At 35.5% G+C, this 144179-nt stretch overlaps 6 protein-coding genes, 1 long non-coding RNA gene and 1 pseudogene across 12 annotated transcripts; 5 read left to right on the forward strand and 3 right to left on the reverse strand.

The window, feature by feature from the left end:
* Nucleotides 1-10425: 10425 nt before the first annotated feature.
* On the forward strand, nucleotides 10426-24337 carry LOC141390282 (uncharacterized). The gene is made up of 3 exons (XM_073963198.1): nucleotides 10426-10566; nucleotides 21670-23112; nucleotides 24206-24337. Exons 1-3 carry the CDS (start codon nucleotides 10426-10428, stop codon nucleotides 24335-24337), a joined length of 1716 nt encoding a protein of 571 aa, XP_073819299.1.
* Nucleotides 24338-32626: 8289 nt separating this feature from the next.
* Nucleotides 32627-33939, forward strand: LOC141387305 (uncharacterized). The gene is made up of 2 exons (XM_073956835.1): nucleotides 32627-32653; nucleotides 32716-33939. Exons 1-2 carry the CDS (start codon nucleotides 32651-32653, stop codon nucleotides 33880-33882), a joined length of 1170 nt encoding a protein of 389 aa, XP_073812936.1. The 5' UTR covers nucleotides 32627-32650; the 3' UTR covers nucleotides 33883-33939.
* Nucleotides 33940-52590: 18651 nt separating this feature from the next.
* On the forward strand, nucleotides 52591-69904 carry LOC141387008 (glycogen [starch] synthase). Of its 4 annotated transcripts, none has more exons than XM_073956063.1 (9): nucleotides 52807-52987; nucleotides 66811-66997; nucleotides 67056-67482; nucleotides 67562-67635; nucleotides 67698-68170; nucleotides 68226-68628; nucleotides 68693-69157; nucleotides 69227-69362; nucleotides 69430-69904. In XM_073956063.1, the coding sequence occupies exons 2-9, from the start codon at nucleotides 66953-66955 to the stop codon at nucleotides 69519-69521; spliced, it is 2115 nt and encodes a 704-aa protein (XP_073812164.1). In that variant the 5' UTR covers nucleotides 52807-52987; nucleotides 66811-66952; the 3' UTR covers nucleotides 69522-69904. The 4 variants fall into 4 exon arrangements, with proteins under 4 accessions (XP_073812327.1, XP_073812414.1, XP_073812164.1 ...); XM_073956153.1 differs by having other exon boundaries at nucleotides 52843-52923; XM_073956226.1 differs by lacking the exon at nucleotides 66811-66997 and having other exon boundaries at nucleotides 52591-52811.
* On the reverse strand, nucleotides 63291-75171 carry LOC141387348 (uncharacterized). The gene is made up of 3 exons (XR_012408553.1): nucleotides 71749-75171; nucleotides 65843-65974; nucleotides 63291-65781 (listed from the first exon to the last, which is right to left on the reverse strand). It is a non-coding gene; the product is annotated as an uncharacterized lncRNA (long non-coding RNA).
* A 2550-nt stretch (nucleotides 75172-77721) lies between these two features.
* Nucleotides 77722-84021, reverse strand: LOC141390295 (uncharacterized). The gene is made up of 4 exons (XM_073963209.1): nucleotides 82932-84021; nucleotides 79014-79459; nucleotides 78380-78942; nucleotides 77722-78314 (listed from the first exon to the last, which is right to left on the reverse strand). Exons 1-3 carry the CDS (start codon nucleotides 83054-83056, stop codon nucleotides 78938-78940), a joined length of 576 nt encoding a protein of 191 aa, XP_073819310.1. The 5' UTR covers nucleotides 83057-84021; the 3' UTR covers nucleotides 77722-78314; nucleotides 78380-78937.
* A 14967-nt stretch (nucleotides 84022-98988) lies between these two features.
* LOC141390297 (uncharacterized) lies at nucleotides 98989-101643 on the reverse strand. Its single transcript, XM_073963212.1, has 4 exons — nucleotides 101517-101643; nucleotides 101361-101439; nucleotides 99545-100609; nucleotides 98989-99477 (listed from the first exon to the last, which is right to left on the reverse strand). The coding sequence occupies exons 1-4, from the start codon at nucleotides 101583-101585 to the stop codon at nucleotides 99296-99298; spliced, it is 1395 nt and encodes a 464-aa protein (XP_073819313.1). The 5' UTR covers nucleotides 101586-101643; the 3' UTR covers nucleotides 98989-99295.
* Nucleotides 101469-107474, forward strand: LOC141390296 (uncharacterized). Of its 3 annotated transcripts, none has more exons than XM_073963211.1 (3): nucleotides 101469-101593; nucleotides 106230-107118; nucleotides 107180-107474. In XM_073963211.1, the coding sequence occupies exons 1-3, from the start codon at nucleotides 101561-101563 to the stop codon at nucleotides 107368-107370; spliced, it is 1113 nt and encodes a 370-aa protein (XP_073819312.1). In that variant the 5' UTR covers nucleotides 101469-101560; the 3' UTR covers nucleotides 107371-107474. The 3 variants fall into 3 exon arrangements, 2 of the variants coding, with proteins under 2 accessions (XP_073819312.1, XP_073819311.1); XR_012409318.1 differs by lacking the exon at nucleotides 101469-101593 and adding an exon at nucleotides 102297-105552; XM_073963210.1 differs by lacking the exon at nucleotides 101469-101593 and adding an exon at nucleotides 105790-106077.
* Nucleotides 107475-114809: 7335 nt separating this feature from the next.
* LOC141387161 (glycogen [starch] synthase-like) lies at nucleotides 114810-118227 on the forward strand (annotated as a pseudogene).
* Nucleotides 118228-144179: the final 25952 nt, after the last annotated feature.

A 144179-nucleotide genomic window follows, 5' to 3' on the forward strand; every position in this document is an offset into this window, starting at 1 on the left:
TTCCATTATCTTACAATAAATATTGAGTCAAATATTCATTCTTGGCATACTTGCCTGTGGCCAATTCGTCATTGTTTATTGTTAATATGGTCCCATGCGTTTTTTACCTGTCTGAAGACCTTCCATGACCGCATTTTTTATCACTGAACTTTATTACATTCAATACTGTTAGTCTATTATTAGCCGCAAAAGTCATAAAAATGCATAAAGACCGCAAAAATTTGCAAAATTTTATAGTTTTATAGTACTGATTTTCCCGTTGCAATACTTTTATTGTCACCCCCAAGTAGTAGTTAATTCTTATTTTTGACCATATTTGTTATAAATCGCAAATAACCTTTGCATAGTTTGACGGAATATTGTTGTAAGGACCTATAGCAAGAGATTTGCACAAAAAACCGTATAGTTTTTACATAATTTGTTGCCATAAACGAACAATTAATATGAAATTTTCTACAATTTTGGTTTTTGCAATACATTTCTTGCCTAACTGTATAATCGAGCTTTGAGCTTGATGAACCGTTCCTAGCAAGTTCATATGTTCTAAAATGTAGTTTACTGAGATCATAGCTACATTTTTGTAGTTGATTGTATTCTTAAATTTTGGACGGTTTGATATCTATGGGCCAGAATCGGAGGAAAAAGTATAAAAATCGAATATTTTCTAAAGTGTTTTGCAACTTTGCCCTTTAAGAACCTTTCACAGACAGTTCGTGTGTTCCAGAAAGTTTTTTTATTGATATCTTTGCTGAAAAAACAGCCTTTTGACATGGGAACCTCAAACCTTTGTCTTCCCTTTTTTGGTCTTCTATCATCTATCTATGGTTAAACTAAACTTAAAACTAGAAAATAGTTGGTCGCTTAGCCTCAATAAGTATATTCTTCCTAACGATGGAATCTCTCAAATAAAACGCTTGCATTTAATTTAAAAATGGTGGCAAAATTAAACGGCAAGCATTTGATTTGAGAGATTCCATCATGAGGAAGAATATACTTATTGAGGCTAAGCGACAAACTATTTTCTAGTTTTAAGTTTAGTTTAAATAAAATACTGAAACATAATTTTTTTAATTATTTTTCATTTACTTTTATGTATTTTATGTACCTTTATGTATGTATTTTTTTTTCAACCCATGAAATTGTCATTTCAAGAAATTCAGAATTATATGTTTATTATCAGTAGTTTTCACTTAGCTGCATTGGTTATAGCAGCTCAGTTTAAATTGTCTTGCGTAGAAGAAATTTGAAATTTTATATACATTTTATTTAAAATAACTGCACTTTTGGCTTAAATTAAAAAAAATAAAAAATTTCTGCAATTTTTCAATGAGCAGGTAAGCGAAAACTACTGTATTTATTTAGTCTCAGCATAGTCAGCACTGGATTAAACCACTCTAATATTTTGTAGAGTTATATAGTTCATGAACGAACTAGTTCAATTGAACGATTCATCGAAAAGAGCGTATGAACTAGATCAGTCAATATAGTTCATTATAGTTCAATATTTCACTGAGCGCCAACCGAAAGATCCACGAAGAACGATCAACGAACGAACGATTCACAATTTAGTTCAACATGTCGTTCACAAATGGATAAAGTGACGCCTTCGTCTGTGTTATGTGATGCCCTCGTAATGTGATGTGTTTGTTTATGTTTTGGATCAAGGTAGTGGATCCGAATGATTGAACTGGATATTGAACTATGAACTAGATTACTGAACTAGTTCAGTTAAAAGATCTGAACTATTGGACTAGATCTTTTAAATCAACTAGATTGTACAACTCTAATATTTTGCACTACATTGGATAATTACAATCACTTGATGTTGTGTACATTTCAACACTTTGCATCATACTCTCACACTCAATCCGAATCAGTGAATAAATTTTGTGGAATTTATTTATGTATGTACGTACATACATACACGCCAGTAGAATGCCGCACATTGACAACCCCATGCAGGGACACAAATAATAAAAACAATTAACTGTTTACGGAATTCGATGTAAATATGTTGAACGCCATTGGCATGAAATCTGGGTTAAGCACAGAAAATAAGTACGAGTATAGAGAATATGTGTAAAGACTAATGTGACCGATGACACAGTAATCAATTGTCCTCTGTCGAAATACATACATATATACACAACGGCATACACACGCATCTCATACATATTCCATACATCGCATACAACATACATATCGCAGAGGGGACAAGGGAGACTTGAATGGGACCCACTTTTTATAGCCGCTTCCGAATGTCGTGCCTTATGACACCACTTATGTAAAGCTTCTTTACATAGCTGACATACATATTCAGAAAATGTTGCCAACATCAACTCTGAGTTGTATTTTTGCCACCGTTGAAAATTTCATGTCGTCTGGCCTAGGAATCGAACCCAGGCATGCATTGTGCAAGACGGGTGCACGTACCATTGCACCACGGTACCACCCATACAACATATCTAGGTATATAGGCAGCCATTAAAGAAGTAAGATCCTAATCGGAACTCCCAGTCAATTTCTAATATTTTTCGTACTTTCGCCTCAAATTTCGAAAACGCCGAAGGTTTGTTATTTTTTTTTTTTTTTTTGTTTTCCAAGCGTTCGAAAACGAATAAAATTATCGAATACTTTCCAAAATATTTATAAATTTTTTTGTAAAAAAATTATGTTGGTTGTATAAAATTTCCATATGCCTTTTTCAAATAATATTTACAGAAACAACAATGAATCAAAACAGCCAAAGATACATAAAAGAAACATCAAGAAAAGTCAAAAATAAAGTTAAACCTGTCATGAAAACTATGCTCAGCAAAAATGTTTTTTCGTCACAATTAGAAGAACTGTTGTCAATCCATTTGCTGATCTGTAGTGCGATTCTCTAACTCATTTTTTGAGTTGCCGACAAAAATCGGTAATCTATAGAGTTTTAATTTTACCGTGGACAAAACAAGATATAGGCGATGGAATGTTCTCGCCGAGTATGTTCGAATTGAGTGTGGTGACCAAGAAACTCAATATAAAATCCCCAAAAAAATACAAGGGCTACATGGGGTTACTCTTTGATTTAAACTATATTCTCAGATAAAAATATCCACGAAAATATAGTCATTTCTCCAAAAATCTTTTTTTGAGTTTTCTGGTTTAGGTGATTTGACCTCGTAAAAATTGAGTAATCCTTCATCTATATCTTCATTAGTCTACGATTTTACTGATTTTTGCCGACAACCATAGACTATAGAAGATATAGATTAAGTAATCGGACGATTTTTGGAGAAAATAACAATATTTTCTGGATATTTTTATCTGATAATATAGTTCCCATCAACGAAATATTTACTAACTGGTATTTTTTGGGATTTTATATTGAGTTTCTTGGTCACCACACTCAATTCGAACATACTCGGTGAGAGCATTCCGTCGTCTATACTTTGTTTTGTCTATGCTATGGCGGTAACTAAAAATGAGTTAGAGAGTGGATAGCTTTACCTTATTCGATTGTTGAACTTGTACAAAGTTAAAAAAGCATGGTTTGTAAATTAAACAAGTAAGAAAAGCGTTAAGTTCGGTCGGGCCGAACTTTTTATACCCTCCACCACAAATTTCAGCCATTTCGGTGGTTAATGTGGCCACAACCTTCAAAATACCGAAATTCGGAAGGTACCGTTCTATGGGGCCTATATGATGGCGTGGACCTATACCTACAAATTTCTGGGGGAAAGTTTTATACGCCTAAAGAAGACTAAATACCAAATTTCAGCCATATCGGTGTGATAATGAGGCTAAAACGTTCAAAATATCGAAAATCGGGAGATATTGTATTATGGGGGCTATATCAACACGTGGACCTATGTAAACATTTTATGGTAGAAATGTTTCTTAGCCTCTGGAAACACAAAATACAAAGTTACAACCGATTCTTTGGTCAAATGGGTCTAATACATTCAAAATATATTAAAATGACGCGTACTTTATAAGGGGTCTTATGTGGGGACTATACCAAAACGTGGACCTATATAACCCAACTTTGGTAGGAATGTTTTCTGGCCTCTGAAGACACAAAATACCAAATTACAACCAATTCTGTGGTCAAATGGGTCTAATACATTCAAAATATATTAAAATGACGCGTACTTTATATGGGGCCTTATATGGGGGCTATACCAAAACGTGGACCTATATAACCCAACTTTGGTAGGAATATTTTTTGGCCTCTGGAGACACAAAGTACCAAATTACAACCAATTCGGTGGTAAAATGGGCCAAATATCTTAAAAATTCCTTAAAATGACGACGCGTCACGCGTCATTTTGTATGGGGGCTATACGAAAGCGTGGACCTACATAGCCCGCTTTCAATACCAAAAGTCCTACGTAAATATAACATATTTTCCCAAAATTTCATCAACCTACGTCAATCCGTTCGGACGCTAGAGTGATTTCCACAGACGGACAGACGGACAGACGGACAGACGGACGGACATGGCTATATCGATGTAGAATTGCACGCTGATCAAGAATATATATACTTTGTGGGGTCTACAATGATTATTTCGAGTAGTTACAAACGTAGTGACAAACTTAATATACCCCCATCCTATGGTGGAGGGTATAAAAATACACATTTTTTAACAAAAATATAGCATAATTTCAGGAGAAGTTAACAAATTACTGAAAACTCTACGTATGAACTTTGCACAATGGGATATGCACATACATACCCAGTTAAAAATTTTTTCTTAGAGCTCTGATTTTTTCGGGATTTTCTGAATATTTTTTAGACATACATATAGATAGAAGATATTCCGTTGCAACCAAATGTTGGCTTATAGTTTTCCTATTAGCGAACATTTTTAGATCATTATATTAAATCAGAAGGATTTCCAATTGGGATATAAAGTTAAAATAAAGTTAAAGTAAATATTACAACTCTTGAAGCGCATAGAAACCCCGTAATACTGGAAATTACTGATGCGCATCCGATTTTCCAAAACAGCGAATCAATCCCTTTTATTTGATATACACTTTGTGAAATTCCATTTGGCGACCACGATGTAGCATCAGTTGCATGTTAGGTTGCCAAAAAAAACAGTAAAATGCCCATAATTTCTACGAAGTACATTTGCATTTTATGCGCATCCGATTGCAATGATCACCATTAAAAAATACATCATTCTATGTCATTTCATTGCAATCCATCAAAAACCGTGGATGTAGCATCGCACTCAATTTTTAGAAAAAATCTATTATATACATATCTGGATTCGCGAACGTTTTTAAATATCTGTTTTGGCACATTTTAAACAGTCGTTTCGCTCTATTTATCTGAGTAGGATTGACACATCCAAAACGCGTCTAAATACGCGATATATTCAAAAACTTTTTTTGCAGAGTTTCCAAATTTGAGGGGTATCATATCCGCCGATCTAGTGGATGGATTTAGACGCGCAATGGCTTTTTAGATTCAGAACGTAAAAAACGAAATTTAGGTGGGTTTCCACTGAAATCGAATGGCATTTATAAATTTTGAATCCAAAAAAGAGTTTTTTTTAGAAAAATTTCGACTTTCAGCGCAGATTGCCGTGATCCTTTGAAGGTTACACACCCAAGTTGTAAAAAATGCGAAATTGCGAGTACTACAGTCACATAATAAGCTTCGAGATAAATCCGGCTGCGCATCCCTATTAGAGCAAAAATTCAAAAAACCCAATTTTTCAGTCTTCAAAATGTCAGCATCCGTTTGAGGTATATATAGTAGACATATTAAAAAATCATACATTAGAAACCTCATCTTTGAAGTGTATTCTTTAACTTCTTCGTTGAGCATTAAGTTCTACATTGTGTTGTAAAGCTACTAATTGGAAATTAACACAAAGTTTCCTTCAACGCTTTTTTCCTATTTTTTTACATTAATACGACCACACCTTCCGCTCAAAATATTATTTAAGAAATCCATTGGTGATTCGGGATAAAACAGTTTATTTTATCGAAATGCGTTCAAAAGTTATGGTATAGTACAACTGTTCGCGAGTTACAGTACCCCATACCTCAGTTTCAACATAAATTAATTTTCTACAAAAGGGTCGATATGTAGATTTCACTCAGAAATTGGACAGTTTTTTGGTTATAAAATTGGCATATACCTACAATTTTTAAATATCAATGCAACATATAATAATTCAAGATTATTTCTACAACGTTAGCATTTTTATACCCTCAGCCTTTAGGCTAAGGAGGGTTTATATACACTTTGATACGATGAAAATGTGCCTCATCGAAATAATCGTTTAAGACCCCAAGTATGTTTGGACGAAATGTGTTTCAGACAATTTGGAGTCGATCTAGCCATGTCCGTCCGTCTGTCCTGCTGGCTGGAGCGCACGATAACTCTCGAACGTATGAACCGATTCGGTTCAAATTTTGGCTTTCGTAATATTTTGCCCAAACTTAGTTTAAGTTCGAAGATGAGCTACATCGGTCCACTCCTTCCGGTACCTCCCCCACAAAAGTTCGAAAATGTTCGGAAAGTTTGTGCGCACGATAACTCTTGAAGGGAGTGACCGATTTGGTCCATACTTTGTATAGCGTAAACTTTCTGACAGGGCGATATGAGGTTCCAATATGGTCTCAATAGTTCCACTCCTTCGGGTACCTCCCACACAAAATTTCGGAAAAGTTCAGTTTAGGGCCATCTCTCGAATCGCTTTGATTTTTGTTTTAGCAACTTGTATTCACTGGCCTCCATACAAGCTTCATCAGGGGCAAGTCCATACTTCCTGAGAAAATAGCATGAAAGTTGCAAAAAAAACCCTATGACACTGTGTGAGGTGGTTGGAGCGCAAGATAACTCTCGAACGGATCTGCCGACTCGGTCCAAAATATGGCCTTAGTAATATTTTGTCCAAACATAGTTTATGTTTGAAGATAAGCCATATCGGTCCACTCTTTCAGGTACCTCCCCCACAAAAGTTCAAAAATGTTCGGAATAATTGTTCGTACAGTAACTCTTGAAGGGAGGAGTGTGAATTGGTCTATACTTTACACATCCTAATATATCTACCAGATATAGATCAGGTTCAAATATGGACTATATTTGTCCACTCCATCCGGTACCTCCCACACAAAATTTCGGATAAGTTCACTTTAAGACCTAGTATCGAATCACTTTGATTTTTGTTGAAGCAACTTGCATTCGCTGCCTCAATTACGATGGTAGTTTTTTTAGGGGCAAGACCATACTTCTTGAGCAAACAGCCCGAAGAATGCAAAACCCCCCTATGGCTCCATATGTTGTGGCTGGAGATCCACTTCCATAACGGTCAATGTCGATCCATTCCTTTTAGTATGTCCTCCGCAAAACTTTTGATCTTTAATCCTAATCAACATTTTTGTCGGTTCAAACGCCCAAAATTTTTAAAACCCCCTAAATACATACGTATTTTGGGAAAAAATTGTTTCAATATACACAGGCTGAGGGTATATCTCTGTCGGCAAAGCTGACTGATACTTTTTTACTTGTTCTACTTTTAATCACAAACTGATGTCAACAGGGAAAATCAAAAAACGTTTCAAAATAAAAGCTTCCATAAAAAGCGCTTTAAAAGAAAATTGTCTCTAAATAGGGTTTGTTTTGTGTCGTGTCAATATCTTTAAAATTTTCCACAAAATCTTAATTTTCTCCGAATTTTCCAGAATTTTTTTCCGAATTCTGATCGATTTCTTTCAGAAAATCTAAATTTTTCTCCGATTTTTCAAAAAATGGTTTCCGAATTCGGACCGGAATCGTGGGGAAACTCCAATACTAGGTCAGAGATTCTGACCTAATTCCGAAAAAATATTAGATGGTACATATGTGCATGCATATGTGAAAAATAATAAAGGGTGTTTTTTTAAGCTAGATAGAACTTTAAATTGTAAAAAGTAACATAAAAAATTAAATTTTGATGAAACTTTTTTTTATTTGTTTCAGTATACTCTGACAAATCATCATGAATAGACTCACGCTTGAAGCAATTGAAGCCACGAGACCATTACATGCGTCGTTCTTTCGCCGATTGGGCTCTAGAGCAGTTGGCAAATGACCCGTTGTTTTATCGCAAAATTGTGTTCAGCGATGAGGCGCATTTTTGGCTTAACGGGTTTGTTAATAAGCAAAATTGCCGCATATGGAGTGAGACCAATCCACAAGAGACCCTACAGACTCCATTACATCCAGAAAAATGCACCGTATGGTGCGGTTTTCACGCTGGTGGCATCATCGGACCTTATTTCTTCAAAAATGAGGCCGGAGCTCGCGTTACGGTCAATGGAGATCGTTACCGCACCATGATCAATGATTTTTTGTTTGAAAATATCGATGACATTGATCCGGAGGAGATGTGGTTTCAACAGGATGGCGCTACGTGCCATACGGCGAACGCAACCATCGACTTATTGAAATCAAAATTTGGCGATAAGTTGATTTCGAGAAGTGGACCTGTCAATTGGCCTCCAAGGTCGTGCGATTTGACACCTCTCGATTATTTCCTGTGGGGCTACGTGAAGTCACTGGTTTATGCTGATAAACCAGCAACAATTGATGCCTTGGAGGCCAGCATTGTTCGTGTTATTCGTGACATACGGCCAGCAGTGCTCGAAAAAGTGGTCAAAAATTGGACGTCCAGAATGCACTTCGTCAAGAACAGCCGCGGTGCCCATATGCCCGAAATCATTTTCAAATGTTAATGTCACGTATTGATCTTTGAATAAAAACAAAAATTTGATTACAATTTAATTTTTTGTGTTATTTTTTACAATTTCAAGTTCTATCGGGCTTAAAAAAACACCCTGTATGTATGGATTATTCAGACACTGAGTTCCGAAGTAATTGTGGGAAACTACTGCTGTTCTAGGCTCAGAAAACGTTATAGCTCAGTATAAAGCGATTATAATGGCTTTAAATCAGCAACGAGAAAATACTATTCACCTACGAAATTTAACAAACTGTATTTTATTTAAAAAACTATGTCGTAAAATAAAACAAAATAAAGTGGAAGTGCTTCCATGTGAAGCCATGGTTCTTTTGCATGAGCTCAAATGGAATCGTGAAAGATCCGTTCTTGTTCATCGAATTTTCATGAGTCCAATTGAATAAACTAATAAGTACAAAAAATTACCAAATAATCATGTAATAGGGTTTTTACATTAGCACAAAAACAGGGTTTAGGGCTGATGTGTCATTTATTTGCTAAAACAGGCAACATTTTTCGTCATTTACCATACAAAAATAAATGATGGAGAACAAAAATACTCAAACAATAACAAAAGTGAAAATAAATGATTAAAAAACTTTGCAAACATTATGTTTTTTGTTTTTGAATTAAGTCAAATTAGTTGATACACATTTGTGTTTTGAAATTCTTATTTTTCTGAATTGAAATTATTGTGTACGTGTGCATGTGTGATTGTGTATGAGTGATTGTGTGCGTATGTATATGTAAAACACTTCATTTACTTCTAGGATTTCGTAAAACAAAATCATATAATGTGCTAATGTAAAAATGTTTTAACCGAATAATTTTTTACTTGCAAAATTAATTGTTAAAATGAAAATAAAAGTCAGAAAATGTAATCGATTCATTGTCATAGCACCTTGATTCAGTTATTTGTCATGACATTTCTCACCAATGCTTTGTATCCGAATTTTCACCAATCAGAAATAAAATTTGCAGTCCAATTATGTAATTTGTTGAATATACAATGTACAGATGTTGAGAATACAATGTACAGTGGATTTCTATCACCTGATGTTATTTTTCTTTATTTTGTATGTAATTTTCCAGATTATATATTATATTGATCTGTCAAAATCATAGTTATCTCTTCCGATGGCTGCAATATATTTCTTTCAAATCGGGGTTCGGTTTTTTCCAATATACGATAAATAATGCGTCAGTCTCTGTACCAGGCTCATCATTTGGGAAATCTAGTATAAATTTGAATTCTGTTACAATATTTTTAAACAACTTATTCTGTAATAGTTACCATGTTTTGGGGGGTCTCATTCATACTTAATTATATGGTTTTTATTCTTAACAGAACATATTGTTCCATAAGCCGAACTAAAAATATACTTCAAAACGCACGATTTTCTACTTTACTTATATTCAACTTATATTCATTCAAAACAAACGTTGGTGTACGTCAAGGTTGTCCATTATCACCACTACTTTTTGCAATAGTGTTGGATGACATAATGTTAAAGTTGTGCCGGAAGAGGCGAGGCATAACATGGGGTCTGAATAGGCAGCTCGAGGACCTAGCATATGCAGATGATATCTGTCTACTGTCACACAAGGCCTGCGACATGCAGGACAAAATAAATGATCTAGTTCGACTAGCAAGAGAAGTTGGACTAGAAATCAACATTAAAAAAACGTATGCAATGCGACTTAACAACCGCAACGACGATGCGATCAAAATTGACAATCAACCGATTCCTTACGTTGAATCATTCTGCTATTTAGGAAGCATTGTGAACATAGCTGGCAGTATCGATGAAGATGTCTCAAACAGACTTAATAAGGCAAGAAGCGCATTTGGTCGGCTGAGAAAAACGTGGAAAAACACACAGATAACAAGAGCTACGAAGTTGAGAATTTTCAAAGCTTGCGTAAAATCTACATTGTTATATGGCAGCGAAACTTGGTTCTATAACGAGCAAATTATACAGAGACTTCAGACTTTCATCAACAAATGTCTCCGAATCATATGTGGTATATTTTGGCCAAATACTATTTCTAATGAATGCTTATGGAGATTAGCCGATGAAACACCTATTGCAATGCAGATAAAAAGAAAGAAATGGAACTGGATTGGCCACACTTTGAGGAAGACGCATAATACAATCTCGAGAATGGCCCTAGATTGGAATCCGCAGGGCAGTAGAAGACCGGGTCGCCCAAAAATGTCCTGGAGAAGAACAGTACTCAAGGAATTGGCAAATATCGATAAATCATGGGATTATATAAAAACAATTGTGCATAATAGATCATTGTATGAATGTATTGTTGATGCCCTATGTTCCCACGAGGAATAAATAAAGGAAAAAAAAAAAAACTTATATTCAACATGGTGTTTCCATTGGAGTTTTGTCCTTCCCTCGGGTCGTATAATGTCAAATGGCTCGTATTCGTATGCCTTTCGGGCGAGAGCATCTTTATCCATCCTGTTGACATGGCCCAGTCAACGCAATCAGCTCGATACGTTTTACTATATCGGTGTCGGTTGGCTGGTGTCTTTCATACTTCTTTTTAATATCCACAAAACGAAACAGGTTTCCAAACACAAAAAAAAATATTTTCTTTTATTTTATAACAATTTACATAGAATTTTTAATAAAAATAGGTCAATTTTGCCAGTGCCGATGATCGATCACTTTCATCTGATTTTTATTTTCATTTTAATAATTACTTTTGCAAGTAAACAATTATTCGGGTACATGATTATTTGATAATTTACTGTACGGGTACTTATCAATTTATCTGAACTTATGGCAATATTATGACAAAGTTCGGAGCTTTCACCACTTCAATTGCACTCATAAAAATTCGATGAAAATTATCGGATCTTTCACAATAATTCGAGGATAAATATCAATCGTTCACGACTTCATTTGAACTTTACGCGAGAAAAACAGTGAAATCATGATTTCACATGGAAGCACATCAATTTAATGTTGCTGGGTTGCTTTATTTATGATGGTGCTGAAATCTAGAATTTCCACATTTGGTTCGATAACTTGCGATAGTTTTCTTTTTACAGTGTTTTATTTAACTTGCCTTGGTGTGTGTTTAGTTCAAATCTGGTAACTCATTTTTAACACGGTTGCAGTTGACCAATCGAACTAAAACTTTGCACACTTCTCAGATTTGGATGACAATACACGAATATGAAATCAAAACCAATATTGGTCCATTTTTACACTGTTTTACAGTTTTTTTATCTAATTTGCTTTTCAAATCTGGTAACTAATTTTTCACATAGTTGCAGTTTACCAATCGAACTTAAAATTTGCACACTTTTTAGATTTGGATGACAATACATGAATATGAAATCAAAACTAATATTGGTCCATTCTTACAGTGTTTTTACGGTGTCTAACTTGACCCCCTTTTCAAATCTGGTAACTGATTTTAACCACGGTTGCAGTTTACCAATCGAACTTAAAATTTGCACACTTTTTAGATTTGGATGACAATTAATGAATATGAAACCAATACAAATATGGGTCCATTGTTTCCTATAGCCCCCATATAACGGTACCACCTGATTTCCGGTATTTTGCTTTTCAAATCTGGTAACTCGTTTTGCACACTTTTCAGATTTGGATGACAATACATGAATATGAAATCAAAACTAATATTGGTCCATTCTTACAGTGTTTTTACGGTGTCTAACTTGACCCCCTTTTAAAATCTGGTAAGTGATTTTTAGCACGGTTGCAGTTGGCCAATCGAACTAACACTTTGCACATTTTTCAGATTTAGATGACAATACATGAATATGAAACCAAAACCAATATGGGTCCATTTTTTCCTATAGCCTCCATATAACGGTACCACCCGACTTCTGGTATTTTGAGGATTTTGTCTTCATTTTCAGCCCGAATTTGCTGTAACTTGGCATTTGGAGTTCTGAATAGTCCAGGAACTTCCCCACTAAAAATTGTGGACGTAGGTCAAGGTTTAATATAGCATCCATATAACTGTACCACCCAATTTCAAGCATCTTAATCTACATTTTCTGCTCAAATGGACTGTAATTCGGCATTTGGGGATCTCAGTGGTCAAAAAATGTAATTACTAAAAAGATAAAAATAAAAAATAATTTAAAAAAATTAAGTTTCAGTGTTTTATTTAGAAGTGCACTTAAAACTAAAAAATAATTTGTCGCATAGCCTCAATATATATATTCTTTCTCATGATAGAATCTCTCAAATAAAACGCTTGCCGTTTAATTTTGCCACCATTCATAATTTGAATGCAAGCGTTTTATTTGAGAGATTCTATCATGAGAAAGAATATATATATTGAGGCTATGCGACAAATTATTTTTTAGTTTTAAGTGCACTTCTAAATAAAACACTGAAACTTAATTTTTTTAAATTATTTTTTATTTTTTTAAAATTTCTCTTTCATCGTTTTTTTGTTTCTTTCAAATACATAGTTCCGAGACCATAATAGCTCAACGAATATTTCTGTTCCATCGTTTTTTTTTTTTTTTTTTTTTTTTGTTTTCATCGTTTGTTGCATTAATTGACATAAAAATAAATAAATTGCAGCGATTGTGATTTATGGGTACTTTACACGATATGTTTTTTACATATGAGTTGTCACTTTGCATATACATTTTGTATGGGAGAAGTGACAACTCATATGCAAAAAAACATATCGTGTAAAGTACCCATTACGCTTATTTAACAATGTGGCAGCATCTGAATAATAAACGAAACGAGCGAGAAAGATCAAAGTGAATGTGGAATTAAAGGAATGAGAATGAAAGGAACTATATGAATGTAGTTCGGAACTAGTTCGTTCCGGAACTACACAACTCTACTGTTTACGTCGTCTAAGGTTCGACCTATGATGTCAATGTCGTCGGCATAAACGAGAAACATGTACCTTCTGTATATATGTACTGCGCTATCTTTATTTACCTCTGCATCACGAATAACCTTTTCCAGCATAAAGTTAACCGAAAGGTTGTCTCCATGTCCGATACCTCGTTTGGAACTGATCTGTTCGTACAGGATATTTTCTATTCTAACTGAGAATCGCGTATCAGTCTCTACATAAATCTTTCTTATTTGACGAAAATAACTATCGGTCTACAAGTACTCGTATCTTCACTCGTTTTACTTATTACAAAAAAATGTACTACTTATGGGTGTTTTACACGATATTTTATTTTACATATGTGTTGTCACTTTGCGTATACATTTTGTATATAAAAAGTGACAACTCATATGTAAAAAAACATATCGTGTAAAGTACCCATTAAATGTAAACGAAAGTGTATAGAATTTTCCCAGAACATTAAAATGTTGGATCACATACTTAGGTATAATTGCATCTAATCCCTGAGTATATCTACAATGAATATCAAACGTATTCGATAATAATATTACGCATATATTCAAATACCAATATTCATCCAAATTGTTTGTTAATAAACAAAGACCACATTCCACATTCTTAACATAGACAATGACAAACCAAAAATAACCATGGGTGGCTTTGCTATTCAAATCTGTCAAATTGTCTTCTTCACTTAATAGTTGATGAATAGCTATTGTGTTCAGACAACGTATCCATTAATATCTTTTGAATTGGCATGGATGTAAATGTTTGTGTGTATGGCGTGTGTGCCCGCGTCTCTCCATTTGCCAATTCAGACCGAACAGCATCATCATTTGGCGATACAAATCTCTAATCACTTCCGACATAATTCAATGAATTCGAATATTATTATCCACTTTGTCAGAATAATCAACTTGATTTTGATAGAATTCAAATAGAATTGTTTTAACACCCGTTATTGTTTAAAATTTAGAAATGCCCCCTTCGTCTCCAAGTGTATGGCTCATTGAGTACTTTGAATTGTTCATAGCTACGTTTGTATATTTATTTAATGATCTATATAACCGAAAACATAACCTAAATGTTTTTATGATGATCAATAATTCGTCATTTATGTTCACAATTCGTCTTTTATGTTCATATTTTATTCTATGTATTTACATACATATTTACACATGTGTATGTATGTGAATGAATATGTTGATATAGTTTTTATTTTAAGTTTAGGTGCTTGTGCATCTGAGTTCTTCTTGTAACCAGATTTGTTGACAATTTCGGCAAGCAGACAAACAAAATTCGGACGTTAAGTCCGATGTCGGATCCGAAGTCGTAACGATATCTTAACGAAAGTTGTATGAAGTGATTGACATAATTTCGGAACGAAATTTCACAGTGATATCTTATCGATTTCGGACATCCGACATTTGGTTTGCTGGAAAAGTACAAGCCCATGTATGTATGTATGTAGTTATTTCTGGATACTATTCAGACAACGTTTTAAATTATGACCTCAGGGCTTTTACTATTAACGGCTTATACTATTCAATGGCCTATACTATTAGTGGGATCAATAAGAACGATTTTATTATGTATTTGTCAGAATTCTATCTGATCACCACAGCAACCACAACCCATTTATATACAATGTACATACATACATATTTATATCACTTCTGACCGTTTCTTTTGTTGATTTTTAATTATAATTATAAAAGGTTACCGCCACGACTTTCTTTCTCCTTTCGAAATAAATCATTCATTAGCATAAACATTTCAGACAGTGTGTCGACTAATAGCCACGCGACTATCGGCTGTCAGATGATAAATGTTTTTCTTTTCATTTGGCGTTTTTTGAAATGTCAAACATTCACACAGAACAAAATTTTGGACGGAAAAATTGACAAAAATGGAAAAGTTTTTAATAAATATTTTAATTTCGATGAAAAAAACACCATGCGAAAGTACATTACTAGGGTCACCATTACGCTTAAGACAAAGTTTTTTCCATCTTGAGAAAAACAAATATACATATGTATGTATGTACGTTACTTAATAAATACGGTCCGATATATGGAGTCTAGTTTCTAAGGTGGATATGTAATAAGTATCCCGTCCATCTGGAAGACATTAACTCGAAAACCAAACCCACAAAGATACAAACTTAAAAATGAATGAAACATGGAGCATTATATCACAAAAGGTTATATTGACAAGTTTCTAAAAACAGACTGTCAAATTAAAGCGATACTGGAGACCAAACAAGGTAGTGTTTTTCAACTGGAAAGTCAAACGTATTTCCACTTTCTTTGGGAATTAAAAAAAAACCGGGAAATCTCAAACCCTATAGGTGAGTTAAAATATTGAAAACACCCAAATAAAAATGGAGAAGAATATTTTTATTAACATAATACATATAAGTATATTGTCTTTACGCCCTCATAGCCGTTAGTAACTTTACACAGTGTATTATAGCCGCAGATATTATTAAGCTTTGATGAAACACTAAACAAGCTTCGATCAGATACACCACCACCTGTGTCAGAAGTCAATGAACTTGATGTCTTCCCAAATACACGGATTAAAGTTTTAATTTTGCTATTTTAGTTTATACCAGAAATATATCGATGTCCATTATGTTTTTCTTTTTCATCTTCTCCTTCTTATTCTTCTCTTAAATGACAAGCAGGTAGCTATTATCTTTAATTAGAAAATGTTAAACAATGGTTATTACGGCTTATCAAAAAAAAAAAAACACTCTCGATCTTCTTGTTGATAGTTGCTGGGTAACTTTCAATAAACAGATCATCTCCCACCCATATGTCGAGACAATAACACAATCAATCTTCTATTTGTAGAATAGAGCGTTGTATGACGTTTAAGAGAGGGATGGGAGAATTTTAGCACCAATACTTCGTAAGTGGTGTTGTGTAAAAAGAACTTATTTGCACATAAGAGAATAACATTTATCTTGGATTTTCCTGCATCTTCGTAAAACATTATCCCAATCCTATAATTTAAAATATTCCAGAATATTTGAATCAATTTGCACCAGATCCAATCACAACACGAACTCATTCCACGAACACTTCTAATTGGTATTATAGGTCTTCAACGATAACAATTCATTAATTACCTCAAAATTTTAGTTACCAACTTCCACAGTTTGATCGAGCTGTCTGGAACGCATTTCTCATTGCTGTAAATGTAGCTGCTACTCCTTGAATGTCGTTATTCACATTTTCATCTCTTAAGTCCCTCTACCATCTCCAGTAGGTTATTGAAAAGATTACACGAGATACTATCCACTTGTCTGAAACCTCGCTGGGTAATAACCGTTCAACATAGATGTTCTTTTTATATTTTAACTGTGGACCTCGAGTCAGTAATCTCGTCTTGCAATGCCGTATAATCTATGCGTAGATACCAGAATTTGCCGTAAGGTGAAAATCGTTCACACATTACGCTGGATAAGATTTTGTATATACCGTGACTGTCACTGAAAATGATGCAACCTGAAATAAAAAATTTAAACGTTGATAACTTGGAAACGAGCGATTTTTTAACAATTCAAAAACTAATTTTGTAGTCTGAAAAGTTGTCTTTATGATGGCATACAAAAAATCTTCTGTTTACAGTACCGTTATACTAAAATTTTACCGGAAAACAAAAATGGGAATTTTTTAAATTGAGCATTGAAAATGGTGCGCCACAATAATCGATTAATAATTTCTAAATATTTCGCTTTTTATGTCATTTTAGTAATCAGAATGGTGGAATAATTGGTTCCCTATCGTTTTCAGTAGTTTTTTTGATATAGATTCCGATAGAAAAAATGATGTTTCTGACGTAATTTTGGCATGATTGTAATTAATGTCCCTTTGTAGGCAATTTGGCTAGAAATGTACTATGATATTTCATAGTCATTTTTTGGAAAATAACTTCAATAACTAAAAATTTCTGGCCAAATTGGCCTACAAAGGGACATTAATTACAATCATGCCAAAATTACGTCAGAAACATCATTATTTCTATCGAAATTATTCCACCATTCTGGAATATTTCTGTACGCCATCTTACTGCTAAACCTAAATAACGACGGGACGTACGCAAATATTTCACCAACCTACCAAAACAACGCTCTCTGAGCGTCCGTATTACGTTGAGTCCCAAATCATATTTAAAACACAAAATCCGCGACCGAAACTTACTTAAATGTTTTCATTCGTAAAACAATTAATTTTCTTTCGCAATGAATTGTATTTCATGTTTTGTTGGACTTTTGTTTTTAAAATACAAAACACACACACATTCAAACAATAACGTTCTGTCAAAGTTAAACTTGTTCAACTTACAAAAAGTATACGCTCGACGTATTTCGGTAGTTCTCATAAGAATATGAGTTCTACTTTTTTCACCACACACGCCCGAGTATACGTCCGTATATAAGTATGGGCCTTAAAGACAACATTTCAGCCTACAAAATTGTTTTTGAATTGTAACAAAGTGCTGTTTTACATTTAAGCGATTTCTCTTACGATTTTTTGTCTCCTCTTTGTGGTGGTTATTCTTGTTAGGCAGAGTTGCAAAACATAGTAAGAGAAATTGAAACAAAATTTAGTTTTGCAATGAATTTTGTGCATAAAAAATCATTTAAAGCATAAAATGATTATTTGTTATAAGCATTTTAAAATTTGTATAACATATTTTTATAAAATACCTTCTTTTTACATTAAGTATTTCTAACAAAATGTACACTTGGTACCATGTTACAAAAAAATGCAACCCTGTGTGTGAAATTTACGAAGATGAGCAAAGAGGAGACAAAAAATCGTAAGACAAATCGCTTAAATCTAAAACAGCACAAAGACATAAATACAACAAGATAAGACATTTTGTTTGCTATCATTCTTCAGTGAATGGCTTTTGAATTTAACATAATGTTATATCACGATATGGTGATATAACATTTTTTTCTTTTATACATTTTTACGTATTTAACCGAATTTACCGATCCAATTGACATAGAATTATTCTTGAATAGATCCCTGAATTCATAAATTTCGTTTCTGATACCATTACATGAAATGTTCCTCCTTGGTTGCGATTTTGAATTAACTGCAACCTGTTAAGGGTAATGTTTCTATACAAAGTTTCGTAAAAATTTTTTTGTTGCATGCATTTTGTCTAGTCTTAGTTGTATTTATGTCTTTGATTGTAAAAAAATATCAACTCGTTTCCATGTTATCAACGTTTACATTTTTTATTTCAGATTGCGACATTTTCAGTGACAGTCACTGTATGTAATATAATAATTTATTTTTTTCCTTACGGAAGTACCTATTTCCATAAATGGTGGTAGGGAAGTTTTCTGGCCACTGAGAACCCTGAATGCCAAATTACAGACAATTTAGAACGAAAATAAAAAAACTCCAATACACCTGAAATCGGGCGGTAGAGTTATATTGAGGGCTATTCCAAAACGTGGACTTATGTCCACAATTTTTGGTGGATAAGTTTTTTGACCACAAAAAGGAAATTATAGCTAAAAAGAAAATGTAACTAAAAACTACAAAATACGTGAAACCTCCCCGATAGCCCATCTTCAAGTTTTATCTTTATTTTTGTAAAATTCTAGGGTATATATATTTTATAGGATCGCATATGATTATTTCACTGCGTTACAAACGGAAAAATAAACTATGATGGGTAAAAAAAACTGAAATCGAAAAAATTAAAAAAAAAATAAAAAATTCGGCTGATCCGAACTTAACGCAGTTTTAAATAGTTTAAATTTAATAAAAAGTAGAACACTTTGTCGAATGAGCTTAATGGGTGGGACACTTTCGCCATTTTAACTCATTTTGTAATTCTCCAAAATAATATTTTGAAAACAAAGATTGTGCTCCAGAACCAGAAAAAAGTACTATCTAGTACTATTTTTCCAATTTTGTGCACGGTGCTCTTGAAGAAAATTTAAATGGAAGGTGCTTACAACTGGGAAGTTTTTGCGAATTCTGAAACTACAATGTTCATAGATGAGAAAAATCAAAAAAAAAAATCGCCGCAGCGCTTTTTAAATAAATCGCGATTTAAGTTGACATTTTTAGAGGTTTTTTAGGGTTTTACGATTTTGTTTGGAAACCGCAAGTCCTATCGAAATGGGACTAAAGAAAATGTTGTAGCGGTGAAAATTATGTCCAAGATTGGCCAGCATAATATTTTCGTAGGTTTTACCGTTTTTGAGATATAGAAGTTCAGATCAATCATTCCGATTTTTTCTCAGGCCTTCAGAATTTTGCTTGAAACCCGCAAGTCATATCGGAATGAGACTAAAGAAAATGTTGTAGCTGTGAAAATTCTCTACAAGATTGGCTTTCGTATCTTTTCATTAGGTTGTACCATTTTTGAGATATATAAGTTTAAGTTGAGATATTGCAGTCATGACACTGTTTTATAAGAAGACGATACAGTCAGTTCATTGTCCCAATTTGAACTTCTATATCTCAAAAACGTTAAAACTTACGAAAATACCATAAAGGCCAATCTTGTAGAAAATTTTCATAGCGACAACATTTTCTTTTGTCCCATTTCGATACGACTTAAAAATGTCGATTTATTTAAAAAGCGCTCCGGCGATCTTTTTTTTTTGTTTTTGATTTTTCTCATCTATGAACATTGTAGTTTCAGAATCCACAAAAGCTTCCCAGGTGTAAGCAACCTTCTATTTAAAGTCGCTTCAAGAACACCGTGCGTAGTTTTTGAACACGCTCTTTTGATAGCTTTACCATTCAAAATGTACAGAGAAAATTGAAATCATCTATATATTAAAAATTAAAGTAAACATATGCTTATGTTTAAACAATAAAAAATAATAAAAAAAATTTAAAGGTTGTCAAGAAGAGAGTATTTCGAGTGTTCCGATTTTCCACAGTAGAGCACATGACTTTTAACATTCTCGACTTTTACCTAAGATTAGTTAAAATCTTAATTAAAGGGTGAATCGATCAAAAAACACTCCGCATTTTGAATTTGATTTTTTTATTTATCAGCACTTTGACTAGGTCACGCGACATAACAAAAATTACATAACCTTTTTTCACTAATTTTGTCATCATCTTATGACATACATATGTATACATGATTTTATATTATATATTACTCTATTTCATATATCATTCCAATTAAAAGTGGTTTGTTATTGTTATATTAATTTAAGCTTTAATAATTAAGGATCGTACTATAAGTGATAGAGTGCATTGCAAGATCTATTTACCAGGTCACGTAAGTAGCACAACAACAACACAATTTTGGCCGAAAATTCTTCAATATGTCAAATCGTTTGTTTACGTACAATTTATTCACAATAGAAAAAATTTTGACAGATTGATACAAAATCGGTGGCGTTTTACGCCACCTTATAATTTCGTCATGGTGCATTGCTATTAATGAAGAATAAATCATGACAGACGTCAGTGTGCACATTTATTTTATTAGTGGGGTACACTTGGAACATTTATATTCATTCAATTTAATGCCCATCTTAATCTTTGTTTTAATTTTTCTGCAACATTTTAAATACAGAAAAAAACTCAACAAATAAAACTAAAACAATAAAACAGTTTATTGACCCATTGATAGCTGCGAAACAATAATTGATTATTCGTTGCTTGTTATTTTAATGCTTTCAGCTAGCTATTACTTCCGACTCTTTCATGGAGTTGCGATAGACCACACACAACCGAACACATTCTACGGAGATGAACGCCAAGATCATTTAACGAAACAATGATGGTTTTCATGAGATGAAACTCAGAATAAGAAAAAAACACAATTTTACGGCACTATTTTAATCATTAACAGTTAAGATTTTTGAAAAGTGGAAGAATTTTTGTATAAATCTGACAGATGATGGAGTGATTCTTCAGACAGCAATCGGAGTCCTACGAAGAATAACAAGTACTCTAATCGTATAATATGGTAAGAAGATTAAGAACAACATTCACAATTGGCATTCAGCTAAGAAAAATACAATTTGATCTTTACTTTAGAAACTGCTAGTGTTCGGATTTGCTCTGGTGGCGTTGTCGTGTGCCCAATATGCCCCAACCTCGGAATATTTGCCTCCGGCGTTAGAAGAAGCTAGTCAGTCTTTAGAAATTATTGCTCCCTCCAATGAATATTTGGCTCCAGCTGCTGTCGCTGAGGAGCAAACCGTTCTTGCCGATGATGGATACCGTTACAAGACAGTTCGTCGTCTTCGTCACCGTCAAAGACGTGATGTCAGCGAATTGACCCAATATTTGCCTCCTGTCCAAGAAGCTACCATTGAAGTTGCTGCTCCCTCCAATGAATACTTGGCTCCCGCTGCAGTCGCTGAAGAGCAAACCGTTCTTGCCGATGATGGCTACCGTTACAAGGCTGTTCGTCGTCTTCGTCACCGTCAAAGACGTGATGTCAGCGAATTGACCCAATATTTGCCTCCTGCCCAAGAAGCTACCATTGAAGTTGCTGCTCCCTCCAATGAATATTTGGCTCCCGCTGCAGTCGCTGAAGAGCAAACCGTTCTTGCCGATGATGGCTACCGTTACAAGGCTGTTCGTCGTCTTCGTCACCGTCAAAGACGTGATGTCAGCGAATTGACCCAATATTTGCCTCCTGCCCAAGAAGCTACCATTGAAGTTGCTGCTCCCTCCAATGAATACTTGGCTCCCGCTGCAGTCGCTGAGGAGCAAACCGTTCTTGCCGATGATGGCTACCGTTACAAGGCTGTTCGTCGTCTTCGTCACCGTCAAAGACGTGATGTCAGCGAATTGACCCAATATTTGCCTCCTGTCCAAGAAGCTACCATTGAAGTTGCTGCTCCTTCCAATGAATACCTGGCTCCAGCTGCTGTCGCTGAGGAGCAACCCGTTCTTGCCAATGATGGATACCGTTACAAGACAGTTCGTCGTCTCCGTCACCGTCAAAGACGTGATGTCAGCGAATTGACCCAATATTTGCCTCCTACCCAAGAAGCTACCATTGAAGTTGCTGCTCCCTCCAATGAATATCTGGCTCCAGCTGCTGTCGCTGAGGAGCAAACCGTTCTTGCCGATGATGGCTACCGTTACAAGGCTGTTCGTCGTCTTCGTCACCGTCAAAGACGTGATGTCAGCGAATTGACCCAATATTTGCCTCCTGTCCAAGAAGCTACCATTGAAGTTGCTGCTCCTTCCAATGAATATCTGGCTCCAGCTGCTGTCGCTGAGGAGCAAACCGTTCTTGCCAATGATGGATACCGTTACAAGACAGTTCGTCGTCTCCGTCACCGTCAAAGACGTGATGTCAGCGAATTGACCCAATATTTGCCTCCTGCCCAAGAAGCTACCATTGAAGTTGCTGCCCCCTCCAATGAATATTTAGCTCCTGCCACTATCGCCGAAGAACAAACTGTTCTCGCCGATGATGGTTACCGTTACAAGGCTGTTAAGAAACTTAAAGTTCGCCGTCATTAATTCTACTGTTGGAACTTTTTACGTTTTGTTAGTACCTTACGCTCTTAATTCTCGACTGATTTTCTAGAAATAAATCTTTAACAATTTAAGTTGTAACGTTCTTTAAATTAATATCAGATTACGACTATCATTACCTGCTTATCTATATCGATCTCAATTAAGTCCGGTCAATTTAGGCATTAAAGCTAAAGGTATCCATCTTATCGATTCCACGTGGCAATACTCTACTATCGCTCATTTACTCAAAGAGTGACACATCTCAAAAATGCAGTTTCGAGAAAACCACATTATAAGTTGGCAATTGAAGTTTGATTATTACTGAAAAACTGAAATAACTACTTAGACCATGTTTTGCAAACAGCTAGCCGGATATCAAAGCTAAATTTCTGTGCATGATCAAGCATGTTTTGAAGTGTTTTAGCGCTTCATGAACTCAAAAAACTTTTGTTTTGAATTATACGACACTCGTTGTAAATGAGTAATTGCTAACACAGAAATTTTGAGTTATGCCACTATTTGTGTAAATGAGCGATATGTATGTGTAAACCTCCATACAGTTTATCACATTTGTATGTAACATACAAAAGGAAACAAGAATCACATTCTGAGTCGATTTATGCCGTCCGTCCGCCCGTCCGCAACGTACAGGTCGCATTTATAGTCCGATTCAGCTGAAAATTGGGGAATATCATTTTTTTAGTCATAGGAAGAACGCTAATCGGTTCAGATTTAAATATAGCTCCCGTATATATTTTCGGCCGATTATACGTATTTGCTACACCAAACACGCTACATAGTCCGATTTTGATGAAATTTGGAATGTGTGACTGAATTTGGTCTAGAAATAAACGTGCCAAATTATATCGAAATCGGTTCTGATTTGGATATAGCTCCCATATATATTATCGGCCGATTTCACGTATTTTCCGCGCCAACTCACTATATATGTACGTCCGATTTTGATGAAATTTGGAATTCTGAATTCGGTCTAGAAATAAATGTGCCAAATTTGATCGAAATCGCTACAGATTTAGATATAGCTCTTGGTCATTCATTGCTTCATTTCTGACATAATAAAAATACAAGAATAAAGAAGGCAACAAAGGCAGCCGACGAGATTGCTTATGTACCCAGGCCTTTTGAACATTTGTATAGCATCCATTCTCGAACCGACTCGGTTCTGGTGTCTTCTCATATGATGCAAATATATCTACATCCATAAAGCTACCTGACGACTGCAGTGTTTTTCAGGCGGAGATACTGGACATAAAGGAAGCTTGTTTTATTCTCTTACAACTCCACAAACCAAACTCGATAGGAATTTTTGTCGACAGTCAAGCGGCACTCCTTGCACTAAAATCAAACTCTGCCACATCGAAGCTAGTAAAAGATTGTAAAGAAGAACTTGCTAAACTAGGGCGTATGTCAGGAGTAACTCTCACCTGGATCCCAGGCCATAAGGGACTGGATGGGAACGAAAAAGCGGACGAACTAGCCAGACCAGGATCCGCCTCTAACGAACTTCCAAAGGCGTCAGTCGCAACACCAATGGGAGTAGTTAAAGGGGATATCTTCAAATACTATCTATCATTGGCCGAGAGTAGATGGGACAAAACGGAAACATGCCGAATATCAAAATCTACATGGCCTCAATACAACGCCAAACTCACAAAGTTCCTAATCAGCCAAAATCGACGGAACCTGGCTAGACTTATTGCAGTGTTAACCGGTCACTGGGCTATCGGTAACCACGCAATGCGCTTAAATATACCACACAACGACCACTGTCGCAGCTGCGGAGATGAAGAAGAGGAGGAAACTATTGAGCACCTCCTCTGTTCCTGCCCTGCACTAATGCAACGACGACTTAAAGCTATAGGACATCCGTTCCTTCATAGTATCGCCGTAGGTCCGGGAAACCTTCTACGATTTCTCAACTCATCAGGCTGGATTTAACTGTCAATTTAATACTACGAAATAACAATCCTTGAACGAGTGGTGTGGTTTTCAAAACGGTATTCCTTACATACTAATTGAGGCTATAAAGTGTAGCCACCACGTAAAGCAACCAACCAACCATCCATTCTCGAACAATGTGTGATTTGTGCTTGGGGTCATTATCTTGATCAATTTGGAATGTTGTCCCCAATCCCATTGTTTTCAGAGCTACATTTCAAATTATCCCTCAGAATGTTTAAATAACACATCTCATCCATAATTCCTTCGATAAAGACAAGATTTCCTACACCGGAAGCACTCATACAACCCCATATCATAACAGATCCTCCTCCGTGCTTTGCGAAGAATTTTGTGTTTAGGGTCTAAGGCCGTATTTACCCTACGCCATACCTTACTTGGTCCATCCGACCCAAACAGACTGTTCTTTTTACCTGTTTGGGTCAGATGGACCAAGTAAGGTATGGCGCACATTGGTTCAGAATCGTTATTTCCTGGTCAAAATTCTGTAACTTTTGAACGGATAGAGATATTTTCATAATTCTTTTTTTGCTAGACAGATAACACAATCAGCTTTCAGGCGAATTATAAGCGGTCAAATTCAGACTGGTAGTTGCAGAGAAATTTAAGGTCAAATTTAAACTTTTGAGTTTTTTAACTATTTTTCATCAAAATATGAGTCAAACACCAACAAATAAACAATAAAATTACTAAAAAACTAAAAAAAATCGAAAAAATGCCGAAAAATTTTTTTTTCAGAAATTTGTAAAAAAACATTTACAAAAAATTTAATTTTTTTCAAAAAATAAAAAAAAACTACTTGGGTTTTCATAAAACTTATATAACTCGTATAAAAACTCATATACTTAAAAAAAAATGTTAATTTGTGTCAAAAAGATGTAATTCATATGAAAACAGCATTGAAAAACACACATTTTTACCCATATAATTTCAATAAATTGAAGAAAGTGTTAAGCGGACGGAACGGACATCTTTCTGTGAAAACAGAACTATGTTCCATGTTGTTCCACAAAAGTTCTAGTCCACTAAATTTGGAATTTCATAAAATTTAGTACCTGAGGAAAAATAAAATATTTCATGTTGTGTAACTACCTACCTTACAAAAAAACATTGAACACAATATCTGTTATAGTTTCCAAGAAATAGCTACGTCTTTCTCCAGAAATTTGCAAAAATTACGTTTTTCCCAAAAGTGGGGAAAATGTTCGTCTTTAGGGGCACACCACGCCCACACCTTCCAATATTTTGACCTAATTTTTTGGTTTCCTTAGTTTCAGTATGTTTACTATCCAATCCCATATAAAAATTAAATATCTTTGACAAAACCAAATTTTTGGCCAGGAAAATCGATTCCTGAACCATTGTGTGGCGTAGGGCAAATACGGCCTTAGGCCCACACAATTCCAGCCGTAATGTGCTTTCTACATTAGCACGAAAAACAGGTTTTAGGGCTGTTTCGTCATTTATTTGCTAAAACAGGCAACATTTTGCGTCATTTACCATACAAACATAAATGACGATAGCTGCGTCATTTATTCTAAACAACGCACGAAAACACCATACTATTATACGCAACCCTGCGTATACCAAAAAATGTTTTATGATGTTTTTGTTTGTTTGTGTGTGTTGTAGAAAAACAAAAATACTCAACCGATGACAAAAGTGTAAATAAATGGTTAAAAAACTTGCAAAAGTTATATTTTTTTAATTTTGAATTAAGTCGAGTTAGTTGGTAAACATTAGTGTTGTGAAATTCTTATTTTTCGGAATTAAAATTATTGTGTGCGTGTGTATGTGATTTTGTATCCGTGTGTATGTGCTATTGTGTGCGTAAGCAAATGCCCTGTAGGGACTGTGGCCGATTTAAAGCTAACATAAAGCTAGCTTTTTTTTAAACATAAGTGCAGGGTTTAAAATGCTAACGCCATATTAGCAAAAGCACCGAATATTTGCAGCTTTGTCTGCTAAAATTTCTTCGAAATATGTTTAGCAACAATGAACAACGGCAACATGTAGCAACAAATTTCACAAAAATATTGCTAGCGATGCTGATGCTATTTGATATTGTTGCTCTAATAAAAAAGCATCGGACACGCATACTCATATTTTGCAGCACACATGATCAACACATATCAGAAAAGAGAATAAGCAACAAAGTTTCAACGGCTTAGCCATGTTTTCAGCAAACAATTGTTTTGAGATCAGGGTTACCAGTGTAATGCATTAAAAATCACGATATGATTAAATCCACTTTTTCGTTGAAAGGACATGTGAATTTTTGTTGAAGCCGTTCAAAATATATTTTTTTATTTTTAAACAATAATAATTAGTATTCTTTAGGTTTTACCACATGATGGGGGCATTTTGACATTAAATGACACCTTTTTATTACTGCGTTGACAACCCTAATAACTATAAACACACTCGGTTGCTAATTCGCTGCGACGAATGGTCAGCCGACTGCTAAATATGTAGCGTGATTGTCGATTATGTCTAACGAAAAAAAGATTAGGGGTAAAAAACGAAATAAGCAAAAATGTACAAAAATAAATATGCGCTCGGTTGCTTATTTAGCCGTGTGTGTCAATATTGTGTAGCAGTTGAAGTGTACAACTAATGCTAATGTTTTTAGATGCTGGCTTTTAAACCCTGCATAAGTGGCATTTTATCGATCATTTTGCCTTATGCCAACTGACTAATTTTACAAGGCGATGAGCGCCTAAATAGTCAGTATTGTCCAACGCCAGATAACTTTTCGACTGATAATAAACTAACTTTTTTTTGCCTATTTTTAGTCAGTTTAAAACATAATGTGAAAAAAAAAACAATTTTTGTTTCTGTTTGTTTTTTATTTTTGACTTTTCATATTCTCTCTCTCCCTCTCTTTGTCTCTCTCTTTTTTTTTTTGTTAGAGGGAAGAAGGGGCAAATTTGTATATTTCCTTTGTGTTCCTTTTTAATTCCAGAATAATATGAGCAATATGTACGAATATGTTCAGTCCATCAACATTGTATTCTATAACTGGATGCTGCATTTATACGGAGAATATTAAGAAAAAGCAAGTGCGAATTATTTATACATTTGTGCCTTATTTCTTCGACAAACACAAATACTTTGCAGACGGTACATGTTTCTGTTTTCAGAGTGGTTAATCTCTAGATAACTTTTCGACTAACTTTATATTGGTCGAAAAGTTATCTAGACATGGACAATTGCCGAAATTTTTTCTGTTCAAAGTGGTTCATCTCTAGATAACTTTTCAGCCAGTTTTTAGACAGTTTAAAAATTATCGATCTATTATCAATCATTTTATCAACTGGTCAATAAAAGTCCAACAGGGTGACGCAAAAAACAGATGTAAATACACTTCATTTGTTTCTAGGATTTCGTAAAACGAAATCATTTAATGCGCATATGTAAATTGGACTTAAAGCACGGAGGAGGATCTGTAATGGTATGAGGTTGTATGAGTGCTTCCGGTGTAGAGAATCTTGTCTCAGCTTGTTTGATATTTAAAATTAATTCTATGATCTGTAGTGGGATTCTGTAACTCATTTTTGCTGTTACCGACAAAAATCGGTAAAATTAAATCGCAAAATTATGACTAAAGAAAAGTTGGCATCACTGTTTGTGTCGGTAGAGGCTAGCGACTACTTTTTATTCATCGTTAACTTACCGAAAAATTTCGTTAATTATCGAAATTATAAGCATTTTAATTTTACCGACGATTATCGATAACAGCAAAAATGAGTTACAGAATCCCACTACTGACCATATTAAAAAAGTAAAGAAAATCTATTAAAACAAGATTTTAAAATTTTGTGCTCAATCGGAGAGTAAATTCGGCATTCTTACCACTACAGTCACATTTATTATTTATTGCATCCACCAAGGAAAAGTCGGTATCAATTTTGCAAAAATAAACCAAGAAACTAAAATTGGGGTGCAATCTTCTACCATTTCTACAGTTTTAGAAATATTTGAGGTAAGATTACTTGGAATCCTTACACTTTAGGTATATGATGTGTTTGGCAACTTTACTAACAAGAATGCGAGGAATATGTTTAATTAACCCTCGTGCGAGTCTTAAAAGGGATCTTTTTGATCCCTTTTTTTAAAATCTTTAAAATCGAATACAAAATGTGATCGTATCAGATAAAAATATTCTAGAAATTTGTTCGCCATAAAATTTGACAAAATGTACTAGAATACATCAAAACTCTAAATTATACCCAAACGCCAGGAAGTGACCTATACTATATTCTGGCATTCTGAATCAAAGAAAATCTGTACATATCTGCAAGACAAAATATCACATAAAACAAAAAATGCAAATATGTGCAGGATGTTTCGATGGAACTTAGTAAAAAAAACTCTTCCCTTTTTATGAAATGATAAGGTACACAGCCCAACTCGATCTTACTCACAACTATTTTCATCATTTATTGTGAAAATTTACCTTGAAAAAGTCAACAAAATTCGACGAGCATTTTACATTCGTTTCACATACCTATCATTATAAAGGAACATTTTTTAAACACCCTTGTGTATATTGGATATTTACAAAAAAAAAAACAAGTAAAAAAGCATTAAGTTCGGCCGGGCCGAACTTTTCATACCCTCCACCATAAAATATTCTGAACTAAAATGGAATAACTACTTTTCATTCCTGTCCCCAACTTTAAGTGGGTACGTTAAAATGTCAGATAATGTTTATGTACATTTATGCTTCATTCGGGAGGCCCTTTTTTATGGTGCCTATATCTAACTATATATGTTGACAATTTTTGGTGGGCTAGAGATTGGGAGGTACTGTTATATAGGGGTTATAATAAAACATGGGCCTATGTTGACAGTTTTTGATGAAAGCTTTTAATGTCAAATAACTCCTAATTCGGTTAAAAAATTTAGCTAGAATCTGCAAAATATCGAAAATCGGTACATAACGTGGGAACTTCAAATGTCATTAACAGCTAGTTCGGAGGTATCTGGGCTATACGAAAATATGAACTTAAATGAACCGTTATATGGGGCTATACCAAAACGGGGACCTATGTCCACAACTTTTGTTATATAAGTTTATTGACACTTAAGAACCCTAAATGTTAAATTATAGCTACATCGGTCTGAAAATGTAGCTAAAAACGTCAAAATACCGTAAATCGGAGGGTACCGTTATATGGGGGCTATACCAAAACGTGGACCTATGTCCACAACTTTTGTTATATAAGTTTATTGACACTTAAGGACCCTAAATGTCAAATTATAGCTATATCGGTCTGAAAATGTAGCTAAAAACATCAAAACACCGTAAATCGGGGGGCACCGTTATATGGGGGCTATACCAAAACGGGGACCTATGTCCACAACTTTTGTTATATAAGTTTATTGACACTTAAGAACCCTAAATGTCAAATTATAGCTATATCGGTCTGAAAATGTAGCTAAAAACATCAAAACACCGTAAATCGGGGGGCACCGTTATATGGGGGCTATACCAAAACGGGGACCTATGTCCACAACTTTTGTTATATAAGTTAATTGATACATAAGAACCCTAAATGTCAAGTTATAGCTAAATCGGTCTGAAAATGTAGCTAAAAACGTCAAAATACCGCAAATCGGGGGGTACCGTTATATGGGGGCTATACCAAAACGTGGACCTATGTCCACAAGTTTTGTTATATATGTTTATTGACACTTAAGAACCCTAAATGTCAAATTATAGCCAAATCGGTCTGAAAATGTAGCTGAAAACATCAAAATACCGTAAATCGGGGGGTACCGTTATATGGGGGCTATACCAAAACGTGGACCGATATATCCCATCTTCGAACTTGATCTTCCGACGGCTAAAAAAATGGTATTCCCCAATTTTCAGCGAAATCGGTCAACAAATGCGACCTGTACGTTGCGAACGGACGGACGGACGGACGGACGGACATGCATAAATCGACTCAGAAAGTGATTCTATGTATATCCCTAGAAGGAACTATGGGTCTATCTCGCTTCCTTTTGTATGTTACATACAAATGCACTAACACATAATACCCCTTACCACATAGTGGTGTAGGGTATAAAAAAACAACTTAAAGATTGGGAATTTTTTTTTCCAAATAGGGTCACTTTGACTTGCTTTTATATCCACTTACTAAACAAGAAACGCATAATTTCATTCATAACTACACGCAGTGGGATCCTATAAGCAATATTTGACATTATTTAGTGTAAATTGATATGATTTTTTTCGATTGTTGGCCAGGTTTTTCAGGATTTTGGCCACTGTACAACGGTTGAGTAAAGTTGGACGTCATATCTGATAGAAGAACAAAGAAAAATTCATTCTATGTTGCCCTTGCTCTTTTATTCTCCTATCAGAAATGACGCCCAACTTTTCTGAAACGTTGGATGTGTTTAGGGCTTCAGTCAATCAGTTTACTCTTTTATTAATATATGGTCTGTTCCAGAACTGCAACAATCTACTTATTTTTACTATTTTTCGATATCATAAAGACAAACTTGTTATCACTACGATAAAAAATGTTCGATTCTTAAAGGTTCTGTAACAGACATAAAAATCATTATCCCAATTAACTATATATGTTAAGTCATGTCCAAGAGATGAAGTCTTAAATCCCGAACGAAAACCCCCTTTCTATATCAAATTTTAATTTGAAAACAAAATGATTAAAATTTCCCAAAAAAAATAAAAAAAAATAGCAAGACACACTGGGAGTTATGTCCGCCATATAACATAAGGACATAAGTCCCAACAATTCTGGGCATTGTCCTACATCAAAATCAATATTGAGAATTATGTCCGTCGGGATTTATATCACGGTACCATATCATCATTGATTGTATTAACACATTTCAATTAAAAAATCTATGTTTTTTACTGTCGTAATAAACTTTTGTATCAAATGTGTCTATTATACAATTTTACATAACACACATTTCTTTCGAACCAACATTCTAAACTGAAGCCGTGTTTTAAATCAACAAAAAAACACAGATTTGATCATTTCCTTGTTCTTATTACAAGTATTGCCGATCGTGCAAATAACTTCTATTATTGTTGTTATTGCCATTTTCAGCCCATGCTCGATTTCAAGTGTTTTGTTTCAATTGAAATGGCAGCAGTCCATTTCTATTTGCAGTCAACAGCCACTTTAAAAAGCTGATCTTCTGAAGATGATGTTCAATCAAATGGATCGAAACAAAGAACCAAACAGAACAGAATATTAAAATGAAGAGAACGAGGAAAATGTTTAGAATGAAGAGGTGAATGTTTGCCAGCAACCAGCACCACCATCGATGGCCCGATCGTCGCTTTGTTCGAAAATATTAATGCGTAAAACGCTCATATGCTGTGGTATTGTTGTTCAATCATTTGGGATGCTTTGTTGTTGCTTTTAAGTTTGGCTTAAGATTTTATTTGGCAAGAGAGCAGGTCACATAGAGTGGATGGTATGTTTGTATATAAAGATCTATCAGAATCACATCGATTATCAATCGTCTTTTGGCATTGGGAGGTGTAATTTCTTTCAATACTGAAATGGTAGTTACAACACTGACTTGATTTGAATTTATTGATTAAACTGTTTCTTATCACATTTTCAGAAACTGACATTCGTTTTTCTGGCCGTTATTTTGGGCACCGCTTGTGCTGCTTTAGTGCCACTTAATGAATACTTGCCTCCTCTGGAAGATGTCTCCCCCACAAGTAATGTGGATTTGCAATCAATAAGCGAGTCCAGTCCTTTGGCTGATGATGGATATCGTTACAAAACAGTGAAACGTTTACGTTTACGTCAAAGACGTGATGTCAATGAATTGCCCTCCAACGAATATTTGCCACCAGCAGAAGAAACTCAAACCGTTGAAGAAGTTGTTGCCCCAGCTGAAGAATCTGCTGTATTAGCCGATGATGGTTACCGGTATAAGACTGTCAAACGTATCCGTTATCGTCACCGTCGTGATGTCAGTGAATTGCCCTCAAACGAATATTTGCCACCAGCTGAACAAACTCAAGCCGTTGAAGAAGTGGCTGCCCCAGCTGAAGAATCTGCTGTATTAGCCGATGATGGTTACCGTTATAAGACTGTCAAACGCATTCGTTATCGTCACCGTCGTGATGTCAGTGAATTGCCCTCAAACGAATATTTGCCACCAGCTGAAGAAACTCAAACCGTTGAAGAAGTGGCTGCGCCAGCTGAAGAATCTGCCGTATTAGCCGATGATGGTTACCGTTATAAGACTGTCAAACGCATTCGTTATCGTCACCGTCGTGATGTCAGTGAATTCCCCTCAAACGAATATTTGCCACCAGCTGAACAAACTCAAGCCGTTGAAGAAGTGGCTGCCCCAGCTGAAGAATCTGCTGTATTAGCCGATGATGGTTACCGTTATAAGACTGTCAAACGCATTCGTTATCGTCACCGTCGTGATGTCAGTGAATTGCCCTCCAATGAATACTTGCCCCCATCACAACCTGCCCCATTTGTTGCCGATATTCCCGTTGTAACAGCTGCCGACATTGAAAACGAAAAGGTACAGGACACTGCCGTCTTAGCTGACGATGGTTACCGTTACAAGACTGTAAAACGTATTCGTTATCGTCACCGTCGCGATGTCAACGAATTGCCCTCCAACGAATATTTGCCTCCCGTTGAGGAAAATCAAGCTGCTGAAGAAGTCGTTGCCCCTGTCGACGAGTCCGCTGTTTTCGCCAATGACGGCTATCGCTACAAGACTGCCAAACGTGTCGTTTATAGACGTCGCGTCTAAATAATGAACTGCCCATTAGAACATAGACTTAATAAAACACACAGTACCCAAATTATGCCGCCCTTAAAAAATATAGTAATAAATAGTTAATTAATAATTATAAGACATGGTTTCAATATGTACACATACATATATATTTGACGAAGTTTCATGAGGTTCAGATTTAGGTTAGGTTAGGTTGAGAAGAGGGGTGATTCAAGATCACCACATGTCCTTAAAAAGAAAGGGCATACACTTAAGCCAGAAGAGGCCTGTTGTGCGCTTTAATTTTATGTGTCCATTGACGTAGTCCCTCAAGTTTTTGACCCCGATGTCCTTGATAAGGTCGAGTCCTGTAATTATGTCGTTTCCCATTAGTTGAGTTCTCAAGTTTGTGAAAGCCTGGCAGTGGCAGAGATAGTGTTCCAACGTTTCGTTGTCCTCGCCACATGCCCTGCATTCACTATTCTCTGCACAGCCTATCCTGTGCAGATGCGCTTGTAGTCCTAGATGCCCTGTGAGGACACCGATCAGTCTACTGATATCCTTTTTACTCATCACTAGGAGGTCACTTGTTTTGTCCTGGTCTGGGTTCCCCATAGGATTTTTGTAGTTTTTCCCTTTTCCTGGTTATTCCATAGGGATACATGAGCATTCTTTGCCCAAGCTTTTAGTTCTATACGCGCCGCCTTTAAAGGTTTGGCATTGTCTAGACTTACAGTAGGTAGCTCCCTGGCTTGTTTTGCTAAGGAGTTTGCTACTTCGTTTCCCGTGATCCCTATGTGTCCTGGTACCCATATAATGTTTACCGAGCCATAATGGGAATAGTCGTTAATTGCATTTTTACACTCTAAGACAGTTTTCGATATTGTTGCCTTACTTGTTATAGCTCTAATTGCTGCTTTACTATCCGTAAGGATGTTAACTGTGAGTGGCCTTGTATTTGTTTTAAACCAGTTCAGACATTCTGTGATCGCTCGGATTTCGGCCTGGAGGATCGTGTTATGATCCGGCAGACGAAGGGAGATCCTCGTTTCCGTGTCTACGATATAAAGACCCAGTCCCGTTCTCCCCCCTAACACAGCCCCGCCCGTAAACCCGCAGCTTCCAGCGGGAATCTGTGCAAGGGTTCCATCGATCCACATATCTCTGTTCGGTATTAGAACTTCACACAGAGCTACTTCACTTGATTCTGGTATCCGGTCCGATACTATTTGATTTATAGATTCACCCGTTGTGAACCGTAATATGCATTGGTGGTCTCTTTCGATCCACTCGCTCATCGCTTTCAGTCTTATAGCCGTGATGGCTGCTTCATACCTTACCTGTATTTCTATCGGGTGGACAAATAGAATTGTCTCTAAAGCCCTAGTTGGTGTAGTCCTCATCGCCCCGCTAATGCCTAGGCAACACATTCTTTGGACTTTTTGCAATGTTTCCACATTGTACTTTTTGTCCATAGCTGTCCACCATACAACAGATGCGTAAGTAAGAATCGGTCTTATTACGCTTCTGTATAGCCAGTGTATCATTCTAGGATTAAAACCCCATTTTGAGCCTATAGCCCTTCTGAGCCTATAGCCCAAAGCAACATCTGTGTGCTTTGGCAGCCCTTTCCTGAATATGGTCTTTCCATTTGAGTTTCCTATCTAGGATTACCCCCAGATATTTAACTGTTGGAGATATAGTTAATGTCTTATTCAGGAAAACTGGTTCCTCGACGGAGCCCAATTTCGTTTTCCTAGTGAAAAGACATAACTTTGTTTTTTCCGGGTTAGCATTAAGACCTCTTGGCCTAGCCCAGTTGTAAGCTATATTTATAGCCTCTTCGGCTCTCCTGCAAAGTAGATTTGGATTCTTTCCCCTTAGAAGTATTATAACGTCGTCTGCATAACAGACTGGTTCAAATCCTTCCTTGGTTAAGGACCTTAGTAGACTATTTATGGTAGTGACCCACAGAAGCGGCGATAAAATCCCCCCTGTGGCGTTCCCTGCCCTACTTTGTCTCTTCTTGTTACGTCATGTAGCGCGCAGCTTATCCATCTGTTCCTTAGCATGTCGTCTATCCAGTTCCTCAGCGTTCTGTCTACACGAAATTCGTCTAAGGAGTGGATCAGCGTTTCCGTGCTGACGTTGTTGAAATCACCTTCTATGTCGATGCAAACTGCGAGTGTGCACATCTTCATTTCGAAGGTCCTCTCTAGGTTCAGATTTAATAAACCCACTGGATTTCAAATGTCAATTCCATAGCGCAAACGTCCAATAAATCATCATAAAGAAGTTTAACCCGGCAAAAAGCTGTCTTGCAAAACGCCGTTTTAACCTACTTTATAAGGATTTATTTGCCACAGAAACTTAAAAAAATTTTGGTTATAGATGGCTAAACAATTTACTGGAATAGTTAACAGCAAATGCTAATCACTTTTGTTTCCCACTTTTTCCCCATAGAATACATATTTTGAGGCTAAAATTTGTTTCTTTACTTTTCTTTTAATTTTGAACAATTGAACGAGTTACAGCTTATATTCCAGGAGTTATGCAAACATCATTAAAAACTTTTTTGAGTTCATAAATCACTAAAACACTTCCAATCATGCTTGATCTTGCACAGAAATTTAGCACTGATATCTGGCTAGCTCTTTGCAAAAGATGGTCCAAGTAGTTATTTAACTTTTTTCTATAATAATCTTGTTAAGTTAGGAAATATTATTTTTTGAGATGTGTCACTCTTTGAGTAAATGAGCGATATGTTCCCACAACATCCCCCAAGGGACAATGGAGACTTCTCTCATATCATATCATGCAACCACAAAATATTTTGTAGTTTTTGGGCGGCTGATAATTACGGAAAATCGACAGTCAAAACTGACAATGTGTACTGCACTTTACACTGGGATGATTTGCTACCGCCGAAATTTTTTGATTTTCTGGTCACGACGGATTGAACCGCAGTACTACGGTGGCTCTCAAAAACGGTTAAAATTAGAGAAACAATTTTTCTTGTGAAGAAAAAACATTCTCCAAATGGTTCTAATTTTTGGCGAACAAAAGAAAAGCACAAGAAAAAACATTTGCCAAATTAAAAGGGCGAGCTGTGAAAAATGAAATAAACATACAACCAAGCCCATAGAAGGTCGGCCATTCATAGTTCTGTTAACAACTTTTGACAACAAACATAATAAACTTTATATTATTGTGATTTGAGTTTCTTTGTATTTTAAATCACAAAAATGTTTTTGATAACAAACATAACAATCAGGTGGGCTTAGTGTCTAACTGTATAAACTTTATTCAAAAAGTACGGGAATGGAAAAAAACTTCAAAAAACTAGAACAAATGTCAAAGTCGGCCTACCAGCCAATCGGATGGCGGCAACTTTGTAACTATTTTTTACACTCCGAAATTTGCCGTGTAAAAAATTTTTAAAGATAGCGTCATTCAGCGCAATTTTTGATTAAAGAGAAGTGAACATTTTACAACTTTTTTGTGTACGGAAACGGGCTGTCGGTTAAAATACATATGCAAAAGTGGTAAAAATTTTAAAAACTTTTTAGTTTTGGAATAAAGCTTAAATTTATGGACTTGCCCACGAAAAACATAACATCGCTGTAAATAAAGGATATTGGTACAGATCCAAAACTGTTGAACTTTTCCGATATGGATCAAGTTAAACTACATTTGGACCAAATCAGTATCTCCAGATATAAAGCGTAAAATTTCAGCGAAAAGTTTGGAACTTTTGTGGGGGAGGTACCCGAAGGAGTGGACCGATATGTCTCATCTTCTAACATGTACTAAGTTTGGTCCAAATACTATGATGGTCAAATTTTGGACCGAATCGGCTGATCATTTCTAGAGTTATCGTTCGCTCCAGCCAATACCATAGGGGGTTTTTACACCAATCTGGCCATTTTTTCAGGAAGTGTGGTCATTCCCTTGAAAAAACTTGTACCACTGTTATGTGAGCAGCGAATACCAGTTGGTACAAAAAATGAAAGCGATTTGAGAGCACTTTTGTACTTTTCCGAAAATTTGTTTTGGGGTAACCGAAGGAGTGGACCGGTATAATTCATATTAGAACTTTATCTAAGATTTGCAGAAATATTATGATGTGCAAAGTATGGACCAAATCGGTTACTGCCTTCAAGAGTTATCGTGCACACCGTTCGAGAGGTATCGTGCGCTCCAACAACTACACATGATTCCATAGCGGATTTTTTTCACCTTTCGGGCTATTTTCTCAGGAAGTATGGACTTGTTCCCGTCGTAATGGGGGCAGCGAATGCAAGCTGTTACAACAAAAACCAAAGCGATTCGAGAGGAGGTCCTAAACTGAACTTTTCAGAAATATTGTGTGGGAGATACCAGAAGGAAGGTCCGACAGTGTCCATATTGGAACCTCATCTATGTCTAGTAGAAACTTCACGATGTGGAAAGTATGGACCAAATCGGTTACTCCCATCAAGAGTTATCGTGCGCAGAAATTTTCCGAACATTTTCGAACTTTTGTGAGGGAGGTACCTGAAGGAGTGGACCGATATGGCTCATCTTCGAACTTAAACTAAGTTTGGACAAAATATTACAAATGCCAAGGTTTAGACTATATCGGTTCATCGGCTCTAGAGTTATCGTGCCCTCCAGCCAGACAGACAGACAGGCGCACAGTGGATGCGCCCAACGACAAAAATCAAAAAATTCATGACACCGTTTTAAAAATTCAATTTTTCGCGGTTCTTAAGGAGAAAAAGCCTCACAAGAATGACTAATTTTGAAGAAAAATTGTATTTAAAAATGAGAAAAAATGGGTATATTATAAGCGAGTTTATGAAACAAAGGACTATTATTAACGCCTTAACTTAAGTTTAATCATTTAGTAAATTGTCTTAGCTTCATTTTTCTAGTTATGAAAATTCCTCTAAATTGCATTGGATATATTTTGGTTATAAAACCGGTCAAAATGAAAATATTTAATGTAGATGTATGGATTTCCTTAAAGTTTAAGTTACTTTCCAAAAATTCGCAAGAATGGCCACTAGTACCAAATTGAAGCCTAGCACCTGTAGATTTCAAAACAGTATAGACTGTTTGCGGAAATTTGCGGTTTTGGCAGTTATGGCCAAAAGTTTAACTTCCTTTTTTAGTTGATAAATTTTTATTTTTTGGAATATTTTTAAGTAATTTTATTATCCCTTCTTACATTTATTTTCAATATAATCTTTTTTGTGCTATTAGCGATTTCTATGGTCATTGTAACTTGGAGCTGTAATGAAAACTCGCGAAAGAAAAAAATATTTAGGGGTATACACTTTAACAAATAATTTATTTTATTTTTGCCACACCCTAATGTTGGACCACGCTAAAAAGTGGAGATTTCCCCCCGAGAACCAAAAATAAATTATTACAAGTAATTATGCAGACAAATGTGGTTAAATCTTATAAAGTTCCAAGAAAAGGATGGTAACCCTACATGGAGGCTGTGGTCAAAAGTGGACTGATATGACATTACCATATAAGATGGTGTTCTGGAATCTGAGTTCATTATAAGAACATATTCGCTTAGAATATTTGGTTGACATCGGCCTAAATAAATCGATATAAAATCAAATAAGAAGCATACCAAATAATGGATCAATACTGACAATTTTTCGCAGGGAGGTTTACTATGCATTAAAAACAACTCTTGGTATCGGATTACAGCAAATTCGGTTGAAAAATGTGTTGGTAACACCAAAATACGTCAATTCAGAATGATTCATTACATGACAATCGAAATTTTGGATTTCAGTTCGATATATTACTTAGAAATATTTTTGTCACACCTTCCCATGTAAGTGCCACCACTGTGCACCGGCGTATGATTTATAAAAATTATTCCATTTATGGTATTCACCTTATTTCAGAAGCACTTTCAATGATTTGCTTCTATCTTTTATAATTTTTCATCGTTTTCATTCATCCGAAGACCGTTGTAATCTTGACTTTGTAAACTTAGAAAACCTATAAATGACATATCAAATCCCTATATAGTAATATTGTGGGTGCCACCGTGGTCAGGCAACATCAAAATTTTCAACGGTGGCAAAATACCCTCAGTAATGTTGGCGACATTTCCTGTGTATTTCAGCCATGTAAAACTTCTCTTTAAGTGGACTCGGCGATAAACAGTAGGTCCCATATCATTGAGCTAATATGAATCGGGGTGCACTCATTGATATGAGAGAAGTATCCCCTGTCCCGTCTGGGATGTTTGTCGAACAATTATATATATATATATAGTAATATTGTATTTTGACCGACGAAAAGAGATCTAGTTGTTCATGTCGAAATCGGGAAGCTCGATTCAAAAACAAAAGTTAGAGAGCGTTTTTGTCGTAAGAAGGTGAATATTTATGTACGTCCTGTCGTGAGTTAGGTATACGTTTTAGATTGTAAAAATTGTACATTAGGGCGACACAAAAACAATTTCTTTAAACTCCTGTTTCACTACGACGATTTGAAATCAAATTCGTTCGAACTACTTACTATTAAGCATATGTTTGTTTGATAGATTCAAGGCCTACAGAAGGTCGGACATTCAGAGTACTGTTAACAACATTTGACAACAAACATAGTAGATTTTACATTATTGTGATTTTAGTTTCTTTGTATTTTAAATCACAATAATGTTTTTGACATCAAACATAATAATCAGCTGGGCTTATTGGCTGACCTTTTGTAGGCTTTGGATAGATTTTTGTTTTTGATTAAACAAAACTGTTCTAAAATAACATGAGTTTGGTATTAATTCGAACGAATTTGAATTCGAATCGTCTTATAGAAGCAGGCGATAAATGACCAAACTCAATAATATGTAACAATTTGTAGATCTTACATAAAGCGCACATATACATTTCCTTTTTTTTAAATTATAGGCGCCACCAACACCCAACAAATGGGTCTGTCTGGTTACTCAAAAGTTTGCTACAATTTGTACAAATTGTTACAGAAAGTTGTCTGTTAACTCACTTGTTCTCTGTTATGTCTCTGTTTTTCATTGAAAACTTGTAAGTTCTTGCTGGTCAAATTTCTTCTAACAAAAACTGGCAAGTAATCAGAGACACATAACATAATATTAGCATTGTCTGCATCAAAAGTAACTCATCCCCAAATATCGAATAAGTGAAAACAGAAACATTGAGCAACTTTAATGTGCAGGTAAATTATTTTTGAGTATAATTACGGTGTAACGTTCCTATGGCCGTCCTCTGCAAGGGAAATACATTACATACATTACACATTCTTTGTTTCTATTATTTAGCCTAGGCTACGGTCTTTGTCTATGATGTCTATTTAAAATGTTGACATTGTTTATTTATTCTCCAACGCCATCTACCAAATCATAATAACAATGAATTTCTCATATTTTTAAGACTTTTGTCTACCATGATGCAAATATATAAGATGGAACAGTAAGGTCAGCTGATTTCACACAATTTGTCAAATTCATTGTCATTGTAAATTAAACGCATGAAAACTTAAATAAACATTTTCCATATGTTTCCATATGTCACTTCCCCATATTTGGGGAAGAAAGAAACATTTTGACGATTGGAGGTATTTTTTCATTCACAATAGCCATGTTGTAGTTACTGGTTCACTTTATTACATCATGGTTTCTGTCTTTGGTCACTGTCTTTCACAGTCATTGCCATTCGCAGTTTGACATCGTCTGTTATTTGATACGGCAATGCCATGGCCACCAAAAACGGTTGAAACAAAACAATTTGCTCATTTGAAATTCGCAGAAATTTTCCCATTCCCACGCTACAATTAATTACAAAAGTGAATTCACAAACCCTGCTTTCCCCCTTATTAAAACCAGTTTTCCCCCTTATTTTTTCTTTTCTGTGCCAGAATGTGCCAGAAATGGTAGACAAATGGGTAGACAAATTTAACAAATTTAACATGTTTCTGTCATCGAACTGTCGATAATGCAGTGTATACACATAGAAATTTGAATGACAGTTTTGTTATATATGTATTTTTACGAATAAAGTTATAAAGTTAGGTCTTTCTTTTTTTTTAATTTATTATTAATTAAAAACTTAGTTATTATACACATATATTACAATACGAAATAACCTCTCAGAACAGTTCAGTGTCAAGTTTGTATAAATTCGTCCGACCGAACTTAACACTTTCTTTTTGTACAATATAATCTATAAAAAAGAAAATTATTAACATTTCAGCTTTAAATAAATCGAAAAATAAAGTCAATGTAATTTAATTTTATATATTCATTATTATATTTTAAGATGCCATCAAAAAAGAAATGCTGCATTCCAGCATGTAATAGCAAGGAGAGCTCTTGGCCAACCGGCAATAATGACCTGAGATTTTATTCCATTAGGATTGAATGGATTCCGATACTGCAACAGTATGGGCAGCAATACAACAGCAATACAAACATAAAAAAAATTTATGTATGCTCTCTGCATTTTGAACCAAATGCCATATCGGAAAAAAAATATTTATATAACGGGGCTACACCCACTATACTGCCTGCACCACCTGCAACCAGTTCCGTCGTTCACAACAGTGACGTCGAAGCCTCTATATCTACAGTCGAATCTGCAGCCGGAACCAGTTTCGTCCACAACAACAGAGACTTCGAAGCCTCTACAGTTGAATCTGCAACCGGAACCAGTGTCCTCCACAACAGTGAAGACTACGATGATAGCGATGATGACGATGATGTTGAGTGGTTTGCTGTCGGATTGACATCTTTTGGTAGGGGTGACAGCTGTACCAAACTATGATTATGAAGATGTTAGGTGCATGCTTCATCAAATTTTTGAAGCATGCGCAAGGCTTAAAGTAACGATAGTTTTGGTTACATGCGACGCCGATTAAATACACATGCAGCTACTATACCCACTAAAAGTACAACGCATACTATTAGAAGTGGTTCCAGGATATAAGTTCATGTGGGCTATAGACATTATGCATTTGTTATGTAATATAACATATGCATTTTCTCAGGGAAAAATTGAATTGCATCAATCAAAGCCCAACTATAGTTATATTCGAATAAAATATAAAATGATGACAGGGTACGCGTATGAGAAATTTAAATTAGAAAATCTATATGAAAGTATATACAATAATAATACTGTAGGAAAGCTTAAAGAAATGAGCCCAAAAGATGATCTACAGTGCACCATAGATTTCGTATCCGGCATGATTCCACTTATGCGCTTATTGAAACATGGGGGGAGCATGTCTTTAAATGAAAAAAATGAAATTATAGATAAATTTTGCGAATTCTTAGAAAAAGTAGAATGTCCTCAAAAATATTTACTTATTTCAACAATGAAAGCATGGAAAATATTATTACGGGATTTTGGAAATATTTCCTTAAGGTAAGGTCACATTAGGCAAATATTTGCTCAAAAGTGACAAATATTTGTTTGCCACAATTTGACCAGCAAATATTTTTCAAAGGCAAACAAGAAAACAGCTGATTTTGGGAAAACAAAACTATTTGGAAGCAAACAAAAATTTAACCAAATTGCTTTTAATGTGAACACCGTTCAGCAAATATTTTCCTCCTTTTTTGACAAACATTTATTTGGTCTTACAATTTGTTTGTAAGAGCAAACAAGAGCAAACATCTGCTGAAACACATTGTTGTCACATATTAAAAAGGGGCATATGACCATAAAATGACGAAATTTCTTGTAAATATACATATAATACGAAGTCAATAATTAGTGAATAAAGAAATAAATAAATGGGAGATGAGGGATTTAAAAAACCAAAAATGTTTTACAATCGATGAATCCGAGTTTCACCCATTCAGAATTCGCGAACTGCTAACATATTCTATATAGTATGATTGAAAATCTATATCCATAAGGTCGACCATAAAAATTAATTTACGTGGAAGCTGTGTTGGCATCAATGTAGAAAAATAGCTAAAAATGGGTTGAAGCCAACAAGTTTTTTTATGCTCCCTTCTGATTTCTGGCTTAACCTTACATTTTATAGACATATGCTCAAAGAAAGACTTAAAGAATAATTCATGGACAATGTGATACTAGTGTATCATTTTTCGATATATCCACTGCATCCACCTAAAATTGATGCTGTCATTTTGAAGCCGGAATTTCGGGGTTTTTCAAAAAAAAACCTATTTTTTGAGTTTAAAATTTTTGAATTTAAAAAGTGTTATTCAATTTCCTTTGTAACCCGTGTGAATTTAGTTTTTTTACGCGACGGATCTAATGAGACCTTCGGCGATCGAATCCATCGACTAAAACCGCGGTTCGTGAAGAATCTGTTTGAAATAGGTGTATATAGACATATTTTTTATGGGTGCTACTGAAACCGGATGCGCATCAAAAATGTTGGGTTTTAGAAAAACGCAAAACCTCAGAAATTATTAGACGTATTGGCATACATTACAATAGTAATTGTGATGTAATTATTGGTAGTGGTTATAATTGTACTGCTACGCGGATTTAGTTTTGTTATTTATACATCCAATACTGTCTTGAAAACAACAACCGACGTTTTAATCCCGATTATCTGTCAACTTTAATAAATCAGTACAAAAAAATCTTCTTTCTTTTAAAAATATTACCGTGGCAAGCTGTAAATAGCTGCGGTAAAATGTCAATTTTTTCGAAAAATTTTGAAGAAGCCAAACAAAGTGCCGCATATTGAATTTGACACTGTTTTTCATTTGGTTATTATTGTTATACATGGATTTTTATTTATACGCCCAATATTATCTTCACAAACTTCACCAACTAATTTTACAAAAAGCGCGATTTTTTTATAAAAAAATTTAGTTTTCATAAGTCAATACAAAAAAACTTCGTTTTCTATGTTTAAAAACATTATCTTGATAACCTGTATATTATTTTCATTAATAGAAAACGTTTTCATGGTAAACTGTCTTCACCCTTTTGGTTGAAATACTACGTTGACAACATTTAAATACAAATATGAATTCATAATAAACAAAATTGAAAGCTGTTTATAAAAATAATTTTCCAAGGCACAATGTGCCATAATTCACATACATTCGCAACAATACACAAATGAACTCATTCCGACAACGCACTCATTGCCAAACATGTGGTCTTTGATTTGCCTTCTCCAAAACAAACAATAAACTCAACGCCATTTTTATTATTTCTCTCTCTATTTTTCTCGGCCAAATAATTTTATATTTGCTGGCAGTTTGCTCAAACAATTTCTGGGTGAAAATATCTCTTCAAATGTGAACACACGGCAAACATGTTTGCCCATTTCGTTATTTGTCACTGTTTGAACAAACAAAATGTGTCAAATATTTGCCTGTAATGTGAACACAAATAAAATTTTGTATGAAATCCACATTTGTTTGGGCAAATATGGGAAAACGAATTTGTACCAAATATTTGCCTAATGTGACCTTACCTTTACTAAAATGTAATACACATAATACTATAGAAACATTTTTTGGAGGAATCAAAAACATTTATATTAAGACACCTACTATAAGTAATATGATTTATGTTAAGTCGCGTTCTGATGCATCCATAGAATGCAGTAATGAAATTAATAATGATTTATTTTGGAGGGATGAAAAATTTCCACATTAATAACTTGTAAATATAAAACTGTATAAAATTGTATAAAATGTGTAAATATTATAATTTAATGGTAAATATATTAGTACATATTATTAGTATTCTAAACAACATTAATAACTTGTAAATATAAAACTGTATAAAATGTGTAAATATTATAATTTAATGGTAAATATATTAGTATATATATATATATTAGTATATATATTAGTATATCTATATATTAATAGTAGAGTGATCAACGATTTTTGCTTTTCTTTTTTTGGCGAAATAGTTTCAGTTCGAATTGAAACGGAACAAGAAATGTGTGAAGGATCCGAAATTAGTTACACCAACTTATGGATTGCATACTTTAGGAAGCTGTCATTTTGTGAGTGATCATAAGGTGTCATATATAATTTTATTTTAGTCCTTTTTGACTTCTTCTTTATTTGCAAATCCGTATTCAGATATTAGCGATCATACATTTTTTGTTTTTAAAATAAATACAATCAAGGCCATCATGAATAAAAATTCAGTGCGGAATTTTTCCCTTTCCCCTATCTTTGTAGATTGGCGAAAATATTCCATAATTTAGTGAGTCTAATAGGTTTTCAACGTTTTAAAATATTGATTTTAAAAGAATATCATTTTTTTAAATTATTTTCCGTGTGAAAAAATCCGAGGGAAATATTCATGATTGCCCTGAATATGTTCTTATTTAGCACATGTATAATTATAAAATTTATTCCACATTGTTGAGATGCCTATTTTTTGCAGCAGTTAGTAAATTTCGTTCATCAGAGAAATTTTTGACTTAAGTTTATGAATTTATATGTATATGTATTTATCTGTGGAGAAACAAGTAGATGCATCTCAAAACAACAAAAAACCATGTTGTACAATTAAAATGTCAACATTTGTTGTGTTTTGTATGAGAATTTAATTTACAATAACTTATTTTGGCAGTTAAAGTTATATCAGTTGGTACTTTCTGTTATATTAAACTACGCTAACAACTTTTTCTCGGAAAATGCTTTGTATGTATCATGGTGGAATAAGAAGGTGTTAAGGCCTGCGTACATAAGCTGCCTTGCCTGCTTACCTTGCTTACTTCTGATAAAAGAATAAAAAAGAAAAGGGCAACCCAGTTCGAAATTTCCTCGGCCTTCTTTATTCTTTTATTTTTATTATGTCAAAAATGAAGCAGGAAAGCAAGGCAATCAGGCAGAGCAGCTTATGTACGCAGGCCTGATTGCCTTGCTTTCCTGCTTCATTTCTGACATAATAAAAATAAAAGAATAAAGAAAGCCGAGCAAATTTCGAACTGAGTTGCCCTTCTCTTTTTTATTCTTTTATCAGAAGCAAGCAAGGCAGCTTATGTACCGAGGCCTTATCAAATCATGTCAAACGTCAAATTTGCTCACAGTAACGCATTACTGTGAATTGCTTGTTTCCATTTCGTATGTGAATTTATTTACAATAACGCATTTTGGCAACTGGTATGAAGATCAGCTTTTTTTGGCGTTACACCTTATTATTCCACCATGGTATGTATCTACTTGAATTAAAGGCCTCGACACATAAGAAGCATGGCATTCTTGCGTAAAGCTTTGATTACATTTACGAAATCCACTCGATTTCAACTGTCAATTCCATTGCTTAAACGTCAAATGAAATCCAATGGATTTCAGATAAGTTTTCATTTGACGTATACGCAAAGGAATTGACAGTTGAAATCGAGTTGATTTCGTAAATGTAAACCAAGCATAAGTCATATCTGATAAAAGACTAAAGACCAAGTTCGACGATAAGCGCTTAAAGCCCTCGGCACATACGGTCCGTTAAGTGACACGTTGGGACTCCCATTGTCCCAAAAAAGTTAAATTATGTTTAACTTTAATGCGTCAGCCACATTGTTCTTTTTCAGAAAACTTGGCATCACTTACACTTTTTTCATGTGGTTGTTGTACCGCGACGCTCAACGCATCGTATGTGGCGAGCGCTTAAGCCCCTTAAGGCCGCGACACATACGGTCCGTTGTGTGACGCGTTGCGGGTTGAAAACAATAACCATGGTACAATAATTCATAGGTAGGCCAGGTATGAGAATCGCCAAAAAAATACAACCCTGTCGCTATGGCTTAAAACGTCAAAATTGTTTTGATGAATGATAACGGATGAGTATACAAAGAAGAAGAAGAACGAAATGTTGAAATGAAAACAAAACAGAGTTGAATTTTTTTGATCAATAATAAATATCAACTCTGCATGTCAACACGGTTTTGACAGATTAAGCCATAACAAAAAAAATTTGTAATCAGCTGTTAGCTGTGGCCTACCTAAGAATTATTGTACCATGACAATAACCATATGAAAAATGTGTAAGTGATGCCAAGTTTGTTCTTGAAGTTTTCATGTGGTTGTTGTAACTTCTCTCATCACCCGATTCATATTAGCGCAATGATATGGGACCTACTGTTTATCGCCGAGTCCGAACGGCGTGTCTAAGATACCACTTGTAGAGAAGTTGTACAAGGCTGAAATACTCAGGAAATGTCGCCAACATTATTGAGGGGTATTTTGCCACCGTTGAAAAGTGTTTGATGTTGACTGGCCGGGGAATCGAACCCGGCTTAAGTTTTGGAGACTTTTTGACTTAATTCAAAAACAAAAACATATGGCCTGTTCCCGTACTTTATAAAGTGGTAAAAGTCGTAAAAGTTGTAAAAGTCGTAAACGATTTTCATATAAATTTTGTGTACGGGTACGCAAAATGTGTAAAAGTGGTAAAAATTGTAAAAACTTTTTAGTTCTGGAACAGAGCTATAATTTTTGCAAGTTATTTTAACCATTTATTTTCACTTTTCTTATTATTTAATTATTTTTGTTTTTCTCCATCATACAACAACAACATAAAACAGTTGCATTTTTCGGTAGTTTATGACAAAAGAGCAGGGTTGCCTATAATAGTATGGTGTTTTCGTGCGTTGTTTAGAATAAATGACGCAGCTATCGTCATTTATTTTTGTATGGTAAATGACGAAAAATGTTGCCTGCTTTAGCAAATAAATGGCGAAACAACCTGATTTTTCTTCTAATGTAAAAAGCATCTTTGTTTACAATACCATTTGTGAGCATTTTATAAAAAAACGCGAAAACTGAATGAGGTGTCAACGTTTCTCCACATAATAGAGTTGTGGATATGATAAAATGTTTGTTTTAATGCAAAGCTGACGAATTTCTTCCATACAAACAATTTTAAAAATCATTGAATTCGATTGTTTTTCAAACTGTTTGGTATATTAGGCCATGTTTATATTATAGCCTTTTGCAGGGTTAACCTTCTTAATGAGGATTTATTTGACGTATACTCAAAGGAATTGACATTTGAAACCCAGTGGGTTTGTTAAATCCGGCTATATATAAACGTACTATTATTCAAACAGCACACACAAACAAACTCTTACTAGGCGTTTACACTAGACAGTTTGTCTTCAAATACAACTCTGATTTACTAACACATACATACATTTGTCGTTTGGCTACCAGCTGTCCATCATTCTTTCACAGACAGCCGGGTTAACAAAATTTTAAACTTTTTTGTAAAAATGTGTGAGATAATAATTGAAATGTGTTGAAAACAAAAGAACATGAACAAAAACAAAATATGTGAACGGAAAACAAAAGGAATTCGATGATTTTTCATTCATAATTTTACAACTGTTTTTGCAGTTGTCTGGACGCCTACGTCACAAAGGCAAGTTTTGGGATTTTGACAACCAATACATGAAGTCAACTGTCCTGTCTTTTGTAAACGCAGGGTAACAAAATGCTGTTCGATAAAAAACTTGTAAAGCAGAGCTGAGCAAAATCGAGTGAGAGGCAAATTTGAGGGAGAATTAATATTTAACTTTTCTTGATGTTTCATTACTTATTTCAACTTTTTTTAAATATTAATGTTGTCTAAATCGTCCACAATGCAAATTATTAAAAAATATAAATAAAAAATTGCAGAAACTTTTAATTGTTTATGGTTCACAAAAAACTAACCGCCTGTTCATGTATGTCGCACGGAAATCTGTACGAAAGGAAAGCAGGCACTCACTTCGGTCTAAAAATGCGTTCATGTATTTCCCAAACTATCGTGCGACTGCCGTTACGTATCCTATGCGAAATACTACTAATTTGAAAGTACTTTTGTACAACTATGTCCCGGTCCACACTAGAGTGAATTTCATTAAAAAGTTTCATGAAATTAGGTGTTCTTAGGTTGAATTCCCCACTACAGCAATTTCATGATTTTACTCTTCTATGGAACTCGATCTATAGACGCATAATTTCATGTCAAAATTTCAATGAAATTACTCTAGTGTGGCCCGGGACTATGTTCCATAAATGAGAGCCAAATGAGAAATGAAAACAAAATCCACATATACATACAAACATTGGAATATGTGTGATTTGTTTTGTTTGAAAAACAAAAATGTGTCGGTATTTTGAATTATTTTATTTTATTGATTTCTTCAAAATAATGAATGAAAGCGCCATTAAAACGTGTCAATAAAATTTTTATTTTGTATCAAGAATGTGTTGCATAAATTTGTTTTAAGATTTTCGGTGTTATTCGCGAGTTTACGTTCTACTCGGCAGCTATAAAGCACGTGAGTTATTTTGAGATTCTCTTTCTATAAGTCCCGGCCACACTGGAGTGGGTTTGCTTACAATACCAATGTTGAGCATTTTATAAAAAACACGAAAAATTAATGATGGGCCAAGGTTTCTCCACATAATCGAGTTGTGGATATGATAAAAATTTCTTTCAATGAAAAGCTAACAAATTTCTTCCCAAGGTACATTTATAGAAGGTAGAAGTGACAATCAGCTGTATTATTACTTTTTTTGTAAATTTAGTTTTCAAAATGTAATAGGGTCTACTCATGAAATTTGAAACTTCGAAATTTGCCTATATAAAATACTGTTTTTCTTCCTAAACTTGTAGTACAAATGACCTACAACAGTTCTGAATGTTTTATATTTACATTGTCATTCAAATTTGTTCTATTTTGGAGGATTTTCAAAATGTATTTATGTTTTTCCTGAGAAAATTTTTGGAACGACCCTATTATTCAATATTTTCTTTGACAATTAATTTTCAATACCAACAATGTTGTTTTTGTAAATTTGTAAATTGTTGTAATTCATGCACATACCTTCTATAAATTTACCTTGTTTCTTCCATACAAATGTTCTAAAAACTATTTTAAAAACCATTGAATTCGATTGCTTTTAAAATGGTTTGGCATATTATTCAAACAGCACACACACATACAAAGATTGTGTATATTGTTTTGACGTTTTAGGAACAGTCGAAAGAAAAAATTTAAATTTACAGGAAGCTTTAGCTAACCTTTCTTATTAAACCATGATTTGTATGGAAGAAATTCGTCAGATTTGCATTGAAACAATCATTTTATCATATTCACAACTCGATTATGTGGAGAAAACTTAACACTTCATTCATTTTTCGCGTTTTTTATAAAATGCTCAAAAAATGCATTGTAAACAAACCCACTTGTTGCTAAATTTTGAAGTTTTAGGAATTCAGGAAAAACAAGGGTTCTATAGATTTTTTCATTTAAATACCATGATAATACGCATGTACGATAAATATTCACATAAGCTATTTCTCCATCTTATATTTCAGCCAGTTCCGCACAAAACAGCAACCAACTTATGAAATTAGGCGTTCTTAGATCGAGTTCCCCACTACAGAAATTTCATAAAATTACTTTAGACCGTGTTTAGACATTCAAAGTGGAAAGAAAATTTTTCTTCTCAATTTCTTTTTAAATTTTCTTGTTGTTTAGACACGGAAATCATGTTTGTGTCAATAAGTCTGTCTGGTTACTTTCCCAGCAAGAATTGTCCAGCAAGAACTTTCTCAGAGAGTAAGGGGTTTTAATTCTCTTTTGCTAGAAAATTGTAAAAAGTAAACAGGCACCTTCCCAGCAAAAACCAGCAAGCAATCAGCTGACTTGCCAAAACAAAACAATTTGTCCGCCAACAAAGGAAGCAAACACGTTGTATTTTATTAAAAATAAAAAAGAAAATAAAACAAAAAAGTATTTTTCCACTTTACAAATTTGTTCTCCATAAAACAATACAATTAGACTATGTTATTTCCACAATAAAATTGTTTTTAATGTTCACAAACATAAATCAACAAAAAACTAAAAACGGCTGATTGATTGTTTTCAGGAAGAAGAAGAGTTTGCAAGTGCTTGCTAGAAGAAATTTGTCCAGCAAGAATTTGCAAGCTCTCAGTGAAAGAACTGTCAAAATGTCTCTCTCGAATCGCTCTCTTTTGCTGGTTTTTTGTGTTAACAGACGACTTCCAGCAACAATTGGTACAAATTGTTACAAATTTTAGGGTAACCAGACACAGCTAATTTTATAATTTTTCTTATTCTTCTTCACACTCATTTTCTCATTGCGCCGTTCAAAAACAAAGCCAAGGCAAAATTGTTATGAAAAATAAAAATTGACGTGTGTGATAAACAATTAATTATTAAAGGAACCCTTGAATTGCATTTTAATTTTGATATTTCCACTTATTTCGAATTGTTTTTGCTTAAAAAATAGTTTTTCCTCCAAATGGTTTTTTTTCAATTGTCTCCGCTGTTGTTTGTTTCTCGACAGAGAAAATAAAATGAAAGAAAATGCAAAAACATATCTGCAGCCAACTTCAGGTTGTATACGAAGAAAAACGAAACAAAACAGAATTTGCCAGTACAGAGGTGTGTGTACACCCTCTTATTCCTCTCTACTCCCTCGCCCATAAACTCAATTTTCTTTCCCATCAACTTTCCCTGTGTAAACAGGGACTTGGTATGTCCCGGTCCACACTAGAGTGATTTCAATGTAATAATTTCATGAAATTAGGCGTTCATAGATCGAGTTCCCCACTACAGCAATTTCATAAAATTAACTTTGTATGGAACTCGACCCAAGAACACCTAATTTCATGAAAATTTTTCTATGAAATCACTGTATTGTGGACCGGGACTATGCGCGCGCCTTTTCTTCTGATTTGACGGCGGGCGATTTTTAGCCGATTTGAGCAGACAAAATTGGCGGCGGCGAGATTCGAAAAAGATGAGCGGCGGCGCCGCGCCGCCTATTTTAAGCCGACTGGCTTCCTCCTCTGATTGAGAGAACTTTTTTCGGCAATTGAGAGGCAAGAAATAAAAGAACTTTTTCGGCAATTGAGAGGCGAACGTTTTGACGGAAAGAAAAAACAAAATTGTGTTGGGTCGTCGTTGGTTGGTGGCAGTTGATATTTTAAAAGGTGATAACAATTTAAATGAATAATTTAATATAAATAATAGAATATTTGTCAATAAAGTGTTCTGCATGCTGATTGATCGCTTAACAAGTAGAAAAACATAAAAACATTGAATGTAAAAAATATTTGCAAAATAACAACAGCAATGAAAAAAGATCAAAAAAGAACAAACGGTGTTTGTGCGTGCAAAATGAAAGAATAAAAGAAATAAACATAGCAAATTGCAGTCGTACAAAGCAAAGGAGTCGTAGCAAAGGAGTCGTACAAATTAATTTAAACATTTCAAAAATACTATACTCCTCAATTCAAATTAATCAATGCGTACATCACTGGTGGAACCTTAGCGCACCACCATCTGTGAAATATCGTTGACCTTTATTTGACATTTATCAAGAACGAATATTTCAATGTAGAGATACAAAAAGAAGAAACAACAATTCAAGTCTTGGTGGGTTGGGGTACGCTGTTATGCTGTGTGCGAGCGAATATGGGTGCTGGTAGTGTGACTGCTGGCGGGGGACATAGGAAATATTCTTCCTGAAATGTTGCTGGTCGTTGTTGTTCTTGTTGGCGTTGAAAGTCAAGGTAACAACATACTTGTAAGATGGTGGACACAATTTGTTTACAATTTTATTCACTTTAAATTGTAACGGCATTAGAATATTATTGGAACAACGAAGAGGTAATGAATCAGGGAGAATATGATCTTGAATAGAGAGACCCAAAAAACTGATTCGTGTGACCATCAATGAAGGCTTTGCTGCATCCCAGCGATATCAAATAAGGGCAACAGGGTATGTCAGATGTGGAAACCTTACCTGAAGGTTCAACTATGTACACACCTAGTTCGCATGCTCACGCAAATGAGGAGTTCCGCATTGCCCTCCAAACATTTTCTATCGCTTGCTTGACGCAAAAGTCACTGAAAACGGATTGTTGCGTCTACTGCGACAGTCGCATTTGTTTCCGAAAAGACAAAAATGACTAAAGAAACTGTTCCACTTATGCGGTCCAAACTCTATTTTCGCTTCCGTCACTGTTGTATGTTTCTTATGCGATTCAGTTGGAGTGTCGGAAGCGGGGCACTTTGAGTGTGCATTAGGTACTCATGCAGGTACCGTTTACGAAACTTTCAGTAGTGACGGAACCGACAGTATTTGTAAAAGGCTATTTAGTTTTTTTATTGTTTATTCAAACATATTATTATTATTATTATTATTATTATTATTATTATTATTATTCATTTGAATTTAATGTTACTGCGGTTATAAAAGATGCATTTTATTATAAAATTGATCAAAAAAGAAACAATTTTTATAATACAATGCATCTTTTATAACCGCATTAACATTGAATTCAAATGAATAATAATACGTATGATTTACTTTTTTATAAAAGTTGTAAATATACAATAAAGAAACTAAACAGCTTTATTTTCATTTGAATTTTTGTATCAAGTTTGTACCGATTGCTAACAGAACGTCACAAGAACTGAAGAAATCACGCCAATCAACTGATGCTTTATTGTACTTATTTGCTTTCATTACAATTCGCTTAACTGTTTGCCAGATAAATTATTTTTGTAATGCTGCCACTATTGTTTTGAAAACATTACTCTTTATAATAGAGAGTAGTATCAATACTCCAGACTTTAAGCATTTGTTTTTGTACAACATAAAGTGTCGCTTTTTATAATACTGTAAGTCGCTCAGTTGTGACCGCATACGGATAAAAAAGCGATAACAACATAATTGTTCTTGTAAATAGACAACATTCGCATTTTTAACTGAATGCAGGCACTTTACGGAGACGCATTTACTGAGAGAAGATATATTTATCTTCCAAATGTTTGGAGGGTGGTTATATGTATGTGTGAGTTCTGCATCCACTTTCTCCTCTCATTCGCAAATGAAAAAGAAGATTAATGATAACATATGTATGTGTATACACATGAAAATATACATACATATGATTGTAATACAAAATTATTCACAAAATCTGAAATATTAGCATTATGATAACAAATTAATTAATATGTAGTATTAACATCCTTGAAAGGATTTCCGTTATTGTTATTAGACTTGTCACTGGTCTGTACGGAAAACATGGCAACTTTATTAAATGTACCCTTTTGATTCAAACGATACATTACATTTCTCAAGGAAATGTTTGTATACCGGTCCTCGAAAGTTACAGACTATTTGATCTGAATTTGACACTTTCTTATTATGGACAGATTCGGTACTTTTTTAATTTTGGTTAAGCATTAAATTTATTATAACTTCAGCCTTTAGGCTAAAGAGAGAATGTATATACACTTTGGTACGAGTAAAAATGTGCCTCACAGAATAATGGTTTTTAGACCCTAAGTATGTTTTGACGAAACCTATTTCAGACAACTTAGAGTCGATTTTACCCATGCCCATCTGTCTTGCTGGCTGGTGCGCACGGTAACTCTCTAACGGAACAACCGATTCGTCCCAAAATTTGACATTCGTAATATTTATCATTACATAACTGCGAATCAACCACTATATGAAAACCTAATGTATGGGCATGTTTAACAATACAACATCACATTATCACCTCACGTCATGGTTAACTTACGGGCTCACTAAACTTCGTATCTTTCATTCGTCTCATGTTTTGAAAGTCATTGAAATAGACTTAGGTCCCATACAGGTGTACATAGACTTTTTGTGATACCTATCGGACCTAGCGGAAAAATGCATTATATACGGATCACAATGTACAAAATCAATGGTAATATGATGTGTTAAACATATTATTGTTTTTAATGACAATTTTTTGGTCCAATTTTACTGATCCATACTTCTTCCGAAACGACAGTTGCTTTGCAAATGTCTTAAATATTATATTTCATAAAACCGTTGTACTTAAGGCGTCAACCCTACATGTAAATTTCAGAAAATCGAAAAATCAAAGTATGTGAATAGTATAGAATATCGAAGCATTACTTTCTCAACCTCGTATCTTAAAAAAAAACATTTTTCAGTAAACCACAGTGTTGCCCTCAGGGTACGAATGCATCGGTTTGCCTTCCCTATGCTCATGGGCATAGGAAAGTATGTACGGATGTGTGTCGTTGTCCATTGCTGATTTAAACTTTTACCCAACCAAAACCAGTTTATAATGCTTTTGCTCTACACCCCTCATTCTTAAAGATAAAAAAAAACTTTTGGATCAGTAGGGCCCGAACAAAATAAAGATGAGAAGTTATTGTTTTGTTTTTTCATCGGCATAGTGTTTATTGGTGATGGTAGTGTGTGTTGGAGAATAGAAAGGATTAATTTAAGGATTATAATGGGGAGCAAAAGTCAAAGCCTACGTGCAGCTAAACAAAAAATAAAAATATAACTTATTTTTAGAGAAAAATGATCATCATCTACCTGCTTAATCATCTGCTGCTTAATATCAGTTTGTGAAGTACATCTTTCGAATAACTCGAAAACAATTTTTTGAAACTATGTTTTTTGAGTTTTTATATATTTGGCGTAGCTCACTACATGGTCTATAATATACATATCGATGCATTACTTCCTCAACCTCGTATCTTAAAATATACAACTTTTCAGAAGAGATAAAAAATATTTATCTTTTGATACATTGATGTGTGGTTATAAGTTTAAATGCACTTATTAGGGAATAAAGTATGTCTATGCATATTAGTAGTAATAATATACTAATCATTTTTAGTTTTTTGCATGAAACGCATTTATTGAGATACGAGCTTGAGGCAGTAACAATAATTTTAATTCTTGATAGGTACATGATACAAAAAGATTACGCAATTGACCACTCTTCAGTTCCGCAATTTCGTATATGGAAGTATTATTTAGTTCCATGCATGTTGTCTAATTTTAAAGTAGTTTGTAAATATAAACACCGTGGAACACGAACAAATTAACCATATTCTAATTCTGACACTGCAGCGTGAAAGAAGACCGAATACGGAAGGGAGCATTTTGTCAAGCTCATATTTTCCAAACCGTTAAGCATTGTAATTTACTTTCAAAGGCAAAGTCAAATATTGCCAACACATAAAAATCTTCAATTGGCTTCCATACGCAAAAGTGCATGTGATAGGAAAAAATAAGAGTCAATATGGTTAATTTGTTCGTGTTGCACAGTATTATTATTTACTGAATACGTTACAATTAAAATTGAAAAAAATCGTTCGATGAAGCATTAGATCTTTATGTTCTAAATAAGCCTACAAAAATACGGTTGTGTCCAAGGTTAACTTTGCACTTAGAAAGTTATACACGCTGGATATCGTGTTGCCTTGAGTTGTAAAAGTTCGCGTTGTTCATGCGTTGATAATGCCTATGTTTTTGTATGGTATTGAAGTTTTTAGTGGTACGTGTGGTAATGTCCTGCGTAAATTGCGTTTATTGTTTAATAGAGTGGTACGGTACATTTATTCCATAAATTGGCGTCAGCATATTTCAAGCTATGTCGAGAGCTTTCTCGGTTGTAGTTTTAGTAATTTTGTTATCATTAGGTGTCTTTTATATTTGTATAAGATAGTTAAGTTGAAGACACCAGTGTGCGTTTTCGAACTGTTTTCCTTCGGTAGGTCGGAGAGGAATTTGCAAATTATTTTGCCAAGAATCACGCCAGTGCTAGAGAAGTCATTTTTTATCAGAGTTTCGCGTGCATTTAATAATCTGCCACCTCCACTTAAGTGTCTTGGGGGATCACTTATTTCTTTTAAATCTAAATTGTACACTTATTCCCAATCTCATGATATCTGAATGTAATATGTCTTGTTTTAATTTATTAATGGCCAGATTCTGTTTTTGGAGTTGTCGCTGAAACTTGTTTATATTTTCTTCTCATTTAAATATAAAATAAGATATTAAATTTAATATATGATATGCTTTTATATTTGTTTGGAGTAGTATATGCTTAAACCTCGTTTAATTAGAAATTGTTATTAAATATGTTTATATCTTTATTTAGTTTTAAGGATTAAGTTCAGAGTTAGGTGTAGTTTAGGATAACTTTGCTTTTGTAACATAGATGGCCTTATAGGCTTGGTTACCCATTCGAAATAAATAAAATAAAAAATAAAAATAAAAAACTTACGACGATCGATTAATTAGTTTTCCAGCTAAAGTTGTCACCGCAAAATAATAAAAACAGGAATTGGTAGACGGCCACTTGTTACAAAACTGCGTAATATTTTTCAACAGTAAAAAGGAAAGGAAATATATTAAGAAATTCTCATTCAGACAAAAAAATCTACCAAAAAAGTTTTGTAGTTTTCTTAGAAAAATTCATGAAAAATGGCCTTTATTGGGCTTTACTTCTGTGGGCCACCCCTTAACTGCTACGAAGCTATGTATTTCAAAACGTCACAGCTGCGCTTTTTTAAGGCAGTAAAAAACAAACATTATTTTTATTTACAGGAACAGAGCTTTATTGTACAATTGAAATATTTTGACGAAATCTAAAAATTGCAATGTGTTGGAAAACAATGCGCATGTGTGTCTGTTTTCGCCTCACCAACTACTGATTCCTACCATCACGGTATGTAATAGTTTGGAATCATAGCGACTCCACTGTATTTATTTTAATAGGCTTATTTAATTATTTATTTTAATTATTTTTTTTATTAAGCTTGATAAACATCATCAACTATGAATGAAAACTTTTTGTGGATTGAATGATAGCTGATAAAAGTAAACGATCACATTATCAGCAGGCAAGCAAAATTTGAGCAGGACTAACACTCAAGACTGTAAAAATGTGTATCCATCTTTACTAGGCGTTTACACCAGACTATTTTGAGCAGACAATAGATACAAAACTTTTTCACTAATACATGTATAACCTTGGCAAATATCTAGAGACTGTCTTTTTTCATAGATAGTAATCATGGACATTTTTGAAGAAAAGCCATTTTTATTATACGGACGTCTACGTCAAAAGGACAATTTTTTGACAAGTAATACATTAACTCATTAAAAAAATAATCAGTATGAGAATGTGTTAAGTGAATGTATACAAAGTAGAGCATTTTTGAATAAGTTCGACATATGTATGTAAATTTTACCTTGCATATGCAATATTTTTTGCATTTTTGAATAATTTTTGCCTATGTACACAACAAATTTGGCTTAAATCGGATCAAATTGCGCTGAATAACTTTGCATAAATCGGTAATAGGCAAGTTTTGTTGCATATGCAACCAACATTTCCTGCATGTGTTTTTATTACATTTTAACTCACTTAACACTGAGAATTGTTTGCGAGAAAACTTACAATTTTATATAAAAATGATATCTTTGAAACTTTTTAAGTATTTTTTAAATAACTTTTTTCCAAAGCATATTGAACAAGTAGTGGTATCACACCAGCTGTTCGAATATGAAGTGTCAAATCTCTTTATAACAACATTATTTTTGTTGTAATTTCCCCAACAACATAAAGAAATTTTTGACATAAAATATTGTAAATTTGTCGATGTTCAATTTGCCTTGCTTTTCTCTAAGACGTATAGTTTTCCTGCAGTCGGACCTTCTTTTAAAAATGCCGAAAACATAGGTGTTCCCAAGATGTGTTCTCAAGATGTCTTTACCAGGTCACAACTCTATTTTTAAATTGATTTGGTTTTAGGCGTGGAATGGCATATAACAGACAATATTATAACAAAATGCAAAAAAAAAAAAATGGAAAATACCTGAGTTCTGCATCAATTTTTGCAACCATTGTTTGTGGCATTTAAACAACTAGAGGCGTTATGTTGGTTATTTAGTCTCAAATATATGTATGCAGATTTAAAATTTGACTTATATTGAACAAGAAAAATATTGTGCATAAAATTCCGCTAGTGATAAATGGGGCCTTTTACGCTGCAGTTACACCTGCCAGTAAATTGGTGCCAATTGAGTACATGTATTATGCTCGAAAATGCCGAAAAAGTGTTCGACTGGCATGCAGGTTTCTTTTGTGTTTAGACATGCCAGTGCAAGTTCAATTTCAGAATTATTTTATGCCGCATTTAACACACAAAATTGCATTATATTTCTGATTTAAAACACAATTCACAACATATTTTACGCTGCAGTTACACATGCCAGTAAATTGGTGCCAATTGAGTACGTATTATACTCGAAAATGCCGAAAAAGTTTTCGACTGGCATGCAGTTTTCTTGTGTGTTTACACATGCCAGTGCAAGTTCAATTTCAGAATTATTTTATGCCGCATTTAACACACAAAATTGCATTATATTTCTGATTTAAAACACAATTCACAACATATTTTATTATTTTTATTTTATTTCGTTTTAAAAAGATTGTTTTCAATCATAAACATAATTAATCTAGTATTGCCGTCTTTTCAATATTGTATAATCCCAGAGGGGAAATTATTTGTCAACCTATATTTTTATGAAAAACATCAAAATTATTTCTTTATTTCCCACTAATATATTGCGGCTACCGAGATGTATTATTTATATTTCATAACCTTTTTGAAAATATGCATAAAATCTTTGCATTCTTAAAAGGAACAAAAATGTACATGGATTAAAAATAGTCTCTACAACTCTTTTTTTATTTTCGACATATCACTGGCAGCCAGTTCAAAATTTTGCTGGCATGAAAAATCTAGTGCCAATGGAGTCGACAATTCAAAAAATGTAATTGTGGTAGTAAAATATTGTGTATGTATTAAATTTTTCGAACTGTCACTGGCATGTGTAAACACTGGCACTGACCGCTTTTTGCAGATAAACCAAAACTCCTTATTCTTCCTTCATTCAATTCCCTGAAGATTAAAAAAAAAACAGTCAAAATAGCTTATAACATCGGCCAAGGGACCGACCAAATTCGGACACTATAAGCGATAATGGTTATCAACGATATTAATAAAAGAGATGATATTATATTATGTATATTGACTTTTTGGTATAAATACGTCGTTTTATTAAGTAAATAAATAAATTCAATTCAAGTTTTGTACTCTTTCATTCTATACTCATACGTTTAAAAATATAAAACAAAATATTAAAAAATAGCGACATAAACAGCCTGTTTTTGTAAAAAAAATTAAACTAATGTTTCGAAAGTCCACATTTATATTAGGCAATTTTCCTTGCGACAATTGTCAGTTCGATGGAGAGAGCGTTGAGGTATATGGCAACCATTTGCCTCTCAACACCCTCTCTCACCTACAGGCCCATACCTATATACGTCCGTATATCCAGGGTGTGTGTGGTGAAAAAAGTAGAACACATGTATTCTTATGAGAACTACCGAAATACGTCGAGCGTATACTTTTTGTAAGTTGAAAAAAATTTAATTTTGGCAGCTATACGTAACTCTCAGCGCGACGTACAAAAATTATTCACCAACCTACCACAACGACGCTCTCTGAGCGTCCGTATTACCCAAATACGTTGAGTCCAATTCACATTTAAAACTCAAAATCCGCGACCGAAACATACTCAAATGTTTTCATTCGTAAAACAAATAATTTTCCTTTGCAATGAATTGTATTTCATGTTTTGTTGGGCTTTTGTTTTTTAAATTACAAAGCACACACACACACATACAAACAATAACGTTCTGTCAAAGTTAAATTTTTTCAACTTACAAAAAGTATACGCTCGACGTATTTCGGTAGTTCTTATAAGTCCCAATTTACATTAGGCGAGTTTACTTGCGGCAATTGTCAGTTTGTTGGTGAGAGAGGGTGTTGAGAGGCAAAGGGTTACCATATACCTCACCTCTCTCTCCATCAAACTGACAATTGCCGCAAGTAAACTCGCATAATGTAAATTGGGACTAAGAATACATGTGTTCTACTTTTTTTCACCACACACGCCCTGGGTATACGGACGTATATAGGTATGGGCCTTATAAAAAATTGAAAAGCATTCGTCTGATTACGAAAAGCCTTTCATTTTACATGTATGGCTATCGAAAAATGTCTGCTAATCATGTTCCCATCATAAGCATGAGTTTTTAACGAAATTTTGTAAAAATTAACGAATTTTGGTTTAGGAGTCGATTATCGATAGCAATTACACTGTGCAACAAGGTTTCTGTGCGGTGGAAAATTCCTTTTGGAGATGAAAGCCCTTAGTGAGTATATTAAGTACCCAAAAGGAAATTTTCCCCGTAGGTCAAGTTTCTGAGATATCGCGCGATGAATTTTTTGAATTTTCGCCTATGATGCTTGAGAAAATAGCATTATATCTCTGTTTGCCGTTATTGTAGCTTCGTTTTGAGATTACATGTCTTCAGTCAAATCGAATGGCGAATCTTTTTGTAGAACATTTCATTCTTCTAACTCAATTCCTTTCATGTTCTTTTCGTCCTTTATTTCTTGAACCGTAGTGAAAGTACCACAAGATGAGATTTTTCAGCATCCAAATATTGTAAAAAAATGTTGCTTAGAAGATTTTAGGTACGGTTCTCTTTGACAACTAATCGATTTTGTCCCGTTTTCATTGTCATTTTTAACATTTATTCAGACTTGGTTCAGAATTAAACTATATTTTGTTTCTCTGCATATTCGTTATTGGTTATGTATAGGTATGTAGACATAACAAGTAAAAAAGTGTCAGTCGGCTTTGCCGACAGAGGTATTTTATTTTATTTATTTTATTTTATTTATTTCATTTCATAATACAAGGCCTAAAAGACCATATATACATATTACTTAGTACTCAAAAAAACCTAAACATATTTATTCCATAAAAATTACCAAACTCCTATTTATTTATCTTTCCCTATCTATCGGCTCCCCAGCCATAAATATAAGCAATATAGTATTTAATGTCCATGTTAACTATAATTCGCAAGTTAATGATTAAAGAATTCGACGCAAAACAAAAAAGCATAAGATGATATTAATTAGATGCAAAATGTTGAAGAAGTTTCAATCGAAAAACATTATTTGTGTGGGAAAAAATTCGAAGTTCATGAGGCAATGCATTCCAACATCGCGAAATCCGAATCAGAAAAGATATTGTGTAGGAATTTTTGTAGATTCTAGGAATAACCAATTGTGGGTTCCTAGTTGAATGCGAAAATCTAAAACATCTCATCAAAGTTGTTGGTTTTCTGTTCTTTACTATATTATAAAAAGAAAGGAGATTTCGAGATCGGGTAAAGTCATTAAAGGAACAACCAATGAATCTTTTTACATATCCAGAAATGTGATCCCTTCTTCGAACATTATATACAAAACGGACAATCGAATTTACAATTCTCCGCAAACGGACTAGATTCACCCCAGTTGTTCCAGACACAACTTCGAAACCATACAAAATTGTAGGCATAAGCAGAGCATGAGCCAATTTCTCTTTTATAGGAAAAGGGATATACAAATTGGCAGCATGAATCCTTCGCAGCGTAGACCAGACCTTTCCAGATATAAAGTCAATTTGATATTTAAAAGACAGGTCGTTATCAATATCGACTCCCAAACATCTGTGGTGAGTAACAAATTCAACATTTTCATTCAGCAAGTTAATATTGATAGCAGGATACCTATTATTAAACACTCCAAACATTATAGCCTTCGTCTTAAGGGGAGTACACATTATCATTCAAAACTGACAGTCAGCGTACTTTTAGGACAATTTTCCGGCAAATAACAACTTTTATTTAGCTAAAAACTTTTGAAATACAATGTATATGGTATTATTTAGAGATTACAAAAGAAATTTTTCAGTTAGGCTTTGATATTCACGAAATAGACTTCGATGACTGTCAGTTTTGCTTGTCAATGTGTACTATACTTTAGAAGTATTAATAGAAAGAAAATTTAAAAGAAAAAGTATACCCTCAGCCAATGTGAATTGAAACTTACATTTACGGACAGATAAATAGAATGTATTTAGCGTCTCTTCAGAATTTTGTGGCCCCTTTTCAACATTTGAACTTGCCGACAAAAATGTGGATTAGGAATTAACACAAATGTTGAAATTTTGTGGGGGAGGTACCCTTAGGTAGGACCGACATGGGCCATTTTAGAAGTTAAACTAAATTTTGACAAAATATTAGGAGATCCAAAGTTTGGACCAAATTGGTTGCACCATTCAAGTGATATCGTCCTAATATTTTAGTGACATTTTTTAAATATTGGATAGAAGTACCGGAAGTTGGGGACCGGTATTGCCCCATGAAACTAAGTTTGGATAAAATATGACGAAGACCAAATGTTGCACCAAATCGGTAGAACAGTTCGAGAGCCACATATGGTGACATAGGGCTTTTTACACCTTTCGGGATGTTTTCCCAAGAAATATGGACCTGCTCCTGAAAAAACTTTTACCGTCGTAATGGAGGTAGCGAATGCAAATCGCTTCAACAAAAATCAAAGTGATTCGAGAGCAGGTCTTAAAGTGAACATATCCGAAATTTTGTGTGGGAGGTACCCAAAGCAGTGGTCAAATATAGTCCATATTCGAACCTGATCTATATCTAGTAGATATATTAGGATGTGCAGAGTATGGATTACATCAGTCACTCCTTTCAAGAGTTATCGTGCGCATATTTTATTAGAAGATTTTTGAATTTTTGTGAGGGAGGTACCAGAAGGAGTGGACCAACATGTTTTATCTTCCAACTTAAACTATATTTGGACAAAATATTACGAAGGCCGAGATTTATCTTGCGCTCCAACCACTACACACGGTGTCATAGGGTTTTTTACACCTTTCAGGCTATTTTCTCAGGAAGTATGGACTTGCCCCTTATGAAACTTTTACCTTCGTATCGGGGACAGCGATTACAAGTTGTTACAACAAAAATCAAAGCGATTCGAGAGCAGGTCCTAAACTGAACTTTTCCGAAATTTTGTGTGGGAGGTACCCGAAGGAGTGGACCGATTGAGTCCATATTTAAACTTCATCTAAGTCTGGTAGAACTTTCACCATGTACAAAGTGTGGGCCAAATCGGTTACTCCCTTCAAGAGTTATCGTGCGCACAAATTTTTCGAACATTTTCGAACTTTTGTGGGGGAGGTACCGGAAGGAGTGGACCGATATAACCCATCTTCGAACTTAAACTAAGTTTGGGCAAAATATTACGAAAGCCAAATTTTGAACCGAATCGGCATAGCATAAATGTTGAGGGTATAATAACAATATAATAATCATTGCCATGGGACTTTTGGAAACTTCGCTCCGCAAAAAATATCAACGCAGCGCACATTTTAAAAGTGGGGGTATTGCTGTTGATCTGTACTACGGCATCCTTTGTACTTTTACATTTTCATAATCATAAAAAAATAATTTCACTGAACTTATAATTTTAAAATAGTTTTTTTTTTTTGGCGAATTGTGCCTTTTGGATTTGATAGAGTTCACAAGTTTGAAAAAAAACTGTGAAAACAACCAAGTTGGGTTGACACCAATAATACAACATTTCATATCAGTTGTGCTGACAATTCAAAACGCAACTCAAGTTTAGTGGCAATGCATAATCGACCCCTTAAAACGATGGGTCTTCATCGTTTTTTTCAGACGTATTCGTTTGTATTTTTTGTTATGAAACCCAAAAATATGAGGAAAATACATAAAGTGAATCACAGTCAAAAGTATCCACTTCAGTTTCTTTCATTAAAACTGCGATTGCTAAGAATTGGTTAATGATAGCGATTTCATTCCTTTTTATATTTTTACATTAGTGCCTTAACTTAAATATAATAAAAAATTAACGAAATTCAGGTAAATTTAGACAAAAAAAATTAAAAATGGTTAAACAACATCGATTTCTACCTCACAGTGAAAAGTATGCACTCTAAAAGTTTCATGAAACCAAAAGGATTTCTTAGGAGTTTAGCACTTGGTATGACATCCTTTGTTATCCTTTACAGCTTTTAGCCTTTTTGGCAAAGACTTGGTGAATTATCTACGTATTTCACAAAACGACATTCATATTTCTTGAAGGATGATATAAAAAAGGTAGTTGCTTAGGTTTTCCTTCCTGAAAGAACCCTCGATTTCAGTCGAACTATTAAAAAAACAACATCAGCTGGTCTTCTTACTGAGTCACCTTGTGTGTAGCACAATGCCATGGCCTAATAAGGTCACATAGGACATTAATTGATGTTTGTTTTATCAATTTCAATGTAAAAAATTGATTTGTCGCCTTTTATTGGTCTTTTTACACAGCGGACCTAAAATGAAACGAAAAAATTAAGATCTGTTTTTTTGGCCGTCATAAAACATTAAAAAAAATTAAATGTAATTTTAAAGATAAAATCAAGGTTCCCGATTTCACTTCGGAGTATGTTATTTTGTCTTAAAAATATATATTCCTTATGTATATCGAAAGTAGAATCGTGTGGAATTTGACGCTATTATTACAGCAGAGTTCAGTCAACTATACAAGCTAATAATATAGTTAAACAAATAATATAATTAAACCAATAATAATAATATATAATATAGTTAAACCTCTAAGCAAGCTAAAAGCAAATTGATGCAATTTGTGCATGTGAATGACTCTGGTCTTTTGCATCTGGTGACAAGGAAGAGCCACACAACTCAAGGCCTACACAAATAGATATAGCGAAAATTGCGACATCATAAAGATTCAGCGTCATTCATTTGGAATGGTTGGCGTTTTCTCTCATCTTGGCAATGCTTAGTCTATTTCACTTGGCAATTGTCCCATTTGAATGATCAGTGCCGAAAATATGTTATTCTCTTCTCCTACACCCTCCCTTTATTATTCGTCTAATTATATAAACAAAACAATGTATATTCATTCCCTCATCTGGCCTTTGTTTCTTATCACTTTGGAATATGATTACGCTGAGCACGAATTTAGGAGGATTGCAATCAGCATTATCGATTGAGTGCACAAACATATGTATGTATATATGGATGGACCTACTACCATTGCACATACACATGAGTGTGATATTTTATATTTGATAAGATTCGCACGGTATGTTAATTCACCATTTGATGGATGATTTTTAATGTTCCGTTGGACATTTACAATTAGCAACTTTGACGTACAATGGGAAGCTGGAACATTTCCGAGACTAGTTATCAGTATGAACATCTTGAGAGAATAACACAGTCTTTATCGCATTTGAAATACTGATTTGGGGCGTTAGTTAATATAATTGTGGGCTGGTTGCAAGATGTTTCGCCGACAGCTGTCCTTTCGAATAGAAGATTCGAATCACGTATTTAGAAATCTGATCCTATGTGGACATCATTATAATTAAGGTCTCTTTATTTCAGATGAACCGTCGTTATTCGCGTGTTGAGTCCGGTGCGGACTTGAAGGACTACTTTGATAGGGGCGATATTGCATCGCGTCAGAATCGTTGGACATTTGAGATTGCATGGGAGGTAGCTAACAAAGTTGGAGGCATTTACACAGTTATCCGATCCAAAGCTTATGTTTCGACAGAGGAAATGGGGGAACAGTTGTGCATGATGGGTCCCTATAAGGAGCAATGTGCCAGAACCGAGATGGAAGAAATTGAATTTCCACGGGGCAATCCACTACTGGATGCTGTGAACAATTTGAGATCTAGAGGATACAAAATTCATACGGGCCGTTGGCTCGTTGACGGCAATCCTCAACTTATTTTATTCGACATTGGATCCGGTGCTTGGAAATTGGATCAGTTCAAGTCGGAATTGTGGGACAAGTGTCACATTGGTAAATGATTTAACGACATACCTACATATGTGTATTATTCGAATTAACTAAACTCATTTGTCGCTTGAAATATTTTTAGGAGTTCCACACCTTGATGTTGAAAGCAACGATGCCATCATTTTAGGTTTTATGATAGCCGAGTTTTTGGAAGAGGTGAGTAGCTCATTCCAATTGATCTGTATAAAATTGTTGGCTGTAATTTTTGCTTCTTCTAGTTCCAAAAATGTGCTTCCGAGTATTCGCAAGCAAATGATCTTCAAGTTCCACGTATCGTTGCACACTTCCATGAATGGCAAGCAGGTGTGGGTCTTATTGCGTTGAGGACACGTCATGTTGAGATTGCTACTGTGTTCACAACACATGCTACTCTGCTCGGACGTTACTTGTGTGCTGGCAATACCGATTTTTATAATAATTTGGACAAATTCGCCGTGGATGAGGAGGCTGGCAAACGTCAAATATACCATCGATACTGCATAGAACGTGCAGCCACCCACTTGTCGCATGTCTTCACCACTGTTTCAGAAATCACCGGCTACGAATCAGAACATTTGCTGAAACGTAAACCGGACATTATAACTCCGAACGGCCTGAATGTTAAGAAGTTCTCAGCTATTCATGAATTCCAAAATTTACATGCTATGGCTAAGGAAAAAATCAACGAATTTGTAAGAGGTCACTTTTATGGGTAGGTGTACAATCCAATTGGTAGGAAGTCATGTAAAACTTGTTTCCCCTTCTAGACACATGGACTTCGATTTGGACAAAACCTTGTACTTCTTCATTGCTGGTCGTTACGAGTTCGGAAATAAGGGTGCTGATATTTTCATTGAATCGCTGGCTCGCCTCAATGCTATGTTAAAACAGGAGAAACCAGATACCACGGTAGTTGCGTTCCTAATATTCCCCACGAAGACAAATAATTTCAATGTTGACTCGTTGCGCGGCCATGCAGTGGTCAAACAATTGCGCGAGACCATCAATGGTGTGCAACAAGGTATAGGCAAACGTCTGTTTGATTCGTGCCTCAAAGGACACATACCTGGCCCAGACGAGTTGCTGACAAAAGAAGACCTTGTTAAAATAAAGAGGTGTATGTACGCCTTGCAGAGAGATTCCATGCCCCCTGTAACAACCCATAACATTGTAAGTTCCCTAAATAAAATAACCTCTATTATTCCATTCTATTCAAAGTGCGGTGAATTTACAGGTGGATGATTGGAATGATCCCGTGCTCGGGGCCATCAGGCGTTGCCAACTGTTTAATACCGTTCATGATCGCGTTAAAATGGTATTCCATCCGGAGTTTTTGACTTCTACAAACCCATTGTTTGGCATTGATTACGAGGAATTTGTTCGTGGCTGCCATTTGGGTGTATTCCCATCATACTATGAACCATGGGGCTATACTCCGGCCGAATGTACTGTCATGGGTATACCTAGCATTACCACAAATCTTTCCGGCTTTGGTTGCTTTATGGAAGAACATATTAGCGATCCCAAGTCCTATGGTATCTACATTGTTGATCGCAGATATATTGGTTTGGAGAACACCATCCAGCAATTGGCCACCTATATGATGGACTTTTCCAGACTCAATAGAAGACAAAGAATTATACAACGTAACCGTACGGAGCGCTTGAGTGATTTGCTTGACTGGAGGACTCTCGGCATTGTAAGTATATATGAAATTTAACACAATTCCATGGAAACTCTCAATTATATATCTATATCTCTCCTACAGTACTACAGACAAGCACGTGTGAAAGCTTTAGAAGCAGTTTATCCTGACTATGTGGATGAAAGCTCGCTATATAGTTCTCGAAGCAACTTAAATTTCTCCAGACCTTTCAGTGAGCCACCAAGTCCGTCATCTTCAAGTAAGTTGTGTTACATATTTCCGTTTTTCTAAACAAATAATAATAACAATAATTTGAATGTTTTTAGGACACACAACGCCTGCTCCATCGGTGCATGGCTCCGACGACGAGGACTCTGTTGATGAAGAAACAGAACTTAAAGAATTGGGCATCAAGTAAGGAAACCTCTTTTCCACACAGGTTAGCTTCCTCAGCAACCACATAATCCATGACCTGCAGACGACTTCTATGCAGATCTAATGATCTACTCCCCCCTTTTGCGACTCTATAAGATACATGGCATGATGAGATGAAACGACCACGTCCTAAACAACAGCAACAATAATAATAATAATGACTGCAAAGTACCTCATCTACTTAGGCAAAAACCTTTTTACCTCATTCAACGAACAATTATGATGCACCTTAAAGAAAACATATAAACAAACCAACAAAACAAGCAAGCAAATTTTAATCAACCCCAGTAGAGATATACAACCGCAATTACTCGCAATTACTGCACTTAAGACATTCATTACGATATTAGAAAAATTAAATAAAAAGGAGATAAGATTAAAAATATTATTAAAAGCATTCAAACAAACATTATTAGTTAAAATGATTTTAAATAAAAATTTCAATCTATATGTAAATGTTTAAAATTTAAATGCTTTTAAAAACAACTAAAGTTTTAAATTTATTGTTGTTGTTTGCATTGTTTTGCCAAACAGTTTTGAATCGCACTGTTGTAATGAAGTTTGATTTGTGTGTGTTGTAGGGTTTTGACTTTACTACCTCGTATCCCTGTATAGTATTTGATGAGTTTTTACATAAGATTACAATCTTAATTATAAAGGGTAAAGTAAAAAAAAACCTTCCGCACAACACTGAAGACATGACTTAGAGCCACACGACATAATTAAAATTGCATAACCTTTTGCTTCTCACTAATTTCATCAACATATCGTTACATAGATATACAGTCTGACCTCGATTATCCGTGATGGTCGGGACCGGAGGCATTACGGATAATCGATTTTTCCGGATAATGGAGACAATGCTTTTAGGCAGTTTTTGAACATATTTTTAAGTAAAAATGACATAGTATTGTACAATAATATGAAAATCTGCAATTTTTATTAAATTTGTTACTGTAATCCACCAAATTTTAGAAGGATACGTAATATCATCATCATCAGTTTCATCTGAATTAACTTTGTCCCATGATTTGTGTGATACCATAAATACACAAATTGTATAATATGAGAGAATTTCCAGTTTTCGGTTGTTTACTTTTTGTTTGTTTAATCAAATTAATTGGAAAGTGTGCTTTTACTCCCGGGTAATGAAGTTTATAACGAAAAATAGAGGAAATGGAAAAAAGGCCAACATTTTGTTCTATCACGGATAATGGAGGTTCCCGGATAATCGATTCACGGATAATCGAGGTTCAACTGTATATCATTTTGTATCATATATAACTTTATTTCATATATAATATTTTCTTGGTCCGAAGATGTCAGATAAGGCTGGGTTTTTGGAAATTTGAAGAGGAACGGTACGAAAATTACTAAAAGGTGCTAAATATGGTACCATTTGCATTTGGCGAACAGGTAGAGCTAGAACTTTGAAATTGGGAATGAGGGTCCCTGATGCAGTGTTTAATAGATGAATCAACGGGTTTTTAGAAATTCGAAATAAAAGGGTACGAAAAGTAATAAATGTGGTTCCATTTTGTATTATGTAAACGGATAGAGCTAAAAGCTTGAAATTTGGAATGATAATTAAGGTTGAGATGTAGGTTTGATATAAGGTGGCGATTGTGGAAATGTATACACATGTGTACGAAAAGTACTGAATGGTACTAAATTTGGTACGACTTGAATTTGGATGAAACTGTAGCTGGAATCCTGAAATTTTGAATTAAGATTACTGTTAGAGTGTAGGATTGAGATATAGAGGTAGTTTTAGAAATTCATATCTATCAGGTATGTCACAGAAACCAATTCCGATCGAAAGTGGAATTGATTCCGTATTTAGCTTCTTCAGAAACCGAAAAACGAAAAATTCTTTCGGAATGAAACCACTTTTAGTTTATCAAGTGGAATTGTATTTTTTGGTAACATTTCACTTTAAAACACTCCAAAAGCACTTAAAAATAATAAAAATATTGTTTTATTAACAAAATCACATTTAATTTCATATTTTTTATCATTTTATTAAAAAAATCGCACATTTTCATTATTTCTCATTCAACGAAACCAATTATTAACAAAGTATCGCCACATAATTTTTTGTTGTAAATTTGTAAAAAATAAACAATCTGGCATTACGAATGATAAATGATAAAAGAAAGCAAAAGAAGAAAGAACTCAAACAAGGTATTTTTCAATGTTACGTTTATTACTTTGTGCCTCGATGAAAGTAACAATAGAAAAATTGAAATTCCAATAAAAATTAACTTTATTTTCGCACAAACAAACTTTCTTTCAACAGAATTTTTTCACAATTCCCACTTCTACACTGTTTTCTAATCATATGTTTTTGTTTTGTTTCTTTTAATTCCTTTAATGTTGCCATATTTATACTAAATAATACGATTTTCGAAATTCATCAAATCGATCGGAATCTGAAGAAGCTAAAACAAAAACGATCGAAATGAAATTACGGAATTGAAACCATTCCGATCGGAATCTGTGACATGCCTGTATTTGTCAATCAACAAAACCAATTATTAACAAAGTGTTGCCACATAATTTTTTTTCGTAAAAATCACGATTTTCTTCGAACAAAGATTTATCGTTTCTAAAAACCAAACAATCTGGCATTACGAATGATAACTTAAAGCAAACATCAAAAAGAACAAAATAAGAACGAACTCAAACACGGTAATTTTCAATGTTATGTTGATTTTTTGCGCCTCAACTATAGTAAAACTGAAAATCCAATAAAAATTAGCAATCTTTTCGCACAAAAAAATCTTTCTTTAAACACAATATTTCAGAATTCCCACTTCTGCAGTGTTTTCTAATCATATGTTTTTCATTTCTTTCTTTTGTTTCGTCTAATGTTGCCATATTTATACTAAAAAATAAGATTTTCGGAATTCACCAAATCTATCGAAATCTGGAGAAGCTAAAACAAAAACGATCGAAATGAAATTACGGAATTGAAACCATTCCGATCGGAATCTGTGACATGCCTGTATGTGTAAGAAAAGTACTAAATGGTACAATTTGGATTTGGGCGAACGGCTGAAATTTGGAATTGAGATTACAGTTGGAGTGTCGGATTGAGGTAGTTTTGGAAATTCGTACTTATGGGTACGAAAAGTACCAAATGGTACTGAATTTGGTACAATTTGGATTTGGGTGAATGGATAGAGCTGGAATCCTGAGATTTGGAATTAAGATTACTGTTGGAGTGTAGGTTTGAGATATGGAGGTAGTTGTGGAAATTAGCAAAAGTACCAAATGACACTGAATTTGGTACAATTTGGATTTGGGTGAACGGATAGATCTTGAATCCTGAAATTTGGAATAAGGATTACAGTTGTGTTGTAGGTTTGAGATAGTTTTGGAAATTCCTACTTATGGATACGAAAAGTACAAAATGGTACTAAATCAATAGTAAATATGTTTAAATAATTGTATCAGTTTTGACATTGAGTACAACACGTAATTTTTAATGGATAGAGCTGGAATCCTGAGATTTGGAATTAACGGTGAACGGATAGAGCTTGAATCCTGAAATTTGGAATAAAGATTACAGTTGGGTTGTAGGTCTGAGATCATGACACAATTACCCAGGTAGTGGCATCGTAAAATTTTTAATATATTATGTCAAAACTTTATGTTGTTTCCCCAACAACAATTTTTTTTATAAAGGGATTTGACTTTTCATATTGTAACAGCTGGTGTGATACCATTACCTGGGTAATTGTGCTATGGTTTGAGATAGTTTTGGAAATTTCTACTTATGGATACGAAAAGTCCAAAATGGTACTAAATTTGGTACAATTTGGATTTGGGTGAACGGATAGGGCTGAAATCCTGAGATTTGGAATTAAGATTACTGTTGGAGTGTAGGTTTGAGATATGCAGCCCTATTCTGGACGCATGGGAGTTGGGAATTTTTTCCCATTCCCACATTTTCGTATTCTGGATAAAATTTTGTTGGAGTTTTTTCCCATTTCCCATCTCCCCTCATTCTGAATGAAGTTCGAATTTTGAATTCGTTCCCATGGGAACGTCTTTTTGTGGGAAAAATCTCCCCAGCAAACAGTGCGGGAGTTTGAAAAAAGTTTCAAGAAATGTCATATTTTTTAATGAAATTTCATATTTTAAGACGTCTACATGGCAAAGTTATTGCACATATTTATAATCGGTATGTGTTTGCTTAATAAAAGCATACAAAAAAATACTGTAAAATATGTCATTAGTAGACTTCGAATTTTGCATATTCTTATATGATGGAAAATTATATACTACGACAATTCTTTATGAGGATTTATTTGAAATATAAACAATGGAATTGACATTTGAAACCCAGTGGGTTTGTTAAATCCGGTTATCTATAAACGTACTATTAGATCCATAAAATTTCGAAAGAAACAAAACAATTTCATGATTCCGAGGACGGATTTCTTGGGTTAAACAGTGCATTTGATAATCTAAAATTTTTTGCACCGACTGCAAAAATCTACTAATTTTTACTATTTTTTTTTTGTTCGATAACGTAAAGGAAACTTTATGATATGTTATCGAACAAAACAAAAAAATAGTAAAAATTTGTAGATTTTTGCAGTTCTGGAACAGAACATATTTATTGAAATAAGAGAAAAATGCTCTGTTCCAGAACCTGCAAGAAGCTATTACTTTTTACTATGATAAAATTTTTTCTTTATGTTATCGACAAAATAGCAAAAATTAGTAGATTCTTGCAGTACTGCAGCAGACCAAAAGAGTCATGGCTAATTCTATTAAGGCAGCACAGCAAATAAAAACAAATTAATTTCAAAAGAATTTTTGGCAAAATTATTAAAAGATATTGGAAAATATGTTGCGGGAGGGAAATTAGTCCAGTACAACTCCAATGTTAAAAATCCATCACCCTAAAGTGGGTACCCTTTGTGAGGAATGTAATGGCTTTCACGATATCGAGGCAGGATCGTTTTCCCGGGTGGCACGACGATAGTTGAGTCCAGGGAGATAATACATAAGGAGGACATAAGCCAGTGAACTTAAAAATTCATTATTTAGCATAGATAAATGATATTATATCTGCTAAATAAATTGTTTGTTTTGTTTTTTTCCATCAAAACAATCACTATTGTGAATGGTCGGCTGGTACATGGGGAAACATACATACAAACGCCAGGTTGATTGAAAATGTGGACAAACCGCAAGGAAGGGTGTCTAACAGCAACAAGCACTCATCTGGGCTGGTTAATTATTTTTTTTTAACACGATCCTTTGCTGCTTTTTGCATGAACAATTAAATATTTCCTTTTTGTTTATGTTTTGTGTGACGACAATATGGTGGCCGCACAAAAATACACACACACATATTCCAACCGATAAAAAAATGTTGAACGTAGAGATGGAATTATGACGAAAGCCAGGTTTGCCTAATACCCCATGAAAACCTCCAGTTGTTGGTTTGATGAGGATGTGGACAATTTTTAGTTGAGTTTCTTTCCGATTGTTGATCAAAATTTGTTTTGTTATGTAGGCAGACGGAAAATTTCAATAAATGTATGTGGTGGTTGGCTGCACAAATGTTTTGATGTCAGCTGTCAACTTGAGTTTGCAGACCAGCTGTCAAATTCAACCGTACTAAACAGTACAGGGTAGCCCAAATAATTATAACTGCCAGCGCTGAATGCAAACAGTTGGTGTCATGGCGTTTGGCGTATATTTAGAAAATGGGGGATTTTAAATTCGTACGTTTGAAAGAAAGAGAAAAACGGTTGAAACTGATAGTTTACTGGAAGAATGTCTGTTTGGGAAAATTCACCTATAAAAGGTAAAAATGAAGAGAAATCATCCATATTTAAAGTGGAATTTTCTGAGTGCGGACGTAAATGTTGTGCTATTGTTGTCTATAAAACGGTAGAAAATAAAAACTTGAGTGAATAATAAAAAGACTTTGAAGGTTTAACACTTGTGACAACCAAAATTCATGCCGTAGACTACAATCAAGAAAGTGAGTGTTTTGTTTTTAAAAAAATGAAGACAAATTAAAGAGCAAAAAGATTAAGGATATTTTATTTTGTTCATAGGTAGTCCATAAATCACAGTGTGTGCCGGTGTCATACGCATAATCAGATCTCAAGTGATTTATCAAGTATTGCCGTTTATAATACTTCTAACATCAAGGTAGGAAAACGTATTGTTTCCCCTGAAATTATCAACAAAAGTTGCAAAATCAAAGAATTTAAATTTCATGCGACAATTTACGCTCCGCAACTCCATACGCTGGCAGTCTGTGGCGATACAAATTACGTAACACCCTGTTACATACACCTCTGTGTGCTGGGTGCTAAAAGACAGCTGCTTAAGTATTGTAGCAGTGTCCAGAACCCAGTTTTGACCAGCTATCAGCTGTTTGAATAAAACTGCTGTAATTGCAAGAATAGTTTCCACATCATATGGTCGTATGGCAGTTAGCAACTCAAAGTGGAATACAAGGAGTAAAACTGATATAATAATTAAGAGCGCTGCATGTGAAGCAGACTTTTAGGATCAAATTTTGCGGAATTCGCCCAGAAAACTTTAAAATCATACCTTTTAGTTAAGTATATGTATTATTATTATATGTAGGTATATTTTTATGTTTATTTGTTTCTTTTAATTTTTTTAACTTTTATTTAAATTGATTTTTTTTGCATATTAGTGTTTAGAATTTCATATATATATTTTGTTTGTTCTTGCGAATATTGTAAGGGACGTTACAAACGTAATAGACAGGGGTTTTGATATCATTGTTTAGATACCTTATTTGTCTCCTATATAACCACTTAATTGAGCTCGATTAGGTAGGGACATCGAGAGTAAAAGATTTATCAGGGAAAATACCTGAAACTACCCCAATTCAGTGCGGTTGTAGGTTCTAAACATCGAGTAAAGTAAAGGAAAATTTTGATAGTATTTTGTTTGCGACAAGATAATAATTATGTTATATTGACTGTTCGGATTAGTGTTAATATATTGACTTATACTTATATAATAAAAATGTTTGATTTTTGAATTCTGAAAAGAAAATGAATATGGAATAATATTGTTATTTAAGGGGGGAAGGGGCTGCATGAGGGAGGTGTCGGTATAGAGGGAGCATGTGGGGTCCATAACAAAGTGAGGCCAGAATCTATATGGACCACGGATGGGTGGGTCGAGTGTGGATCGGAGCCATCAATCGATCCAATTCTCCAAAAGTGTTCTCCGTAAGTGTTTGGTGTATTATGTTATGTGTTTGTCCTTGTTGAAATGTATCATAAAAATGATGTTAGGCCCTGGGTTTTAGTTGGATGGGTTAAGAATCGCCCTGAGAGGTTCCCGAGGAGCTGCCGGAAGGTCCAAATTAGCACCCGTATGGGGTCATAACAGAAATGGCGCCCAAGTCAAACGTACCTCCTAGGTCTAAGTAGATTGTAATAGGAGTAAGAGAAAGCGTAAGTGCAGAAAAGCGAGGCACTTAGAAATAGCCCAAAATAGAATAAATAGACCAAAAGATCTAGTCCAAAGCTAATCTTGTCTAGTCTATATTGCAGCCAGGTCTATCGATATAGGCTCTGTATAAATGTGCAATATGAGATATAGGTATATTAGTTTTAGGATAGACATCCTTTAAGGGTCATGTGCAATCTCTAGTTGTCTTTTTTGTAACTAAGAATGTTTGTATCGACCTGTGCTTTGTTAAGAGTAAATTTTGTGTTGTCCTGTAGGGTACCCTGATATAGGATAGTTGTATGGAAAAAGTGATAGCCGTTGCGGGAACCACTATGACCGTAAGACAGAGTGTCATTTACCAGAAACTCATGAAAGCTTGTTTTTTTTAAGTATAGGAAAATATTGCCATGGGATTACTATCCAAAAAGGGGTATTTCGTTTAGTATATGTATATGTTGACTAGGGCATTTTTGGAGAATAATTTACACTCATTGAAAAAAAGTGTGTACAATAAAAATCGGTGTTGCAAATGCCAATTCAAAAATTCATCACCGAGCCAAATGTTTGTGAGTTTTAATACAACAAGCTAATGATGATTTTTGTTAAAGTGAATAATGATTGTTGGTATTGCAACACGATCAATAACTCCTAACATACAACCCCCTCTGAAAAAAAGCAGCCTATACCTCCTTATTAAATGAAAAAATTAGTTACATTAAATTTGAAAATATTATATTTAGATAGCTAAGGAATAGGAAACAGTGAATACGGTTATAAACAGGACCTTAAGTGTTTCTATATACATGACATTCACAGAAATAGTCTATATCACACGATTGACAGAATATAATAATTTTAAAGGTTTTTGATCAAGTTTTTGAAATAGCGATTTTAGCACTAGTATTTACAGTAAACACTTTTTAAGTTGCCTATAAGTGAAAATAAATTCTCACAGACAGAACCTTCTTCCAATCATAGTTATATAACTGCTAGGAAAGTATAATTTGGGACGGTAAAAAGGGGCATGCTAACGCGTTCGGCCACCAAAAGAAATTTGCCACCAGCTTTCGGTACAAATAGCGAACATCATAACCTTGCACCTAAAAAGAAAAAAATGGCCGAAAACCAAATTAATACTGCAAACTTAGATGGAACAATTAGGGACTTATCTGCTACGATTATTCAGCGGTCAGGACAGGAAAATATGAATACGCAACCTCCACCACAAGCGCATATTGGTACTGATAATGGGGCTGAGAGGTTCTCAACTCCAGACCAATCACGACAACCAACTGACAAATACCTAGAAACAAAGATGAAAAAGATCATTAGCAATGAGATAAGCGACATGAAAAGGACATTAGATACCTTAGTTAAAACCGTTCAAAGTATGAGTATGAATAATAAGGAAACAGCTTCCATGCCCAGTACTTCACGGGCTAATGAAAACATCCCTCCACCGCAGTTGCCAGAGGTGTCGAATGGGGCCTCTCATTCCAATATTCAACCACCGGGAACTGTTTCTTCTAATGGAAATTACTACCCATTACCGTTCCATAATGATATGATAAGGATTAGAGTGGACAAATTTGGCATAAACTTTGACGGGAATTCGCAGAAGCTCACTGTTGAAGAATTCATATTTAGGTTGGAAAGTCTGCAAGCCCAATATGGGATCCCATGGGACGAAATCGTTAGGGATTTTCGGGTATTAATCTCCGGACCTGTGCTAGAGTGGTTCTGGCAGACGCAAAAGATGCGCACTTTCACTTCGTGGATACAATTAAAAGACGCATTATTGGTCCAATATCGAACTACCAAATCGTCATTCGAGGCTATGCGGGATCTGGTAGAACGCAAACAGCTGGCAAATGAAAGCATTGATGCATATTTCCAAGCAATGGGTCAGCTACGGTCACGTTTAGTTCATCCTATAACAGATCAAGATATGGTCAATATGATAAAAGTTAATGTCAAGGAAAATATTAAAATGATTGTTTACCCAATGCAAATAGCCACTGTTGAGAGGTTGAGGGAGGAATGTAAAGGAGCCGAAAAGAACTTCCCAAAACGCGATTCCAGGCCGATTCAGCCTCAGCAACGTATGGGAAGGCAAGTAAACGAGGTAGTTTTCGACGAATACGACTATGAAGAGCCAAATTCCCCAGAGACAGTTGTGGAAAAAGTTTCAGCAGTGCGTCTAAACCAGCAGCAGAATCGAGTAATTGTGTGTTGGAATTGCCGAATGACAGGACATATGTTTGTAGAATGCCCATCCACAGAACGGAAACTTTTTTGTTATAGGTGCGGTAGGCCGAGGACCACAACTCCTCATTGCCCAAATTGTCAGTCGGGAAACTCCAAGAGGGGCGTGGAGACGACGGGGGAAACACGTCCGAGAGAGGACCCCGAGAATGGAGCCCAGTAAAAATAAAGCCACGACAAATCCTGGAAGAAATAAAAGAAAAAGATATATTAAATAAGGACACAGCAACATATCCCGGTCAGAGACATTATTTATCAATAGAAGATCGGCAAAAGAACTACGAAGAAACAAGGGCCAGATTTTTTGGGGAATCGTCAACTGAACCCCATGTCCCGAAACGAATATTAAAAATTCGACACAAGACTACTGAAAAACGGAAGATGAAACGATTAATGGTAGAATCAATTACTCGAGCTGAGTCAAATAAAAATGACCCCAGAATGTATGTAGAAGTCGATATAAATGGAAGAATTTTAAAAGGGTTACTAGACAGTGGGGCTTCGGTTAGTTTATTGGGAAGAGATTGTCGAGAATTGGTACAAGATTTGGGTATGGATATTATGCCTGTTTTCCATAACGTCACGACAGCTAGTGGTCGTAGTTTCAGAGTTTTGGGAAAAATAGAATGTGAGGTAGAATTCAATCAAAAACGACGATATATGACCATCTATCTATGTCCAGACCTGGAGCAAATATTGTACCTAGGAATAGATTTTTGGCAAGAGTTTGACCTTGTCCCAGAGGTATTGCAAATTAGCGAATTGGATGTAGAAAAAGTAACTGAAGAATTCGCAACTTCTAGCTCTGAACATCGGCTTAAACCACATAACCTCACAGAAGACCAAAAAGCAAAACTTAATGACGTCATAAAGGAATTCGATACGTTTGAAGAGAAAGGTTTAGGAAGAACCAAACTAGAAAAACATACCATTAAGTTGATAGAGGGGGCAGAGCCGGTGAAGGATAGACATTATCCGATGTCGCCTGCCGTCCAAGCAATTACCTACGAAGAGGTTGATAAGATGTTGCAACTAAAGGTTATAGAGGAAAGCGAGAGTCCCTGGAGCAACCGAACCACCGTGGTGAGGAAGCCCGGGAAGAATCGTTTCTGCCTCGATGCTAGGAAGTTGAATCGATTGACGGAGAAGGATGCTTATCCTCTCCAGAACATCGACGGAATCCTCAGTAGGATTGATGAAACGGTGTTTATCAGTAGTGTCGACTTGAAATTTGCCTTCTGGCAAATCGAGTTAGACGAAGACAGCAAGAAGTACACGGCCTTTACTGTACCGGGACGACCTTTGTACCAGTTTCGCGTAATGCCCTTTGGCTTATGCAATGCTGCGCAAAGATTGTGCCGGCTAATGGACAAGGTCGTCCCCAGCAGATTGAAGGAAAACGTCTTCGTCTATCTCGATGACCTCTTGGTCATTTCAAGCGACTTTGCGCAGCATTTAGAACTTTTAAAGGAAGTTGCACAATGCCTCAAAAATGCAAATTTAACCATTGGACTTAAAAAGTCACAATTCTGCTTCCAAGAGCTTAAGTACCTAGGTTTTATCATAGGGGGAGGAATGTTGAAGACAGACCCCGAAAAGGTGGAAGCCATAAAGAAGATAGCGGTACCCAGAAATCCTAGAGAAGTTCGCAGTTTCTTGGGAACGGCAGGATGGTACCGTCGGTTCATCCGAGATTTTGCGACCATCTCTGCCCCACTGACGGACATGTTAAAGAAGAACAAAAAATTCACTATGAGCAAAGAAGCCATTACAGCCTTTGACAATTTGAAAAGAGCATTAATAAGTGCCCCTGTGCTTAGACATGCAGATTTTAAGAAGAGGTTCTACATTCAGTGTGATGCCTCGGAATACGGTATCGGGGCCGTACTGTTCCAGCTGAGTGACCACGGAGACGAGCACCCGATCGCTTTTTACTCCCAGAAGTTAAACTCAAGTCAAAAAAATTACAGTGTAACCGAAAAGGAGTGTCTAGCGGCTGTTATGGCAGTGAAGAAGTTCCGACCTTATGTCGAATTAATGGACTTTACTGTCATAACAGACCATGCTAGCCTCCAATGGTTAATGAACTTGAAAGACTTGAGCGGTCGTCTCGCCCGTTGGTCACTTCAGTTACAGCATTACCGCTTCGAGATAGAGCACAGGAAGGGAAAAGACAATGTAGTGGCAGATACCTTGTCGAGGCTCCCAATGATTGAGGAACTTGAGATGGACCAAGTCCTCGACTTTGATATGAGCGAGTTCCAAAAAGATGGTTATGAAGAATTAAAAAAGACCATACTAGATAATAGAGAGAGGTTGCCAGACCTTAAGGTGGAAGAAGGATTGGTATACAAAAGGATGTTACCGAATACTGACCAGGAACTGGGGGAATATGAATGGAGATTGTGGATTCCGGAAGCCTTAACCCATGGACTTATACAAAAGGCACATGATTTGCCCACCTCAGCCCACGGTGGGATAGCAAAAACACTAGGTCGCTTAAGAGAGAAATACTATTGGCCCAATATGACGTCACAAGTGCGTCAATATGTGGGTAAGTGCACGACATGTAAAGAGACCAAAAGCACGAATTACAATACCCAAACCACCATCGGAAACGAGGTTAAAACCGAACGTCCTTTCCAAAAGCTTTATATTGATTTTTTGGGGAAATACCCTCGTTCGAAAAGTGGCAACGCTTATATTTTCATAGTAGTAGACCACTTTTCGAAGTTCGTGTTCTTGAAATCCATGAAAGAAGCGACTGCAAATAATGTAGTCAAGTTTTTGGTGGAAGAGGTATTTAGGAAGTTCGGTGTCCCAGAAACTATCCATAGTGATAATGGGGCACAATTTGTCTCCAAACAATTTAAAGATCTGATAACGGCATACCAAATAAAACATTTACAAACGGCCCCATACTCACCCCAATCGAACGCCTCAGAACGGGTTAATCAATCCGTTCTGGCGGCGATTCGTGCATATATGGAGAAAGATCATAGGGATTGGGATCTCTATTTAACGGAGATCGAATGTGCGCTGCGAACGGCAGTACATTCGGCCACCGGTGTAACACCCTTTTTTGCCTTATTCGGCTATCACATGTTCCTGAAAGGAACTGATTATGATTTGGCCAAGAAATTAAAATCTGTAACTGACCACGAGATCCTTAATATAGATAAAAGCGATCGTTTGCAGTTAATTCGGGAAAAAATTAAACAAAATATGCATAATGCATATGAAGCAAGTGCGAAAAGGTATAACCAGAGGGTCAAGGTAACGAGGTTCATGCCTGGGCAAGAAGTTTTTCGCCGAAACTATGTATTAAGCGACTTCCAAAAGAACATTAACGCGAAATTTGCGCGAAAATTCACGAAATGTAGAATATCGAAAACGATTGGCAATAACATGTATGAGCTTGAGGACCTTCAAGGTCGGCCGTTAGGTATAGCTCATGCCAAGGACCTCAAGAGGTGATAACCAACTGTGATAGGCTGTTTTATGGCAAACGAAAACGACTGTGATATTAGTATTAGTAACTATGTGCAATATAGGATAGGTATTTATTTAATTATTTGATTTAATTATACAAGTAATTATTTTTAGTGCATGTCCTATATGTCATAGTTCTAAGAAAATAAGCAAAGGAACTTACCAGCAGATCCTGGGAACAATACCAACCCAAAGCAGTCGAAACAATAAAACTCGGGCCGTCAAATCACAAGGTTGAATCCACAGGGGGTCTGGAAAATAACATATACCCAAAGTAAATGATCGCATAATTTGTCATAATTACACTATACTTCCCTAAAATATGTTTTTATGCCCGGCCAATGAGACCTCAGGGTGTGGGAGTTCCCCACGTTGGGACGCATGCCTAATTAGAATCACGATTTGTTCTTAGTTTTGCCTTGTTGGGGCGATTACCAATCCCTATCAGAGACGAACAAATCCTCCGCACACCGGTTCTTCCTGCGCAGGCTCGTAATAGCCGGAGTTTTGTTGCGGGAGGGAAATTAGTCCAGTACAACTCCAATGTTAAAAATCCATCACCCTAAAGTGGGTACCCTTTGTGAGGAATGTAATGGCTTTCACGATATCGAGGCAGGATCGTTTTCCCGGGTGGCACGACGATAGTTGAGTCCAGGGAGATAATACATAAGGAGGACATAAGCCAGTGAACTTAAAAATTCATTATTTAGCATAGATAAATGATATTATATCTGCTAAATAAATTGTTTGTTTTGTTTTTTTCCATCAAAACAATCACTATTGTGAATGGTCGGCTGGTACATGGGGAAACATACATACAAACGCCAGGTTGATTGAAAATGTGGACAAACCGCAAGGAAGGGTGTCTAACAGCAACAAGCACTCATCTGGGCTGGTTAATTATTTTTTTTTAACACGATCCTTTGCTGCTTTTTGCATGAACAATTAAATATTTCCTTTTTGTTTATGTTTTGTGTGACGACAATATGGTGGCCGCACAAAAATACACACACACATATTCCAACCGATAAAAAAATGTTGAACGTAGAGATGGAATTATGACGAAAGCCAGGTTTGCCTAATACCCCATGAAAACCTCCAGTTGTTGGTTTGATGAGGATGTGGACAATTTTTAGTTGAGTTTCTTTCCGATTGTTGATCAAAATTTGTTTTGTTATGTAGGCAGACGGAAAATTTCAATAAATGTATGTGGTGGTTGGCTGCACAAATGTTTTGATGTCAGCTGTCAACTTGAGTTTGCAGACCAGCTGTCAAATTCAACCGTACTAAACAGTACAGGGTAGCCCAAATAATTATAACTGCCAGCGCTGAATGCAAACAGTTGGTGTCATGGCGTTTGGCGTATATTTAGAAAATGGGGGATTTTAAATTCGTACGTTTGAAAGAAAGAGAAAAACGGTTGAAACTGATAGTTTACTGGAAGAATGTCTGTTTGGGAAAATTCACCTATAAAAGGTAAAAATGAAGAGAAATCATCCATATTTAAAGTGGAATTTTCTGAGTGCGGACGTAAATGTTGTGCTATTGTTGTCTATAAAACGGTAGAAAATAAAAACTTGAGTGAATAATAAAAAGACTTTGAAGGTTTAACACTTGTGACAACCAAAATTCATGCCGTAGACTACAATCAAGAAAGTGAGTGTTTTGTTTTTAAAAAAATGAAGACAAATTAAAGAGCAAAAAGATTAAGGATATTTTATTTTGTTCATAGGTAGTCCATAAATCACAGTGTGTGCCGGTGTCATACGCATAATCAGATCTCAAGTGATTTATCAAGTATTGCCGTTTATAATACTTCTAACATCAAGGTAGGAAAACGTATTGTTTCCCCTGAAATTATCAACAAAAGTTGCAAAATCAAAGAATTTAAATTTCATGCGACAATTTACGCTCCGCAACTCCATACGCTGGCAGTCTGTGGCGATACAAATTACGTAACACCCTGTTACATACACCTCTGCGTGCTGGGTGCTAAAAGACAGCTGCTTAAGTATTGTAGCAGTGTCCAGAACCCAGTTTTGACCAGCTATCAGCTGTTTGAATAAAACTGCTGTAATTGCAAGAATAGTTTCCACATCATATGGTCGTATGGCAGTTAGCAACTCAAAGTGGAATACAAAGAGTAAAACTGATATAATAATTAAGAGCGCTGCATGTGAAGCAGACTTTTAGGGTCGAGTGTGGGTCGGAGCCATCAATCGATCCAATTCTCCAAAAGTGTTCTCCGTAAGTGTTTGGTGTATTATGTTATGTGTTTGTCCTTGTTGAAATGTATCATAAAAATGATGTTAGGCCCTGGGTTTTAGTTGGATGGGTTAAGAATCGCCCTGAGAGGTTCCCGAGGAGCTGCCGGAAGGTCCAAATTAGCACCCGTATGGGGTCATAACAGATAACCATAATATATACATTGTATATTATACAATCTTTACAACTTTTTACTAACGTTCTATTGAAAACGTGTTAGTCTTCTCAACGACTACGACGATCACACAAACGTACATACATATATGCCAAATTATTGCAATGCTATTCCATTTTCCGAAATGCCTTTTCTTGAATAGGATCGTTATTTTTGAACGTAGAAGCTTGAAATTTTGCAAGGGTATGTGTTTTAGTTTTAGAATTACATTCAATCAAAAAAATTTATTTTTTTGGAGATACGTCTTCGGAAACTTATGGTGACGATATGTAATAACACGCAAAAATATGTAATAATCGAGAAAAATATTCGAATTTATCTTGTTGAATTTTTTTTTAAATATGCAAAATACGAGTTCTAGCGATCATTAGGAATATGTAAAACTAGCGGTATACTCGTTAAACCCCTAACTAAAATAATTCCGAATGGACACCAACATACAATTTTTAAATTCGTTACAAAATTACACAAAAATTATGTTTGTAACTAATTTCGGGGTCGATCATCGATAACAATTATCGTTGAGTGGCGTTGCCAGTTGTCAAAATTGATTCACGTATGGCAACTCTCAACTGAAGTTGCGAATCTCAGTTGACGAAGCGGCTGTTTTTCAGCAACCACCAATTTTCAGTTGCAGTGAACATTTTCGAAGAAACAAGAAGTAAAATAGAAGGAAAAATAAACATTTTGTTAACAATTATTGATTCTTTGTATCATTAATTAATTATTATAATTATAATGTATCAATATGGTGAAAATAACGACAAAGCAGCAGTTCGAAATATTAATTGATAAACTGATGGGTCTATCTTGTATTGCCACTAAACTTGAGTTGCGTTGTCAGTTGTCTGCGCGACTGAGACGAAATGTTGTACCATGAATGTCAACTCAACTGGGTGGTCGATAAACATGTTATCGATCAGTGTTTTTTCAAACTTGTGACCTCTATTCGCCAAAAAAAACACATTTTAAAAATAATTGCGCTTTGGATAACTCTTTTGTGTATTCTGGACAATATTTTAATACTTTGGCTGAGTTTTCGAGCAAATTTGGAAAACAACCCAAGATTGGAATATAACCTGCCCATTGAATCTTCGGATCGTCAAGTTTTATTTGCTGTCCCAAAAAATGATAAGTTCGGTGGAATTATTTTTTGATGATGAAGAAAGTGTACAGGACATTGCATCTATTAGAAGAAATTTGAGGGACAAGTCGAATCCATTGGAATTGCCATGTGCACTGTAAGCTGATGATCATGTGGAAAGATCTGTATTTGTCACCAAATTCACTGTATTTGTCACTCTTCAGGTGTTCGTGTTGGAGGTTCATGGCTGTTTAAACTATCCGCTGTGGCTTTGGTTTCACCAAAACTCCCGAACTCCTCGGGCTAAGTTTGGATTTTCACTCAGTTTATCAATTAAAATTTCGAACTGCTGCTTTGTCGTTATTTTCACCATATTGATACACAAAATTAATTAATGATGCAAAGAATCAATAATTGTTAACAAAATGTTTATTTTTCCTTCTATTTTACTTCTTGTTTCTTCGAAAATGTTCACTGCAACTGAAAATTTGTGGTTGCTGAAAAACAGCCGCTTCGTCAACTGAGATTCGCAACTTCAGTTGAGAGTTGCCATACGTGGATCAATTTTGACAACTGGCAACGCCACTCAACGATAATTGTTATCGATGATCGACCCCTGAGTGAAAATCCAAACTTAGCCCGAGGAGTTTCGGAGTTTTGGTGAAACTAAAGCCACAGCGGATGAAGCGTGGAGGTCCATTTCGGACAGTTTAAACAGCCATGAACCTCCAACACGAACACCTGAAGAGTGGCAGAGTCTGGATTCACTTTAAAGCAATGTTGAAAAAGAAAATGCCTCAAAATAAAATAAACTTCAACGACACTGTTGGTGGTCCATCACAATAAGTGAATTTATCGCCTTTGGAGCGGACAACAGCAAATCTTTTGCAAATACATTTGGTGACAAATACAGTAGGTTCAGTTTAAGTACAAATGACGAACATCCTCCATCTATATAGCCAACTACACCAGGGAATTTCGTTTTTGAATAAAAATGGTTTTTATTTTGCCTTTTTTCCTCCTCTCAACTTCGAAACGATCCAATTTTGGCACAATTTGTCCTCTATCAAGTGGACAACTTCCTTCAATACTCTCGACCATGGGACTTTTGGAAACTTCCGTCCTCCAAGAATCGCAACGCTGCGCACACTTTTAAAAGTGGGGGTATTGCTGTTGATCTGTAACTTACTTTGAAGTCATCCTTTAACGTTTCCACAACGTAAACTACTAGATGCAATGTCCTGTACATTTTCTTCATCATCAAAAAATAATTCCACCGAACTTATCATTTTTTGGGACAGCAAATAAAACTTGATGGGCAGGTTATATTCCAATCTTGGGTTGTTTTCCAAATTTGCTCGAAAACTCAGCCAAAATATTAAAATATTGTCCAGAATACACAAAAGAGTTATCCAAAGCGCAATTATTTTTAAAATGTTTTTTTTTTTTTGCGAATAGAGGTCACAAGTTTGAAAAAATACTGATCGATAACATGTTTATCGACCACCCAGTTGAGTTGACATTAATGGTACAACATTTCGTCTCAGTCGCGCAGACAACTGACAACGCAACTTAAGTTTAGTGGCAATACAAGATAGACCCATTCAAATTTCTTCGAAATTCTTCTTCTTCTCCCTTTTTTTGATGCTCCCACGTCGTTGAGAATATGAAAAGCATGGGAATGGGAAATTTTGCTCCCATGGGAATGGTCAGAATGGGGCTGTACGAGGTTGTTTTGGAAATTCGCATATATGGGTACGAAAATTACTAAACATTACTAAATTTGGAACAATTTGGATTTGGGTGAATGGGTAGCGCTGGAATTCTGAGATTTGGAATTAAGGGGTCGATTATGGATTAGGGATAGGTAATGGAAAGCAAAAATCGATTTTTCGATTTTGATTTAAAACTAAAAATGCGATTTTTCGATCTAGCGATTATTTCACTTGTCATAAAACTCGACTTTCGACTTTTTCATAACCGCAGAAAATCGATTATTCGTCGATTTTCGAGTTTTCTTTTGAAAATGTAAAACCGCCAAAACTGTAAAACCGCCAAGTCAGCAATCAATGGGCAAACTCGAAAATCGATCACAAGATAATCGATTATGCGATTTTCCCTCCAGCCAAAAGTCGACCACGATTTTTAGACTTTTAACTGCAAAAAGTCGACTAATCGATTAATCGAAAGTCGACTTACCTATCCCTATTATGGATTGCAACTCAACTGTAGTTGCGTTCCCAGATGAGAAAATCATACAATTTAAATGAGTTAAACGACAGAAATTTTTATCAAATTTATTCAACATCAGTGTTTTGAACCTTCAGATATTAATTTAATTGTAAAAAAGTATGAATTTCAATGCAGAAACGGAATTTTCTATTTTGAAATTAGCTGTCGGCAACGCTACCGGAGTTTGGTTGCTATCCATAATCGAGCCCTAAGATTACTGTTGGATTGTAGGTTTTAGGTAGTTTTGGAAATTTGGGTAAAGGGATGGGCCGGAATTTTGAAATTTGTAATTACGATTACTGTTGGAATTTAGGATTGAGGTAGTTTTGGAAATTCGTACTTATGGGCACGAAAAGTACTAAACGGTACTAAATTAATGGGCCGATTCCGTACAGCGAGTCGTGTCGCGTTGCCAGTTGCAATTTTTCCATTACGTATGGCAAAAGTCGCACGACGACGTCAAATTTTGTCGCCGTAATGTTCATTTTCCGGCGACAACAAATTAGCTGTCGCCGTTCATTTTTACTAACGAATAAAAAAAATAAAAATAACTTGTTATCGACGATTATTTTCTATCGCTGTACGTAGTGCATTTTTTAAATTTTGTCGCAGAGACGATAGACGACGCGACATGACTCGCCTCGCTGTACGGAATCGGCCCATAAGTGCAATTTGAATGAATGCTCCATCCATTCAAAAATCCTGAAATTAGGAATTTAGGGGTCGATTATGGATTGCAACTCAACTGTAGTTGCGTCGCCAGATGAGAAAATCATACAATTTAAATGAGTTAAACGACAGAAATTTTTATCAAATTTATTCAACATCATTGTTTTGAACCTTCAGATATTAATTTAATTGTAAAAAAGTATGAATTTCAATGCAGAAACGGAATTTTCAATTTTGAAATTAGCTGTCGGCAACGCAACCGGAGTTTGGTTGCTATCCATAATCGAGCCCTTAGATTAATGTTGGAGTTTGGGGTTGAAATATGCAGATAATTTTGGAAATTCGTACTTATGTGTACGGGAAGTACTAAATGGTACTAAATTTGGTATTGTTGGTAAGTCCCGGGCCACACTACAGTAATTTCACTGAAATTTTGATATGAAATTATGCGTCTCTAGATAGACGTCCATAATAGAGTAAAATCATAAAATTGCTGTAGTGGGAATTCGATTTAAGATCACCTAATTTCATGAAATTTTTTAATGATATTCACGCTAGTGTGGACCGGGACTAAGGAACTGCATTTTGCGTAGGGTAGAGAAATGGAGGTGGTTTTGGAAATACGCACAGAAAATACACGAAAAGTACTAAGTCCATATTTATATTAGGCAATTTTCATTGCGGCAATTGTCAGTTTGTCGGTGAGAGAGGGTGTTGAGAGGCAAAGGGTTACCATGCACCTCACCTCTCTCACCATCAAACTACAATTGCCGCAAGGAAAATTGCTTAATGTAAATATGGACTATCTTATACTAATTTTCGTATAGGTTGTAGGGATAGTCTTATGCCAGACTATGAAAATTTTCATTGAAAACTCTTTGTCATTTTCTTCAAAAGTTTCATTGACATCCACACACGTATATGAAATCAAATGAAAATTTTGATATTTCCCTTGCTTTACATTGGTTTGAGAGTTACGAATTTAAACACAAAGAATAATTTCAGATTACAGAACCTTGTGTACAGATTTCACCCCCTTCACACCTCTTGCCTATAAACTCATTTTCACGTACATGAACATTTTCATAGTCTGACATAACACATAGAATTGTAATTCTGATAATTGAAATGAAGGTCGCTTGCGTAGGGTTGATATGTGGATATGGTTCTACGAAAAGTACTAAACGGTGCTAACGGTACTAAATTGGGTACTGGGTTTAGGTATATTAGAGATTTTCTGAATTTTGGCATTAGGGTCACTGTTTGTGTGTAGGTTTGTGATATGGAGTCGGTTTTGGTAATACATTCTATAAGAGTATGTAAGGTACCAAAAAGAGTTAAAATTCTGAGTTTTTGTATTAGGGGTTTTTTTGATATTGAATTTTAGAAATATGTACCATAAGTATACTAAAATTATTAGGGGATCTATTATGGATAGCAACTCAACTGTAGTTGCGTTGCCAGAAGAGAAAAGCATGCAATTAAAATGAGCAAAAAGACGGAAATTTTTGTCAAATTCAATCAATATCAGTGTTTTGAACCTTCAGCTATTAATTTAATTGTAAAAAAGTATAAATTTTAATGCGGAAATAGAAAATTCTATTACTAAATTTGCTGTGGGCAACGCAACTGGAGTTGGGTTGCTATCCATAATCGACACCTAAATGAGATGTGGATTTGCTTTTGGAAGTACCTGCTATAAGTATACGAAGAACACTAAATGCTACGTAATTGGCAGTGTTGGTGCGTACGGTTGAGATGTGAATGTGGTTTTGGACATGCATAATATAAGAGTACGAAAGGTACAAAATTTAGAATTGGAAAAAACGTTTAGTTTAATATGAAAGAATATAGTGTGAATTTAAAATCTGGGGTTAGGGTTGAGATATAGAGGCGGTTTTGGAAAAGTTATAAGCTTACAAGAAGTACCAAGCAAAAGTTTGGCCAATACAATAAAACTTAACTTACATACCAAAATCGAATCATTTGGACATGATTATTAATACCCTTTTACCCAAAAGAGAGTAATCACGGCGTGCCTTAACCAAATTTAAATGGAAGGAGCTTACACCTGGGAAGTTTCAGCAGATTCTGAAACTGCAATGTTCATAGATGAGAAAAATCAAAAAACTAAAAAATCGTGAAAACCTAAAAAAAACTTTTACCACGATTTATTTAAAAAGCCCTCCGGCAATTTTTTGTTTTTTTGGTTTTTCTCATCTATGAACATTGCAGTTTCAGAAGGATCTAATCGGCTTTAACAAGGTGAAGTCAGGGGCCTAAAGGGGAGGACACACCATCATTCAAAACTTGCAGTCAACGTACTTTTACTATAATTTTCTGGCAAATAAAAACTTGTGTTTAGGTGAAAATGTTTGAAATGCATTATGTGAGGTGTTATTTAAAGATTAGGGCAGTAATCGTTCAGCTAGGCTTTGATATTAACGAAATAGGCCTCGATAACTGCCAGTTTTGGTCAGTGGGTACTATGCTTAATTACGACATTCGATTCGATCGAGTATTTGCTCGTGAATGAAAAAAGCGAACTATGAAAACCTGTGTTCTTCAAAGAGTATTATGAAAGTATATGGTACAAAATGTGTTTATTTTTAAACAAAAGCTAACAAACTAACTTATTAATGAAAAAATGTAAATATTTGCTGAAATTGTTGAATAGTATTTTGGGTAATAATTTCGGAATGAATTTGTGCTAGAAAAATGTACGAAATGATTTATTTTTGTAAAACTTTTTGTCATTGATGTAACAAACTGCTAATGCATCTACCATGGTGTAAGAAAGAAGGTGATACAAGCTTCGTTCCCGTACTTTTTAATAGTAAGACTCGTAAAAGAGAGAAAGAGAGAAAAATTTTTGTCACAAAAAAGTTTTTTTCAAAAAGTTCGGGAACGGAAAAATGGAAAATACGTGAAAAAAACTGGAACAAATGTCAAAATCGGCGTATCAGCCAATCAGACGCCGGCAACCATGTTACTATTTATTTTTTTACTCGCCCAAATTTGTCGTGTAAAAAGTTTTTAAAGAGAGCGTCATTCAGCGCCATTTTTGTTTAAAGAGAAGTGAAAATTTTACAACTTTGTTGTGTACGGGAACGCTTTTTCGAGTAAAATGTGTAAAAGTCGTAAAAATTGTAAAAACTTTTTAGTTTTGGAACATATTAACAATAATACCAACTGATGTCTTCATTTGCTGTCAAAACATATTTTTAATCAAAAATAAATAACAAATATTTCGGTTCTATAAAAAATATTTGTGTACAACATCTTTGTTTAAGCTTCGCGAATAATATTTTAACGTTTTCTTCTAACTTTTGTGGATATTTCGCGCAAAAAAAAATTGACAGCAAATGAAGACTACAACCTAACGTCAACTATTGGATCACCTTGTTAAATTCGCCTTGGCATCTACCTTAGTCCCTGTTTATACAGGGAAAGTTGATGGGAAAGAAAATTGAGTTTATGGGCGAGGGAGTAGAGAGGAGTAAGAGGGGGTACACACACCTCTGTACTGGCAAATTCTGTTTTGTTTCAACGCAAATCGGCCCGTAGATCTTTCGAAGAATTTTCCTCTCAAACACACCAAGCACTGCCTTATCTGCTTGCGCAAGTACCCATGCTTCGGAGCCATACATTAGCACGGGTAGTATCAGCGTTTTGTATAGTGTTTGCAAGATAAATTCGAATCCAAATGACACTTTTATCATTAAAAAACTACTGGAACGAAGCTATTATTATGTGTGTTCGTTTACTCAACATTTTTACAAATTGTTACTGGATGTTGTTCGTTTACTCTACAAGACAATGCAAAAGACCTTAGCCGATTACAATAAGTTACTGAACTTGTACAAATTGTTGAGTAAACGAACACACCTATTGACATGGCGGAATAAGAAGGTGTTACATCGATAACAATAATCGGTCAATTTACCACACCAAACGTCAAAATATCGCATTACTGTGAATTTCTTGTTTGCCTTTTGTATGTAATTTTATTCACAATATTGCATTTTGACAACTAATGTGATAATCAGCTGCTTTTGCCGTTGTACCTGTATTATTGTGCCATGATTATTGACTAAGAAAATTTAGCAATTTCACATTTTTTAGATTTTAAAGCGTTGTGGATAGGATTACTGCTTCAAATAAGTCAAATGCTATTTTAAAATTTATGTTTGTGTTCCATTTCGTTTAAAATATCAAAAGTAACAATCAGTTTTGAATGACAGCTTTGTTGTTGCTTGCTAGTGTGGCCGTTAATTTTTGTCATTCATCATGCAACCACAAAATATTTTGTGGTTGCTGGACGGTTGGGCAGTTATCGATAATTGTAAAAAATCGTAATTCAAAACTGACAATTGGTCTGTTCCAGTACTGCAAGAATCTACTAATTTTTACTATTTATTTCGATAACATAAAGGAAAAAATGTTATCGTAGTAAAAAATAGTAGCTTCTTGCAGGTTCTGGAACAGAGCAAATGTGTACTGGACTTTAAGTTGTGAACACCATTATTTTTGAGATGAAAATGGCGGAAATGTCAATGCTTTTCTTGGAATTTTGTACAAGTAGTTCACAGAAATGTAAAGCAGAATAAAAAATTATTTTATAAAAATAGGTCTGTACGATAACTCAAAAGTTTGTACAAATTTATACAAACTTTTAGAATATTCTTGGTCTGTTCCAGTACTGCAAGAATCTACTAATTTTTACTATTTTTTCCGATAACATAAAGGAAAAATTGTTATCGTAGTAAAAAGTAGTAGCTTCTTGCAGGTTCTGGAACATAGCATCTGTTCGATAACAAACTTGTTCAGTAAAAGAGAACTGGTAAGTCTTGCAAATAGTTGCAAGAACTTGTAAATAATTTTTTCTTGCAACGTTATGGAACAAATCGTCGGTGTCATGCTTAAGTGTTCCATACGCCATTTTTGACATTTTGAGATAAATGTACCTTGCAAGGTTTTCAACCATGCTCTTTCAGATTTTTTGGTCGGTTTTTCTCTATCTCTTATAGTTTCTGAGATATTCAGATGCCAGTATGTTCCATATCCGCTTTGTGACCCAAAAAATCTTGTCGTTTTGTTCCATATCCATGAAGCCTGGCGTATGGAACGAAACAACTTTGAACTTTTTAGTTCCATATCCATGTCGTTTGGCGTATGGAACAAAAAGAGACAAAAACGAATTGTTCCGCTCCAAAAATTATGGCGTTTGGAACAAAAAATTGCCCATTTTTGCCAAGTTACAGAAAAGTGTGGCGTATGGAACAAATTGTTTTAAAGGACTTGGTTTAAAAACTGAAGAATAATAGTTTCTAAATCCAAATATTTATACCCTACACCACTATGTGGGGAGGGTATTATAAGTTGGTTTTGGCCAAAAAGTTTGTAACGCATCGAAATAATGGTCGTAGACCCATACTTATATATACCAAAATGAATGTCTCGACGAGCTGAGTCGATCTGGCTATGTGTGTCCGTCCGTCAGTCCGTCAGTCCGTCCGTCCGTCCGTCTGTCCGTCTGTCCGTCTGTCCATCTAAACCTTGTAATCACGCTACAGGTCGCAATTTTGATCGGATCGTCACGAAATTTTGGATGTTGATGGGGGTCCCGGAGGGGAAGAAGCCTATTGATTTTGGTGATGGTCGGATAATATTTAGGGGTCGGAATGGGCAAAAAACTTATGTGGATAAAAAGACAACGTTTTTTCCAAAGCGAATATCTCAGCTTCAATATGGGGTATACCAAAAGCAGAACCTGACCATGAAAGTAGAAAATATCACCTTTCTACTGATGTAAAGTAGGTGCTCGTAGCTGATCAAACAACGAAGATATCACAATAGTCGCAAATAAAACCCAAATTTTCATTTTTGCGATTTTAATTATAATGACGAATATCACAGCTTTGGTTGGGGACTTTCCAAAAGCAAAGCCTGGCTATGAAAGTAGAAGATCCCATCTATACAATGATGTAAACTAGGTCGGCGTAGGTGACCAAATAACGGAGATATCGCAATAGTCGGTAATACATCCCATTTTTCCACTTTTTTGGAAATCACGCTACAGGCCGCAATTTTGATCGGATCGTCACGAAATTTTGAGGGTTAAAGGGGGTCACACAGATGAAGAAGCCTATTGATTTTGGTGAGGGTCGAATAATGTTTAGGGGTCGGAATGGACAAAAAACTTATTTGGATAAAAAGACAACGTTTTTTTCCAAAGCTAATATCTCAGCGTCTATAAGGGGTCTACAAAAAGCAAAACCTGGCAATGAAAGTATAAAATATCACCTTTACAACAATGTAACGTAGGTTCTTGTAGGTGATCGAACAACGAAGATATCACAATAGTCGCAAATAAACCCCAAATTTTCATGTTGGCGATTTTAGTTATAATGACGAATATTACAGCTTTGGCTGGGGACTTTCCAAAAGCAAAGCCTGACTATGAAAGTAGAAGATTCCACCTTTACAATGATGCAAACTAGGTCGGCGTAGGTGACCAAATAACGAGATATCGCAATATTCGATAATACACCCAATTTTTCAATTTTTTTGGAAATCACGCTACTGGGCGCAATTTTGATCGGATCGTCACGAAATTTCGAGAGTTAATGGGGGTCTGACAGAGGAAGAAGCCTATTGATTTTGATGATGGTCGGATAATATTTAGGGGTCGGAATGAGCAAAAACTTTATTTGGAGAAAAAGTCAACATTTTATTCCAAAGCAAGTATCTCAGCGAAGATATCGCAATAGTCGCTAATAAAACCTAACTTCTCATTTTTGCGATTTTAATAATAATGACGGATATCACACCTTTGGTTGGGGACCTTCTAAAAGCAAAGCCTGACTAAGAAAGTAGAAAATCCCATCTTTGAAATTATGCAAAATAGGTTGGCGTAGGGAGTCAAATAATAAAGATATCGCAATAGTCGTTAATGCATCCCTTTTTTTCCACTTTTTCTGCAATCACACTACAGGTCGGAATTTTGATCGGACCATCACGAAATTTTCTCACAGAGATAGAAGCCTATTGATATTGGTGATGTCGACAGTAGTCAAATATAAAATTAAATATTAATTATTTTGGTTCAGTTCGCCTTAAGTCATTTCGTATAAAAGCCAGATAGGCGAAAACTTTCGTATCTTCATAAAAGAAATGTTTCCGAGTGAAACGATTATTCACAGAGGTAGTGGTGTAGGGTATCACATAGTCGGCCCCGTACTGACTATAGCCTTTTCTCACTTGTTTTGAATATTGTATTGTTATATGAAAACGAAAATTTATCAATCGTTTAAACCAAAAATCCCTAGTTTAAAGACAAAATTTTCATTTAAGTCCACAAAAATATACGCAAAAACGTCCATTCGACTTGAAGCTAACCTACTACAAAAATGGTATTATAAGAAAATATCGTTTAAATGTTTTATGTTACCTTAGAAATGCAAAATATCAATCCGTTTAGCCCGATCGAAATTTTTACCACAAAAAAATAGTGATAAGTGGAGGAAATTCCTTAAATAAATGTTAAGGAAACCTATAATAATGGTCCTTATTGTATTTATATGAGAAAAATAAATGATTCATTTAAAGTCCTGATTTTTAAACTCTACAGTAGCACTTCATATAAAGGAGGTGGAACACGATTGATAAAAAGTGTTTTGGTTGAAATGTGACAAAACGTGTTCCATGTGACACAAACTGCCAAAAACATGAAAAAAAGATTCCATGGAACAATTCAGCAACTTTTTGCAATTATAAAAATTGGACATAACTTCTAGACTATCACAGATATCTGACTAAAATAAACTACTGATATATTCTATGAGTTTAGTTAAGTAGAACTGAGCTCTTAAAGTATTGGATTATTGCACCATTTTTATCCTGTATGACCTTCAACATTAACTTGAGTTTTTCTCGAATCAGGCAAATGGCGTATGGAACACTTAAGCATGACACCGACGAAATATCGAAAAAATACATTCTACTTTTCCGAAAAAAGGGGACGTGGGACTACGGACTTACTTTCTCACACACACAAAACCGAAAAGCAGCGAAATTTCTATTTATTTCAATGAATTTTATCTTGGCGGTTTTTGTTCCGATAATATCGATAGGCAAAACTATCTATCGATATTTAATTTTAAAAAATAATCGATTTTATCGATAGTGCCATCGATTTTTTGCCAGCTCTACGGAGAACCATTGTGGAACTGTATAAAAAAATTCTTGATATTTTTGAACAAAAATGTAACATAATCTGCGTTTAAGATCCTTAAGAGGTTATTAATTAGTTTTATTGGCGGTTATGCAAATTTTGACAATTGTATATATAAATGAAAAGTTACCAAAACTTACTGAGAAATTTCACGATATTACTCTAGTATAGAACTCGATCTAAGCCGAGGTCCACCTAAAAATATGGAATGAAATTGTTGTGTACTTGAAATAAAAGTTAGCACGCGTTTAATAATGTTTAATTAGATAATGCTTTATTTAATAATTAATTAACAACAAAAATTTGATGATTGAAATCGAATTAAGTTATGCTAACAATAACTAGAAAGTAAAAAGCTGTTACTAACTTATGGTTAGGATGATCTTAGTCCCGGTCCACACTAGCGTGAATTTCATTAAAAAATTCATGAAATTAGGTGTTCTTAAATCGAATTAAAAAAAGATGAATTGTACGATCACTTATATCCGGATAACGGATGAGTAAATAAGGAAGAAGAAATCGAATTCCCTACTACAGAAATTTTATGATTTTACTCTACTGTGGACGTCGATCTAGAGACGCATAATTTCATATCAAAATTTCAGTGAAATTACTGTAGTGTGGCCCGGGACTTAGAGAAAATCTGATTAGACCGAAACTCGTTTTATCACAAAATAAAACGAATTAGGCCCAAAATTGCTGCATATTTTTATATAGTTACATAAAATGAGCATATGCAAAAATATATACAAGGATTTGTGGCCTCCCGATTCCGATATTTTGAAGGTTGTGGCCTCAACATCACACTGAAACGGCTGGCATTTTGTATTAATTCTTCGTTGGGTATAGGTCCACGTCTTCATATAGCCCCTTAGAACGGTACCTCCGGATTTCTAGTATTTTGAAGGTTGTGGTCTTAATACCGCTCCGAAATGGCTGAAGTTTGGTATTAATTCTTCCTTGGGGGTATAAAAATTTCCACCTGCAATTTGTCGGTATAGGTTCACGTCTTCATATAGCCCCCATAAAACGGTACCTCCCGATTTTCGGTTGTGGTCTTAATACCACTCCGAAATGGCTGAAGTTTGGTATTAATTTTTCCTTTGGGGGTATAAAACTTTCCTCCTGTGGCCTCAATATCCCATTGAAATGACTGAAATTTGGCAATTAGTCTTCCTTAGGGGTAAAAAAACTTTCCACCTAAAATTTGTCGGTTTAGGTTCAGCCCTTCATATAGCCACCATAGAATGATACCTCCCGATTTTCGGTATTTTGAAGGTTGTGGCTGTGGTTATACATTTCTCTATTTTTTTGACTTGTCTGAAGAGAATTTTAGATATGAATATATAATGAAAATATGAATATATACATATATTGTATGTATTCAACTGAATGTCAGTAACTTAGCATGTATAACAGCAGTGTAAACAGGGTAGAAGTTTTTGGCAAATTAAAGTTGTTTTTACAATTTTTAACACTTTTGGACATTTTAATGTCTCCCATGTTCACTACTTTTACTACTTTTTCAACTTTTATTATTTAATAAGATCCATAAGAACTTTACAAAAGGTACCAAAAACAATTTTATTAATAACAATTGGTTTGTTCCAGTACTGCAAGAATCTACTAATTTTAACAATTTTTTCCGATAACATAAAGGAAAAAATGTTATCGTAGTAAAATTTAGTAGCTTCTTGCAGGTTCTGGAACAAAGCAAAAATTATATTAGTATAACCAAAGTGACTAAATACATGTGAAAAAGCATATGGTGGAATATAGCCATAAATATTCATTTATGTTGTAATAACGAAAAAGAGGGAACAGAACACAAAAACGGTGGCGTGCCACATCTGTGGTACGATTAACTTAGGAGCACCACTCGTCGAAGCAACCATCATCTTGCATGCAGCCAAATGATCCTGGATTATTGAGACAATAAGCCTGTTGATCGTAAAAGCCGCATCTATTGCTGGGACAATTATAACGGTAGCAATAACTGGAACATCCTAGCCCAATTCCATGTTCACATGCCGAACAATCAAAACCACCTGAGGAAAATGTTAATTTGTACATTACTTATATTTCGAAATTTTTAGTATTTTAAATAAGACGAACCTGTTGTTTGGCCACAGAGACCAAGGGGACTGCCACACTGCACTTGTAGAGGTGGTACAACAACTACATTGGGTCTAGAATACACATGGGGAGGTTTCAGGTACACTACGCTAGCGGTACAAAAATCTCCGCATCTTTGGTTTCTGGTATGATAGCAATACCATCGATTGTTACGTTGTTCGCAGGTACGGGGAGTCACAACAGTACAGCAGCGTGTATGCGGAGCCGGGGTCGTCGGGGGTGTGGTGGTGTCAGGATTCTCAGGATATTCATTATCATTAAACTCGGTTTGATTAATTGTCACTGGAGCATTGACAGTAATATTGTTGGTATAACTCAAATTTATATCTGGCTGCGAATGGTTGGATTTTGTTGTAATTGTTGTGTACAAAGTAATATTGTGGGAAATGGGTTCCGCCGGTGAACACTTATAACCGGACCATACTGTGCCATCAGGACACAAAATTTGGATACATTTCCCGCCAGACATAACTGTACCAGAAGGACAGTATATAAGTTGACAGTATCCGCCAATTAGAATTGTTCCTTCGGGGCAATCTCTGATTGCATCAGGTGGAGGTGTGGTGACCGGGGTCGTACTAGTCGTTGGTGGTGCTAGTGTTGTAGTAGCAGTGGTTGTTGTTGTTGATGGGGATGCAGTTGTTGTCAAAGGCGGATTTTTAGGAGGGTTTGTCGGAGATGTTCCGCAGGTATTGCATCCGTTATTTGGACAATTGTTTCCCTGACAACATGACTGATTCTGGCATTGGTTGCACGTTGTAGAACAGCAATTGCAGTTGTTTGTTTGACAACATGACTGACTCTGGCAGTTATTTGTGCATGTTTGACAGTTATTTGTGCATGTCTGACAGTTATTTGTGCATGTTTGACAGTTATTTGTGCATGTACTTTGACACTGTGGTGTATTACTGCAAGAAGCGCCATTCGTTGGATTATTAGGTGAGATTACCGCTGGCGCAGATTTACAGCAATCAAAGCACCGCTCGCCCTCACATCCGCGTACACATTTTTCTAAGCAGCATTGTTCTCCAATCCATAAGGAATCTTGAAATGTAAATGAATAGAACATTGTCTTCTCATTAAAACAGTTGTTACTATTTTTGCATAAACATATCGCCCATTTACTCAAACAGTGACACATTAAAATTTGACCTTCCAACTTAAAAAGATTATCGCACAAGCAATAAAATAACTACTTGGGTCATATTTTGCAAACATCAGTGCAAGTCAAGCATTTTTAGTGCTTCATAAACTCAAAAAACTTTTTTGTTGAATTATGCCAAACCCATTGTAAATGAGCTGTAACTCGATGAGTTTGACACAAGATAAAGTAGAAGTCTTAGAAAAAATAGAAATTGCTAACTCAGAAAACGCATTTTTTGAGTTATGCCACTCTTTGAGTAAATGAGCGATATGTATGTATGCACATACACACTTATGCGCATGCAAGAACATTAGGGATACAATTAAAATATCTAGTTTCAATGCAGTGCAAATATCGAATATCCCCAATTCGATTCGATGAAAATGTTCCCGTCCCGATATCGATGTCTGATTTCATATAACGAATGGTATGATATTGACGAAATAAATAAATACAAAATAAATACAAAACTTCAATACATTCAGAGCTGGACGGAGGAATTTTGATATTTACAAAAAAAAAAAAAAAAAGATAAGAAATTACAACCCTAATGTACATACGTATGCATAAAATTTAAGTGAATGGTTTATCAATTGTATGATTGAGCACCCCCAGATCCCTCATGGATCTGCCCCATGCATTTTAACTCACCGTATCCACAGGTTCCTCTTTGAAAATCAAAGCATTCATTATTAAATAGAATTGTCGTACCGGTACATTTTTGAGAATCCTTAGAATAAAATAACAACACATATTAATGTTTAAAAATATTTATGTATGAATAAGAATACAATTTCAAAATCTTACCGCCAATTGAAAGTGCATACAACAAACAATCAACACGATTCCGAATGTATTCGCCAATGCAAGATTCATTTATGAAGGTAGTATATGCCCAGTCCAATAGACAAATAAGACTGATCTAACAATCTGCATAATTTGCAAAATAAAAGATTCCTATGTTTTCGTTTTTGGACACGTACTTGTCATACACAATATATTTAGAACTATTATCAAATAAGGCCTTGACCTCGCATAGTTTTGTGTTTATTTTCATTGGAGTGATCCGTTTAAGATTCGAAGCTTATCAACTGGGAGAGTAAGTTTGTGTTTCTCAATGGAACAGCAACATTTGAAAATGTCGGCAGACTCGCGTTAGTCGGTTTTAAGAATTGTAACAAAGCGTTCTGCAATGTTCTCATCCCATAAGACAGGTCGAAAAAACAACTTCTTACAGGTCGTGTTATTGATTGCAACAATCGCATCTGTCGTTTGTGGTCAAAATTCTGTTTCAGTATAATAGACAAATAAGACAAATAAGACTGATCTAACAATCTGCATAATTTACAAAATAAAAGATTCCTATGTTTTCGTTTTTGGACACGTACTTGTCATACACAATATATTTAGAACTATTATCAAATAAGGCCTTGACCTCGCATCGTTTTGTGTTTATTTTCATTGGAGTGATCCGTTTAAGATTCGAAGCTTATCAACTGGGAGAGTAAGTTTGTGTTTCTCAATGGAACAGCAACATTTGAAAATGTCGGCAGACTCGCGTTAGTCGGTTTTAAGAATTGTAACACTGGGGTGACGTAGGGGATGGAAGATACCAAGTAACGGTCCTGACCGGTTTTAACATGGCAAAGCCCAGGATTTATCTTGGTCCCTCTTTCATCCCAAGTGGACACTGACCTCCCCGTGGTGTCACCTGGGGAACTGCCTTTAACACCCGTTAAAGGTAGTGAGCTAACATGTGCCGCGCGTTCACCCATAAGAACGTTAAAAACTTGGGTTTGGGCGTCGGGTTAGTAACCCTCCCCTAGAAAAAACAGCCTACTATGAAAAAACGAAAGAAAAGAAAAACAAACCCCTCTAAAGTTGACGAACCCCGCAAACGTTTTAAGGACCATGATCTGCGAATCTGCACCTGGAATGTTCGCACTCTTTATAGAGAAGGTGCAATCTTCGCATTGGCAGACGTACTTGAAAAGTACAAGACCGATATTACTGCCATACAGGAAATACGATGGATTGGGAAAGGCGTCACAACAACACCTAAAGGTGACGCACTGTATTATAGCTGCCATGACGTAAAGCATGAGTTTGGTTGTGGATTCGTAGTTAGTCGGAGACTAAAACATCTTGTATCCAGCTTCACTCCAGTGAATGAAAGACTTGCTGCAATTCGAATAAAAGCTAAATTCTTCAACATCAGCTTTATTTGCGCTCATGCTCCCACTGAAGAAAAGGATGAACAGACCAAAGATATATTTTACGAGCGCTTAGAAGAAACATATGACCGTTGCCCTGCCCATGACATTAAAATCATTCTAGGCGATTTTAATGCCAAAATTGGAAAGGAGAATATCTTTGGCCCAACAGTCGGGAAATTCAGTCTCCACAGTGAAACATCTGACAATGGTATGAGACTGATAGACTTTGCAGCTGCAAAAAACATGGTAGTTAGCAGTACCAGATTTAATCATCTCGATATTCATAAGGGCACCTGGCTGTCTCCAGATCAGAAAACAAGAAACCAAATTGATCATGTTGTGATAGATGGAAGACATTCATCGAGCGTGTTGGATGTACGATCGTTCCGAGGCGCAAACATTGATTCGGACCACTACCTTGTTGCAGCAAAGGTACGCACCCGCTTAAACGTAGCAAACAAAGTACGAACAGACACAACACGAAAGTTAGACATCGGTAAGCTGCAATCACAACAGATAGCCACAGCATATTCCACTCAACTAGCCCAATTGCTTAATCAAAGCCCTCCTCATCCCGATAACATATCAGCGCAATGGCAAAGCATTGCCCACTCCATGCAAACAGCCGCAAAATCCATACTTGGATACCAGAGACCTCCACCAAGGAATCCATGGTATGATGAGGAGTGTCGTGCTGCCACCGAAGAGAAAAATGCGGCATATAAGGCTACTTTACAATCCGTAGCAACGCGTAGCGCACGAGAGAGATACAGGGAGAAAAGGAGAGAGGAGAAACGTCTTTTCCGCAGGAAAAAGAGAGAGATGGAAAAGCGGGAGTATGAAAAAATCGAGATGTACAGGAGCCAGAATGAAGTCCGAAAATTCTACCAAAGAGTCAAGCATCAAACTGATGGCTTTGGTACAGGCACATCCTCCTGTAGAGACCAGCAAGGTAATTTGGTAACTGATACAGATAGTGTACTCAGGATATGGAAAGAACATTTTTCAAATCTGTTGGTATCCAATAGCAGCGAAGACGACGAAGATACCACAGTCCCAATCCCAGAAGATGGTATTGAATGTATACCGCCCAGCCAAGATGAGGTAAAGACAGCAATAAATCGGCTGAAGAATAATAAGGCAGCAGGGGCCGATGGCTTACCAGCCGAGCTGTTCAAAACCGGAGGCGACACGCTGATAAGGTGTATTCATCAGCTAGTTAGCACCATCTGGCAGGAAGAACGAGTACCCGACGATTGGAACCTGAGTATCCTGTGCCCCGTCCACAAGAAGGGAGATAAGACTGTATGCTCTAACTATAGGGGCATAAGTCTACTCCCTATTGCCTACAAGATCGTGTCAGGGATATTGTGCGAACGACTAAAGCCAATGGTCAACGAGATTATTGGACCATACCAATGCGGCTTTAGACCTGGCAAGTCCACCATTGACCAGATATTTACCCTGCGGCAAATCCTGGAGAAGACCCAAGAGATGCAGATCGACACCTACCACCTTTTTGTCGATTATAAAGCAGCCTTCGACAGTCCGCTGCGCTCAAAGGTATTCCAAGCCATGTCTGAATTTGGTATTCCCGCAAAGCTCATCCGGCTTTGTAAAATGACTTTAACTGACACGAGGTCCTCAGTTAAAATAGGAAAGAACCTCTCCGAAGAGTTTGGTACCAAAAGAGGTTTCAGACAAGGAGACAGCCTTTCGTGTGACCTCTTCAACATCCTGCTAGAAAAGGTTATACGAGAGGCAAACGTCAAAAGAAGTGGCACAATCTACACCAATAGTCACATGTTACTTGCTTATGCTGATGATATAGACATCATGGGTCGATCAGTAAAAGAAGTAACTGATACCTTTATAAAAGTCGAAGGAGAATCTGCTAAAGTGGGTCTGGCGGTAAACGGTGAGAAGACCAAGTTGATGGTGTCGACGCGCAATGCGTCCATTGAGCTCGGACCGACTGTGGAAGTTGGTTCCTATAATATTGAGGTAGTAAAAGACTTCGTCTACCTCGGCACCTCCGTCAACACAACAAACGACATCAGTTGTGAAATAAAAAGAAGAATTGTATTGGCCAACAGATGCTACTTTGGATTAAGTAAGCAGTTTAAAAACAAAGCCACATCTCGTCAAACAAAAATAACGCTCTACAAAACACTGATACTACCCGTGCTGATGTATGGCTCCGAAGCCTGGGTACTTGCGCAAGCAGACATGGCAGTGCTTGGTGTGTTTGAGAGAAAAATTCTTCGAAAGATCTACGGACCAATCTGCGTTGACGGTGAATATCGACGTCGCATGAACCACGAGCTGTATCTGCTATAGAACGACATCAATATTGTTAAACGTATCGAGATGCAGCGATTGCGTTGGCTAGGCCATATCAAAAGAATGAGCGATGATGAACCCACTAAAAAGGCGTATGAATACATGCCACATGGCGGTGCACGCAGAATTGGCAGGCCAAGGAATAGATGGCGCAAACAAATGGATGATGAGATGACAAGGCGCGGTATTCCAGAGAGCAAAGCAACAAATAGAGAGGAATGGAGATCTCTTCTTAGTTCGGTCTATAGAACAAATGTTCTGTAATGGGCCAGCTAAGTAAGTAAGTAACAAAGCGTTCTGCAATGTTCTCATCCCATAAGACAGGTCGAAAAAACAACTTCTTACAGGTCGTGTTATTGATTGCAACAATCGCATCTGTCGTTTGTGGTCAAAATTCTGTTTCAGTATAATAGACAAATAAGACAAATAAGACTGATCTAACAATCTGCATAATTTACAAAATAAAAGATTCCTATGTTTTCGTTTTTGGACACGTACTTGTCATACACAATATATTTAGAACTATTATCAAATAAGGCCTTGACCTCGCATCGTTTTGTGTTTATTTTCATTGGAGTGATCCGTTTAAGATTCGAAGCTTATCAACTGGGAGAGTAAGTGTGTGTTTCTCAATGGAACAGCAACATTTGAACATGTCGGCAGACTCGCGTTAGTCGGTTTTAAGAATTGTAACAAAGCGTTCTGCAATGTTCTCATCCCATAAGACAGGTCGAAAAAACAACTTCTTACAGGTCGTGTTATTGATTGCAACAATCGCATCCATCGTTTGTGGTCAAAATTCAGTTTCAGTATGTACCATTAAGGTTGGCTATATGCCGTCGAAATTATTTGTCACTTTAAACTAAAAAGCTTACAAAATGTGACAAATGTTCGATGGTGTGTAACTCCTTTCAAGAAAAGTCAAAAGAATATCGGGGCAATGATCCTTTTTTATTTTTAGTCCGTGTGTAGAGATGATTGCCCAGAGGGTTATGCTCCAGCACTGATCGATGGTGCCTGCTCGTGCTCCCCGATAGAAACGAATCGTATTTACTGTCCGGAAGGTTCGGTTTTTGAAGATAATAAATGCCGCAAAATAGTTTGTCCATACGGCGAATTATACAGGGGCATTTGCCTGCAAGTTATGTGTCCCCCAGGTATGGTGTGGCGTGGCAAGAAATGCCAAGAACCAGAATATCTTACCACTATACTTGAAATTGAAAATCTCGTCACTAATGAAGTGCGGAAAAGTCCAGTTTATCTCGAATTTAGGAACCAGAATAAGATTGTACAACAACAAGGCAAAAATTCATCTTCCAATACTATATTCGAAGAGGACATGGGACCTGAAAATGTGGTGGTAAATGGAAACAGCGTCGACATTAACGGTGAAATAGAAAAATCTGAAAGCTACACAACCATGACTTCAAATACCCAAGAAATAAACAATGAAACGAAAATGTCAGAGAAACTCGTAAATTCCGCACGTTTTCAAGAAATCAATCCGTCGAAAGCAACGATAATGCCCACAAATTTCATTGCAAATACGAATCCTCAGGAAAAGAACACTGGCTTAGAAAACGCAGAAAAATCCATTAAGTCCACAAATTCCCAATCTAATGACGAAGTGACTAAGGTTGCTAACTTTAAGCAAACTGTAGGTTGTTGTAAATTGCGTACGTCTCGTATTTGCAAGCTTTACGGTCAAAAGTGGATTTGCTTCAACCGCAATCAGAATATGTGCGATGCTAGAGTGTGTACAGCTCCAATTGTATATCTGAGGCCCCCCGAAATTAAATACATGCATTCAACATTAATTATGCCCCCGACTACAGGCCCATCAACTCAAGGTATTCAATTTTAAATCCCGAGCAACATGAAGCTTGTATCAATAATGTGTTCTTTTTCCAGGTAACAATAACGTTCCAGCTGATTGCTCTGGCTGTTCACTCAATCAGCCAGAAAATTGTTCCAATTATTGTTCCAGCTATATGTGTCCAAAGGGTGTTTGCAAGTTCATGGATCTAGAAGAGTATTGTCGCTATTATCCTGGCAAATTTGGTTGCATTCAAGCTGATGGATGTCTATGGAGTTGGTGCTGATTTTTTTGCGAAATCGCAATCTGCAGGAATCGGAGCAGATTTTTGCATGTATTTTCTAATCCATGAAAATAAATATGTATATATTATGTTAATGTTTTATCTAACCATACGCTGTATTTTTTTCCGACTACACTTGTTTAGTTAAAATATTGGAATAAGAATTATTCATTGGTGTTCTCTTGTCGGAGGCTCGAGCTACAGAGCTTGTAATAAACATTCTTTTAGAACATAATTCATTTTAAGATGCCACAGGACTCGAAAAGCCTAAAGATTGTTCGATATGGACTGTAATGAGTTGCACTATTGCACACAAAAATATATTAAAACTATCTTTATTTCCTAAAGATTGTACGGTACAGGTCGTAGAGAGAAGCCTCGAACCTATTGGTTAAGTTTCAGAGTTATGGCGTCTTGAATTGGACTGTCTCCCTATAGAGAATTGTCTCTGTTTGTCATGCTTTTTTTCAAGGAAATTACCAATAGGATACTTTTTTATAAAAACGTTTTGCTGCACCAACGATAGCTCGAAAAAGAATGGGCCAATCCTCAGCCGACGGCATGTCTCAGCCAATTTTGCTCCGATCGACTACTTCAAAATAAGAAAATTAAATGTTTCTCGATTTTTTGAAAGTGATAAGTAGGGGTCCTTAAGCACTCAGAGTGTCTGTGGTTCAATCCCAGACCAGAATATTTATATTTTCGGCGGTGGAAAATCCCCTCAGCGTCATGTCGGCTTACATTTCCTAAGTATTTCAGCCATGAACAACTTATCTACAAGTGGCGTCGCAAAACACGCCATCATTGATATGAGTGAAGTCTCCCTTGTCCCATCAGGGATGTTGTGGGAACAATTTATGTAGACATATGCAGAAAATCTGAAATATTTACCATAAGTAACAAATTTTTCTTGAAATATATATCCGGTTATGTACATTTTAGAACCGGATATTCCGATATTAGAACCGTGTTTTGAATCACAAATATGTATGCCATTATAAAGATTGTAAAATTACCAATCACATGAAATTAATTCGTTGATTAAAACGTTGCTGTAACCAGACAGACCTATTACACCGTCCGACAGCCAAAATTACACATGGACCGGTCTGAAACTATAGGAAAAATGGAGTAAAATGGCACATACGATTTTTCGTTTTCTCATCCTGTTGACCTTTTACGCATCCCATGATGCTGTTATTGGTGTCATATCAAAGAGGAGAATATTGGCTTCATATAATAACACTGTACAACACAAAAAATAATTACAAGATAATTCGACCAGATTATGAAAGAGGACCGAAAAAAAGAAGACACGTGTATCGGCGTTTTGAAAGTTTCCGTCGGGAAGTAACCTAAATAGGCGTGGCAATTTCCGCCCATTTCTACAGGTTTTGAAATATTCGACATCAGATTCCTTGGAATCCTTGCATTTTAGGTATAAAGTGTCTTTGGCAACATTAATGACAACAATGCGGGGTATCTTTTTATGAAAAAAATTAACCCTCATGCGAGTCACTAAAGGGGTTTTTTTGGTCCCTTTTTTCAAAAACGTTTAAAAACTCCTTTAAAATTCGATCGTATCAGATCAAAGTATTCTACAAAATTATTTGTAATAAAATTTTACTATAGGTCCCCGAAAACACCAAAACTCTAAATCGTACCTAAACGCCAGGAATCTGCCAAAAGTAAAATCACGTTTTAGGGTTAATGTTGTACTTTATCTGAGTTTATTAAGTTTTGTCCCACAAAACTTCATTCTAGATAGAAGACGTCAAAGACAAAAATAATCTCCATCAAATTTCAATATAAGTCGCCGAATAAATGAAATATGTATTTGCAATATATATCAAGAAAATATATACATCAAGTTTGCCAACAAAACACCCAAATATTTTTGAATAAATTTGTTTTGTTCTTTTTTCGAGTTGATGCATGAAAGTAACATGAAATTTAGTTCTAGACGAAAGGTGTTAAAAGAAAAACAAGTAAGAACAGACTATAGTCGGACGGGGCCGACCATGTGATACCCTATACCACTAAACGCGTCTTCTTGGGATAAAGTTATAAGATGTGCATTAGAAATTTTACCAATTTTCACACAAAAGTTTTGATCAATTTAACCCGCTAAATATTATCCGATCATACCGTTGACTTGCACGCTACTTCTTCATCTCAAACCAAAACTACGTTTAAAATTTCGCGCCGATCGGACTATTATTGCGACCTACAGAGCGGCTACAAAATCGAGCAAAAATTTTGTTTTTGGTCCATTTCATCCCTTTAACATTTCACGATCATCGCCAAAAACTAATCAGTTCTATTCTGGTCCAAACCCGACCTCCATACTAAATTTCGTGACAATCGGTCCATAATTGCGGCCTCTAGCTTGATTACAATTTTTAATGGACGGACAGACGGACGGACGGACGGACGGACACACATCGCTAAATCGCTTTATCTCGTCGAGATATGAAGTTTGGTATACCACATGAGGGGTCTACGACGAATATTTCGCGGCGTTACATGAATTTTTGGGAAAACAAACTTATTATACCCTTTTCCACATTGTGGTATAGGGTATAAATATTCTACTCAAAATTTCATTTAAGTCCTAGAACAAACTAGATATCTGAGTAAAATACTTTGTTAAGAAAATGACGTTACAAAATTAGATATTATAGGTAGAAATTATTTGTTACACTTTTAGACTCTTAATTAAAATGTATTCCATACTGAGCCAAAATCTCCTAAAATACCTCACTTTTTGGGGGTTGTGTCAAAAGAAGAAATGTTTTAAATCAAATTTCATTATGAGTCTCTGAACAAAAGAAATTTATCGCTATAATATTTAAAATCTCAAGAAGCATTCGCTTTTTATATATCATCATCTCGAAAAAAGAACAAAACAAATTTATTGAAAAATATTTGGGTGTTTTGTTGGCAAACTTAATGTAAATATTTTCTTGATATATATTGCAAATACATATTTCATTTGTTCGGCGACTTATATTTTATTATTTTTGTCTTTGCCGTCTATTTGGAATGAAGTTTTGTGGGACAAAACGTAATAAACTCAGATAAAGTACAACATTAACCCTAAAACGTGATTTTACTTTTGGCATATTCCTCGCGTTTAGGTACGATTTAGAGTTTTGGTGTTTTTAGGGACCTATAGTAAAATTTTATGACAAATAATTTTGTAGAATATTTTGATCTGATACGATCACATTTTAAAGTAGTTTTTAAACGTTTTTAAAAAAAGGGACCAAAAAGACCCCTTTAGTGACTAACATGAGGGTTAATTTTTTTCATAAAAAGATACCCCGCATTGTTGTCAGTAATATTGCCAAAGACACTTTATACCTAAAATGCAAGGATTCCAAGGAATCTGATGTCGAATATTTCAAAACCTGTAGAAATGGGCGGAACTTGCCACGCCTATTTAGGTTACTTCCCGACGTAAACTTTCAAAACGCCGATACACGTGTGTTCTTTTTTGCGGTTCTCTTTCATAATCTGTGCGGAGTTTCTTGTTATTTAAAAAAAAAAGTTCGATTTTGTTGTACCGTGTAATGTTCATTTATGGCATTCAAGGATAACAAGGACATCAAAAATGAATTGAAAAATTAAATACTAAAAAATACTTTGAAAACATCCTGCATTTTTTTTTTCAAAAAATATTTGTTAATATCCTTTATGTTGTGCAACACATACCGAAAATTTCAATATTCTAGCTTTGGAAGTTATTATACCCTCCACCATAGGATGGGGGTATATTAAGTTTGTCACTACGTTTGTAACTACTCGAAATAATCATTGTAGAACCCACAAACTATATATATTCTTGATCAGCGTGCAATTCTACATCGATATAGCCATGTCCGTCCGTCTGTCCGTCTGTGGAAATCACTCTAGCGTCCGAACGGATTGACGTAGGTTGATGAAATTTTGGGAAAATATGTTATATTTACGTAGGACTTTTGGTATTGAAAGCGGGCTATGTAGGTCCACGCTTTCGTATATCCCCCATACAAAATGACGCGTGACGCGTCGTCGTTTTAAGGAATTTTTAAGATATTTGGCCCATTTTACCACCGAATTGGTTGTAATTTGGTACTTTGTGTCTCCAGAGGCCAAGAAATATTCCTACCAAAGTTGGGTTATATAGGTCCACGTTTTGGTATAGCCCCCATATAAGACCCCTTATAAAGTACGCGTCATTTTTATATATTTTGAATGTATTAGACCCATTTGACCAAAGAATCGGTTGTAACTTTGTATTTTGTGTTTCCAGAGGCTAAGAAACATTTCTACCATAAAATGTTTATATAGGTCCACGTGTTGATGTAGCCCCCATAATACAATATCTCCCGATTTTCGATATTTTGAACGTTTTAGCCTCATTATCACACCGATATGGCTGAAATTTGGTATTTAGTCTTCTTTAGGCTAATAAAACTTTCCCCCAGAAATTTGTAGGTATAGGTCCACGCCATCATATAGCCCCCATAGAACGGTACCTTCCGAATTTCGGTATTTTGAATGTTGTGGCCACATTAATCCACCGAAATGGCTGAAATTTGTGGTGGAGGGTATAAAAAGTTCGGCCCGACCGAACTTAACGCTTTTCTTACTTGTTTTTTTAATAAATATTTACATGAAATTCTTCAAAGAAAATAAAACATTTTATTCTATATCATTGTGCGACACGTACAATATTAAAAAAATGCGAAGAAATTATTACTTTTACATTTTCATAATCATAAAAAAATAATTTCACTGAACTTATAATTTTAAAATAGTTTTTTTTTTGGCGAATTGTGCCTTTTGGATTTGATAGAGTTCACAAGTTTGAAAAAAACTGTGAAACAACCAAGTTGGGTTGACACCAATAATACAACATTTCATATCAGTTGTGCTGACAATTCAAAACGCAACTCAAGTTTAGTGGCAATGCATAATCGACCCCTTAAAACGATGGGTCTTCATCGTTTTTTCAGACGTATTCGTTTGTATTTTTTGTTATGAAACCCAAAAATATGAGGAAAATACATAAAGTGAATCACAGTCAAAAGTATCCACTTCAGTTTCTTTCATTAAAACTGCGATTGCTAAGAATTGGTTAATGATAGCGATTTCATTCCTTTTTATATTTTTACATTAGTGCCTTAACTTAAATATAATAAAAAATTAACGAAATTCAGGTAAATTTAGACAAAAAAAAATAAAAATGGTTAAACAACATCGATTTCTACCTCACAGTGAAAAGTATGCACTCTAAAAGTTTCATGAAACCAAAAGGATTTCTTAGGAGTTTAGCACTTGGTATGACATCCTTTGTTATCCTTTACAGCTTTTAGCCTTTTTGGCAAAGATTTAACTAAGTTTTCGGGGCAAGATATCGGAATTTTTCCCCATTCTTCTTGCAAGGCATATTTCAGGGTTCCTATACATTAGATGTTACGATTTTTTATATTTGTCTCCAAAATACTCCATAAATTATCTATAGGATTTAAATCCGGCGATCGGGGAGGTGTTTGAATCACTTTTGGACAGTTACATAGCATCCATTTTGGAAAAATATGTGATTTGTGCTAGGGCTCATATATTGATCAAATTGGAATGTTGTTCCAAATCCCATTTTTTCAGCGCCTAAATTTCAAATTATCCTTTCAGAATGTTTAAATAATACATATTATTCTTAATTCCTTCGATAAAGACACGATTTCCTACACCGGAAGCACTCATACAACGCCATACCACAACAGGGTTTAGGGTCCAAGGCGGTATTTGCCCTATGACATACCTTAATTGGTCCATATGACCACCAAACCAATTAAGGTATGTCAGGGAAATACCGCCTTGGACCCCAAACACACAATTTCAAAAGTAAAGCACAGAGGAGACTCTGTTGTGGTATGGCATTGTATGAGTGCTTCCGGTGTAGGATATCGTGTCTTTATCGAAGGAATTAAGGATAAGATGTATTATTTAAACATTCTGAAAGGATAATTTGAAATTTAGGCGCTGAAAAAATGGGATTTGGGACAACATTCCAAACCCTCAAAGGGTTACGTCTTTGGGCATTTCAGGTGACGATATGCTTTTTATTCTGTTGTTGTTTGAGTTTCAAAAAAATACATACAACAAAATATTGAATATTGAGAGAAATCTTTCTTTCTCGTATGGTTCGACGTTATAACCGATAGAAAAAAATTAATATTTAACAAAAAACCCGACGTTACAACCGATATGACGTTATAAGCGATATTTATTTGTGTGGAATATAAAGGCAGAAATTCTGGACTTTTAGATTTCGTCGGTATAAGCGATATGACGTTATAAACGACGACTTTATTAGCGATTTCGACTGTAACTGTAATTTTGCCTGTAATACAAATTTTGTTTATTTTTCACTGAACACCATATTCATTCTCAAATTTTGAAAAATGGTTCGTATACTATCAGAAATGATGTCAAGCAAGCTTAGTGAGTGGGCCGCTCTACTTTTGGGGTATTGACACTGAAAAATTGACCTTAGCTGCAGTCAGTCCCAACATATTTCTTTGTAATGAAACGAACATTAGAGAGAACTTGGTGAATTATCTACGTATTTCACAAAACGACATTCATATTTCTTGAAGGATGATATAAAAAAGGTATTGCTTAGGTTTTCCTTCCTGAAAGAACCCTCGATTTCAGTCGAACTATTAAAAAAACAACATCAGCTGGTCTTCTTACTGAGTCACCTTGTGTGTAGCACAATGCCATGGCCTAATAAGGTCACATAGGACATTAATTGATGTTTGTTTTATCAATTTCAATGTAAAAAATTGATTTGTCGCCTTTTATTGGTCTTTTTACACAGCGGACCTAAAATGAAACAAAAAAATTAAGATCTGTTTTTTTGGCCGTCATAAAACATTAAAAAAAATTAAATGTAATTTTAAAGATAAAATCAAGGTTCCCGATTTCACTTCGGAGTATGTTATTTTGTCTTAAAAATATATATTCCTTATGTATATCGAAAGTAGAATCGTGTGGAATTTGACGCTATTATTACAGCAGAGTTCAGTCAACTATACAAGCTAATAATATAGTTAAACAAATAATATAATTAAACCAATAATAATAATATATAATATAGTTAAACCTCTAAGCAAGCTAAAAGCAAATTGATGCAATTTGTGCATGTGAATGACTCTGGTCTTTTGCATCTGGTGACAAGGAAGAGCCACACAACTCAAGGCCTACACAAATAGATATAGCGAAAATTGCGACATCATAAAGATTCAGCGTCATTCATTTGGAATGGTTGGCGTTTTCTCTCATCTTGGCAATGCTTAGTCTATTTCACTTGGCAATTGTCCCATTTGAATGATCAGTGCCGAAAATATGTTATTCTCTTCTCCTACACCCTCCCTTTATTATTCGTCTAATTATATAAACAAAACAATGTATATTCATTCCCTCATCTGGCCTTTGTTTCTTATCACTTTGGAATATGATTACGCTGAGCACGAATTTAGGAGGATTGCAATCAGCATTATCGATTGAGTGCACAAACATATGTATGTATATATGGATGGACCTACTACCATTGCACATACACATGAGTGTGATATTTTATATTTGATAAGATTCGCACGGTATGTTAATTCACCATTTGATGGATGATTTTTAATGTTCCGTTGGACATTTACAATTAGCAACTTTGACGTACAATGGGAAGCTGGAACATTTCCGAGACTAGTTATCAGTATGAACATCTTGAGAGAATAACACAGTCTTTATCGCATTTGAAATACTGATTTGGGGCGTTAGTTAATATAATTGTGGGCTGGTTGCAAGATGTTTCGCCGACAGCTGTCCTTTCGAATAGAAGATTCGAATCACGTATTTAGAAATCTGATCCTATGTGGACATCATTATAATTAAGGTCTCTTTATTTCAGATGAACCGTCGTTATTCGCGTGTTGAGTCCGGTGCGGACTTGAAGGACTACTTTGATAGGGGCGATATTGCATCGCGTCAGAATCGTTGGACATTTGAGATTGCATGGGAGGTAGCTAACAAAGTTGGAGGCATTTACACAGTTATCCGATCCAAAGCTTATGTTTCGACAGAGGAAATGGGGGAACAGTTGTGCATGATGGGTCCCTATAAGGAGCAATGTGCCAGAACCGAGATGGAAGAAATTGAATTTCCACGGGGCAATCCACTACTGGATGCTGTGAACAATTTGAGATCTAGAGGATACAAAATTCATACGGGCCGTTGGCTCGTTGACGGCAATCCTCAACTTATTTTATTCGACATTGGATCCGGTGCTTGGAAATTGGATCAGTTCAAGTCGGAATTGTGGGACAAGTGTCACATTGGTAAATGATTTAACGACATACCTACATATGTGTATTATTCGAATTAACTAAACTCATTTGTCGCTTGAAATATTTTTAGGAGTTCCACACCTTGATGTTGAAAGCAACGATGCCATCATTTTAGGTTTTATGATAGCCGAGTTTTTGGAAGAGGTGAGTAGCTCATTCCAATTGATCTGTATAAAATTGTTGGCTGTAATTTTTGCTTCTTCTAGTTCCAAAAATGTGCTTCCGAGTATTCGCAAGCAAATGATCTTCAAGTTCCACGTATCGTTGCACACTTCCATGAATGGCAAGCAGGTGTGGGTCTTATTGCGTTGAGGACACGTCATGTTGAGATTGCTACTGTGTTCACAACACATGCTACTCTGCTCGGACGTTACTTGTGTGCTGGCAATACCGATTTTTATAATAATTTGGACAAATTCGCCGTGGATGAGGAGGCTGGCAAACGTCAAATATACCATCGATACTGCATAGAACGTGCAGCCACCCACTTGTCGCATGTCTTCACCACTGTTTCAGAAATCACCGGCTACGAATCAGAACATTTGCTGAAACGTAAACCGGACATTATAACTCCGAACGGCCTGAATGTTAATGAATGCTATGGCTAAGGAAAAAATCAACGAATTTGTAAGAGGTCACTTTTATGGGTAGGTGTACAATCCAATTGGTAGGAAGTCATGTAAAACTTGTTTCCCCTTATAGACACATGGACTCGATTTGGATAAAACCTTGTACTTCTTCATTGCTGGTCGTTACGAGTTCGGCAATAAGGGCGCTGATATTTTCATTGAATCGCTGGCTCGCCTCAATGCTATGTTAAAACAGGAGAAACCAGATACCACGGTAGTTGCGTTCCTAATATTCCCCACGAAGACAAATAATTTCAATGTTGACTCGTTGCGCGGCCATGCTGTGGTCAAACAATTGCGCGAGACCATCAATGGTGTGCAACAAGGCATAGGCAAACGTCTGTTTGATTCGTGCCTCAAAGGACACATACCTGGCCCAGACGAGTTGCTGACAAAAGAAGACCTTGTTAAAATAAAGAGGTGTATGTACGCCTTGCAGAGAGATTCTATGCCCCCTGTAACAACCCATAACATTGTAAGTTCCCTAAATAAAATAACCTCTATTATTCCATTCTATTCAAAGTGTGGTGAATTTACAGGTGGATGATTGGAATGATCCCGTGCTCGGGGCCATCAGGCGTTGCCAACTGTTTAATACTGTTCATGATCGCGTTAAAATGGTATTCCATCCGGAGTTTTTGACTTCTACAAACCCATTGTTTGGCATTGATTACGAGGAATTTGTTCGTGGCTGCCATTTGGGTGTATTCCCATCATACTATGAACCATGGGGCTATACTCCGGCCGAATGTACTGTCATGGGTATACCTAGCATTACCACAAATCTTTCCGGCTTTGGTTGCTTTATGGAAGAACATATTAGCGATCCCAAGTCCTATGGTATCTACATTGTTGATCGCAGATATATTGGTTTGGAGAACACCATCCAGCAATTGGCCACCTATATGATGGACTTTTCCAGACTCAATAGAAGACAAAGAATTATACAACGTAACCGTACGGAGCGCTTGAGTGATTTGCTTGACTGGAGGACTCTCGGCATTGTAAGTATATATGAAATTTAACACAATTCGATGGAAACTCTCAATTATATATCTATATCTTTCCAACAGTACTACAGACAATCACGTGTGAAAGCTTTAGAAGCAGTTTATCCTGACTATGTGGATGAAAGCTCTCTATACAGTTCTCGAAGCAACTTAAATTTCTCCAGACCTTTCAGTGAGCCACCAAGTCCGTCATCTTCAAGTAAGTTGTGTTACATATTTCCGTTTTTCGAAACAAATAATAATAACAATAATTTGAATGTTTTTAGGACACACAACGCCTGCTCCATCGGTGCATGGCTCCGACGACGAGGACTCTGTCGATGAAGAAACAGAACTTAAAGAATTGGGCATCAAGTAAGGAAACCTCTTTTCCACACAGGTTTGCTTTATCAGCAACCACATAATCCATGACCTGCAGACGACTTCTATGCAGATCTAATGATCTACTCCCCCCTTTTGCGACTCTATAAGATACATGGCATGATGAGATGAAACGGCCACGCCCTAAACAACAGCAACAATAATAATAATGACTGTAATGTACCTCATCTACTTAGGCAAAAACCTTTTTACCTCATTCAACGAACAATTATGATGCACCTTAAAGAAAACATATAAACAAACCAACAAAACAAGCAAGCAAATTTTAATCAACCCCAGTAGAGATATACAACCGCAATTACTCGCAATTACTGCACTTAAGACATTCATTACGATATTAGAAAAATTAAATAAAAAGGAGATAAGATTAAAAATATTATTAAAAGCATTCAAACAAACATTAATAGTTAAAATGATTTTAAATAAAAATTTCAAGTTATATCTAAATGTTTAAAATTTAAATGTTTTTAAAAACAACTGAAGTTTTAAATTTATTGTTGTTGTTTTCATTGTTTTGCCAAAGAGTATTGAATTGCACTGTTATAGTTAAGTTCGATTTGTGTGTGCAATAGGGTTATAACTTTTTTACTACCTCGTATGCAGATTTGTAAAAAGTAATAATAACATATAACAACATGCCGTTTCCTTAACGCCGGGATGATCTTATTGGACGGTATGGAACATGTTTTATCGTTTCATTACAACTTTCGTCAAAATAATACTGAGAATATTTTTTGGTCTCGATAACGCGACTTTTACTCCGATTGACAAATATATGGCAGCGTGATGTAGTTGGGGTGACGTAGGGGATGAATGATACCAAGCAACGGTCTTGACCGGCTTTAACATGGCAAAGCCCAGGATTTATCTTGGTCCCTCTTTCATCTCAAGTGGACACTGACCTCCCCGTGGTGCCACCTGGGGAACTGCCTTTAACACCCGTTAAAGGTAGTGAGCTAACATGTGCCGCGCGTTCACCCATAAGAACGTTAAAAACTTGGGTTTGGGCGTCGGGTTAGTAACCCTCCCCTAGAAAAAAACATCCTACTATGAAAAAACGAAAGAAAAGAAAAACAAACCCCTCTAAAGTTGACGAACCCCGCAAACGTTTTAAGGACCATGATCTGCGAATCTGCACCTGGAATGTTCGCACTCTTTATAGAGAAGGTGCAGTCTTCGCATTGGCAGACGTACTTGAAAAGTACAAGGCCGATATTACTGCCATACAGGAAATACGATGGATTGGGAAAGGCGTCACAACAACACCTAAAGGTGACGCACTGTATTATAGCTGCCATGACGTAAAGCATGAGTTTGGTTGCGGATTCGTAGTTAGTCGGAGACTAAAACATCTAGTATCCAGCTTCACCCCAGTGAATGAAAGACTTGCTGCAATTCGAATAAAAGCTAAATTCTTCAACATCAGCTTTATTTGCGCTCATGCTCCCACTGAAGAAAAGGACGAACAGACCAAAGATATATTTTACGAGCGCTTAGAAGAAACATATGATCGTTGCCCTGCCCATGACATTAAAATCATTCTAGGCGATTTTAATGCCAAAATTGGAAAGGAGAATATCTTTGGTCCAACAGTCGGGAAATTCAGTCTCCACAGTGAAACATCTGACAATGGTATGAGGCTGATAGACTTTGCAGCTGCAAAAAACATGGTAGTTGGCAGTACCAGATTTAATCATCTCGATATTCATAAGGGCACCTGGCTGTCTCCAGATCAAAGAACAAGTAATCAAATTGATCATGTTGTAATAGATGGAAGACATTCATCCAGCGTGTTGGATGTACGATCGTTCCGAGGCGCAAACATTGATTCGGACCACTACCTTGTTGCAGCAAAGGTACGTACCCGTCTAAACGTTGCAAATAAAGCACGAACAGACTCAACGCGGAAGTTGGACATCGATAGGCTGCAAACACAACAGATAGCCACAGCATATTCCACTCAACTAGCCCAATTGCTTAACGCGAGCACTCCATGTCCCGATAACATAACAACACAATGGCAACATATTGCCCACTCCATGCAAACAGCCGCAAAATCCATACTTGGATTCCAGATACCTCCACAAAGGAATTCATGGTATGACCAGGAGTGTCGTGCTGCTACCGAAGAGAAAAATGCGGCATATAGAGCTACTTTGCAATCAGTAGCAACGCGTAGCACGCGAGAGAGATATCGGGAGAAAAGGAGAGAAGAGAAACGTCTTTTCCGCAAGAAAAAGAGAGAAATGGAAAAGCGGGAGTGTGAAAAAATCGAGATGTACAGGAGCCAGAATGAAGTCCGAAAATTCTACCAAAGAGTGAAACATCAAACAGATGGCTTTGGTACAGGCACATCCTCCTGTAGAGACCAGCAAGGTAATCTGGTAACAGATACAGATAGCGTGCTCAGGATATGGAAGGAACATTTCTCCAATCTGCTGGTATCCAATAGTAGCGAAGACGATGATACCACAGATCCAATCCCAGAAGATGGTATAGAATGTATACCGCCCGGCCAAGATGAGGTAAAAACAGCAATCAACCGGCTGAAGAATAATAAAGCAGCAGGAGCCGATGGCTTACCAGCCGAGCTGTTTAAAACCGGAGGCGACGCGCTGATAAGGTGTATGCATCAGCTAGTTAGCACCATCTGGCAGGAAGAACGCGTACCCGACGATTGGAACCTGAGCATCCTATGTCCCGTCCACAAGAAAGGAGATAAGACTGTATGCTCAAACTATAGGGGCATAAGTCTTCTCCCTATTGCCTATAAGATAGTGTCAGGGATATTGTGCGAACGACTAAAGCCAATGGTCAACGAAATAATTGGACCATACCAATGTGGCTTTAGACCTGGCAAGTCCACCATTGACCAGATATTTACCCTGCGGCAAATCCTAGAGAAGACCCAAGAGATGCAGATCGAGATATTTCACCTTTTTGTCGATTATAAAGCAGCATTCGACAGTCCCCTCCGATCAAAGGTATTCCACGCAATGTCTGAATTTGGTATCCCCGCAAAGCTCATCCGGCTTTGTAAGATGACTCTAACTGATACTAGGTCCTCAGTTAAAATTGGAAAGAACCTCTCCGAAAAATTTTGTACCAAAAGAGGTTTCAGACAAGGAGACAGCCTTTCGTGTGACCTATTCAACATTTTGCTGGTAAAGGTAATACGAGATGCAAATGTCAAAAGAAATGGCACAATTTACACCAATAGCCACATGTTACTTGCCTATGCTGATGACATAGACATCATGGGACGATCAGTAAAGGAAGTAACTGATACTTTTAGGAAGGTCGAAGCAGAATCTGCGAAAGTGGGTCTGGCGGTAAACGGCGAAAAGACCAAATTGATGGTGTCGACGCGCAAAGCGCCCATAGAGCTCGGACCAACTGTGGAAGTTGGTATCTACAATTTTGAGGTAGTTAAAGACTTCGTCTACCTCGGCACTGCCATAAACACAACAAACAACATCAGTTGTGAAATAAGAAGAAGAATTGTATTGGCCAACAGATGCTACTATGGTCTAAGTAAGCAATTTAAAAACAAAGCCACATCTCGTCAAACAAAAATAACACTATACAAAACGCTGATACTACCCGTGCTAATGTATGGCTCCGAAGCATGGGTACTTCCGCAAGCAGATAAGGCAGTGCTTGGTGTGTTTGAGAGGAAAATTCTTCGAAAGATCTACGGGCCGATTTGCGTTGACGGTGAATATCGACGTCGTATGAACCACGAGCTATATAAGCCATACAAAGACATGAATATAGTTAAACGTATCGAGATGCAACGATTGCGTTGGCTAGTCCATATCATGAGAATGAGCGATGATGAACCCGCTAAAAAGGCGTGTGAATACATGCCCCATGGCGGTGCACGCAGAATCGGCAGGCCTAAGCTTCGATGGAGCAAACAAGTGGATGAAGAAATGGAAAGGCGCGGTATTCCAAAAAGTCAAGCGAAAAACAGAGAGGAATGGAGATCTTTTCTTAGTTCGGTCTATGGAACAAATGTTCTGTAATGGGCCAACTAAGTAAGTAAGTAAGTGATGTAGTTGAGAATTTGATCGTGTAGCGATTTCTTGTCGGTAGTAAAACAATGGAGAATGGATCCCAGACCGAATTTTCCTTTTGTAACATTTTGTCGGGCCAATCTAGTTACTATCCAGTTCAATAGTATGAAAACTGCGTATGAATGAAACTGTATGAAACAACTGCGTAAACGTAATTTCACACGTTAGTTTGTATGACGTTACTCATACTTTTTTGAACTAGGACAGTGAACTTTGAAATACATTGTCCAACTCTAATTCTGATCCAAATTCACCATATTGGCGTGATTGTAGGTTATATTGCTACCATTATTTTCTGTAATGTATTTGATTCATAACGAATAACGTTTGTTGTATTAATTTGTAAGGGCGGTATAACTTCAGTATCAACCACACCAGTTGCTCACCCTTTATCAGCTCTGAACAAATTGGGCACTTCTCACAATTTTCCTTTCCGTGGGCTGGCCATAGTTTTGATGTTGTGTCTGGATCACAATTAAATTGATGGAGATATTCAGGGCATCATGAATAAAAATTCCGTGCGGAATTTTTTCCCTTTCCCCAATTTTACAAATTTTTATTTCCATATTTATGTCTAAAAAGGAAATATTTTTGTAGATTCGCCGAAAATATTCTATAACTATGTGATTCTAATAGGTTTTCAACGTTTTAAAATATTGATTTTAAAAGAATTTCACTTTTTAAAATAATTTTCCGTGCGGAAAATTCCGAGGGAAATATTCATGATTGCCCTAATTGTGTAAAATCGTATTATTCACATCCACAATTACCTGTTTGTCTTCAGCAGCAATAGAGTGGCTGCAACAAATAAAACTGATGCAACAAGTTGGAGATATAAATAAAATGAAGTACCGAATAAATGAATGATCATGGTAGAACAAACCAGTGGGTCGATTCCGTATTGCGACACGAGTCGCGTCGCGTTGCCAGATGTAATTTTTACATTACGTATGGCAAAAGTCTCCCGACCACGTCAAATTCTGTCGCTATAAAGTTCATTTTCGGGCGACAACAAATTAGCTGTCGCCGTGCATACTTACAAGTGAATAAAAACGAAAAATTGAAACATAAGTAACATTTACATTTATTTTAAGTGAATTTGTTTAATATTATATACGTTTTTTGGTGTTTGAGTACTTATAATGGCAAAAATTACTACAAAACAGCAATTTGATATACTGGTTGAAAAAATGGAAGCCCACCCAAACGTAGCTCGTGGAGTCAGGCTTTTTGGCCAAACTAAGGCCACTAAAGCAATTATATAGTTGTCCACCCGTATACCAGATAAATTAGCTAATAATAAAAATACCGTAACTACACCAAGGTTTACACAATTTTTCCTCTATTGACAGCAACAGTTCACTGATACCACTGACAATATGGGTTGAGCTACCGAGGTAAAAGTTATTGCCATGGGATCTTTGAAAACTTCCTTCTGAAAAAAACCGTAAAACAGCCCACACTTTAAGGAGTGGCTGCATGGCTGTTGACCTACGGCTTTTTAAAGTCATTTTTAATGACTCTACTACATGAAGAACAGCGTCTTTTGGAAGCCGAAAATAGCATTTAAACCTAAAAAATAAACAATTATTTTGATGATTGTTGGAAACAAAACATCTACTCACAATCCTGGTGCAGTTATAAAGGATTCGATTTTCCTCTTACATGTCTTCTTATAGATGCTACGTTAAGTATATCTCCTATATCATCAAAAAATGGTTCCACTGGCTTATCATTTTAGAAAAATATTCCTTTTGTTTACAATTTTTTCTGATATTTTTCTCTTGTGTATTCAAATAAAATAAAAAAAAACGCTCCGCTAATTAATTTTGTGTATCAAAAATATGGTGAAAATAACAATAAAACAACAGTTTGAAATATGTATTAATTTATAAATTAGTGCAAATCCAATGTTTTTGAATAAAAATGATTTTTGTTTTGTCGTTTTTCCTCCTCCGACAATTTCGAAACGATCCAACAATTTTGGCACAATTTGTCCTCTATCAAATGGACTACTTTTGCATGGGACTTTTGGAAACTTCCCTCCGCAAAAAATCTCAACGCAGCGCACACTTTTAAAAGTGGAGGTATTGCTGTTGATCTGTAACTTACTTTGAAGTCATCCAATGGATTCGACTTGTCCCTCAAATTTCTTCTAATAGATGTCATGTCCTGTACATTTTCTTCATCATCAAAAAATAGTTCCACTGAACTTATCATTTTAAAATAGTTTTTTTTTGGCGTATTGTGCCTTTTTGGATATAGAAGTTTGAAAAAACACTGACCGATAACACGTTTATCGACAACCCAGTTGGGTTGATATCAATAATACAACATTTCATCTCAGTTGTGCTGACAATTTACAACGCAACTCAAGTTTAGTGGCAATGCATAATCGACCCCTTAGAATGAATGAGAAAGGAAGACACTTGTTAATCTATTGCTACGATGGTACTTTTCTACTAAAAATATACGAAAAATATCGATTGATATTTAGGCCAATCATGAACATTTCCCTCGGAATTTTTCCGCACGGAAAATAATTTAAAAAGGTGAAATTCTTGAAAAATCATTGGGGGTTATCATGAACGGCAATTCCCCGTGAATTTTTTCACTTTCTCCCTTAAGTTGCAACGGCGGAAAAACAAAACTCACGGGGAAATTTCAATCATGATAACCCCCATTATTTCAAAACGTGGAAAACTGCTAGAATCTCCTAATTATGGAATATTCTTGTCTAATCAACAAAAATATTCCCTTTTTGGACATAAATACGGAAATAAAAAATTGTGAAATTGGGGAAAGGGAACAAATTCCGCACGGAATTTTCATGATTGCCCTGATTATGAAATAATTTTTTCGAAAGCTTTCCACAATCAACTTTATCAACAAAAGATTAGTTACAAATTCGAAAAATATTTACAAAGGGTTGTAGGAGGAGGTGTCAACATACAACGCAATGTTTATAACTTTTACTTGCATTTTCGTGGAACATTTGCGAATTCTGATGTTCTTACGAATGTTTATCTATGAATTAAAAGCAAACCGGATTTTTGTTTTGGATTTGCTGCCGTCCGCTAAAAAAAGAAATTTTCTTTGGTTTATGTAAACACAAAACCATTTCCCGCGAAAATCGAGAAGTAACAACCGAAGACTTGAGTCAAATGCAAGTATCTTGTAATAAGGCCGATCATAGCAAAAAAAAAAACATTACCAAATATTGGGTTTTTATAGTACTTTTTCGTAGTCATAACTACCCAGCAAAATAAATTGGAAGTAGTGCAATGTAGAATTGTTCTTTCACGTCATGTTTTGATGCAGTTAAAACGGAGTCGTGAAAGAGGCACTCCATTTCTTACATTTTAACCACATTCGGATGCGATCCAATGAGTGACATCCTTTCCTCACATTTTAACAGCAAGCAACTGGATGCAGTTCAATCAGAGTCGTGAAAAAAGCACTCCAATTCCTTACATTTTAACAGCATTTGGATGCGATCCAACGATTGACATCCATTTCTCACATTTTAATTGCATCCGGATGCAGTTCAAGAGAGTCATGAAAAAAGCACTCTGTTCGATACATTTTACAAGCAGTTGCTTAGTGATCCCTAGCAAGCAAGCCAATTTGTAGATACATGCCTATAAGTACAGAATTTTTTTAAAGATATAAAAAGTGAGCATCAATTTCTAAATTTTGTATATAAAATAAAAAAACAAGAAAAAAAGTATCAGTCAGCTTTGCCGACAGAGATATACCCCCAGCTTGTGTATATATAAAAAATTTTACCATCGTAATTGAGGCAGCGAATGCAAGTTGCTTCAACAAAAATCAAAGTCTGGTAGACATTTCACGATTTGCAAAGTATGGACCAAATCAGTTACTTCCTTCAAGAGTTATCGTATGTACAAATTTTCCGAACATTTTCGAACTTTTGTGGGAGAGGTACCGGAAGGAGTGGACCGATATAACCCATCTTCGAACTTAAACTAAGTTTGGACAAAATATTACGAAAGCCAAATTTTGGATCGAATTGGTTGATCCGTTCGAGAGTTATCGTGCGCTCCAGCCAGCAGGACAGACAGACGGACGGACATGGCTAGATCGACTCCAAATTGTCTGAAACACATTTCGTCCAAACATACTTGGGGTCTAAAACCATTATTTTGATGAGGCACATTTTCATCGTATCAAAGTGTATATATCCTCCTTAGCCTAAAGGCTGAGGGTATAAAAAATACAACCAAAAGTTGGGAACATTTTTACTGTAACTCAAGAGAAGTGGTGATAATATAAGAACCCTTTAGCAGATGAAGCAAAAACATTTCAGCTTGGATTAAATGGAGAGCGAACAAAACAAACTCAGTTGAGATTGAATTTAATGAAGAAATGTCATAATCTGTGTTAATGTGATAAAGTTCTTATTATTCTTGTTTTACACAAACAATAAATTCTTTTTATTTTGTTTTTCAAAATAGTCAGGCTTAATCCCATAGTCGTTGTTTTAATATTTATTAAAACTTTAATTTATTAGTGGGAAAAAATTGGCGATGTTTACCAAGGGGTAAGAGAGGGAAGACTATAGTTTCAGATCTCGCCACAGATCTTCATCAGTTCCCTTATTTCTTGTTTTTCAACAAGAAACTTTTTATACCCAAGTGTCAATTGCCAGCTCAAATAGATACGTGTGCAAAGAAACACTCTGATCGAGAATTTCTTTGGCACTACCTAAACTTGAGCAACTTCACTTGCAAACAAAACCAAATCTTTCCCACTGCTATGCGTTCGTTGATTCTCAGCGAAAAACACATAACTAGTTTGTTGGTATTGCATACTACAGCAAGAGACAACATTTCCATGGTGCCCTTTCTCACAATTAGGAGGGTTGGCGTTTTTTATTTGGGATGACGACTTCTATTTTGTTTTTCAAAATAGTCAGGCTTAATCCAATAGTCGTTGGTAAGCCTGACTATTTTGAAAAACAAAATAGAAGTAGTCATCCCAAATAAAAACGCAAACCCTCCTAATTGTGAGACCGGGCACCGTCGAAGATATGAGATGGAAGTAATTAGATGATACATTGATTGAAAACAATTCCTAGACTAATTTAAAATAATAAGTTGGAATTATTTTTTGATGATGAGGAAAATGTACAGGACATTGCATCTATTAGAAGAAATTTGAGGGACAAGTCGAATCCATTGGAATTGCCATCTGTACTGTAGGTTGATGCTCATGTTGGAAAGATCTATATAATAATTATTTCTTGTATAATCTGTATTATTTTAAGTTTATTGCGTATTTTCGATTGCAAAAGGATGTTTACATTAGTTGTGAAAGAAAAGATGTTTACATTAGTTGTGTTCCTTTACTTACGTGATGTTACCATTAGTTACCATTTTAACCTGCAAAGCTTTCATTGTCGAACGTATTGAAGGAAGTTGTTCACTTGATAGAGGACGAATTGGATCGTTCTTATGTTGATGGAGGAGGAAAAAAAGATATGTGATAAAGGTATGTCACAGATTCCGATCGGAATAGTTTCAATTCCGTAATTTCATTTCGATCGTTTTTAGTTTAGCTTCTTCAGATTCCGATCGATTTTGTGAAACTGGAAAACTTCATTATTTAGTTTAAATATGAACTTAAATGTAAATTTGTTAATAAAACAACATTTTTATTATTTCTAAGTGTTTTTAGTGTGTTTTAACGTGACAAACTTAAAAAAATAAAAATACAATTCCGTTTGCAAAATCAAAAGTGGTTTCATTCGCAAAAATTCTTCGTTTTCTGAAGAAGCTGAATACGGAATTAATTCCACTTTCGATCGGAATTCATTTCTGTTACATGTCTGATAATTTTTATTCAAATTCCCTCCTGTCGTAGTCGGCTGTATAGATGCAACACATGTGCACATTGGATTTGCACTCAATTTATCAATTAATACATATTTCAAACTGTTGATTTGTCGTTATTTTCACCATTTTTTATACACAAAATTAATTAATGATGCAAAGAATCAACAATTGTTAAGAAAATGTTTATTTTCCTTTCTATTTTACTTCTTGTTTCTTCGAACATGTTCACTGCAACTGAAAATTGGAGCCGCTTGATCAACTGAGATTCGAAACTTCAGTTGAAAGTTGCCATACTTAAAGTAATTTTGGCAACTGCCAACGTCGCTCAACGATAATTTCTGTCGATAATCGACCACTTAATTTTATTTTGCTCTCTGCTGGGTTTGATCATGCGAACTTCTGATTTGTAGCCGAATTCACTGTGCTACACGTGCGAACAATAAGGGTTGTTTAAACGATTAGTCCCGGCCTACACTTACAGTTAGGGACAAACGTTTACATACACCCCATAAATCTCGGTTTTGGGGTAGGTTATAATTTTTATGAAATTCCAAGTATACAGTTTTATTTCTTCTCACTAATAAACAATATTAAATACAACAAAAGTTTATTCCATAATACAAATAACGGTAAATTTTACAAACACCAAAAATGATGGGGACAAAAGTTTACATACACCTCAAAGAAATGTGAGTATTACCGTACAATTGATGGAATTAGCAGCAAAATTTGTAAATTTTATTGTCTTGGCGAATGTCTCTGGTTATCTGAGATATATTTTAGAGAAAAAAAAAACATAATTTTTGAGGGTTACATGACGTATTTAAGGTCAGACTTTTTGTATAGCTTCTTAAGGCGGACCCTGGCTTATTTCTGCTCTGTTCCAGAACCTGCAAGAAGCTACTATTTTGTACTATGATAAGAATTTTTCCTTTATGTTATCGAAAAAAATAGTAAAAATTAGTAGATTCTTGCAGTTCTGGAACTTTATAAAACCAAAAAAATAAGTGTCAGATTGCAAATCTTGAGACCCTAGAAATCTTTAAAGTTGATTTTGTGCATAACATACCTTCCTTGGCCTGGAAAAATGCACGTTTTTCCTGAGATTTCTCGGGAAGTTAATAGGTTCCGCGGAATTCTTGGCGCAAATTACAGAAGGCCTTCAGATCGATCACCATACATAGCGGTCATGACAAAGAGTTTTTGCGCACAATTGAACAAAGCACTACCCTTGGGAGTGTCACCAACTTCAATGATTTTGAGACTAGTCAACAATTGCACAATCAAGTCAGATTTAACATTGGGATTGTCTCCCAACTCCATAAGTATGTAAGAAAGGTTCAGTAGAGTCGAAACACATGATACCGGAACACAGCATACCAAGTAGATGAAGGACGTTATGACGGTCCATAGCACTTTCTCTCTGATTTGGATTTTGCGTTCGAGATGGCTATTTGTGGCAGTATAATGCAAAGTCTTTATGACTTCGAGGAATTTAATTCCCATGATGATTTTTTGTTTTGTATTAAAACTGTTTTTTCAAAAAAATTTTAACTGCACGAGTTTTGCGACATTTGTGTGAAAATGTCGTCGATGGGCTGTCGTCGAGCAGTCTTCAATGGATTGGCGACAACTTTGAAGACACATAGCAGACAACTTCCAACTGGGATGACAAAGAGCAAGATAGTGTTTGTGAAACAGTCAACGATATATGGAGATTTTTGTCATCGAAATCGTCACCGACGACAACTTCGCTTACCCTGTCGCTCATGCTGTCGTGCATGAATACCGGAACACTTGTTTGAAAATGTCGTCAATGATACCAAAGGGTTATCTGCAAAGAGTCGTGAACTAATTGGATATGTCGTGCATGATTCATCAGTGTTGTCTTAAAGACACTTTCTACAGGGACATTATACATTCTGTCAAAGTTGAATTTGTTCAACTTAAAATTGCATATGCTCGATGTATTTCGATTGTATTCAGAATGCCTCTAACATAGTATTGGCCATGGTGCAATAAATATATGCATATGGAACGTTTTTGTTCGAAGTGTTCTGATGTCGACACCATTAACATTCTTTCAAATATCATTTTTTTGGTAAAAATATTAGCATCCCAGTAGAATGTGTCTTGAAGACAATATTGACGAATCGTTTAGGACAATGTTATATCCCTGAAGATACCTTGCAGACAGCAATGTGAAATTATCGACGAAACCCAGTTGGAAATTGTCTGCGATGTGTCTTAAAAGTTGTACCCAATCCATTGAAGACGGCTCGACGACAGCCCTTCGGGACCATCGACGATATTTTCACACAAGTGTCGCAAAACTTATGCACGACAAGTAGAGCGACAAGGTAAGCGAAGTTGTCTTCAAAGACGATATAATGGACATTGGCTTGCACCTTGTCGTTGGTGAATATATAGACTACTTTATCTTGAACTTAGTCATTATTCAATTTGTCGCCCATAACGTTTACTAAAAGGGTTGTGACGACCCGCTTCCCTACAGACCCTATTCCTTCAGGCCCAACGCTACCTTTTATTCCGGCTGTGCTCAGGGCTAATGGGGGGTGTTCTTACCTGAAGGAATCAGTCTAGGTCGATCAAGAAAAATTAAAATTTTTAGGTAGCATCAACTTAAAAGTGCAAATTGACGGGAGAAAACTTATTTCTTTCGGAAAGAAAAAGATACAGGGATAGATTGATGTTGTATGTCATCCCAAAGCCGAATAACCCACCCATCCATGCCGACTTTCTAACTTTTATTGTCAGCCCAAACGCTATTTAACCTAATCCTTCAATTTCGTGGAAAGATAAAGTGAAAACTGTTTAAAAATTCATTTTAACCATTTAATTCCGAACAAAGATGATAAACAATATGTATTATATTATATCTAGAAATTATAACCCGAGAATAAAAATTATATATTACTATTTGTACAATATGCAAATTGATTAAAATACCGTAAAAAATAGTGTTTTTTAAATAGTTTTTGGTAGTAGATAAAGTTAAGATGTTTGGATCACTCAACACATTTTGTTTTCACTACATACATATATTTCATTTAATACTTACGGTTTTCAATATCCTCACCAACAAGCGCTTGAAGATTGGAGCTTGAAAATCTTGATTATAATGCTTTGGTTGGGGTTTAAAAATGTGTTGAGGATGAATTATAATGAAAAGTTAGATAAAAATGGTATATAAAACTTAAATTAATTCCCGCTTCAGAAAATTATATGTAAGCTTCAGATTGGTCCATTGTTAGAATCAAATTACATATATTGTATTACTTGGATGTAATTGATTGACTGTTGTTTAGTTTTCCTTGTTTGATATGCAGAAAATGTGGATAAATCATAAGCAGATATATTTCAAAATTCAGGCATGCGTTTTGAGAATCAATAGAATCAAATTTAAAATTGGCAGAGAGAATTCATTTCGGCGGAAAAATCCTCATTAATTTTAAATAAGGCAGAATCCTTTAAAGTTATTTCAGCAGAATTCTTTATAAATTTTTCAAAAGATTTGGCATATAAATGTCCAGTCGGATTTCTTTTATTTAATGTAGGCAATATCCTTTTTAAGAAAGATCCTTTAATATAAATTTTCAGGAGAGTCCTCGTAAAAATTCCTGGCATTTAGCTTTTCGTTTGAGTCCTCTTAATATTTAAAAATATGTATCATCCACAATTGCTCGAATATTATCATTTTTTCAAAATGTTCCGGTCGTATCCTTATAATATTTTGGTTGTATCCTTATAATATTTTCGTTGTATCCTTATAGTTCTTAAAGCGGAGTCCTTGATATATTTCTTTAATTATTTTTTTTCTCTTCCGGACTTTTAAACCAACGATTTCAAATTCTATTTATTGAATGATTTTTTTTTTTCGACAGGCAAACCTCTCTCCCCCAAAAGTATATTTCCTTGCCTTCTATATTTTTTTTAAAAAAAATATGTATTTGTAAATTCCGAAAATTAAAACTTATAGTGCTCACAATTTCACACCGCCAATTAAAAAAAAAAAAAAAAATTTAGTACCCATCTAAATCCAAATGTCCTTAGCGTGGTAAACGTTCTTCGTCGTTCCTTCCGTGTCTTCCAGCTCGTAGTAAACCTTACCAATCCGACGCACCACTTTCGCTCTAACACCAACCGGTGCTAACTTTGAACTATAGTAACCGACCTTGGAACTCTGAACAAAATTCCGTCTTATTACTTCTTGTCCTACATTAAATTCTCTATATCGAGACCTTAAGTTGTAGCTTTTTTGATTTCTTTCATAGGCTTTCTTCATGTGCTCCCTTATTGACTCTCGTATTAACGAAAATTCGTCCTGTCTTTCTATTTTTGCGTCCGATTCGGCTAGGTGTTCTAATCTCCTTAAAATCTCGTAATCACCACCATGTGTTATCATTCTTTGTCCAAATACTATTTCATACGGAGTTTTCCCAATACTCTGATGAACACTGTTACGTAGAGAAGAGTTAACACTGTCTATGTACTTATCCCATTCTCTCTGATCTTCTCTAACATAAGATCGTAAAGCTTCATTCACCACACGATTCACGCGTTCGCTGGCATTAGATTGCGGACTGTACAATGCAGTAAGATTATGCTTGATACCGTTTTTCTCTAAATATCGTTCAAAATCCTTGCTCCTAAACTGTGAACCGTTATCTGTCACAATCACTTCCGGAACACCATAACAACTAAAAATTTCTTTTTGAAGATATTCTAAAATTGGTTTGGTCATAAATTTCTTCAGTGGTTTCAAAAACGTAAATTTAGAAAAGTGATCCAAAATAATCAATATGCCAATATGACCAGATTTTGTTCGTGGTAGTGGTCCTATCAAATCAACATATAAACGTTGAAACGGTCTTTCTGTAATTACCATTTGTCCTAATGGTGGTTTTAGTAGTGTAGTAGGAGCCTTCGATGTTCTGCACAAATTGCATTGCTGGATATATCGTCGTACATTCACTACTAATCCTGGCCAGAAAAAATATCTCCTTATACGCTCGAGTGTTCTCGCAATTCCACCATGGCCTGATTTCGGAATATCATGAGCCCAATACATTATTTGTTGTCTCAATTCTAATGGTACGTAAAGTTTCCATGATTCCGACTCGTCTACATCACCATTTGAAAATTCCATTCGTTTGTAGATATACTGATCTACTACCCGGAAATCTGGTAAGTTAGATTTGGTACATTCTTCGCGTAATTTTGCATATTCAACACTTTCGAAAGCATCAGATTTCAAATCTATGGCTGGAATATTTTCTATGTCTATCGACTCTAGAAATTCCTCTCCTTCATAAGCCCTCGATAATGCATCAGGCACGACGTTGTATTTGCCACTACGATGCTCTATACTAAAATCAAAGCCTTGTAACTTTAGCGACCATCTGGCTAGTCGTCCGGATAGGTCCTTTTGTCCCATTAACCATTTTAAATTTGCATGGTCGGTCACTACCTTAAATTCTTGACCCTCGATATAGGGTCGATACTTAGCTATTGCCATTACAACAGCTAAACATTCTAGTTCGGTTATTGAGTAATTTCTCTGACTCTTGTTTAGCTTGTGAGACATAAATGCTATTGGCCTTTCCATGCCCTCCTCATCTTCTTGAGCCAATACAGCACCAATGCCATAAGTTCTTGCATCACACTGTAGTATGAACGGTTTGTCATAATTCGGATGGATTAATACAGGAGCTGATGTTAACTTTTCTTTTAAGAGTTCGAAAGATCTCTGAGCATTTTCGGTCCAAACAAAAGCTTTCTTTTTAGAAAGAAGCTCTGTTATAGGGAATGCAATCGTGGAATAATCCTGTATAAATCGACGGTACCATCCTGTCATTCCCAAAAACCTTCGAACTTGTCGAATAGATTTAGGTACCGGTAGACTTCTAATAGCACTAACCTTTTCCTCATCGACTTGCAGAGTTCCATTTCCTACTACATAACCTAAATATTTTACTCTGCTCAACGCAAACTCACTTTTCTTAACGTTTATAGTTAATCCCGCTTTTCGTAAATGGGTCGCTACTTCTAGAAGGTGGCTTATGTGTTCGTCAAAATTTTTGGAAACTATAAGGAGGTCATCCAAATACACGAAAACGTGTGACTTCATATTATACGGGATTACCATATCCATCAGCCTACAAAGAGTCTGAGGGGCATTACATAGCCCGAAGGGCATACGTGTAAATTGATAAAGCGGTCTATTAGGGACCGTAAAAGCCGTTTTCGGTTTTGAACTCTCATCCAGTTTTACTTGCCAAAAGGCATCCTTAAGATCTATCTTGGAAATACTTCTTACTGGAGGAAGTCTGGCCAAAATACCATCAATATTTGGCATTGGGTAGGCATCCTTTTCTGTCACAGAGTTTAATCTGCGACTGTCTATGCACATTCTGACTTTACCAGGTTTTATTACGACCACTGTTGGTGATGACCAAGGTGATGTAGGTGCCTCTTCTATTACCCCTAAAGAAATCATTCTATCTATTTCACCGCACAACTGTTTTTCCACGGCCGGAGATATAGGGTAATATCGCTGCTTTATTGGCTTTGCGACACCTGTGTCTATAGTGTGTTCTATTAACGACGTACATCCCAATCCTTCAATTTCCGAATCAGGAAAAGTGGATATTACGTTATTAAGCCTACGTTGTTGTTCTGAGGTCAGTTGTAATTTATCCGGTTTATTTTCGCTTGCGTCAATCGCCCCAATATGTGGTAAAGAGATTTGTAATCCAAATTCCTTCCAAAAGTCAAAACCGCAGATGACATCTTGTTGTATCGCTGGAACCATTAAAAATTCAAAATATTTGGATTTATTTTGAAATGTGACCTCTAATGTAATTGTTCCCAAGACACTCTGTGTCTGACCGTCTGCCGTTTTAACATTCCCTTTAAATTTTTGAAACTCTTCTCTACCTTGAATCTCATTTGCATACGTCCCTCCTATAACGCTTTTACTAGCCCCGCTATCAAGCAAAGCAAAATGATTCGATACCCCAATCTTGAGGTTTATATACGGTCTGTTGTCGGAATTTCTAACAAAAAACGAAGATATTGTAATTCGCTTGTATTCTCTCATTCTACGGTAATAATTCCTTATACGCCTAGTGGACCGTTTAATATGTCTTGTCTGTGCTTCTTGTGTTTGGTTCTGAATGTTATTAATCCGAATATGAAATGGTCTTAAAAGAGTATTATCATAGTTTTGAATTTCTAAATTTAGTTTCTTTTCGGTTTTATCTTTGTTTTCAACGGATGCCCGATTTATTTTCTGCGGACATCCGACTTCGCGTTTCCCTGACTCTTTATACTACATTTAGGGCACGTCGGTTTATATGTATCACGCAAGCCACATCCATAGCAGAAGATGCGTCGTGTTTTCATGCAGTCTATATATGTGTGCCCAGTTTCATCGCAATTCCAACATTTTATTATACGAAGAGCACAAATATCTTCCTCAGATTCATCCGATTGAACTTGGGGGATATCAGTCATATCAGTTATTTCCGCTATTCGTGCCTTGAATAATCTCGAGTCTTTATGGGCCACTTCTTGCATAAACCGTGCATGTCTTCGAACTTCCTTTCGGAGCTGAGACAAGCTGTCAATCTGAAAGTGAAGCAACTCATGTCTAACCTCTGGTTTCAAATTTTTCAATACGGTCCCGCAAAGTTCCGATTCAGAAATGGGATGTTTCAGTCTATCAGTCATTGCAATTACCACCTCCAAATAGTCATCAATAGTCTCTTGGGGTCTTTGTTTACGTCGTCGTATCTCATCCATGATGTCAAAATCGCTAAAGTCATCTTTGAAATAACTTTTCAGAGCAGCGGTTAAAGTTTGCCAGCTAATGTCATCGGCGTTCCTATGGAATCTCCAATACCATTGCAAAGCCTTTCCGTCAAATATGCCGTGTGCATTCTTGCACAAAAGTTCGAAATCTCCATTCAAAGTGTTAGAAGTCAGGGTATTTATTCTATAAATGAATTCTTCTACTCTCATATCGGACGAGTTTCCGGTATATTTAATTTTCCAGTTACGGATAATGTTTAGAACTCTTTCAGAATTCATCACCTCTGTACCACGTTGTTCTCCTGTCCTAGAATTTGTTAATTGAGTCGCATTCTGTTCTCCACGTTGTTCTCCTGTCCTAGAAGTTGATATTTGAGTCATATTTAAGTTTAAATCTGAAGCCCCACCAGTTAATGTGTTGTTCACCCTTAACACTCTTAATTCATTTGTTATGACACTGGTCAACTCCTCCCTCAAATTAGTCACCGATTCGCTAATCAAAGACCTAATATGATTATCGTCTGGAACGGTTCGCGTACTTGTATTCCTACTGGGATTTCTGGAATTCTGGGCCCTAGTTATTCTTCGAGCTGAATTTTGCGTTCGAGCTGAATTTTGCGTATCGTTATTTTCTAAATCTACTGTAAAACTACAGTTGATTGGTTCATCCACGTCTAACACATTCAAATTTTCCCTACTTCTTGTAAGGGGCATGATGATCAAAAAATTACCAGTCAATAAATTATATGCTCAAATTTAAGTAAAATATAGCAATATAAATGTTCAAATGTAAGGTTATTTCCACTACTCTTGAAGGTTTGAGTTAGAAAGCATTAAATAAAATTATAAAATCAAATTCTCTCCGAAGAAACATTAATTTAAAACCTCGATAGAAATCGTCTAGGAGATTGGAAACAATGTACCTCATTACCAATAATCTCTACTATACATATTCTATCTACACCGAAACAATAATTATTTTGAATAAGCGTTGAAATCTACTGAGGAGATTGGAAACGAAATAATCCATTACCAATAATCTCAACCAAGTGCATTTCACTCAAAACCCAAGAATAAAATCAAGGAGTATATTCCAATATGAACCAGAATAAAATCTCACCTAAGCTTTTCTATGGTATATTCTCTCTAGCCTCTTTACTTACTTAGTACACTTCGATATTAACCAAAATGAAATCAAAAGAATAAAGAGGTTAGATTACAAAAACAAAAGAACCCGTCAACTTGCATAATAAATTTAATGATAAGGGATCCATCAAATCTTTAAATGTTTTATAAATGATCTAATTTTCAAATTCTTTTCTCGATGGGCCCCACGTTGGGCGCCATAAAATTTCTGTGACGACCCGCTTCCCTACAGACCCTATTCCTTCAGGCCCAACGCTACCTTTTATTCCGGCTGTGCTCAGGGCTAATGGGGGGTGTTCTTACCTGAAGGAATCAGTCTAGGTCGATCAAGAAAAATTAAAATTTTTAGGTAGCATCAACTTAAAAGTGCAAATTGACGGGAGAAAACTTATTTCTTTCGGAAAGAAAAAGATACAGGGATAGCTTGATGTTGTATGTCATCCCAAAGCCGAATAACCCACCCATCCATGCCGACTTTCTAACTTTTATTGTCAGCCCAAACGCTATTTAACCTAATCCTTCAATTTCGTGGAAAGATAAAGTGAAAACTGTTTAAAAATTCATTTTAACCATTTAATTCCGAACAAAGATGATAAACAATATGTATTATATTATATCTAGAAATTATAACCCGAGAATAAAAATTATATATTACTATTTGTACAATATGCAAATTGATTAAAATACCGTAAAAAATAGTGTTTTTTAAATAGTTTTTGGTAGTAGATAAAGTTAAGATGTTTGGATCACTCAACACATTTTGTTTTCACTACATACATATATTTCATTTAATACTTACGGTTTTCAATATCCTCACCAACAAGCGCTTGAAGATTGGAGCTTGAAAATCTTGATTATAATGCTTTGGTTGGGGTTTAAAAATGTGTTGAGGATGAATTATAATGAAAAGTTAGATAAAAATGGTATATAAAACTTAAATTAATTCCCGCTTCAGAAAATTATATGTAAGCTTCAGATTGGTCCATTGTTAGAATCAAATTACATATATTGTATTACTTGGATGTAATTGATTGACTGTTGTTTAGTTTTCCTTGTTTGATATGCAGAAAATGTGGATAAATCATAAGCAGATATATTTCAAAATTCAGGCATGCGTTTTGAGAATCAATAGAATCAAATTTAAAATTGGAAGAGAGAATTCATTTCGGCGGAAAAATCCTCATTAATTTTAAATAAGGCAGAATCCTTTAAAGTTATTTCAGCAGAATTCTTTATAAATGTTTCAAAAGATTTGGCATATAAATGTCCAGGCGGATTTCTTTTATTTAATGTAGGCAATATCCTTTTTAAGAAAGATCCTTTAATATAAATTTTCAGGAGAGTCCTCGTAAAAATTCCTGGCATTTAGCTTTTCGTTTGAGTCCTCTTAATATTTAAAAATATGTATCATCCACAATTGCTCGAATATTATCATTTTTTCAAAATGTTCCGGTCGTATCCTTATAATATTTTGGTTGTATCCTTATAATATTTTCGTTGTATCCTTATAGTTCTTAAAGCGGAGTCCTTGATATATTTCTTTAATTATTTTTTTTCTCTTCCGGACTTTTAAACCAACGATTTCAAATTCTATTTATTGAATGAATATTTTTTTTTATTTTTCGACAGGCAAACCTCTCTCCCCCAAAAGTATATTTCCTTGCCTTCTATATTTTTTTAAAAAAAATATGTATTTGTAAATTCCGAAAATTAAAACTTATAGTGCTCACAGGGTTTCTACACGGTATGTTTTTTACATATTTGTGCATACCAACTGTCACTTTTTACAAATCTGAATTTTGTACACATGGTGTGAATCATACAGAAATTTCAATGCATAAAAGTGTTATGTGCATACATATGTATATTTTTCGAATAGAACGCGCTCTATTCTCGTCTGTACAACCAAAGGTAAACAGCTGTTTTGTTTATAAATACATAAAGAAAACAACAGAAAACGAATGAAAAATAATTTTTTGCCGTGCGAAAACAAGTGACTGTTGCTATGCATGAATATGTAAAAAACATACCGTGTAGAAACCCCATTAGTATGTTTGTTTGTTTGTATGTTCCGAATATACTCAAAAACGGCTGAATAGATTTTCTTGAAAATTTCAGATAATGTACTGGGAACACCGGTGGTGAAAATAGGCTATATATATTTTTTTAATGGTCGTCGCGGAAGTGAAATATCGCGGTCATCCCAAATTATTCAAAAATGTATTATTTCAGATAATATACCTAATTTTAGTAAGCGTGACTACAAAACCGCTATAACACTGGCTTCAATATGTGGGATAACGCGGTCAACGCCATATTTTGGAATACAGTAAAATCCCGATAACTTGAGATGTCACTATATAGAAATTCCGAAAAATCGATTGGGAAATCTTATGAAATTTTGTATGTGGAGTTTTTAGGTCTGAGAATAGGTCGTAATATATTTTTTTATCCCGCCGGTGGTCCTCCCCACAATTTTTTTAAGAAAACCGCTAAATTCAAGATACATTTTAATATATTGTTTACAAATTGTTTGCAATGCTATAGTAATTACAGTCTTGATCCTGAATGGTCCTCGCGGAAGTGAAATATCGCGGTCATCCCAAAATTTTCAAAAATGTATTATTTCAATTAATTAGAACTGTCGTAAGCTGTTTTTATACGACACAAAAATGATATAAAGACTAGCTTGAACAAGTGGGATAGCGCGGTCGTGAGCTATTTTAATACGGCTAAGTGTAGTGATCGGAGGTTCTCCTTCAATTTTTTTTTTTTTTTTAAATCTGAAGTTCTTGATATTTTTGAACGTATTGTTTACAGATTGTTTGCAATACTACTGTAATTACTGTCTTGACCTTGAATGGTCTTCGCGGAAGTGAAATATTGCGAAAAGTGAAATATCTCGGTCATCACAAAATTTGCAAACATTTATTATTTCAGATAATATACATAATTTTGTAAGCGTGCCTAAAAACGGTGCCGTGACATAACTCCCAACGACATAACTCCCAAAACGATTTTGGGAGCTATGTCCTACCCCTACTAGCGGACATAAGTCCCAATGGGAGTTATGTCCGTTTTTATAATTTGAATTTTTTTTATTTATATTATTTTATATTTCATAATATAATTTATAATTGATTTAAATTTTTTAAGAAAATTAAGTAAAAAATAAGTAGTAGCCAATACAAATCGAACTATATTCAAAATTTGCCTTCAAACCTATTTAAAATGAAAAATTCTGCCTGCAGGAAAATATAAAGTAAGAAAATATTTTTTTTTTCTTAATTTGCAAATACTTTCTTAAAAACGAAAACCGCACCAGGCGAAAATAATTTTTAAAAACATCGTGTGATTTTTACAAAAATATGTTCACTAATTAAGAAAATAAAAAGTTTTTGTTATAATTTGCCAACACTTTCCGAAAAACAAAAAGCGCCGCAGACGAAAATATTTTTGAAAAAATCGCGCGATTTTTTACAAAAATATTTTCACAATTTAAGAAGATTAAATTTTTTGTAAAACTGTTCAAATACTTTCAGAAAAACAAAAAGCGCGCGGACGAAAATATTTTTGAAAAAATCGCACGATTTTTTACAAAATTATTTTCACAACTTAAGAAGATAATTTTTTTTTTGTAAAAATATTGAAATACTTTCATGAAAACCAAAAGCGCCGCAGGCGATATTTTCGCGCGATTTTTTACAAAAATATTTTCACAATTTAAGAAGATAAAAAGTTTTTGTAAGGATATTTAAATACTTTCTGGAAAACAAAAAGTGCCGCAGGCGAAAATATTTTTGTAAAAAATCGCGCAAAGTTTTTGTAAAAACGAGCAAATACTTTTTGAAAAGCGAATAGCAGGCGAACATATTTTCGAAAACTATCGCGCGATTATCTTTACAAATATTTTCATAATTAAAGAAAATACAAACATTTTGTAAAAATAAGCAAAAACTTTAAAAATATCTCCATTAAAAAAAATATATGAATACTACTCCAAATTAAAAAAAAAAATTATTAACATGTCTATATTGAAAAATTTAAATGATTATGATGTATACAAAATGTCTTCGTCGAATAACGTAGTATGGTAACAAATCTCTTAACTGCTACAGACATAATTTCGTTTTCAAATAATTTTATGAAATGAGAAGGATTTTGTGGATACTTCGGCATTGGTTGGCACTTAGACCTTTTCAAATGTACATATAACTCCGCTTACATTCTAACTTCTACTCTATAATTTATAACAATTTTTATAATCATTAATTTCAAAATTAAGCAAAGAAATAATTTTGAAATTAAGAAAAATTCGTTGGGAGTTATGTCCGCAAAGCAAAGCGGACATAACGCCCAAAATCATTTTGGGAGCTATGTCCGTGGGAGTTATCTCCGGGCACCCCTTAAAACGCTATAAACGCTGAACACTAAACAATAAGTGAGATATACATTTTGGAATACAGTAAAATCCCGATAACTTGAGATGTCACTAGATCGAAATTCCAAAAAGATCGATTGGAAATCAGACAAAGTTATTGATATACAATACAATATCATAATTGGAATCAGAATACCGCGATCGTGTTCGATTTTTGAAAATATTATAACTACGGATAAAATCTTAAAATGTGGGAAGTGAAACTTCATAAGCATTGATTTCAATCCTTGGAATAGCTAGATAAAGATACATTTTTTAAATACAGCAAAATCTCGATACAACTACAATTTATGGAAGTAATTTTTCTATGAATCTATCTATATTCTATATATCTATATATATAAAAATGGTGTAAAAAATGTATAGTAATTCATAAAATGAGAACGGCTAGGCCGATTTCTGTAAAATTTTTTGTCAGTTATTCGTATTTTCGAGGAGAAGGGGTTTACGGAAAAATTTTTGGAAAATTTCTCTGGAAAAGTCGGAAAATTGGAAAAATCGAAAATTGAGTTTTTGTATGAAATTTTATTCCTTAATAGCGAGACGAAGATCGCCGGGTCCGCTAGTTATATATGTAAATGTTGCCATACATATCCCGACGGAACATACATTTCGCTCAGCGGTATTTTACCACTATTGCATATAGAGCGCGAAGAAAAAAGGCGTTACGTTCGATTCTCTGCAAGACTGCTTACGACCCCCAACAGTGGCTATATCTCTGAACTATCGAAAATCGGGAGGTACTGTTTTATGGGAGCTATATCAAAACGTGAACCTATAACTGTCACATACCGAGCGCAAATAAAAAGACGTGTCTTTCGGTCGATCCGAATATTTATGCTCTCCTCTTTAAAATATATTAAAACCAGATTTCAGCCATTTCGGTGTGATAATGATGTTAAATCCTCAAAAATAGCGAAAATCAGCCGGTACCGTTCTATGGGAGCTATATGAAAACGTGGACCTATACTGACAATTTTCTGCAGTAATAATTACGACCCCAACCGAGACCAACAATCCAATATATAGCAATGTTAATTGACGTGCACCGACCATTCTATGTGGGTCACACAGTTCTTTAAACTGTCGATTTATGGTGTAGGGTATAATACTCGTAAAAGAGATGTTATATCTTAAATTTGGGGGATACCATTACATGGAATTTATGTCAAAACATTGATTTATATTATGAAGTTTCTAGAAGGATGCCTAGGGGCAGGGTACTTCTCCTATACCCTATTTCTTTAAAAATGCTGTATCTATATGAATAAAAATCAAATGTCGTTCTTTGGTAATGGCATCAGTTGAGAACGGCTGGACTGTTTTCGATAATTCTTTCTGTAAAATGTGCGCCATAACCCGACTTGGGTTTTTATGCAAAGACATTTTGAACAGCCCACTTTAACCCCCACTTTTTTCAATTTTCAATTTTTCTCATTTCTACAAAAACTACTGAACCGATTTTCCTGAAATTGCCAGGGAATGTGCAGGGATGGCCCCGGTAAAAATAGGCCACACATTTTGTTGAATTTCGGAAGGGGCGGGGTACTTCCGCTATACCCTATGTCTTTAAAAATGATATCTAATATATAAAAGACAATGTGTGTATGTTCCGTATAGACTCAAAAACGGCTGAACCGATTTTCTTGAAAATTTCAGGGAATGTACAAGAAACAACGGTGGTGAAAATAGGCTATGATTTTTTTTTTTAATTTCGGATAGGGCGGGGTACCTCTCCCATGCCCTATTGTTATAAAAACCATATTTTGTCACCCCCACTTTTTAAATACGTTACATACCCAAAACTACTGAACCGATTTTCCTGAAAATTTCAGAGAATGTACAGGGAGAACCCGTGGTTTAAATAGGCTATACATTGTGTTGAATTTCGGAGGGGTTTGGTACCTCCACTATGTCTGATTTAATAAAACCGCTATTTTAGCAAAAATGAAACCAGTGATTGAATTAATTCCGAACAACCACCCTCCGATCCGCCCCGCTCGGAATTTCCAACCTCCGAACCACACCCTCCCATCCACCCCGCTCCGAACTTCTACATATCGAACCACTCTGCAACGAACCACCCTGCTCCGAACATCCACCCTTCGATTCTCCGACCCTAGGTACTCATTTTGGGTCCTTAAGACCCGAGCACGCCCAATTTCTATCTCTGAAAGTTCTGAGCCGATTTTCCTACAAATTTCAGGGAATGTACCGGGATAATCCTGGTGAAAATAGGCTACATATATGTCCCATGGTGCTTGCTGAAAATAAACTATATATTTTGTGGAATTTCGGCGGAGCGTGGTTTGAAAATTAATTCGATAGACAATGGTGGTTGTGTCTCCGACCCGAGGGACTTATTTGTGGCTTTAAGACCCGGCCACGCCCACTTTTTTAAATGTGTTATATCTTAAAAACTTCTAAACCGATTTCCATGTAATTTTCAGATGATGTACAGGGATGGTCCTTGGTGGAAAAATTCTATAAATTTTGTTAAATTTCGGAGGTGCGGGTTATACCCTGCGTCCTATTTTTTAAATGCGCTACATATGTAAAATCTACAAACCATAAGACCCGACCACTCCTACTTTCTTAAATATATTACAAATCAATGGAAAAACCAAATGTTATGCATAGCGAAGCTTTGGTCTTATTGGAAAGCAAGTATTTAAATTAGAAGGCAACATATCGATAGCTATAGCTTCATCAGGTATATAAGATGTACATTATAAGAAGATGGAAGGACGACACAATTGGCCCTTAAGTTGCCACTGAACATTCATGTGAATGAAGGGCGCATATGCAATATTAAATAAAAACTATCACCTGGAACGAATTTACAATGGCACATAATAATTTAAGAAGCAATTCACCTTTAAATTTCAGACAAACACTTCCAGTTTTACTACTTCAGCAGATGAAATAAATGCATGCCTCAAGTCATCAGCTTTTTGGCGTTATGTTAAAATTACATATCGACACAAACAAATCTGAAGATTTTTTATTTATAATCACTTGCAGATCTCGCCTAATTAG

The sequence above is a fragment of the Musca autumnalis genome, unplaced genomic scaffold (assembly GCF_047663935.1).
Source record: "Musca autumnalis isolate F117 unplaced genomic scaffold, ASM4766393v1 scaffold_1, whole genome shotgun sequence".
Classification (NCBI taxonomy): Eukaryota; Metazoa; Arthropoda; class Insecta; order Diptera; family Muscidae; genus Musca; species Musca autumnalis.

Bases quoted from the DNA above. Each gene is read 5' to 3' on its own strand.
- LOC141390295 (XM_073963209.1), bottom strand. From the start codon at position 83,056: ATGCGATCATTTACTTTGGGTATATGTTATTTTCCAGACCCCCTGTGG. The intron at 79,460-82,931 runs GTAAGTTCCTTT...TATTTCTTCCAG, and splicing joins ATTGTTCCCAGGATCTGCTG to GATTTGTCGTGGCTTTATTT.
- LOC141390297 (XM_073963212.1), bottom strand. From the start codon at position 101,585: ATGAATCTTGCATTGGCGAATACATTCGGAATCGTGTTGATTGTTTGT. The intron at 101,440-101,516 runs GTAAGATTTTGA...TTTTATTCTAAG, and splicing joins GTATGCACTTTCAATTGGCG to GATTCTCAAAAATGTACCGG. The intron at 99,478-99,544 runs GTTCGTCTTATT...CATTTTCCTCAG, and splicing joins TCTCTGTGGCCAAACAACAG to GTGGTTTTGATTGTTCGGCA.
- LOC141390296 (XM_073963210.1), top strand. From the start codon at position 105,976: ATGTTCTCATCCCATAAGACAGGTCGAAAAAACAACTTCTTACAGGTC. The intron at 106,078-106,229 runs GTATGTACCATT...TTTTATTTTTAG, and splicing joins GTGGTCAAAATTCAGTTTCA to TCCGTGTGTAGAGATGATTG. The intron at 107,119-107,179 runs GTATTCAATTTT...TTCTTTTTCCAG, and splicing joins TACAGGCCCATCAACTCAAG to GTAACAATAACGTTCCAGCT.
- LOC141390282 (XM_073963198.1), top strand. From the start codon at position 10,426: ATGCGACTTAACAACCGCAACGACGATGCGATCAAAATTGACAATCAA. The intron at 10,567-21,669 runs GCAAGAAGCGCA...TCTTTACTTTAG, and splicing joins TCTCAAACAGACTTAATAAG to AAACTGCTAGTGTTCGGATT. The intron at 23,113-24,205 runs TAATTCTACTGT...AATACAAGAATA, and splicing joins AACTTAAAGTTCGCCGTCAT to AAGAAGGCAACAAAGGCAGC.
- LOC141387008 (XM_073956063.1), top strand. From the start codon at position 66,953: ATGTTTCGCCGACAGCTGTCCTTTCGAATAGAAGATTCGAATCAC. The intron at 67,636-67,697 runs GTGAGTAGCTCA...TGCTTCTTCTAG, and splicing joins TAGCCGAGTTTTTGGAAGAG to TTCCAAAAATGTGCTTCCGA. The intron at 69,363-69,429 runs GTAAGTTGTGTT...GAATGTTTTTAG, and splicing joins ACCAAGTCCGTCATCTTCAA to GACACACAACGCCTGCTCCA.